Source organism: Enoplosus armatus, chromosome 1, assembly GCF_043641665.1.
Source record: "Enoplosus armatus isolate fEnoArm2 chromosome 1, fEnoArm2.hap1, whole genome shotgun sequence".
Lineage (NCBI taxonomy): Eukaryota > Metazoa > Chordata > Actinopteri > Centrarchiformes > Enoplosidae > Enoplosus > Enoplosus armatus.
Genome location: NC_092180.1, coordinates 6,621,712 through 6,765,890, shown reverse-complemented (window position 1 = coordinate 6,765,890; position 144,179 = coordinate 6,621,712). Strand labels below are relative to the sequence as shown.

Genomic DNA, 144,179 nt, shown 5'->3' with positions numbered 1-144,179 from the left:
AGGAAAACTATGAAATGACTATTTATCGAAATTGTGATTAATGTTGACTTTTCACAATACTGGCTTTTGCTTTCTAGGTAGGAAAATGATCTTTTATTCCTTCAAACTCCCCTTTTCTGAAATCTCTTGAAATTTCTGTGAAACATCTTTGTTCATCCCAGCCCAGGTCTCTCTTTGCTGCACGTCGATCCATGTTGAAACCCTAAATCCTGTTCCAACTGATAAAGCTCGCTTGTAAATATGTCAGAGGCTTCAGTCTCACTCTGAATATGAAAGTTGTAAATAAAGAATAGCTTGGCCTTCCTGTGCGCTTTCTTAATTTAAAGTACAATGCTGGATGACAGTTTGAACTCTTACACACATTCTACTTTGGGACTCTTTTGGTAGATATTTCCAATGCTTTTCTAAAAATGAAAGCTGTTGCCTTTTTATAGATGAACATAAAATAAATGGGGGAAAAAAACCTACAGATTTCTTGCAATTAGAACACAATGAAGTTTTCAGCTTTATTTTGCTGCAATCCATCATGCCATTCTTTCCACAACAATAAGACGTGTTTCAATGATAAGCTACAGCAAGGCAGGCCAGGGTATCAAACTTCTACACATTTTGAGTGCTGACTGAATTGTTCATAGCACAGAGAATTGAAAACTACTATACAAAAAGTACTGAAAGTTTAGTTTGAATGTTTTCAGATTCTTGTCTTGTTTACTTATTTTAAATCTATTTAGTCTGATTTCTGTCATAATTTCATTATTTTTTATTTTAGGCAGTTTTTGTATCGTGATTTATTGCTGATGTCTATATTCTCCAAAGTAAGGTATCCAAAAACACTTAAAAATAGCTCAACATTTTGGGATCAAAATGCTCTAATAATACCTTAAAGGTGTCACTTGGCCAGTGGTTCTGATTATTTTGCATTGATGGTTTAATTTGGTAGTGGACAAATTTTTTGTCTTTCCTATTGCATGTTTCACAACTGTACTTAAAATAAATTTAATTATCTATATTCAAGCTAAACACAAACAGAGGTTTAATAAAAACCTGTTATCCAACATTTATGCTTCAGTAAAATGTGAATGTACAAACCTGCCAATTCATTTCTTCAGTGAGGTAACTGTGTATTCAAAATAACATACAATTAACTTTGCTGATGGAAAATGTAGTAAAAGTGTCAACATATTTACAGGAATATACAGCTGGGACTTCGAATAAAAACCACAAAACAAATGTACCATTTTGTCAACAAAAAATGTGACAACAGTAAAATTTATTCAATCAACAGACAATGAGTTTGATACTTGTTTTTTGTGAGACCATAACAAATACATTCCATCACTCAACATTGCCCTTTGTCTGATAAACACTCACAGTGCACGTCTTACCCTCTTTAAAATGTTTCAAAACTAAAAGTTTGTAGTTGCAGACATAACACCTGTTCCAACTGAGAAACAGAATACAGATGTGACCAGGACAGATGTGACGTAAAGTAAGAGCCAAAGTTAAGATGCACATTCTTATTGTCAATTCTTGTTCATTTAAAATGACCCTGAGCAATAATCTGTGTAAACATTTCTACATTCGCCCCAAACTAATACAATGGAGAAAAGAAAAGTCTGACATATTCTCCATCCTCTCTTAGTATGTACAAGGGAGTAAATTCTTTTATAGGCATGCTGGTGTTCTTGTTTACATATTGTATGTTGCTGTGCATATACAAAGGATAAACATGACACCAAGTGTTCAGTGAATCATTAAAGATTCGTAACATTGCTTTATCTTTTTGAACTTCTTTCTGTTACGGAGTATGATAGAGACTGTAATATAAATATACTTCATGTATGGTTATATGTTGTATTCAAGGAGTGCATTCAGGTGCTCCAGCAGTAGATATGTAGGAGGATGACAGCTGTTCTGCATATAGCGAGGGGCAATCAACGTGCTAAGGAAAAGACAGAGAGCAGCAGAGGTCACTCTGAGCTAGACTCTGGATCAGTCTGCACCATTCAGCCCTCTTCTGGGTGATGTAGGCTGGGGTGATGATTTGCACAGGAAGGCGTGGCGAGCCCTCCACCCTGGCCTTCTCGCATAAGGCCTCTGCGATACAGATAACATACATGCCGCAGTCATAGCTGTTCTGCTGTGATGGGCAGGGCTCCTCCACAAACAGCGCTTTTCTCCCTGCGCCCAGGAAAGGCTCTAACTTGGTGGTGATGCGTCGTGCGTGCAGTGAATTGCTGCCATTTTGAGAGTCATAGTGGGCAAAGTGGTTGGAGTTGTGATGGTAGACCAAAAGGCTCCAGTGGGATCCCCCGGCGGTCTGGTTGGAGTTGTCGTTAACAGCTAGGAAGACCCACTGACGAGAAGCAAGATCCAGCGGCTCCAGAAATAAGGCTAACTCAGCAGGGCAGGAAGCACACTTGATGAACTGGGTGACCTCCGGACTGATGAAGATGATGGTCTCCCCCAGGACTCTGAAGCGCTCAGCAGCAAAGTACTCAAAGGCAAAACCAATGACTTGGTCATTGAGCCAGTAAGGTCCTTCCAGTAAGGACACATCAGAGCGCCGCAACAGGCTGTCCTGGTAGCTCAGCACTACAGGGTCCATCCTCCAACTTGGTCAGAGAGTGTCAGTCTGAAAAATACAGAGGAGCTCAACGTTTAGCCGAGAAGTAAATCATCAGAAGATTTATTAACTTTTTTTTTTGAGAAAAAAAACAAAAGCAATTTGAAGATAATTTGTGATGTGCATTTTTTTTACATTCTGTAGACCAAACAATGAATCCATTAATCAAGAAATTAATCGGAAGATTCTGTAGTGCTGCAATGAATAGTTGATCAACATTTAATCAGAGGAGTAATCAAATTGGATTGTTGGTTGGACGAAACAAGCAATTCTACGGTGTCATTTTGAGTTCTGGAAAAATACAAAGGACATTTTTCACTATTTTATGTCAGTTTATACACCAAACAATCGGTTGGAAAAACAATCCACAGATTAATCATTAATAAAAACAATTGTCATTTGCAGCAGTAGAATATTTCGCACTGGTCTGTGTCAGTTTACAAACAGAAATCTTTGTGCAATTAGTTTCAAAATAAAACACTTTTACTGTGACATGTCACAAACCACATCCTGAACATGATGATGCAAATCCAAATTGTTTGATCTTCATTGGATGTGTCTCTAAACCACTGCGCTGCACAGGGATGAAGCTGTGTTCAAGTTGAACCATGTCAAGTCATCCTTAAAAACATTTTAGTAGCCCTAAACAGAATTATCCAGATTCCATTATTTGGTTCCATCTTGACTTGGTTTGTTACTCACTGAGACGAAATTGTCTTATCGTATTAAGAGACAGTTATTTTTTTTTACAATGGCGTTTAATCGGCTATAACTGACAAACTTCAGGAGCAGCTGTCCGGTAATGCCACTGCGCACATTGTCACATTACTGCAATGCGTTTAAGTTAGTTATAATCGTTTTTGCCAGCAGTCAGTCAGTCAGTCAGTTAACTGCTGAAACGGTCTTTAGCTTTAGCATGAGCTAGCTAGCCACCACTTTCATCACGAAGCCAAACAACTCAGTAAAACAGTAATCTTAACCTGTAGAACTTAAAGCATGTACTGTCAAATTAAAATACAAGCAGTTGACTAAATGTCCATACCTGTAAAAGAAACTTTCACATAAAAACTACCACGGAAACTGCCGTCTTGTCCCTCATCGCAAAGCCTAACGTAAACCGCTGCAACAAGACCTTAAACATTTTGCGACAGAGTACCTGCGCAGTACATTTACTGAAAGGCTACCAGCCTGTTTCGTTACCTAGCTACAAGGATTGAAAAGTTATCGATACTTTAGCTACAGTTGCATAAGATGAAAGACAAACACGTATGTAAAAAAGAAAATACAACACAACTCCCGTCATGAGGATCTTATATAAAATCAAAATAGACGCTCAGGTTTGGTTTAACCATCTAAAAACATGTGGTGTGAGGTGTTATTTGGTTATTTCCTGCTTACTTCCTGTTATGTCGCTCCGTCCATGGATGTAGATATCCTGGATACCGCGTTCAAAGATGGCGCCCCTTTCATTCCAATGAAAATCGCTCACTACGCCAACAGCCTCTGCGTTATTGGCCCACTGGGCATGCGCGCTGGAGTCCTTCTCCGGCCGAGCCGATTGAGAGCTCAGAAAAATGTATTCGTCGCTATACAGCCGCTCATTTTCCAATGATTGTGTTGGTAGGGGGGTGCTTTTTGGGCGTGATGAACACGGAAGTTGTAATACCCCGTGCGGCCACTAAGACAAACTCGCTTCTCAGCCCAGCTCCGGTCCTGGGGACCTGGCTCCGTCCTCCCTCTGTGTTTTCTCCCCGCCCAGGAGCACAGTGAACGCGCACTGCTGCGCGTCCGAGAGTGGCAGCACTGATTAGCAAGGCAAAGAAGAGTTTTCAGCGACCGTCACCGAGCTGCGAAGGACTGCGTTTTAATTTCACTCAAACAGCGAACACGCACGGATAAAAAAAAAAACCCAACATGCGCAGATATCCAGCGCAGACTTGAATTTCGAAGAGTTGTTGGGAGGCGATCGGCGGCAGAGAGAAGAAACCCAATTAATTCAGTGGGAATGCAGGGAATTAAATAGAGACTTAGGCTACTACGTGTGTGCTGCTCTGCAACACATCCCGAGAGCAGACGAAAAACTTGAGTCCCACTTACATTTGACTTCAGCGTTCACGTCTGGAGGTAAGAGCGTGATGTTCAGTAGTTAGACTCTGTGGTGTGGTGGGCTGCCCCGCAGTGGGAAGAGGGGCTTTGGGCTGCAGCCAATGAATCAAGAAACCTGTGCTTTTAATCTCCACTATTTTCTCTTTTCTCTGATTCTGATTGCAAGATGGTTTTTCAGCTGCCATGCTTTTAAGGTGTGTATGGGCTCAGCCGGTGCTTTTGTTGAATGAGTAGTCACAATCAGAGCCTATGTGTGGTGTGAAAGCTCGTGAAAAGTTTGCTGCTCACTGACATGTCATTTCACATTGCAGCTACAGAGTGCTTGCTCTGCATCTAAAGCCACAAATATTATCCTCATGAAATGCAACACTGAAGAACCGCAGCCCTGTGAAAATGATGAATCCTGGTTGGATTTACTTTACTTAATGTAATACTTAATGTAAAGATGATCATTTTCATCTGTAGTTCCTGGGCAGGTTGGTGTTTCTACACATTAAAAGAAACAAACAAGGCATACATACAAAAGCATCAGTGCACATAGAGGATGATGCAGCATAAATGAAAGGAAACAGACACATACGAGCACATAAGACACTCAGAACCATGCAACATTAATTAATTAATTTGCCAGCACACATACATCTGGTATTTTGTATTAATATTTGTTAAGGAATAAGAAGAGGATGTGAGCTGGTTTGAGTGTTTGGCTGCAGTAGGGTGGGGTAAATGTTTACATGTATTATTTAGTGGAGGTCAGACAGTACAGCTTATAATGCAGTGGAGGCAATAAAGACTGCAAAGCAGCTGTAATTGTACAGGGAGGTCTGATGGGGTGAAGAAGCTGCTGAATCATGCGTGTACGCCTCAGTCTGTCAGTGGACAGAGAGTCGACTTTCACGGCTGCAAACTCACAACACCAGATATCACTCTGTTCTGTCTTTAATGCACCTTCAGATATTTTGTATTTTGTCAGTTTAGTATTCCTTTGGACTCTTTGGCCTACATTGTGTCCGTGCTGCTCAAGGATGAGTTTAAAGTTACAGTACCTTGTTGTGCTCGCTCAGTATCTGTCTATTCTTTTTGGGCACTTTAAGCCTTTATTATTACAGAGTAAATAAATAGATGGGGAACAACATGCAACAAAGGGGACTTTGCAATTCATGGTCAGTGTCCTAACTCATAAACCAACAGGGTGCCCTTGATCATCTTTTTAAATCTCCCATCATTGTATTTAGAACAGGATTTCTGTGATTATTAGGGCTAAACATCTTCATATCATGGTTCTTTCCTTTGCTTGAAGTTTTTGTCTTTTTCATTTAGTAAAAACATTTGTAATCGTTGTTTCAGATCCCCGTATCCTTTCATAACTGCAAAAAACAGTTAAAGAAAATGGCTTTAATTCAAGTAGCTGTGAGGTTCCCCATGAGAGCTCGTCCTGCCCTCAGATCAGCACAGGTGATGAGAGTAAAGTGGGCCTGTCCTGCAGGAATGTGAGGTCTGAGAAGACACAGCTGCTGTAGCATGAGAGGCGGCCCAGGCTGAGACTCCAGCAACTGGTCCCTGTCGACATCTGACACCCCGCAGGCCCCCACTGTCTGCTATTTCTAAAAGACTGGCCTCAGTTCGTATCACGTCGGGCTGCGCCGTGCGATATCACCGACACCACCTGAGCGACTGAAGCTGTGGTTTGAAAGGTTGAAGGCTCACAGTTTTGAATCTTTGCGGGAGCTAATCTGTGTGGCTGTAGGGGATTTTGTGGTTATAGGAACGAATTTGAAGCATTTGAATAAGACAGTCTGCCTTTCTAATTCTACTTTGAATATAGAACGGTGACGCGAAATCACAAACGTTTACTCGGAACGCAGCATCACTTCATGAAAAGTTTGTGGTTCAGTCAGCGGTCTCTCGGGGAAACAAGTCATGTTACGTTCGTGTGTTCTTTTCAACGGCTCTTTGGTACGAACGAAGGGAACCGAGTCATACTTGGTGAGAGCTGTTCTCCATCGACATCATTGTGCCCAAATTTCACTGCCTGCCCTTAATCCACTGCCCTTTACTGGACAGTGAGAACCAGCCAGTCACAGTGTTGCTTGAGTTGCAGTCAAGGCAAAGCAACTTTATTTACATGACGCATTTCATACAGAAGGTAAATTCAAAGTATTAAATTCAGTGTTAAAGCAGAGGGATATGGTGTCATATGGTTTGCAATGCAGGGGACTGACATTAGGTCTGGCAATACGAGTAATTTAGTACCGCTAAACCTCGTCCACACATGCAAAATCAAATTATATCGGTGGGATATTTGAATCTGATCCGAATCTTACCCTATCATTATCCTACAATGATAATGACTTCAGGTTTGTCACCTTGTACATCACGTCCTGTCAGACAGTCAGACCTTGGGTGTGGCCTCACGTTTGGCCAGTCTTGTCCTTTGTGTCCAACTCAAGTTCATTGAAATTGATACGTCTTTCACATTGAAACTATTGCCATTGGCCTTAATGCAAATATGACCTTTCATAAGTTGGTAAAATGTCTCACAACCTTTCATAAGTTGTCATAGATGGTTTCAGGTGTATGTCCTCATACATCTCTGGAAAATTGCGCACAAAAGAAAAGCAGATTCAAAGAGGGAGGGACTTTAGTTCACTGAATACAGTCTTTGGCTTCAGAGGACACCTCCTCTGTGTTTGAGAGTGTCACATATATACTGCAGCACATTTTAGATGTAGACCAGCAGAGGCATCATGATGGCAGAGAGAGCAACAACCACTCTGCAGTTTTAAACCCTCCTGTCATAAAATATACACCAGCAGTACTTTTATATATAACCTCATATTCTTTTGACAGGGAATTCTGTCTGTGGGTTTAGAAAATAATTCTGCAGTCCATTGTGCAGCTATCAGCATTATTTCTACTGTTTTAAACACGTTATTTTTATAATACATTTCTAACTGAACAGGAAAACAAAGGAAAGTAAAAGCAGATTAACATTTTGCCTCATTACCTGCATGAAGTCCACCACACTGTGACCCTAACACCAAGGGCCTTTAACTGTGACCTTCAACCCCCTAATGCTTAAATAGGCCCAAGTAACACTTTTTCTGGCGGTTTCTGTAAAATTGCAGCCTTGGGAAGAAGGTTACAACAGTTACCAGGGCCTATATCCCAGAATTCATGTCATTGTTCTGTAAAGACATAAATACAGTGTTCGTAGTGCAGGGGCTCTTCAAACGTGCTGTTTTGTTCTCTTGATAACTGAGGTAACGACCCTCTGTGCTGTGACTCGCCCTTTGCACATCCACAGCAGCTCCAGCGGCCTTCTGTGAGCATTGCTCCTAGAGCCTCTAACATAATCTTAAAATAGGAATGACCCCATCATCAGACCCCCCTCAAGGTGTTACCTGCTGACCTGAGTCGCAGCTTGTGTTTGGGGGAGAACAACGAGTCACGTGCTGCGGGCTCACATGATCGGGATGTCCTGAAAAGTGTTGTGGCCTCATGATGGGATTGTGTGGCGTAAGTGATTGGCATGCACATGAAGTCATTAAAGAGGAACCTGCTTGTGTTGCACCGAACAAAGCTCCCCTTTCTTTAGTAGGCCATTATATGAGGGAGGCTTTGGCCTCAAAGGCTCAGCTTCCCTGCGTTTTGCATTTCCCCTCATTAACTCACTGTTGCTAACAGTAGCTGGAGTGAGATGGAGAGAAGAAAGTGCATTGTGTTGCTCTTTGTAGTTTTGTGTATGTGAGCTTAACTCTTTTTAATTAATCCCTGGAAGTGGGAAATTAAGTCAACAAACAATACTGATCTTGCGGGAAGCTTGGTCTGTATCCCCTTAAATTAAAATCTTACAATTAAATTAGTTTTGGACAGAGAAGAAAGTGTTCAAAATCTCTTTTTGTTGAGAAACCCTTGTGGTAATTTTCAAAATGTCATGTAAATAAAGCCGTTTGCTGAGCTTCAAGACCTTTTGAGTTTCTTTTTCCTACTGTATAGTTTTTATAAATTGGCTCTGAGTGATTATGTGTTTCCATGATTCAAAAGGGCTGTGTTAAATAAATGAATAAAGTTAGATGTGGATGTGGATGCTCACTTGCATGGAAGTGGATGGTTAGTGGCTTGGATGGCCACATGGAAACTGTTAATCAGTGGAGGAGGACTGTTTCAGATTTGAAACTTAATGTGGCAACACCACAAAGTAAAAGTACTCTTAAAAGTCCTGATTTCAACATTGTACTTTAGTTCAGGTACACCGGTATTAGCAGTAAAATTTGCATGATGACACACGCAGGTTAAATGTCAGGAGCCTCCAGATGCCAGTGGCACGTTACTGCAGGGTTTTGGCAGCAGAGCGCTGGAAACTAAAGTTGTGATTTGCTGAGTTTTTCTGTGTGTTGTGACACAGCTGTGACAATAGCTACTGGCCCCCCTGCAGCCTCTTATGGTACAGACAGGACAGGGCCGACAGGGCCTATGGTTAATCCCCAGGTATGTGCTGTTGTGTAATGGTACACAATACTGTCCTTTTCTGCAGAGCAGCGCTGAAGCCTTCATATGGCTGCATTGGCTCCAGTGTATGTCATGGCATGAGGAAATATTAATTAGGATATTTAACCAGCAAGTGCTGTGTTTTGTGTTTATATTTTAACACCAACTCAGGGATAAATATGACATTAAAACTTTAAATAAATTATGTGATGTATTAATTTTTATTTCTGGGATACAGGCTAGTCAGGAGGACAGGATATGAAAGAAAGTTCATGCCCTTCAAGAAACTTTATTAACAATTTGTTTTGTGTACAAACAATACGTCAAATCAGTATTGAAATACTCATCACATAACGGGCACAAATTGAATTGACATAAATAAAAAACAAAAGAGGTCGCAAGAGGTCTTTCAACAAGTTTGAGGTCTATTACTGATTGTAAATATCTGACTGCATTTTTTTCTTTCCGTAAAGTTCAAGTTAGAGAAGGAGGTTAACATATGCTGAAGTTTAGTGTTGTTCTGAGGAATCTTGTCTTATGGTTGAAACATTTTCCCAGCAGAAGAATACAGCCAATCCAAAGTTAAGCATCTTTATTAATGAGTACAGAGCCGAAAATGTGTGTTCTGAGTATGTGCAGAAGAGTAAGTACGGTCTGCCGTATCTATATCACTTTTGGAGGAACAGGGTGTCGAATAACCTGATGTGAAGCACCATCAAATAACTTTATTTGGAATTTTAATTTGCTTAAAGACGGTTGATTAAAAAAGAGAGGTAAGGTGTGGGACCAAACGAAGGGATGTCCTCACCAACATTGAGAGTGCAGTTGTTTTTTTATGGTAGTGAACATTATATTTCTAACACAGGTTCCCAAATGGGAGAACGTTGCCTGTGTCATCTAAAATGTAAAAAACCAGACCAGATATATTATAAGTTTAGAGTTCTGCCTCTACAGTACGCTGCCGCTCTTATCTGTGAGGAATGCTGTCAGTTTACAGTAGTCTGTGCACTGTCAGAATGAGGCAAGAGGGGAGGAAGAGTGGAGATAGTTGTGGTAACTGACAACAAACAGGCCGTGATAAGGTGGATTTCACATGCTCACTAATAGCTGGAATGCCTCTCCTGTGTAATCTATACTGTAGTTATCAGCGTAGTAAATGAGCAGATGATATAGGCTACTTTGAGATTATTCTCAAGTCTAATCATTAACTGTGGAATTAAAACTCAGTCGGTTAGAGATGCTGCTGTCACAGTAACCTTGTGTTAATCGTAGGCAAATTACTTTTGTATTTGTTTTGGAGGCTAAATCAGCCAAATATCACCCAAATATAGCATTAATGTTTGATAATTAGTTTTTTATGCTGTGAAATGACTTATGTATCATATTTTGCTGGTGAGGTTTTTGGTCTTTTAAGTGTCAGAATATCTCAAAATGTTGTTATCAGATTTTGTTGAAATTTGGCGTTAAGTTTACCTTGGGGCCAATCAACAAGTGATATGTTTTTGACGATCTGCATCCTGGTGCAACTCTTGAATTTCTTAACATTTCTTTCCTAACATGTTGTGTATTAAAATAACTAATTAGAGGGTTGTGTAGCCTTGGCGGAGGTGTGTGCTCTCAGAGTTTTCTTTTTGTAATTAGAGATAACAGATAACAAGAGATACATGGTCGATTGTTTGACCATCAGACCATGTTTTGACGTTTGTATTCTGTTTGTGTTTATTCGTATGAAATGTGTTATTGTGTGTGTGCGTATGCCTGCGTGGGTATCAGTAGGTTGTTGGTCCATTTGTAGTGGAGATGATGAGGTTTTGCTCTCTCTGTGTTTTATTGTTTCCTTTCACCTGCCCGGGGACTACAGATGGAAATGAGCTTGTAGCTAAATCTGGCACAAAGCATCTTTTCTCCTTTTTTGAGATTCATGTATTTTGTGCATGGTCCCTGATATAAATAAATGTACTAAACTAAACTAAACTAGCAGACAAGGCAACCACCAACAACAAAAAACAGCATTATGTGGTGATTAAAATATTTCTGTCCTAATGCTGCTTTGAAGGTGCATAAACATAATAATTCTCTCTCAGTCTCAACAAACAGAGCCTTACATCTTATTAAAGATTCCTCGTTTGATCATTAAAACATCAGGTCATCACATTTATCATGAAAGAATGATATATGCGCCCTCCACTGAACTCTCCTGAGTCTTGTTGAGCCACAATGTTCAGTTTAATGTCCCCGTCCTTTTACTTTGGCACCTACCTGCATTCATCTAGATTACCCACTGATGCATTTCAGAGCGGGCATTCACTGCAGTGACTTAGTAGTCTGGTTGAACGATTATGGTCAGACACCCTGGAGACGATTAGAGGGTCCCTATTGTCTCCACAAAGTCAGAGTCCTACACTCGGCCTGAAAGAGCCCACTTCACAGTGAAGCTGTCTCGGCTTAGCAAATAGTTTTGCTCTGCATTTCATCCTGGCTGAGCTGCACTTCAGAGCAGGTGAGCTATGAGAGGAGACTCAAATGCCAACTGTAATAAGTTTCTCCCAAGTCCTAGTTTTGGGGGTGGAGAGTCCGAGCCAGTGTGAGCTTAATAAGGGTTCAGATGGAGGGTTGGACTTTTCTGACCTTCTCAACTGAGAGAATGAAGTATTGTTCTGAGAGAGTGGACTAAGTAGTTTTGTTCTTGACGTTAATTCTCTGTGGATTTATGGTCTCTTTTGGTTAAATAAGTATATTTAAAATATGAAAGTGCATATTGTCAGTTCATTTAAAGCGGGAGTTTGTTTTAGGGTGTAGAGAGAAATCTATGTACCTAGTAATCAAACAGCTGCTGCGTTGATTGATTCAAACGTGGAAATTTGCTATGGAAATGCACTATGGGAAATTGTGATAGGTATTTTGAACTATTTTTGAACAATCAATCAATTTGCAACCCCTGAATGTACCCAGACTTCCTTTTTTTTTATGCTTCCGTGCCGGCGATAGACGTGGCTGAAGGCATCATGTTTTTGGGTTGTTCGTCCATTAGTCCGTCTTATTCTCGTGAACGTGATATCTCAGGGACGTCTTGAGGAAATTTCTTCAAATTTGGCACAAACGTCCACTTGGACTGAAGGATGAACGGACTTGAATTTGGTTGTCAATGGTCAAGGTCACTGTGAACTCATAAGACACGTTTTTGGCCATAACTCAAGAACTGATGACCATATTTCACACAACGAATGCGTGACACGAGAAGACAAAAGTACCACATTTTGTGAAGCTATACTCAATAAGAATCCATCTTTACATTGTAATAAAGTACGTGTGTCCCTGTCGAGCCAATACATTTATGATAATCCTTCATTAATCAGTTCAACAATGTGTATTCACTGGAATCAAACATGTATCATCAATATAGTGATAACTTCCATTTAGCCAAAAAAAACACATTTTATAAACACAAAACATATTGCATTTTGAGTGAAAGACTCAATACTTGTCCTTCTTTTCCACAAACTCTTGGTCCTTGTTGATCCTGTTCCTGTTGTCATTGCTGTCTGCACCAACACATGAAACCTGACTGAATAAAACAAGACCGTGCACGTTTTCTGGGGTTGTGAGAAGGCATTCTGGGAAATGGAGTCTCAAACTGAAGGGAGAAAGAGGTGAGACATGTTTAAGGGAAGTTTAGTCGCAGAATAAACTCCTACAACACATGAAGATCATAGATTAATGATACGAAGTGAAAGAGTATCTGAGGATGGAATTTTCCTGTAACCTAGAATGTCTTCTTTATTTCTTTTTTTTTTCACAAAATCTCGCTCCACATCCCCTCTCCACAAGCTTTGGGTGTGCAGTACGCCATGAGGCCATAACTTTATACGTTGCCTCTCTCAGATGATTCTCGCCAACATCTTCTGTCACCTCCGTGAAGCCTGCAACCAAACTGGCGTCATCATCGCGCTGCTGCTGCAGCTCGTGCTGCCTCTCTGTCGACTGCGGCTCTGACTGCACCACCAGGCTCAGATTTCAAAAAGATTTCCTGCGGTCTGCTGAAGGCAGAAAGACAGCAGTCGTCCCCCATCCTCAGAGAAGACAGCGAGAGCCACTGTAACGCTGCCCTGTAATTACAGGTCATGTTTTTTCCTAATACGCTAAACAGATGTGCTTAAAATTATGCTGAACATTCAGACCCCGAGTTAGACTTGATGACCTGTCATTACTATCAGCTGGTGAAGGCGCACACTGTTTCTGTTGCCTAGATGGATTTGAGAGTCTCATGTTACAAAAGGGTTACTTTTATTCTCGGTGACAAAAGAGATGCAACGTCAACGGATTTAATGGACAGAAAGTCATTTTCACAAAAAAGCGAACAAATTAAACATAAATTGAACAAATCACTGAGTTATGGAAATATATTTTAAAATAAAATGACACGTACTATATATAAAAGAGACATTCTAGAAACTGTTGTGTATTACTGAATATTTGAAAATGTAATATATTTAATTTAAAGGTATCTTTCTATGGAAACCACTTACCTGGAAACAACATTGCACACAGAACTCGCAGAATTTAAAAAAGAAATCTCTTATTTGTTTGTTGTGAAGACTTTTTATTTCAGCGCATTAAAATTCTGTTTATCGTGATTTACATTTCAAAAGAGCTCTTTGAAATGAACTGCTATCCTAAAGAGGATTAGACAGCTGACTGCACTGCATCACACAAGGATGTCAGGTCGTCTGATTTTGTGTGGTGGGTTTCTTTAACTCGCCGTACGACAACATATAATACAAACTGACGTGCAAACATGTCCATGAGTGTAGTTTTGCTTTGCCAAAATCTTATATATTACATTCTAACATTTTCCTTTGATCACTGGTGCCCACTCATGTATTCCATGATTCATAGTGAAGTCTTTGAAATAGCTGTCAATGTAGGTGTCGAATGCCCTTAAGGAAGAAACCTTCCCTCGGTATCGTTATGCAACGCGCCACAAAAGAAACCTTTTGGCAGCTAATTTGATCAAATTCACTGCAGCTAATTGACCGCGAGGATGACGAGTCCACGTGCGCTGAGGTTGAGAAGGAACTCTTTTGTGTTTTTATGCCTTTTGTCCGCATGCTTGACCTCATCACAGGTATCTAAAATAGGAAACAGTGTTGATCTCTTGGTGCACATTTGAGGACGTCTGTGTTCATCGCTGTGAGGTTGGAGGCATCTTGGCACTGTGCTGTGTGAGCAGCTACAGTCATTACTGCTCATCTCCACTCGGCTATGAAAGACGAGATGAGTCCTTTTGGCACTTGCAGCCTGTCTTACTCTGAGTTTGTGTTTGCAGACGAGCTCCCAATCCCTGCCACCCATCCCATTGTGTGTATGTATGTCGTGCCCATTTGTGTTTAGGTCTAACTTGTTTGTACACACACAGAGCCTCCCTCCTGGTTCATATGTTGTCTTTCACATGTTGAATGTTTCTGGAGGAAACGTGCTGGCGTCCTGGCTGCTCCTCAGCGCTGTCTTCCCTCAGGCCAGGGGCGGCTGAATGGGTCCGTTTGGCCCAATAGACTCGCTTTCTGAGGGGGAAATGGAGTGTGCATAATCCGGGGCAATGATACCACCTAGTCCCTCACCGTCTTCCTCTTCTCCTCCTCCCTCCTCTTCTTCCATCTCCACTCTTTACACTCTTTTGACCAGTCAATTGTTACTAAGCTTTTTATTATAGCCTGACCGATACAGTATGTTGTATTTTATTGTAACCATGAAATGGTACTGGGCAGGACATTTGAATGGTGACACCGTTTCCATCACATCTTTGGTATTATTGTACTGCAATTTCTTATCACTTATATCTGCAATGAGCTAATATCCACTTTTTAGTCTCTTTCACTTGATAAGATACCAGTTATCAGTCTTTTTTCGTCTATGACGCCTTGCTTTTTACATACACGTGTCATGCAGTTGTTTTGTTGAGGTTCAAATGTTTCTACTTCTCACATTGAAAACATGTGGATTTAATTAACATTATAGATATTTTAGAAAACAGAAGTCAGCATCCACATTTCTGTACATGATTTCCAGAGAACCATTAAACCTAAACACGTTATGCCTTTGAAACAACAGCTGTTGATGATGTGCTCTCCGTTTGCTGGCCCTTTTTTATTGCGGGGTGGTGTACTTTTCCTATTCCAGCGGCCAAATGTAGACCGTGCAGCGTCATATTGATATTTCCAGAGCTAGAATGGAGTCTGAAAGGAAAAACATTTTTCCACTCTCTAAAACAATATAATGTAAATGTGAGGTCAGTTCCAGAGCAAGGGCCTTGTTTTAGACTCAACATTTTACACCAATGCTCAATAGTCGTACAGTACATGTTATTCCAATCTCTCCAGCTCCACTAGTTTGATTAGACCACAACTCAGGCCATTATTGAGTAAAGGGGAGCAGAGGAAGCTCCTCAGTGAAACAGAAATAGGCATGTTGAGAAAACTGCTCACACAATGTCCCATGAAATGCACTTAAATAAATGAGTGTGTTGTAAAATGTGAAAGGGGTTTTCAGATTTAATTGGAAAACGCTTTGATCTCTGTAATTTTGTACTGAGGCCGTTTATTACAATCACAAGCTGACTCTTTGAAGAGTCCTCCACACCACTGACCTCTGATAACAGTTAACCATTAAAGCATTAGCTCACACTTATTTAGTTTTACGGCTTTGACTAACACTGAACTGGACTGGTTCACTCTCACATCATCGGACAGTTCATATCTGCATGTAGACCCTTTTATTCGTTAAGAAACAAGAAAACTGACGTGGATGGATAAATAAAACACTCTGATCTCCATGAGATCTAGCCCACCATGAGTAGGAGGCAAAGAGAAGTTAGTTTACAAATGCATAAGATAAGAGTGAAGGCTGGTTAAAGAGGAAATAACAGAGTTACCAAAGACAGAAGTGTTGGAAAGAGACACGGAGAGACACTGAGTCTGAGACGGGCAACAGGTTTTCGAAGCTGGTGTTTCAGGATCAGCGGACACGGCCGTCTCATCTGCTATGTCTGGCCCCCGGAAGCAGGAAAAACTGCTCTCCAGTAACATAAACCTCAAATTGATAATTTCATGGGTCCTTTGGCAGCGAGATAACTCCTTTTGAACGCTGTGTACTAATTGCAGGAATGATATTTGCAGGTTCTAAGAAAGAGCATTCATGGTAAAAAAACAAGGTTGTGCAGACTGAGGAGTCTAGTCTGTGACTGTCTAAAATGTCACATGACTGGTTGTGTTGCATTGTGGAAAAAACGTTTTTTTCCCCGCTTTTTCTTTCTGCACTAAATGGTGTAAAACTGGCTTTGTCAGTCTTCCACCACAGGCCTTATCGTGTTATTTGGGTTTTAGACCCTTGTGTTCAGCGCACCTCCTGTCTGAACGTAAACAACGCTGCAATGGAATACTTACAAATTTGTATGTGGCGCCATAGTCAGCTGTGTTTCAATTGTGGTTTAAGTTAGACTTCATTGTTTGCCCTCAAAATTGGCTGACTGTGAAGTCTTGAATGCCAATTTTCTCCAAAACTCCTTTGTCATGGTTTGTGTATCTGACTGAGAGTTTTGAATCGGCTTACGCGCTCAAAAAAGGGATCAATATGACATGAGAAGCATCTTTTTGTAGAAGGCGAAATAGAAATATGAACAATGCCATGATGCTGTTGTTATGGTGTTGTTATGTTGAAGCCCCCCTGAGCTACACTTCCTGTCTCTCCCAAAGCTGCTGTCGTTGTCCAGGGAGTGGACACAGGAAGTGGAATTCTCCATGGCGACAACAACAGAGGAGTGGTGCTGTTTACTGCCACTGTTTCTAGCACTTCACTTTCATAGAAGCTCCCAGTTGCATTTTTTTAATAGCCATTCTTCGCAGCCGACTGTAACAGAGTTCAGTTTAATGGCAACGAGTCTGTTGGATTATAGTCATCATTAACTTAAAATGGACTTACCACATTTAATCCTAAGAGCATTTTCCTACCAGTAAAGTAAATCTAAAACTTGGCATACTAACTGTTTGTGACCTCTGACATAAAAGGTTTACTAGACATGTAAAAGTACATTTTAAGCTGTGTGTGCGGGAGAGAGCATGTTCCCATTTCTTTCAGCCGCTTTCCCCTTTTATGAGCGTCCATTAGAATGAATCCACCAGTCATTTACGAGCTCTAGACTTTAACCTTGCACTTTTTATTTGTTGGTTTTTGTCTGAACCTGAAGTAACATTGAAGCTTCGACTGAAACTGGTTGGTTTAACAACATTTGCTACAATGTAAAATGTAAAAATACTCAGTGAAAACAAGTTCTAGGTGCAGAACTTGCAGAGACTGTAGATATCAGAGCACACAGTAGCATGCAATGTATTTCTTTTAACAATGTTGTCCTTGGAACTTCTGCTGTATTAGTTTCCTTCCTCTGCTTTCTCCCTCCACTCTCTCCAGCCCACAATAACAATAACAGGTCCTGCACAGCAAAGTCAGTTAATTTAGCAAACACACGGCACTTCCTCCTGTGTCATATTTTCACGTCAGTTGTGTCACCTGTTGGTGTTCAGCCGGTGGAATGTGGAGGGAGTTAGTGTTCATTCAGAATGACCAGCCACAGTTATCCTCTGCTGTGTGCTCAGACGGGACTAAGAGGCCTTCAGTCATTTTTAATTACGGTGTGGACAGTGATTCCAGCATGAACTTGTTCCAGCCCGGCTCCGGCCAGGTCTCTGGGTAACACACTTCCTGTAACCTAAAGTACCAGCAGCATAATGGCTAACACGTAGTTTATTAATTGATTCTCTTGACTCAAACTGCTAAAACATTTCTGCTCCTTTTTCTTGGTCTCTTTCCTCTTTCACCTTAATGATGTCCTGGTTCAGTTTGGTGAGTAGCAGTTTGTTTAATCAGCTGTGTGTGTGTGTGTGTGTGTGTGTGTGTGTGTGTGTGTGTGTGTGTGGTCCTGAAGCTATCCACATAAATATTTTGTCCTATGTATGACTAAGCTAAGCTCAATAAAGTTAAATAATAACAATTTAAAAGTTTACGTTTTAGCTCCTTGGCTACAAATCCTGTATGTTTTACATTTTTACGGACAATTTTAGGCAGCCATTGGTTTCCATTCATTTCTGTATGGTTTGACCATCAAACTGCTGTTTAATCATGACTGTAAACATCAAGTCTGATGGAAATAATGTAATGCAGACTTCAAATCAATCAGCACTTAAATTGCATGTCCATGTTATGATAATGTGAAATATGAAAAATGCAGCCTTGACGGTCACTTAGATGAACCTGGAGTGTGCGCCAGTAGATTTTCATGTTGTATAGAAATGAATGGAAACCAATGGCAACAGCCCAAGGTGACATATTCAAATTGCTTGTTTTGTCCGACCAACAGTCCAAACTCTAAAGATATTTAATTTACAATATGATATGAAAAAGTGAAAAGCAGAAGATCTGTACATTTTGAGATGCTTGAAGTAGCAAACGTTAAGCGTTTTTCTTTGGTGAATAACAAATGTAAATGGGCTTAAGTATGCAAAATCACTAGTATGGTCCTTTTTCTAAAGTTTGTGCTCAAACCCAAATCAAGGAAAGATAACCTCAAGCTCTATAATGTGGTTAGTAAAGATGATGAAATGTGTGTTGGATTAAAAATTGAGGTGAAGCCACATTGTGATAGGAATGGAGGGAGACGTCAGGTAGCATCTGCTGCCTGCTGCCTTGCCATTACTGCTCGTAAACTTTCAGCTCCAAGGGCACAAATTTTTGCTGAAATGGTGGAATAAACCGGCTGTTAGACAAATGGTCGGGCCACATCAATAATCGTACGCAGTGTAGTCTCGACATGCCGAAGCCAGGTTGTCTCAGTCTTCCTCTCTTTCATTTCTCACTCTCATTCCTTTCTTCTGCGCTCAGTCTCACTTTCCCACAGCTCGGATTTCAGGAAACTAACATCCTCTTCTCTCTCTCTGTTTCTGTATCTCCTTCATTTTCAGTCTCCATTTCCTCTCAGTTCACTCTCTTGTCTCACTCCTGCTGGCTGTCCTGAATATTTCGGCTGAAGCTCACGTTCCACATCCCGGCCACCGCTTCCTAGTCATTAGTAGTTACAGAGACAGACGGAGAGACTCGAGAGTCGTGTGAGTGAGTGCACAACATGCTTTAGGGGTAGTAAAATGTATGTGAGGTTATGTGTTTCACTGCAGGCCCTGAAGCCATATTACAGCCTGTGCATGACATAAAAACAAGTCTTCCTTCTTGGCTTTAATTGACAAGTTAATTCAGCAGGGATACAGTTCACCTCCACTCCCTTAAATTCACCTTGACTCATTCCTCTCTAATGGTTCGTCAGAGTGGTAAATCTAGCTAAACTAGATAATAAAGGTTTATTGGTGTATTTATTTTCAGGTACTACTTATCTAATTGTTTCAGGCTTGCCTTGTTTATATGTAAGAAAATGTTTTTATTTTATTATTTTTCCCAGGCGCCTCAAATCTGAAACCACAAAAGGCATCAAACATGTGAGACCCCTCATCACAGGGGCTTAGTGTGGGCATTTTTACCAAAGCTATCTGCTTTTTTTTGAGAATTTTGAAAGGGTTGAATAAGTAGAAGTGTCCAGTATTAACAAGAAACGTGCTGTAATTTTGACCCCTCACATTTATCTTGGGGCCCCTTACCTACTTATTAGGATTCTGATCCGAGTCCTTCAGTATGTGGTATCTGCCAACACAGGGTCTGATGAGATACTTATATTACTACTTTTATTATTATCATTTAATAAATCTGCATTAATACAAATCACTACCATCACTGTCCTGGTTCAGAACTATTAAGTCGATCAGCTTGAAATATTGGTATATCATAGCCCAACAGATAATAACATTATTTCTTTTATTATAACCAAGGTACAGACTGAGCAGAGTCACTCACATGTGCAGTGAAATGCTCGCAGTGTAGAGATCTGCTGTGGTAAATCAGAGCCACACCAGCAGGCTGAGGTGGACAAAACATAGTCGAGTACAGTAAAGAAAGGATCAGATTTTCATCGTGTTTATTTTAGCCGATAGTGATCCATAGGATTGGCTCGGGACATCTCTAGTTTTGGTGTTAGATATCAGGGAAAGTTAATAAATCATTCTTTCAAAAAGACAGAATGGGTTCACAGACAGAAAACAGAAAAAGTTGTCATCGTCACTTTAAGAAATCATCTGAAGATGTAGAGCTGCTTTCAGACACTCGAAGCCCTAAAAAGCTCCTCTGAGAAAATATTTCCTATGTTAGCAAATCTGCTGGTGCTGTCATTCCCAAAAAAGTACAGTCCAGGCTCTGGAGCAGTGAGCACAGTCTACACATTCGAGCTTTGAGGAAGCATTTGCATGTATTAACTGCAATTTTAACAAAACCCCAAAAACCGAAATGTTAAAGACGCTGACTCCAGTGTTGGCATCCTGCGCTCCTTGTTTTCCATTGACCCAAATTAGCTTCAAACATGGTCATTCACCAGTGAGTTAAATACAGGGAGAAGCTACAGTAGGCTGCTGTGTCATATCCTCATGTTACAGTCAATTTACCACACAGTCTGAGGAAAAAAGTTAACCTCTGTCAACCATTCTCTTTTGGGCAGCCTTATTGGTATTTGTACACTTCTCCAAAAGAAGAGGTGTAAATTATAAGATATACTGTAGTCAGACCTACAGAACGAAGCTACACAGTCATCTAGGAGCTTTATCTTTCTGCTTTTGGGTCTGCAACTAACAATTATTTTCATCATTAATTAATTTTTTTAATTGTTTTTACACTTAATTGCTTTTTTTCTTTCATCCATAAAATGTCAGAAGATGTCAGAGGAAGATAAGATATTCAAAAGATGAGGCGTCGTCACGCCAAAAAGTGTCTTCCTGAAGAGTTTCTAGAGGCTTGGTGACATAGGGACAACTCGCAGGACTCATTGGTAAACTACTGTTGCTAGCTGCTAACACGCTAGTCATCTGGAACATGCTAGCGCTATTCAGTCAGAGTAGCTCCCAAAGCTTCTTTCTATTTACTGTGACGTTTGCTCCCACTTGGCATTTTGTTTTGATCTCATTCAATAAAAGTTGATGAAGCTAACAAGCTTATAACTGTTAGCAATCACTTTAATTCCACTGGAATTAATTGATTTTTTGTTTGTTTGTGTGACCAGATCTGGAAGCAGCAAATCCTCACATTTGAGAAACCTGCAAATGTCTGGCCCTTTGGCTTAATGAATGACTTACATTGTCAAAATTGTTGATGATTCATTTTCTCAATCAACCAATTAAGTACTTAGCAACTATTCTGTTACTTTCGTAGCACAGAGTCGGAGCAAGCCGGAGAGTTGTTGCTCTGTGCTGGATGAGGTCAAGGATGCTCTCTGTGAGCTACAGTGTCGCCTCCAGCCTGAAGATGAACTTAGAGTTGTGTTGCACACTGATACATTGGGGGCCAAAGAATGGTGACCTGTAATTTTGTGTGTGTCTGTTGAACGTGTTGGTGCTTGTATGGCACGTTCACTACCACATCAATCAGCTGACCCCTCCGTTCCTTTCATACTGCAGCCACTTCTTCTGCAGTCTAAAGTAACGTCCAGGGGATGCATCTGAGAATGCTGTGAACATGTGAAAACAACCTGCATCAGTTTACCAGAGCAAACATATCTAATAAGATGTTCCTGTATGCCTGTAGGCTTTCTGAGCTCCTGTCTGATCCAATCATGACTCGACAACATTTGGCGACCATGATACATTTTCACCTCCATGGAGACGCAAGGTTTAAACATAGAAGACACTTAAGCTGGGAAGATACTGTGTGTTTTTTATTAATCGTGTACGTTGTGTTAACTCACGCTGGATGTTTTAATCGGCCTGAACCTGCGACTTTTATCCTCACACTGCTGCTGGTCGGTTTTGTCCAGTGACAACTTCAATAAAGTTTTTTCAAACAAGATGGCCACGTTCTTTTGTCAACAGTGTTGACAAAAAGAGAGAAAGGCAGCAATGAATAGAAGGTTCAGTTCAGTTTTATATCACAGCAGTCTCAGTCAAGATTACAGTCTGAGCCACAACATGTAAAATACTACTCCAGTAATATTAAAACATGCTCACTACAGTTTATAGCTGATCTTTTGACAGCAGCCAGGAGGGAAATCAGACGTTGGAACTGCTCAGATGGCAGACGGCCGATCAAGATCACCAGAAATCAGTTGATCATTGAGGCTTTAATTCATCAGGCGTCGCGTCCTCTTAGGCTCCATACACTACGCTGACACTACAGCATGTGGAAGCTCTTTACAGCAAAAGCCGCAGGCGTTGAATTATTTTCTTTGAAACACTTTCAGTATATCTGCCATATGACAAATCCCAGCACATTCTTCAGAAAGTTCAGTGTTCGTGTTCATGAGCAGCTCATGCCCATGCCTTCTCTTTACACTTGGTTTTACGACTGCTTGTACTGTATGTGTTTTATGTCCGAAGTGCAATTTCCTCTGCCTGTAACAGTGAGGGGGTTGGGCCTGTTTTTGAAGGCATGAAGCCCCATTAAAAGCAGGGAAATGAGTTTCTGTGTAGTTTATATGCTGCATAACATAGTCTGGCTCTCTGTGCCTTATCTGTCTGTGTTATCTGTGCTGTAATGCATAATTAGCACCTTCTTTCACACCTGCGATACAGGTAGACCAATAAACTGAGCGTTTTGTTTCGTAATCACACCCCTTTTTTAAGAGTGTTACAAAGTACTTTCCAAATCAAAAAGGTATTCAGAGAACAACTGACTCAGTCAGCAATGAAAATAACAAGAAACTTCATTGTTTCATGACTGCAAATTTACCTGTATTTTAAATCATCAGCTTCTCCATCATAGATTTTATCGTACTTATAGTATTATTTCTTTACGGTCAAAAACAGATCACCCAAAAAATCTATCATTTGGCACAAGCTCAAGTTGTCCGTCAATCTTTTGAGATCTTGAGCTGATGTACTGGCAGACAAACAAAGCTGTGTGAAATCACGACCTTCTGGGCAAATTACATAATAATAAACATGTCTTAAAATGCTACCATATTGGTTGACTGTTTTCCAGTGATAAAAAACATATAACACATTTTCCTGTTTGCATGGACTTTGACTTCAACAGTCAACTTTACAGGAAGTGCTGGGGCAGTTAATCGTGAACTTCACATGGATGTTAAGCTGCATGCAGACAGAAAAGAAGATGATGGGTAATGAAAAAGGATTTGAACGCTGCGTTTTGCAGTGATCGTTATCAGCCATTACTCTGGCCCCAATAAGGTCAAAGATCTGAACTGCTTTTTAGCAACACTTGATTGCAAATTAATTTCTATAATTTATAGAAACCTGTGCATGACATAAAAGTCAGCAGTAAGAAACAAGCAGCGTGATCCTGTGACATGTAGTTTATAAACATGGCAGCTAAATTTGGCCAGATTCACAGATGAACCCACACAAAAACGTGTAGACTGGCTGTGAGAGTTCACAGTCTTGTGCCAACTCACACACCTTAGTGTAACGCATACACATTCCCAGTGGCTAAAGGTGTAACAAAAGAGCCACCACAACATCATGAGCGCTGAATATACGAGCTTAGCCCTGATGACAGTGACACACACACAGCTTTTCAGAAAGATGACTTCACATCGTAGAAAGCTGACCAAACTTGATCCTTCACTCTTGTGCAACAATGGCAGCCATTGAAGAGTCTGACTCACATGGTTGAACCTCTCCTTCGTTTCCTGTCAGAGGGAACCTCCAAACAGGCGTTTCTCACACGACGGTCAGATTACAGAAAGATTTTCTTCTAAGTATTCCATATCTGTAAATAAAATATGTACATTTGCGAGCATCTTGGGTACATAAAATTCTCAGAAATCACATCTTCAGACCCGCAAAAACAATAGATTCGGTTTGAAAAGTTGTCCACCTGTTAAATGCATTTTGCTTCATTAAATCCACTGCATTTGCAAAGAAAAGGGGACACATACGGCAAACCATTGTTTCCATGTTTCGCTCAACTCAAGTACAGATGAGTTCCAACATTACTCTTAACTTGCACTCTGAGTTCAAAGCAAGAACGCATGCATTGTTTGTTTTACATTTCAGAATTTGCTTTGTCTGAATTCCAGCTTTGCGGCTTGTCGATGTCTTAGTTGAGGTTGGTCTCCTCCAAACAGATTCCAGGTCAGATTACTTGACTGCGATTGCTAATCTCGGACCATTCAGGTGATGTAACCAGATCTGTTTCTGGTTCAGTTGTTAGAGGAGAGCAGAGATGAGAAGAATCCGCTGCAGGTTTCCTCCAGCTGTGCTCCTTCTGCTTTGTCACCTCCTCCAGGGCACAAACCTCTGGCTTATCTACATCAAACCTTTTTTAAGTTGCCGCACAGCGCTCAGGTGAAATGACATCATGCCTCAAACATTTTCTCTTGCTCACTCTGATGCTTTCTGTCTCTTTGCTTTCACGCATTTTCACACTGAGGACACTTTTAGCAGCAGAGTGGCTGTATGTTTGCTACTTTGAATACGTCGTCAGTGCGCAATGTGAGTGATACCGTCAGTGCAGGGCGTGAGAGTGCATCAGGGACTGTGTGTGTGTGTGTGTGTGTGTGTGTGTGTGTGTGGGAAATAGAATACTTGCAATGCAACAGTTGTCATTATGTTTACTTTTTAAAAGTTTTTAGTATCACAGTTGGCCTTTTTTACAGTCCAGAACAAAATGTTGTGCTGGTGTAGAACAAGTAGGCCTGACGAATGAATAGTATATATGTTATCTAAAGAGATATTTGATTCTTGGATACAAGTAGCATTCACTAAGACAATTTTTGTGCAACCCTTGGACATCAACGAAACAACATCTTGGAGGTGGTTTCAGTCTGTTGTCTTACCGAATATACAGAATAACTGCACGATCACTGCATGATCCAGACCCCTGATAACGGCACGCGAGTGGTTTTTGATACAACAGGAACAAAATGGTGAAGGGTATTGCTTACCTTGATGACATGTTGGAGGTTTTAACCATGATGAACGTCATACATCTGTGACCAGCATATGAACAGCAGAGCGTGATAAAATCCTTCTATCCGATCTCCCAAATTCCCTCTATTCTCCTTTCTTGTGGCAAGAATAATAATAAGTTGGCGGTATAAATGAAAGGAAATAGGTTGTAAACAACATTGACGTACACTAAAAACTAAAAATGTAATTTTATTTCCAATTCCATACAATGTGACGTATTTTTTGATCCAGACACAAATGTTTGGGTTCACTTGTTCCCGGTTCAGAGCAAACAAAAACATCTTTTCTACGTGATTGGGAGTCTGGTACGCATCTCTCCTGTCTGTTGCAGTCTATGCGGCTGTACCACCACCTCATTACTGTGGCTCCCTACAGGGTAATCTCGAAAAGTCACCACCGTTAAAGTGAAATGAAATACAATAAAAGCATCTGCTTTTTCCTTAACTTGTGATATCTTTCCTGATTAAAATGACACCTGTTAAACTTATCTAACCAGCTCATTGTGGCCGCTGCTTGTTTTCCTCTATCCTTTGCTTGTAATGTTATCCCGTCCAAAACTGATCCGCCAAATATTTATCAACAAGGATTAGATGAAAACCGGTAAGACTGGTCTGTTTGTCTGTTGTCAGAAGACCAGAGCAGCCCATTTTTATTTTTCTACCAGATAATCTGTATTTGTAGGTTATAGCACTTTGTGCCCTGAACGCTTAGTTTCATCTAGTTTATGTTTTTCAAAAAAAGCCTGTAATTTTTGTGTAATTATCATGTTTTAATCTTTTACATTTTGAGTGGCAAATTGCTGAATGACAACAGGCTGAGTTGTTGTTTTTATTGAAATGATTTGCTTGTGCTAATTTGTCATTGAAATACCTAATTTTCTTGGTTTGTGTTGCTGAAATAGGCCTGCCAGTTGTTTTTTTTTTTTTTTCAATGATTAATTCATTATTTGATGTTTCATGTGTTAAACAAAAGGCTTAAAATTTGCCCCTTTCATGTCCCGCATGTCACCTTGATCCATTCTAGGCAGAGGTTAATGCAGTTGTCTGTAAATCTATCAGAGGCAACATAGCAATGGGGATAGTTGTCACTGGGAGATGTACTGTGATTGGTAAGATTTCCCCGTGTTTTTTCCTGGAGGAGATGTCCATTAGCTGATTGTCCTCATGTGATGGTAAACAGAGAAGCAGCCAGCATGGCCCTGTGCTGTCCCGCACTGACACAACCCTAAATCCCCCCTCCCTATCCTTTAAGCAGCGAGCTGGCCATCTGTTCCAGGCGCCAGGCCCTAACTCGGTGCTCAAAACACACACTCATACACACACACACACACATACAGACGCACATTGTACAATCACTCAAGCAGCGAACATACATTCATCACAGTCAGTTAATACCTGTCATTGGCTGTGTGTGTATGGATTCAGCTCCATGCAGTTAGATTGATAGCTTTGTGTGAGGTTAAAACAGGTATGTGTGTGTGTGTGTGTGTGTGTGTGTGTGTGTGCGCGTTTTTCTGTGTCTCATATGGGTGTGTGTGTGTCTGTGTTTGGAAAGGGGTCCTGTGTGCATGTGTTTGTATGGCTCATGGTTATATCAAAGTTGCTGAGGCGACACATGGCATGAGAGGTTGGATATGAGGCGACAGGAAATGACCGGGGGTGCAGCATTGTATCATTTCCCTGCTGGAGTCCTTTTGTGATCCACTCTGCGCAACAGCTATGTGGGTCCCTGTTCCATTTCCTGTTTTCACTTTTTTTGCTGTGGTCATGCCGCTCACGCAAGTTGAAAGTAGGTGAGGAGTATGATCCATTTTCTTCTTCATACATTTTGACATTAAAGATATTTAAATGACAATGATGCTTGTCAAGACAAAGAGTTGTTACAGCTGTGAATAATAAAATAATGTAATATACAAGTTGAACAACTGCTCACTCCAATATGAGTTGTTTGCCAATGAAAATACTGACAGTTAAAGGTTTGTCTCTTTAACTGTGCTTCCTTGCGTGTTCACCTCGTCAATGTGTAGCTGTGTTGTATATTCAGTTATCAATCTTCTACTCTAATTCTGAAAGTTTGGGACTCAGCAGACCGCCTATGTTTCATTAACACGAAGAGATGTAGATAAAGGAGAGAAGACTGATAACACAAGTTTTAAGGTTGTGGGAAATTATAGTGGGCATATTTCTAACTTCTGCACAAACTCTACGCTCTTTATAGTGAAGAATGCAATGCAGCCTCAACACGTGTTACTCTTTCATTAATAGGGGCAACTTAAGTAACACCGTGTGCCATTCCCTTTCTCTGCCTGCATGAAAAAGCCACAGCTGATAGCAACAAGTTGGAGCCCATCCTTCTGCTTTGAAAACCAGTATCTGAAGTAGAAGTTGGCGAGACGAGGTGAAGGAAAGCCGGTGCAACATAAAGCCAAATTACAGCACGTCACATAATAACTCCTGGAATGCATTGAACATTTCAGACTGATGATACACAAGACTGTAATGCTCTCTGGGTTAGACACATGGTCTGTTGCATTGTAGGCTTCCTCTATGGTCAACAGACTCTTTTTGGTTGATATAAACACCATAAAAGCGCGTCATAGCTGATAGCCAGAGCCTGCACAATGTTCTACACAGCATACAGGCAAACAACTCACCTGCTGTCCTCCACAGTGGCTCTTTAAGAGACATAACATGTTTGGTTTAAAGGTTTTTTAATTTGCAGTTTTGCCGACTGCACATAAGGTAGATGAAGCTTGTATGGCCCTCTAACCCCCCACCCTCCATCCCCTGCTGTGCTGAATATATTGGTTATCATTGTTTTAAGAGGTGATGAAGTAGTTTATGTGCTAGTGTTTGTGCTACAGAACTGTCTATCCTGATGAGAGCCAAGAAATCACAGAACAGCAGAGTTTTTGTTTGCAGCTCAGTCATCAAACCCGTCTCTCTCTCTCTCTGTGGCCTTTACTCACCCCATGATGTCCCTCTGCTGTGTATTAAAGAGGGAACTTGTGAATGGCGTGATTGTGTATTCAGTAAAGAGGATGGCAGCTGCTGGTTGCAGCGTTGGCCAGAGCTTATATATGTGTGTGTATGTGCGCTTGGGAGTGTGTATGTGTGTTAATGGTAATCCTGTAGATCCTGATGACTTATCTTCTTATCTTTATGAGTATGCATGTCGGGCTAGAGCAATATAATTTGGCCCTTTAGTAGATTACATAATAGCACATGAAGTCTTTGTGTCATAATCTGACAAATTTCGTAATCTGTGAGATTGCAGAGGTTTTAGATTAATTTAATAGTCGGTAGAAGTCTGCTTTTATTGCAGTTTCAGATCTTCATTACATGATATCATTCCTGCGAGTGCTGCTTTGCTGTTCATGTTGTTGATGTGTTTAGCCTGAAAGAAGTGATATTTTTAGTCTTCAGGGTATTGATCAATCTTTGTGTCTTCCTGTTCTGCTTTACAGTGGTGATGTCTTGAGTCGGTGGTCTCTCCAGCCCAGTAAAGGACGTGCCAGTGCGGGCTGCTGCTAATGGGAACTCCTGCTCCGCCATGAGTGGTCGTGATGGCGTTGGTGGCGTCGGCGGCATGGGCACCCTGGGACGGCGGCAGCGCTTCGAGAACTCAGAGTTCACCGTGCGCATCTACCCAGGTGCCCTGGCCGAGGGCACCATCTATTGCCCGATCAGCGCCCGTAAGACCACCACAGCCGCTGAGGCCATCGAACGTGTCATTGACCGCCTGCAGCTGGACCGCACCAAGTGTTATGTTCTGGCTGAGGTGAAGGAGTTTGGTGGGGAAGAATGGATTCTGAACCCATGCGACTGTCCCGTGCAGAGGATGATGCTCTGGCCCCGTGTGGCCCTGGAGCACCGCCCACTGTCTGGCGGCGAGGATTACCGCTTCCTCCTAAGGCAGAAGAACCTGGATGGCTCCATTCACTATGGCGGCAGCCTCCAGATGTGGCTGCAGGTCACAGAGGAGCGCAGGCGCATGGTGGAACGTGGACTGCTACCACAGCCTGATTCTCAGGGTGACCACGCAGATCTATGCCACCTGCCGGAGCTCAACGAGCGTTCGCTGCTGGACAACCTGCGATTACGCTTCCGCCAGGAAAGGATCTACACTTATGTTGGAAGCATCCTCATCGTCATTAACCCCTTCAAGTTCCTGCCCATCTACAACCCCAAGTATGTGAAGATGTATGATAATCATACACTGGGAGATTTGGAGCCACATATTTACGCTGTGGCGGATGTGGCGTACCACGCCATGCTGCAGAGAGAGAGGAACCAGTGCATAGTTATATCTGGGGAAAGCGGCTCAGGGAAGACGCAAAGCACAAACTTTCTCATTCATCATCTGACCGCTCTCAGCCAGAAGGGTTTTGCCAGTGGAGTGGAGCAGATCATCTTGGGGGCGGGGCCAGTACTAGAGGTAAGCAAAAACACTACCATTCTGGGTTTTTGCTCATGTGTTCTGCTGATAACAAAGCTGTGCTCTAGAGACTAGAGACTTGACTTGGATTTGCCCCAGAAGACTGACAGCTCTCGCTAATAATGCCGCCTGGTTCACATTGTTTGTAAGTTGAGTTGGCTACATAAGAAGAGACCTATAACATCCGTAGACGTTCAGGTTATACCAATTTGTGTGGGCTACAGTTTGCCTGTATAAATGGACTGATTCCTGCTGCCACTCTCAACACAACTTGCTGTGAATGAGTTTCTGTGTGGCTTTACACAACACTGCTTGGCCACTACTGTCTCTATGGTTGGCCCTGAGTTGTGTCTGCTCCCATACAGAGGTTTATTGCACTTTCAGTCCAGCTGTGTGGGGATTATGCAGCACACAGAGGAGCTCTCTATCTGCAAGCGGCCTATCAGTGGTTACAGTTTGTAGATTCTTGTTTTTGTGAATCCGACCATTTTTTTCCTGCACAGTGGAAAGATTGTCTCAAGGTAGACCTTGTAGAGGCCCAGCCAAAGGTTGTGAAGGAAACTGGTTGTTTTCATATCACTCAAGACATTCCTCTCATATTCTTTTTCTTCTTCAGGGACCTGTCACTTTAATGCACACCAGTCAAGAGGCTTTGACGTGTTCACAACCACACATTGTTTTCTCATTTGTCTTCAACATCAACTGAATTCCTGAACGTTGCATAACACCCTTTTTAACTGCATGCACATTGCTGCCAGTCCGGAAGGCAAATACTGGATGCTTATTGTCAAGAGCGTTGTTGTATTTTAAAAGGGTTGTATGGTTCACTATCACGTCACCTGACCACCAGCTGTTTACACTTGATTCACTTACAAAGAACCGGGCAGTGTACACAGAAATGCATACATGTCTTCTGGTATTTCCTCATCTAGGTATAGTCAGTGTTACCAGATGTGTACATTATCTGCCAGCCAAGTAATTTATGGTATCTGTCTGCAGGATACGATGTCAGTTTATCACGGTCCGAAAGCGAATTCTTTTATTTATTTATTTATTTTATTTCACTTCCTCCCCATAAAATAAAGCATCAATGTCAAGTTGAAAATGGCAGCTTAGAGGCCAAGTTCAAAGGTAACCAGCAAGACAACAATCCTTGCAACAAGTAGCTCTACTGCGTTTTATTGCCTTCGGTCTAGCAAACACAGCTCGCAGGAATGCCATTCATCGGTGTGTCTCCGGGGTTAATGTGTAAGCATATTGGGTTAATCCTCGACGCGGCAACACGAGTGAGTAGTTTTGAGTGCAGAGGAGCAGCCTTTAATTGTTTGCACAGTAAGATTGCGTATCTGCCCGCTGGTGATTGATGCCAAGACTGGAGCTACTGCAGAGAGAGAGAGATAGTGGAGAGGAGGGCAGGAACAGCAGCCAGCATTACCTCATAGGAATACTTCATCTTCATTTCCTCGAAGCTCTTCATTCAGGAAAGTAGACGAGCCGCACAGGAGGAATTATATTTGATATTTTTGATATATTACCGGACTTCTGTAATCGCTCCTCATCTCTGCTAGCAGTTCGAGGCTACATTAGCTGCAACTAGCATAACACACCTTAATGCATTGTGGGTAGTGTAGGTGCTAGGTTTTGATAAGAAAGGAGAATGTGTGGAATAAAAAAGACAATATCTCTGTTTCTGCTGCATCGATTGTAATCTTGTTTTAGGAGTGCGATGATAAATCTGTGGAGTGCTCTTTTAAAGAACAGAGAGAAGGAACTAGTGAAAGACCTGAAAGAAAAGAAAAAATCAAAGCAGATGTTACAGAGTTCGTAAGTGTTGTTTTCTTTATGTTGTGCACACTTCAACTCATCACATGCTTTTGTGGATATTTCTTGGGTTGTATGACAGACGTCTTTGCCACATCACCTATGTTTAATTTGGGTCGTCTCTCATAACTTTACGGCAGCCATTTAGCTCGTTCTTACAAGTGACTAATTGTGCCTCCTATTTCATGTGTCGTGTATTCACTCTTTTTTGAGGATTCGAATGAGCTTTGAGTTTTATAAAATAACTAGAAATGCCTAAAAGAGTGCTTATTCTAACAAACCAAAAGGCAAGACTTGGTATAATTCAACACTTTGTTGTGTTTTGGAGCACAAATTGTTGATTTGTGGAATTACATTTTCAGATTTTATCAAGGTTTCGACAAGACTTTAAGGTAAAGCAGTTAATTAAATGAATATTATGTAAGACTTTACTGAATCATGACACGTAATATCGTAAATATCCATAAAGGTTTGAGGAGCATTCACGCTTATTTTCACCTGAAAACACCCATTAACTATGTTTTAGTGTTGGCCACTGAGACTAACTTTCATTCAGTTTAAGACAGGTGCAGTATATTCTTTTTGCTTCACACTTCCAGGCATTATTGACTGGTCCAGTTCATCATTCAGAAAGACCAGGACAGTGTTGAGCCCTCAAGTTAACAATCCTATAGCAAAGCAGACAGTTTTCTGCTGACTGTCGGTCACAGGGCAAACTCACCCGAGGGTTTTTTTTTTTTTTAACTCTTGAGAGAGGATATCACTTACAAGAGGCTTTGGTCTTTTTGGACACCAGCCAACAGCTGCAGCTATGTGTTAAGATCCTGACAAGCCCTGTCGCTCAAGTGCTTCAATTAATAAAACTCAGCTTGAAGGAGATGAAAACGTAAACCATGAGGGCATGTTGTGCCGGGTTAGATAAACACAGCAAGTTACAGCGTTTTGGTTGAACGTGGTTATTATTCTAAATTAAGGCAATTGGAGACGTGACAGGCTTCAATTTTGGGGTTAGAGATTGAAGGGAAATAGGCTGATTTTACTTATCCTACTTTCAACACCTTTGGACTTCAATTGACCTTTGCAGAGTGATGATGAACACAAGCATACGTGAAATAAGACAAATACTTCACCTAATGTTGGTTTAGCGCTTATCTACTGTATGTCATTCCTGACGTTGTTTACCTTCTTGTGCCAGATATGACTCAAATTGACATTAAGCCAAAAATTCCTGTGACTACATTGTTTGAGTAGTTTTTATCTTCTTTTGTCTCCGCACCAACATGGAACATGGTATGTAGGAAGCTTTGACTCATTCTCACGAATGCAGTAATAATATATAATCGAAACTTTACTGCTTTACACTTTACATCTCTGCCTTTTCCCAATATTTTAAAGCAACATGCTGCATAAACATGCCTACAAACAAGAAACATGGCCGACAGCTGTGACGGAAAGCCCATTTGCTGAATGTTTCTCTGCTTGGTTTCCATTTGTTCAACAGTGCTCATCAGTAATGATAGGTTATTGCAGAAAGCTGTGTGTCTTGTATTTGCGATGAGATGTCTGCTGAGTTCGCTCACATAATAGTTTTCTGTTTTTTTTAGCGCTTTGTGACATATCTACAAAGACCAAACATCTGCTGCATTAAAGATTTACTCATGAAAAATGTATCCTGAATAGTTTGGAGATGGATCCTCGGTGTACTTTATTTATGAATTTGTAGTTTTCTTCTACCAGCTAGTCATCATCTAGTGTTTAACTACCACCCAGGCGTTGAATCCAGATGTCAGCCTGTGGACGCTTTGGGTTTTCAGGTGGCTGCCTGACATTAGAGAATGATTGAAAGCATAGTTGGCGATTGAATGTCCCAAGTATGTATGGTAATGCACTGCAGGATGGGGAGTCCGGGTAGCCTAATGGTTAACATAACCTCATTGTCCGCGGTTCGATTCAGTCACAGAGACCTATTGTTGCATGTCGTACCCCTTACTCTCTCACCATGTTTCCTGTATATCTCTACAATCTCAAAAATAAAGGAAAAGTTGCCAAAAATAATAATATTAAAAAAAGAATTCCTCATTTAATATGGATGTCCTTACCAGAAATAACAAATTAGGATTTGGATTCAAGTCATTTTATGGTACCAAAACAGGGCAATAATACGCTGCTATTTTAAGAAGGAACTGGTTCAATGCTGTTGTTGACACTGACGGAAACAAAGGCTCACAGGAAGCACAGTCATTTGTTTTTACATATGAGCCAAGTGACAGCTTAATATGAGCTCAGCTGTCTTCTGTTGTCCCCTGGGTCAAGAGGGGGAGAGTATGGGGTTACCTCACACTGCTCACTCTGACAGCGCGTCATCAGGATCTGCTTTCCAAGACCGGAGAGGTGTCACAGGGCATTAGTGCAGGAGCACAGCTAATGGTGTGTGTTAGTGGGGTGTTTCAGGGGCACTTCAATGCGCCTGAGCTGCAAGGAACTGCTGCTGCATCAAAGGATATGGAAACACCCGCTTTCATGGGCGCACATAAACATTTCCAGCCAGGAAAAGAGACTTGAATGCTCTCAATCATTACACTACACATTACAAAAAAAGCCACTCCATTTAATGCAAAAATCATCATCATCACTGCTGAGGTATGTAAATGTAAGGATTTGCTGTTTGTGCTTTTTTTATACTATTGTTATTTTGGAGTTTTGTGCTGGTGGTCAAACAAAAAAAGCACCTTGCGCTCTGGGAATTTTTCACTATTTTCTGATTTATTGTTTATATTTTATAGGCCAAACAATTAATTACTGCCCTACAATTAACACATAGCTCTCAATCTCTGCGGAGCTGGGTTTTTTTTTTGGGCTCTTTGTTTTGCTTGTATGACTTACAAATGTACTGTGTAGTGTAGTTCTGTCTTAGAAGTTCTCATCAAGCCTCGTAGGCATCTGTTTCCAGTTAAAAAGCTCTGACAGACCCCATCTGTACGCCAACTGCCTAGCACCAAACGGCAGACAGACAAACATCCAGCAGATAAACACCCAGATATCTTCTCACAAGTTGGTGGAGACCAAAACAGAGCTCAAAGGAGAGTCAATGATGGCCTTACGTTCATCATGTGAAGAGAGACTTCCCTGCTGGATGAAGTTGGCGTCTGTTTTGTTCAAACGTTTGTTTTATGTCTGTGTATATATCGGTTTGTTTTTCCGTTTCCCTACCCTGTGATGGCCAAAGATCTATCAATGCAACTTTAAAACATTTGTTTACAGAATTATGGAGTTTATCGTGAGGCAACAGGTCAGACACCACAAGCCCTCTTTCTAATTTTGTCCCATAGTTCTACAAATGTCGGGGTCTAAATGACTAATAGGTACAAAAAGTTTTGTAATTGGTCCAGTAGATCGCCTCAGCTGGCAGCCACAAAACGGGCTGCAATGGCCTCAACGTAATCCTTGCGGGCAACTGGAAAGTATGTTCGCTGCTTGTTTTTGCCACTGACAGGCTCAGATTATTATTCTTGGAGACTAACAACATCATGGAATTGAGCAGTACAGAGATAGACCTGTTTGTTAAAGATAACTTACCGACTCACGTTTTCACCGTCGTCTTCCTGCAACAACTCGCCTCTCGTGTGATTTCAGAGCGAGACTTCTCCTTGAGCGATACTTCTGTTTCTGGTTAAACAAAAAGGATCTCACTCTTTAACAAAAAGGTCAATCTCCCGTTTGCAGCTGCTGGCTGAGGTAATCTACTGGATACCAATTCCAAAACTTCCTGTACTTATTAGTCATTAAGACCCCAAAATACATAAAAATAGGGCCCAAGTTTAAAAATACAAGAATTACCCTTTAATGTGCAGTGTCTCTGGAGAAAATACTCCTACAAGTATTCATATTTTGTGCATGTTGAGGACCTGCAGAGCTCGTTGGCCGGTGAGCGCTGGAGCTCCTGTTGTGCTCCTGAGTGTTCCCGGCCAACAGAAACACTCCCAGTGCGAGTCGACCCAGGTCAGCAGTTTCACCTCTCAGCATCTCCTTCACTGCTGTCTCAATACACACAGAAACGCACACACACTCACACATTTAATACCATCTCCCCAGAGCCCTAACTAATACTGAGTAGGATTAGTGTGTATTACGGGATCTCCCCCAACTGGGCGGGGTCACGCGAGATTTACTGTGCCCTGAAAGTGTTGTTTTCCTCAGGCCGACGGGGAATGATCGAGCACCGTTCATGTGCGGCGTCCCTCGGTTGAGTGTAAAGTTACAGTGCTGTGTGTTTTATTGAGGTGAAACTAGGGGAAAGAGCGTAATACCGGCCAGTGTGAATGCTTACACAGTGGGCTCGGCCTATAGGCTGCATTCCCAGGTTGAGTAACATGCAAGTCTCAAGTGCCAGGTTATCTGTACTGCGCTGGACTCTAGTTGAAATAAGGACAAGAGCATAATGGAGTAAAAACACACAGTAGGAAGTTACACAAGCAGTCTACCACAGAATTGTTTGTGTTGCAACTTGAGGTTTGTATTTGAAATATAGAGTTACATTAGTTTTTGAGCAACGACTCTCCTCATCATGGTGTGAGGATTACGTAATATGAAGCCATATGTTAAGACTTGTTCGCTCAGGGTTGTCCCGCGTGATCGAGCGAAGGCTGTTCTGCCACGGACACTCGAGTCATGTTCAGAGAGCTCTATTATTAGAGAGAGTTATTATCTGTTTTATTCTGTTTTTAGTCTGTCGATTATCTTCCACTTGTTGTTTGAATTAACCTAGCCGATAGAGAGTCGAAGTCCATACCTCACTTCCTGTCTTGCATCTGTCAAACTGGCCGCTGTGAGTCAATGCAATCTCTAATTCAACATTTCTTTCATCGTTCTTTGTGAAAAAAATACAAATTTTCCTTGGGTTTACTTTCCATATCCAATTTCACATTCAAAGACAAATTGGCATCCATTTCAGTGCTTACTATTACTAAGTTTAAACCTTCAGTATGTAAACAAAGATTGCTTTGTGAGCACTCAGCACAAGTACTTACGTCATCATTGTGTATCCATAAAACCCCCCAACACTCTCATGTAACGTCGTTTTTCCACCCTTTTAGCTGAAATCTCTGTTGTCTAAAAATGTTAACCCACCCACCAAAGACGTTTAATGTCGGCTAATGAGAAATGCTGTTTGTTAAAGGCCACTTTTTTTCCTTCTTTAGTCTTTAGTTCTGATGAGATCATGCGTCTGTGCCGCCTTTGATTGTGTTTGAGTGTATAAAGTAATAAAGATAGATTACCAGAACTGCTAGGTGAGTTATGCTCCTTTCCTCATCCAGAGGATCATGTCCTTCCTCTCCTGTCTGTAAGTTAAAGGGTTTGATATTGTGGTCACACATGATTGACAAATTTTGTCATCTTTTTGTCATTTGCCGATATTGTAGATATTTAAATGAATTTAGAACACATTTCAAAGTTGTTTTTTTTAGTTGCTTGGCCTATCGCTGAAGCAGCTAGTATCAAAATGGGTGATGGCAACTCTGAAATGTACCTTGGTTCCAAAACGTTTTCTTTAATGTCCGTAAAACAAACATAAATCTGGTGGAGATGCATCATAAGGCACATAAGATATAAATGAATATATGATCATAAATAAATAAACGCAATGAATCAGTGTGGTCACACTCGAGACTTTTTCAGAAAGCTGTTTTCACACATTTGCATATATAATGTTTATCTTCTATATTGGGACTAGTGGGAGGACGGAGCAGCAAGACAGCATTGCCTTATATATATACACATGTGTATATATATGTATATATATGTATATATATGTATGTATATGTACTATATGTATATATATATGTGTGTGTGTATATTATAGCTGCAACTAACAATTATTTTCATTATTGATTAATCTTCCAATTATTTTCTGAATAAATCGATTCATTTCTTGGTCTATAAAACATCAGAAAACTGTGAAAATTCTCGACAGCCCAAGGTGTTTTTATGAAATAATATTCAATTTACTATAATGTAAGATCAAAAAAAGCAGCAAATTTCCACATTTGAGAAGCTGGAACCATCAAATGTTTGGCATATTTGCTTGAACGATGAATGAATAAATGAATTGATGAAATAAATAGTTTTCTTCCGAACAACTAATCAATTAATCGACTCGTTGTTGCAGCTCTAGATTTCATTTGCATACAAAAAGTGTCCTCTGCAATGGAACCATGTGGGACATTGCAGCAAAAATGAGCTTTGAATGTTCTGAAAGACACTAAAATGTTGAGTGAATTGATAAAAGCTTGTTTTCATCTTGTCAAAATGTATCATATGATAACTCACAAGCAACAGTGGCAGACTTTGTAACGCCAGTGTTACAACTGATGGCATTTTGCTCAGCTGAAAGATGAAGAATGGCAACAACTCCAGCTGTTACTTTTCACTGTTTATCTCTCCAACTCGGTGCCAAGCTCTTATTTTTCTGCGAAACTGTATACATGAAGGCTGGTACCACTGGCTGGGAAAGAGGAGTACGAACTGTTCCTGCTTTGTCAACTATCAAGCAGAGGGTAGTTTTGATACTTCTTCTCACTCCGGCTGCAACAGCTTGAGGTCAGAGGTCACAGAGAGATTTGGAGCAGCAACATCAGTCTCAAAGGGGCCAGAGTGATTTGTTTGACTTTAAGCACAGTGTAGTTTGTGTTGTGTTGCGGGTCAAAACAAAGCAAAAGTCGAGATAATCGCGACTTTAATTAAACTTTCCTCCTCTCGCTGTTTAAATGAGATTTGCGGAATTCTCACATGATGAAGGATTTGCAGTTTTTCTTCGTCATACGTCTTCGTAAACTGAATGTCTTTGGGTTTTAGACTTCTGGTCGCACAAAACAAGACTCATGAAGATGTCACATTTGGCACAGGTTAACTGAAAAAATAATCTGCCGATTAATCGCTTAAGAAAATAATCATTAGTCGCAGCCTTATATATCTGTGCAGATACATTTTATCAGCAGGTTTTTATGGCCAATCAAGTAAGATTTCTTCCTGGATCTTCGGCCTCGTCTGCTGCGTCTTGTGTCTCTCATCACACTTTTTGAGCCAACTAGTCAGTCGTCGGCAACAGATATCAGCAGCAGCCCGACAATGTGCCTGTTTGTGTCCCCTCACAGGCTCTCTCTTTATGCTGGGGTATGCCAGAGTTTGCAGGTGCCTTGTCAGCATCACACACACACACACACACACACACACACACACACACACACACACCACAGTCAGCACTTGCTGTCAGACTCGACCAGCTGCCCTACTGCCCTGACTACACCTGCACCAGTGTGTCACCTAGAAAGGAGATGGACAGAAAAGCCTTTATTCTGTGTGACGTGAAAGTCAGGGTGCCAAATCCCGTCACAGTGGAGCTGCTCTTTTAAGTTCCTCTGAAGCTCATCTGTGTTGTTGATGCCTTCAATTATGGCTTTATTTTGTTTGGATTTGATGTTTTCTAATGAAAAGTCGCACTAATGTATATTCAGTCGTGTAGAGCTGAAACAATTAGTTATTGAAATATTGAAATACTTGAAATATTTGCTGGTCTTCTTTGTCATCTGTGCTTGTAAATTGAATATGTTTGTGTTTTGGACAGATGGTTGGACTAAAGAAGATCCAATGTAAAGTTTGGCATTGGGACATTGTGATGACAGACATTTTTTGACCTACTTCATGGACCAAATGATTAATCGAATAATTGAGAAAAATAGCTGGCAGATGATTTGATAATGGAAATAATCGTCAGACATCAGTCTTTTTAATTCAGGAGACTTAGCTAAAAAAAAGGCCGAATTGAAATCTCTGTTTTGTGTCTCCTGCTTCTCTTAGATGACAAACACACACTCTCTGTCCTCCCTTCTGTTGCAGCTGGACAGATGTGGCCTTCCTCCCATCATCCTTCCTTAGAAACTCTCCTCTGGTTTTGTGAAGGAGCGGATGTTCAGGACTTGTTTTAAAAGCCCTTTGAGGGATGCTCAGTCATGTTCCTTCCCTCCCCTCTGCTCTCCTTCTGCAGGAGTGGCAACAACAGTAAACAGCCCACAAGGTCTTCTTTTGATGCTGTTTTGCTGAAAACGGTCTCAAATTCAAACATTTTCAAATTCAGTAAGAAAGCTGAAGGTTTGATGATTATAAAAACAGACTCTGAGACACCAACGGTTAAAATCTGAGACCACCTCTCGCCCTCCTTCAGCAGATTTTCCAGCCTCATGATTTTGAGTATCAATAAAGTCTGTTACATAAATGCTGAAAGCACACCCTCCACTCCTCACTTCAGTTACATAAATCCTCGCAGGTGACCTCTCTGCTGCGAGGTTCTTGTGTGTGTGTGTGTGGTTTGTGGTCATCTTGTGCTTCCCATATTGTCCAGATGTGGTAATAAAACCTAGTGTGAAAGGCGCACACATCTGGAAGGGAGCAGAAAACATGAGGGATGTCACCCCCGGAGCAAGTCGCTCATGGAAAGATCATCCCAGCCGGCCGCGTGCTGCACTGTGTGTTTTTCCGGTAGTTTGTCTTGGATTTGTTCTTGTTGAGGAAAGTCTGATTTAATTTTCTCTCTGAATGGCAGGTGGTCATCTCCTCTGGACATGAACGTTTTGGCAAAGATAAGATTTGACTTTTGTACCCCTGATACGTCATCACTGCAGGGAATTAAAGGCATTTATTGAGTGCCATTATCATCTTCCTTATTCTCTCTTCCTCTCTCCGTTGGCCTACAATACAACTACAATAGTGGTCTGTCTATCTCTGCTCGCCCATCCCAGTAAGAAGACAAGTGTCACTGCCACGCTAAGAATAAATCTTTGTGCTCTGGGAAAGTTGCCTGTGGTAGTGTGAATGACTCATTTACTGTCCAGAACAATGGCTCTGAAGAGGCGTCACGCTGCGTTTAGTAAGTGCGGAGATATGGTTCCCCTTCTATCATAAAGCTTTTAACAGACACCGTCTTCTGCTGAATAAATATTGACCTCAGTGACAGGATTATGTTTTACATACGGCGGCATCTCCCTTTGATGTTGGACTCTCTGTCCATATCACTCTTTTCTTTTCATAATCATGTTAGACTTTCTCAGGCTCTTTGGAGAACTTAACTTTGCATTTATAGGACAGTTAAAATCAAATAGAAAAGAAGGAGGACATGGAGAAATTTAAATTCAGAGGTCGGGTACAATGCCTGCACAACACACTGGCATAAAGTCCATGTGTCAGTTATTTTCTTTGCAAACTTTGTGGGTGTCTCACTGTGTTGGCGATTACATCCAAGTCAGTGACCGATGGAGACGATGTCGTATACACGAATACAAGTGGGTGACGTGACACACATCCCTGCCGACTGCAGCAGGCGCTAATCCAAGGAGGTTGCATGAAATCACTCAGCTTCACACTCTTCCACTGAAGGAAACGCATTCAACGTGTTTATTAAGCCTCAATGATACACAGACAAACGTAAAGATGACTGTGTTTGGTTACAAGAATACTTACCTCGACATACAAGTCAAACAGGGGGCAGCCCAGGTTTTTTGGATTAGATCATTAACCAGCTTATTCCAGCCAATGTCTGTATATTCGTCTTATTTAGGTTATTCGACTCTTTAAAAATGCATCTATGTGCCAGTTGAACACATCTGTGTGTAATGTAAGACAGAAGAGCTGAAGGGGACGGATTGGACAGAGTCCTGATGTTTGTGTCTCTCAGATCTAACTAATTGGATTGACCTCCTTCCTGCTCTGACCACGTGGCTTAGCTTTCGTGTATTGATTGTGCTAAGTCACTCCACTCACCTGGCTGCATTGTCTCGCCCTAGCGTAGCTCAGCGTTAGCCTAGCGCCGGCCAACTAATGCTTGACATGTGGCCTACATATGGACGTGTTGCTGATAAGACCACCTGTTCCGACTTTGCTCCAGCGTGGCTAGCTTTGTGGACGGAGCTTTACTGTTATGACCCGGGTGCTGGCTAATGACTGAGAGGTCACAGTACAACACACACACACACACACACACACACACACACACACACACACACACGCCCATATAGAGACTCATCTGTCAGCTGAAGTTTAACTCGAGCTTATATACCTGACTGGGCACATGTACAGTATTTGTCATAACAAGAGAGAGCTTTTTAGATTGTGAATGCTAAAGCTATAAGCTATTACACAGGTACCAGTCAGTATGATGAGTGGCAGTGTAAGTGTAGTTCTTTTAAAGGTGTTTTTAGGTAAGAACTAAATGTGTGTGTAAACCTGTAGGTGAAGGACAGAAGCATAAAATAACAAAATACGGTGAAAATATAAATAATACTACGCCGCAAATAAAAAATATATAAACCATCGCTGTTTTGTGATAGCCAGGTACTCCCTTATTTGGTGACTTTTTAAAGATTTCTGATAAACTGAAGATTAAATGCCAATAAAGGCCAATAAAACACTTTCTTTCTCCTGTAACAAAGTCTCAAATGACAACAAAATGTGACGATGTGAAAGAGGTCGCTCGAGGTGATGAACCTACAGAGAATTATAACCTGGATCTGCAGCTCTACTCGGCTTTACAGAGCTTTATAGTGAGTTTCAGCTCATTGTTTAGATGTACGTGTTTGGGGTCACTCTCACTGCTCTTATAGGGTTGTTTTCAACTGCAGCAGGAAGCTAAAAACCCACTGAACACTAACCTGCCCAGCACTAAACAGCAGGCGGACGCAGTTAGAGACTAACTGATGACCATGGTGGAGCATCATTTAGCAGCTAAAGAGACAGATATTTCCATTAGGAGTTCATAGAGACCTACAGAGCTAAAAGAGTGAATATTAGACTTATTGGATCAAGTGGACAGAAAATAAGCAATTTGTTGATGATATGTCAATCTTGTGTTCACAACTTGTTTCAACAAAAACAAAACACAACTCCGTCAGTGCTTTCTCCGTCTCCTCCTTCAGCCTCAACAGGTGTCGTTTTGTCCTCTCTGGTATTCCTCGATGAACATATAAATATTTCCAAGTGCACAAGCAGCTAAAACTCGAGCAGTGCTGACAGTGTCGGGTACACAGCTCGGATTTATTGATAGAAAGTTTCTAGATGTAGTGATGCTTGACGTCAAGCCAAGCCCTCAGAGTGAAGGCAGATATTTACAAACCTATCTAGACGAGTTAAATGGGAGCTGGCAGCCTCAAAGAAATTCATTTCAGAACTAGCTTGAATGTATTTGAATATGCAGTAAGAGCATATGGAAGATCAGAGATTGGGAATTTTACAGAACCTGATTCTTCCATCTGTCTAGTCTGCTCGTGGTTTTTAACCTGTTAACCTGCTGTAACCTTTCAGCTGTGTGAAAGAATTTCAATATCGCACATTTAAGTGTCGCTATTGTTTCTAATTTTCCTCTGAACTTCAGCAGAACCTGTTCTTCCATCCCAACATGTAGTCGATCCTTCTCGTTTTTCCTCACATCCTGTGCGCATTCAGCTCGCTGTGCTGATTTGAGAAAGTGGGGATGCTGAGGTCCAGCCCAGCAGTGACTGATCTGTAATAACAATTAGCAACAGCTTTGCACTGTTGGTGTAAGGAGACTGTTGAGCTTATAAGTGCTTGAAGAGAGCGAGGTTTATATTTCTGTGGCTGAGTAATCCTCTCTGTCCTGCAGCCATTTTTCAGACAGAGTTCATGTGAGGAGCTGTGATTTCTGTCTTTTTATTGTCAGTTAGTAAGGAAGTAACTTTCTGCGTTTTGTCAGTTTTCAGTGTTCAATATTGAGTTTCATCATTCTTAAGGACACTAGTGTTATGTTACAGCCTGTAACTGCAGTGTGAGAAAGGAAAACACATGTTTATTTACCCTTTTATGGCCCATTTCAAGAATCTGATGCACATACATTGGAGTAGGGCTGTAATTCTGTTCATCTTGATGAATTGATTAATCATTTAGAGCTGAAACCATTAGTGGATTCATCAGTCAGTCAATCTACAGAAAATAAATCGGCAAATATTTTGATAATTGATTAATCGTTTATTCTTAAAGCAAAAATACCCAACAAGTTTAAGCCTCTCAGTTGTGAGGATTGGCTCCTTTTCTTTGTTTAATGTGATCGTGAATTGAATATCTTTTGGGTTTTAAAATGTTTGTTGAACAAAACAAGACATTTGAAATCGTCACCTTTTAAATAATCTTTAATCTTATTAAAGTCACTGTCGAATAACGATACAGTCACATTACACGTCTATCCAATAAAATTGCCCCTTATGTCAAAGTCTCTAATATTCTAATTAATAGATATTGATGAAGTGATAACAAGTGATAAATATAGTGATGAAGAAAGCCACAATAATCACTTTCTCAAACACAGTGCATCAGTGTTTCTACTGGAACAAAGGTGAACTCTGACCTCTGAGTCCAGCGGAAACAGGAAGCACATGCTTGAATTTGTCCATCGTTCGGGGTTTAATAGAAGTAAATGGGAGACGGAGCAAATAATCGTAGGCTTGAAATGTAACGTGACTTTACCTGAGAACAAAGAAAAACAGCAAATATTTAGTGAGAACCTGGAACGAGGGAATATTTGTCATTTCCACTCGAAAAATGACAGTTGATTATCAGAACAGTTGCTGGTTGTTTATCTGTCGATCGATTCATCATTTCAGCTCGACATTCACTCTCAGAGTAAGAAAGAAACGTGCAATTTGCCGTGTGAGAAACACTATAGATATTTCAGATCTGGTCACAGCTCTCTCCTGACTTTCCCTTTGTCCGAACACTGAACTGGGACGTGACTCTATGTTTTCCAGGACATCGCGCCCCCTCCCCTCCCTCCTCCTCACTATTACATTCCATTTCACTGTATGGTGGCCAGATTTGGGAAGCTTCTTTCTGCGCCTCCTGCGTTTCCTCTCTCTCTGCTGATGTCTGGTCTGTTTTGGCTTCTCTCGCTCTACAGTGAGCGTCTCTCGTTTGGTTTAAGAGGAGTGTTGGGAGGAGATTTTACTCATTTTCTCTGTGGCTGTATGGAATTACAGCAAATCGTGCACATTGGAAATGATGAAATATAGTGTTACACTGAGTGTTTTGCGTTTGGTTTCTTAGTCTCCACACAGACGTTGACGCTCACAGAGTGACAATATAGATACAGATAATCGCATGCACACAGTCAGAATGCAAAGAGTTGGATTACAGTTTCCTCTACTAGCCCAGAAAGCTGTCACCACTCCATAGATCCACCCTGTGATCCCTCATGGCACACCTCCACACGCAAAACACACAACTATGTGAGTGTGCAGTACAAAGCGTAGGAGGTTTTATACGGGGATGCCTTTGCTTTGTAACCTACAATTGTCCTGAGTTATCTCGTTCAACCCATCCTCTGCTGCACTCATGATTGTGTTTGTGCTCAGCTGTGCATTTCACTTTTCCTGTTTTGGAAGCAGGATAATAAACTTCATTAATGTTTTTGTCACACACTTGGTTGACATGAGGAACGATATATCAGACACACTTTGTCGTGGAAAACAGTAAAGAGGTGATAAAATCTAGAAAATGGCATCATTTATTCAATAGGATCATGCTGTTCCTACTGAAGTTAACGTGCGCTAACTTTTTACATTTGGCTGCAAGTAATCAGTATTGGAAACTTTTTCATAGTTGATACTTTTACTCAAGTACTGTACTTAAGTACAATTTTGAGGTACTTGTACTTCACTTGAGTATTTCCAATTCATGCTTTTACTGCATTTTAGAGGAAGAGAGGGTACCTTTTACTCCACTACATTTATTTGACAGCTGTAATTACTTTACAAAAAAAACATATATGAAGTTTATAAATACAATGTATTGTTAAAACATTAAACCTAATGTATACTTGAATATATTTAGCTGATGATACTTCAGTACTTTTACTTAAGTAGGTAGCATTTTGTATGAAGGACTTTGACTTGTAGTGGAGTATTTTTCATTGTTGTATCGTGCATTTACTTAAGTCAAGGATCTGAGTACTTCTTCTAAGAGGGGGGCGATATTGCCTCTGAAGCTGCAGCAGGTTATCCAAGCAACTTGCTGGCACTGAGAAATTGCATATTGACACAGGCTTCTGGAGTGAGTGGGATTAGTGTTTGCTCTAAAAGATAGGCCTGTTTTCCTAATGGCTGAGCACATTTACTTAGCGCTTGTCAAACACATCCTATACAGGGAGGCAAATTGACTCCGGTCACTCACCCCTCCGTCATCATCAACGCACAGCGCTGACTGGAAGGCCCCCGAATCTGCTCCAATTCTGACAATCTCTGTACATCTCTCTGGTTTTAACAAAGTGCCTTTCGTTAAGTGGGATTAAGTACGATTTAGCGCTTGAGTATTTATTCTTGAGACTTTACATGTTAATTTAACTACATTTCAGAGAGAAATAAATCACTGTTCACTCCACAACTCTTGTTAATAGCAGTATTTAATAGTTACTTGGGAAATGAGGTTTTGAGTACAAACATGTACAGTAATAATACCACACAATAAAAATTCAGTGTTGGAATTTAAACTAGCTAGAAGCATATAGAGTAGTGAGACAGCTACACCATTAAAACCCTTTGTAATGGATCAATAATATCATTTTGAATGTGAGTTTTCCAGAATTGGTCCTTTTACTTTTGATATTTAAGTGCATTTTTTTATACTGCTCATATAGTTCTGCTTCCATGTCGTTTTAAGGGTTTTATTATGTTACTTCCTCTTTTACTTGAGTAAAGGCTTGGACTGTTTTCATCACTAATGTGCAGGCTTGTGTTCCTTTTTGTGTCTTTGTTTAAGGGCTGAAACTAATGATTATTTTCAATATTAATTACATCAATTGTTAAGTCTCAGAATGTCAGAAAATAATGAAAAATTGCTCTGTGCCTAAGCTGACGTCTTCAGACTACTTGTTTTGTTCAACCACTGGTCCAAAATTCAAAAGTATAAGGATAGAAAACAGAGAAAAGCAGCAAATCCTCACATTTGTGAAGCTGGAACCAGGAAAATATTGTTGATAAATGACTTGACATTCTTTTTTAGTTTTGCTGTCAGAGTTGTTGATTTAACACTGTGCTTTTGGAGGCTGTAGTTTGTGGTGGTATTGTATTAAAAGCATTATATTGTAGGGAAGTGTATTAACTGGAAACTTAACTGTATGTTGACGTCTTTTCCTGAAAGATCCGCTACTGCCCCAGTGGTTTTGGACTGGAGATGAAATGCTGAGTCCCACTTCAGCCCACAGCAGGGCTGGAGCCAGTCCCTCACACCTCTTATGGACAGTCCTCCGCACTGCTGTGTACATTAGGATCTAAATCCTATTTCCTAGGTTTGCATTTCATCTAGAAATCAAACACGGTGACCAGTAAAAAGCACTGGAGTGTGACTGACTCACTCTGATGCAATTCATCCTCTTCCTGAAGTCCGTGGCTGTACTTGGACCTGAACATCATCCACACCCAGCCGTTAAAATAAACATTTTGAGTGACGAGGGCATGCATGTGAGAGAGTGGCATGTAAAGGGATTTTCCTTTGGAAGCTATTACATCATCCGAGTGCGGAGGCTTGTAAATGTTGGTGCTCGCCAGTAAATATAATCTCCCCTCCCTTGTTTTTATTTTACTTTTACTTTTTTCTGTGTGAAATCGCAACACAATTGTCATATTTTACGTGAAAGCACATCCTTTTCTTCTTTGTTGGTGCGTCCTGTAGAGATTAATTATTTACTCCATCGTCAGAAAATTAATTGGCAACAATTTTGACAGTTGCTTACGATATTTTTGAAGCAAAAATGCAAATAATTATCTGGTTCTCTTTCAAAAGAGCTGTGTGTGTGTGTGTGTGTGTGTTATGAATGAAAGACAGCTGTTCCCCTCAGATGCTTGACCAGCTGCCTCTGTGACCCTCAGCAACACAGCATTAACACTTTCTGAGTGGATTCATGTTGTAGATGGACCTTATTCATGATGAAGCCGATGATGTGACCAAATATGTGAATATTTCCCTGCTAATATTTCCCAATTAACAAGCAGTCAAACATTGTAGTTACCAGTTAATGTGCACTTATTCTTCAGTGTCTTGATGAGAAGGGCTTTTGGCGAGGCCACACCCATGTCTGCAGTGCTGCATTGTGCTGGCAGAGATTCAAGCTGAGGGCTCAGACTCTGTGTGTGTGTGTGTGTGTGTGTGTGTGTGTGTGTGTGTGTGTGTGTGACTATTGGTTTGCATGCTGAAGAGCGTGCATGTGGATCAATACGAGTGACGCTGGCCTGGTGTCCCAGTCGCACACTGTTTGTCGGCTCAGGTTAGCTTCTGGTTTGTTGTTTGTGTGGGTTTCATTGATGCCAGCTGGAGAAAGTGTGTGTGTGTTTGTGTGTGTGTAGGAACTGCAGCTAACTTCTGACAGCTGACGAGTGCAGACGGTGAAAACACTGAACACTTTTGTCACAGAAATGTTTTCAGGATCAGGTTCAGTCGTGGGTGTGTTGTGATTCATGTGCTATCACATTATCTACCAAGGGCTGCTAGTCTATCTACTATCTATCAGTTTACTGACTGTCGTTTAAAATGTGCCCTGTTATTCATTGTGTTGTCTATAAAATGTCAGAGTATAGTAGTGACGAGTGAAAATGCCGTTATAATCTCCAGGCGTCTTGTACTATCGTGCACAACAAAGAAAAGCTCATAAAATTATTTGATTATTAAAATAGTATCAAAATAGGATGTTTAGAAATACAATCCAAGGTGGATTCAAATATCTTGTTTTGTCCGACCGACAGTTTAAAAGCCAAATATATTCAGTTTCTGTTGTAAAAGATGAAATAAACCAGCAAAAATTCACATTTGAGAAGCTGGAAGCCGTTAACTTTGGGCATTTTTTGCTTAAACAAATCGTTGCCAATTCATTTTCTGTTGAGCAATTAATCAAATAACCGCTTCAGCTCTGGTTACTGGTTGCGAGTGCGTTTTCTGTTGTGAATTTGTATCATCGTCTCCCCGCAGACTCTTTATGTGGCTCATTACTGTAGTGGGTGCAGTGGTCTCTCTGATATTTGACTCAACAATCAGGTCTTGTTTCTCTATATGTTGGTGGAGTGACTCACAGCACTGAGCTGAGCCTGTGGGCTGAGTGGAAGGAATGACAGCGTTTCATGACAATCAAACATCAGCTCCTCCCACTGTTTTGGTTAAAAAAAACAAAACAAACCCCAAACTGCAGTAAGCTGCTCTAATGAAGACTGACAGTGAAGACATTTTGTACGTACTCAGTCACATATGTGGTCAAAACTGAACCATCAGTCTGCATCTCGTTAATCCATCTGATCCTAATAAGACTGGACAGGTTGGGCTGGTCTGGATGCACTGCGGTTATCACTGAATATGACCGGAGGATTTAGGTTCCTCTCAAGTTATTTTTTTTGTCTCACCATGACTAAGTTCATATATAAACTAACTGTGGGAGATGAGCTTTGTGTATTCATGTTTTATTGAGTTTTAACAGTTACTGATACTGGAGGACTCAACATTATGGTAATACTGCAACGCAGATCCAAGCTTTTTTTGTGTTCTTCATGCCTGTGTTTGGGTGCATATTTAGCACATCACTTTGTATTATCGTTGACGCGTTTGGGAAGCGCTTTTCCGCGGATTCCCGACTACATCCACGGATAAGTATAAGTACGTATAATTTCCCCCTCGGGGATCAAGAAAGTATGAAGATGACCTGTGAATCTCAGGTACAGATAGTGGGAGCTGCGCTGTCTTGACACCAGGACCAAACACGCAGTATAATATGACCTCAGTTGTTATCAAACCTTTAACAGGCGGTACAGATACAAGTATATACATACATAATCCCCACTCTGAGATTAAGGGAATCGTCTTTCCCGCCTCCATAGAGTCATTTCTTTCACTCTACTATTTTATCTCACAGACTTCACCTTCAACTTCACATCTTCTTCAGTGACGGGTGAATGGAAACATTACGTTTTTTTCTGACTCAACTCCGCCTCCAGGTTCTGATAGCGTCAGTCATAATCTGACCTCCTTTGTCACATAAGGTGGGCTGGCTACGATTGGTACATCTCTTAGGCTCATGCGTATTGTAAAGTTAAAAAAGGTTCACAATGAAAACAAAAGTTTATGTTCCTATATTCATTTAGATTTCATCAAAAACAAGACTTATAAAATGAATAAATGCTCAGTGGTATTGAATTAGTAATCAAACGCGCTTGAAAAATGAAACATGTCAAGTTTGTTTGTCTAAAAAAGGCACAAATACCAGATATTGATGAAAGTTAATATTCACAAAGTATTAGGGATCTGTTCTGTTCCTACCTAATATTTATTTTATTTATATTTCATAGATAAAAGGAATGCTGGGAATTTCTCAATATACTTCCTCATTGTTTTGCGTCTTGACTTTAAAATATGATCTGACCACATTTTAAACATGACCACCTTCCTCTTTCCATATCAACAAAGCACATAGCTTGCTGTCCAAAGCATCTTGAGGATACAGTCACACTATACTATATACATATACATATATATAATATTCCCCGCAGTGGGAAATGCACTTGCACACGTGAACCGTAATCTATATTTCTTTCTTTCTGCCCCCCCCCCTCATTTTTTCATCCCTCTCAGTGCCTCTCGTTTCCCTCCTTCATTACCACGAGGAAACACAGCGCTATTGTTTACCCCAGGATGTCCCCGTAAAGTTGACGCTGAAACAAGAAGCTCCCTGGTCCCGTTTGCTCTGCCACGCTTAGTGCTCCTTTTTAGATCTAGAGCGTCTTTAGACCACATTAACGTATTTCTCTCTCTTTAGAGGCTGAGCACTCTTATGCAACGCCGGGTCAAAAGTTCAGTTGAGGAAAAGTTATTTTCTTTGAAATTGTCACATGGCAGAAAGAGCAGGAATAATGAGGTGAATGACTGAAGAACAGAGCAGACACTGTGTGCCAGTGCGAGAAATGACATTGCGTCAAAGGCATCTTGACAATGTTTGAAATAAATCCTGTAAGGCAGCTGTTCTTCACAGAAAAGGACGAGGCCTCGGCTACAAATAGTCGCCCCGCAGAGCAAAGGTTCAGTCTTCTAGTTACACTGAAGGAGAAGAATGTGGTTTACCTTCTTGGAATAATGCAGAAAGGCAGACCTGCTGTCATAATGTTATGATTTTAGGATTTTCTTCAATGTAATGGCCCAAAATAGTTGATCCTTTTTGGTCCGCATGTGCAGTAACTGCAGTCTCACCTGGACCTTATCTTTCTAAATAATGGCTATTTTTTCAATATATATATATATTTATATTTTTGACTTTTTATTAAAAAAATAAATCTTAATTGTTTACCATCAGTTTTATTTTTCAAGAAATTCTTATAATGTGATCTCATCAGTGTTATACATTACAAATCAATAGAAAAAAACAGGTTGGAAATCAATATTATCATTTCAAATGAAATGTGGGAGGAAACATTTGAAACCAGACATAACAAAAAAGCCCAACACGGAAAGAATTTGAATGGAAGGTCAAAACTCCCTTTCGTTTGTCAAAATACAGTATAATGATTCATCTGACTTGTATTGGAGGGCCTGTGGCTCGTGGAGGACTTAAAACCATAAAATCAGGGACTGCCCAAAACTCTACAATATTAGCAAAATGTTTAAAAAGAGGTTGATTTGATTTGAGGTATTAATTTGACTCCATATGGTTGGTTTATGTCCTGAAGGAGATCGCAGCAAAGCTCCAGTGTACAACAGAGATATTTATGGGGACCGCTGCACGGGTTATATATAGTTGTCAGTTAATTAGGTACACCTAGCTAAAACTAATACAGTCTAATACAGCAGTCGTGCTATACATCCAAACTTTCTGTAGTTTCTGGTGCTGTTGAACTGTATTGCATCATGACAGGTGTTTCTGTTATTTTGTCCAACCCGTTTATATCAATAAGGGTCGACTAAATGACAGAAACACCTCTCTGAGTAATGCAGCTTTATCTCCATAGAGTGTTAACACAAACATGTGCAGTATGTAGTACCTTTTACTTCCTGAGTTTAGCTCCTTGGGATCCTGAGCTCCTGGGACTGGGAGAGGCCCAGTGTGAGCCTTCATTTCCCATTTCAGTTTCCAGTTGTGTTGAAATGTCACCTCCCTGCTTGTGGCCACATGCTGAGTCTAGTCGTCACATCTCTAATTTTAGCTGTTTTACAGAGCACACACACACACACACACACACACACACACACACACCACACAAAACACGACTATTTGATTCTCTCTCAGTATATCTGTATACTTGTATTAGATCTGTGTGTCAGTGTCTTATACCTCTGCTCTTGTCAAGACAGGCCTTAGTGTGCGTGTGGTGTGCGTAGTGGGTGCTGCGTGTGTGCTGGCCGGGGAAAGTCGTGACTATGGAACTTAAAAACAAAGAGACTAACCTTCAATTTAGCAAGAGCACTCATATCTCCCCACTCCAGCTGCATACTAATCCAGATCGAGTCATATCAACACCGTTTCCTCCCACAGAGTGAGTTGCTCTTACTGTTTTTTTCCTTACACATGTGATAGTTATAATATTTTCGTATCTCCTTCTGGCATTGCCTTTTGTTATCATAGAAATGTACCCATAAACTTTGCGAACATTGCTTGCAGCAGATGATAAACATTTACCTGCTGTACAAGCGACAGGTGTGAATCTTAAAACACCTTATCATCACGAAAGGTGAATTTAACTTCAATCAGGAAAATTTGGATTCAAGAACAATTATAATTTTGGAACCTTACGTCAGTTCAGTGACGATTATCCAAACTGAGTATTAATATTTAATCGTATACAACTCCTTCTTCTCCTACATGTGAGTTAGTAGCTGCAGCCTTTTAAAGCAGGTTAAAACCTTTGATTAAAGTTTTGTTAGAATCTATAACCAGACTGCACAAAACAACACAAGCCTCACCCCTTTCTTGTACAGTGACTGTGCAAAACGTGCTGCTATTACAAATAAGTTCTTTAGCGATTGCTGTCACTTTTTCAATTGTATGGTAGCATCGATATGTTGAAAATTGTGTCAAACGTATGAAGTCCACTGTTCTGTTCTGCTCATACTCGGTCTCACAGCTCTTCCTGTTTAGCTTTGGTGAAGTGGACGTTTCTTTATGTTCGCGTTCTTGGTTGTTCTGTTCTCTGTCCCTGTTGAACAGTCCACCACAGAGATATTTTAATCTCGATTTCAAGTATTTGACCCTCTAACCGCGGCTGTAATGAGTTGTGGTTACTAATAAAAAGATTTCAGTTTCTTCTTGTCGTGAAACAGAACAGATGCCATTACCGCTAACATTTGCTGGTGTTTGTTTGTCCGCTGGTATCTGTGACGTGTGAGAGAAAGTGATGGAGAGAGAGAGAGAGTGGAGAAGAAACGCAAATAAATCAGGGATCAGAGGGAGCCACGTCTTCATTGCAGATAGGGAATGACTGGGCAGCTTCCTGTGCTGACTCACTCCTGAAGACAACAAGTAAACATGCTGCCACTCACAAACACAGGGAGTCCTTTAGCCAATCAGCAGCATTTTCTCAAGCTTTCTCTCATAATGACGAAGAAGGTGGATCGGGTCTGACCTTAGTGCACAGTTTAGGCTGATTTGTGTGATGATGCAACAGTCCTCTTATCTTTATGTTTTTTTTATTCTATTGAACTCATGTTTCATTTGATGTTTCCAGTTCAATCAGTGTTTCACTGCGGGTTGAGAACATTTTCCTTCCCCTGGGCTCATGAATTCTTTGCAAAATCCAACACTTAACTCAAACAACAAATAAGTCTTGAGTCTGTGTTCCTGGAAAGTGCTTTCTTCTGTGTTTCCGACTTTTTGGATGTACAGAATTGTCTCTGGTACTCAACGGTAATTACTGCTAATGTTAACATCTTCTCTTTAGGCTAATTTAGGCAAAGATTTATCTTGACTTATTCTATACCTTTCAGATCATTATCAGTAAGCATTCATTCAGATATGCACATCCTACGGTATATTGTTCTCATCGCTCTCTCCCCACAATTTCCTGGTTAATACAGTCCCACTTTTCAAACACAGCACAATGATGAAGAGCTTCTTAAACGGCCCGAGGATAAGAAAACTGTCTTCTGTCAGGATTCATACACAGGTCTGCGGTTTATGGAATAGCATGGGAAATGAATCTGCTAATTTCAAGGTTTTTGGAAGTTTGAGATTTGTTTCTGTCTGAGGGGCCTTTGTAACTCAGGAATGTGGCTTTTTCCACTCATCTTCTGTAATTCGGAGAGGTTTATGTTATATGAGAAATGTCTCTGATAGCTGAGGATGTCTCTGATAGCTGAGGAGTCCTGGAGATCCGTGATTATTTTTCTATTACGCCTTGCTTTCATCTCCATCCCTGTGACTAATGTTCACTTCCTTCTGACTAACTCAGGAGGACTTTCTGATTGAGCCAAATACTTTAGTCAACCATTGCACTGATCAAAAGGCCACTGCTTTTTCTAATTAGGTTTTTCTTGTTTTCTTTCTCATTGTTCTCCCTCTTTCTCTCTGTCACACACGTACTTGTCAGCTGTAGTCCAGTGATTCCCAAACTCTTTTAGGGAATCGTTTGACTTTTTGGGAAATGTGCTTAGTCACTTTCTGGTGGAGAGTTAGATGAGAAGATCGATACCTCTCTCATATCTGTCAGGGGGGAACAGCTTGCCTGGCTCTGTTCTGAGGAATCATAATCTGCCTTGTAACAAGATCCTTTTCACGTCATAACTAGATATTTTAAGTGGTTTTATGTGTTTTTAGGACATATTTGCTCATTATTATACCATACCAAATAATTCAATTTCTACAAGAAACTTTTCCTGTTATAACACATCACTTTATCTTGTTATATGACAAAACCTTCCCTTAACATATCTCATTAAAGAGTTTATTTTTTGAGAAATGTCATCTTTGATACAAGTACAGTAACCTTACATTACATTCTTACATTAGTATGCACACGCAGACGTATTCAGTATGAATAGATGTGACTACAGTTTAAGCCGAACTTGAAGCTGAAATTCTCTTGGACGCAACGGTTGAGAAAACCCCCAAACAAACAAGCGCTGAGGTTTATGGCCGTTCTTTCGAGCCTCTTGTCAGAGTTGCACAGCTTGTCACGCTTGATGTCTATATTGCTAATTTCACTGGACCATCAGATCGGCTCCCAGGGGTGTTTGAGAATGAGAATTATGGAAGACAGCTTTTCTGACCATCGTTAACAAAAAGCTTGATCTTTTAAACCGAGCTTACAACCAAACATTGGTACCTTTTTTTTTTAATGGCTGAGTCAGGTTTCCCTGTGTCACTTGGTGGTTCACAGTGTTTTGCATGAACCCTCTTTGCAAACATTTGCCTTGAAATAAAAGCACTGACATGATTTGTGTCTCTTAACTGTAAACAGAGAAACTTTCCTCAATCCACAGTGTTTAGTTACCCATTGTGGTTTCTTAAGTTTGTAGAGTTGGATGTATTTAAAATCTTTATTAAGATAAAAGATCAGCAATTCGAATGTGGAAAACGTTTATACAGTCGTGCCTCTTAAGTCTGTTAAGTTACTGTACATTAATATTTTTGCAGTTTCCTTTAGAGCAGGACACTGTCAGCCGGCAGAGGTTTAGCCGACCAACTAACCCACAGTTCACTGTGAAATTAATCAGGACGAACATATTGGACATGATCCAGTATGGGAAAGGAAATGTCCTGTACTGTTAAAAAAGGTTGTCATTACATTTATCATTATGAAGTAAAAGTGGTGATTTATCTAATGTAGTTTTTAGCCATGCTGGTGACTCTGTGGATATCAGTCTGCTGGTCAACCACCTTGGTCCAGACTGAAATATCAATCCAATATCCAATCATCCAATATATACCAATTGGATGGATTGCCATGATATTTTCTACAAACATTAATGGTCTCCAGAAGATGAATTCCACTGACTTTGGTTTATTTTAACTTATCTACTTTGTTTTTTAACAAAATACTTCCTAAACCTCCTAATGAGATTCACATCAGCATCACATCTACTTATTGTTTATTACTAAGCTAGCATGCTAAAATGCTAAACTAAGATAGTGAACATGGTGAACATTATACCTGCTGAACATCAGCATGTTAGCATTGTCATTGCTGAGGTTAGCATTTAGCTCAACAGCTGTGGCTAAATACAGCCTCACAGAGCCGCTAGCATGACTGTAGATGCTTATTAGTCTTGTTAGGACATATTGTTTATTTTCTGCTCAAAGTGGGAAAAAAAACAAGCTCACATATGTTCATTGCTGCTATTCCATGTTGGAGAAAAGCCTCTTGAATGTTTTACGCTGACAGTTAAACCTGTTCACATCCTACCTCAAACACATTTTAGAGCACTGTTTTGATAGAAGCAGCCGCTGCCAGAACCCACATCCCACCGCGCTCTCACTGAGCTGGGAACCATGACTGCTGATCCCCCCCCCCTCCTGTGATTAAACAACCACAGTGACCACAGTCCACGCTGGCCAGCATGACTCTGGATGTGAGATTACAAGGGGCATGGCTACGAATTAGCCTCTGGAGAACGTTATCTGCCCACACGCGCTGTGACATAATGATGATACACGTTGGGGGGGGGGGGGGGTCACTCGCTCCTTCACTCTATTGTTGACATCCTGTCCATGAATGTGGTGGATGACTCAGTCTGGCAGTAAGCTCGGAGAAGGATATGAATCTACAAAGGTTAAATGAGCAATGCCTCTTTTGAGTTGCTATTGAATCACACAGATGCTCCGTAGCTACTGTCAGAGAAGGAATGCTAAAAATTTGGTGACACTTTCCTAAATCACTTTGCAGTCAGTGAGTCAGAAGAATGCAGTCTCTGTAGCTCACGGCCCATTTCACTTAAGTAACTTTGAAATTCAGACAAAGCATTTCTCTGTGTAGTTTGAGGCCACGCTGTCACATGACCTCTAAACACAACCCAGCATGGAAATTCATTTGTAATCCCGAAGCAATTAATGACTTACTAAAAGATAATCCCTTTGTGAGTTAAATCAAGCAGTCTTTTGTCTGTGCTCTCTATCTGAGCGCGTAGCGTGACCTCTCCATCCGTTTGAATCACTCCCAACTCCCTGCAGACTCGATCCAGTACAACAGTCTGTTTTCCTGTTTTCACTCTCCTCTCCTCTCCTCAAGATGCTACTAATGAAGTCATCCTCACATGATTAGAGAGCATGTGTCTCTGCTCCACACTGCATGAGTCAGAGCAGACAAAGACCTAATTACCTCACTACAGACAGAAGCATTAATAGAATCTGGACTGATTGCCTCTGTGTGAGGCAGCGCTGGAAGTCTAATTGATTTCCTAGAAGAGAAACGTCCGTTTTAGATTGCAGTTTTCCTGTTAAGAGAGCTATGACCCTGTGTATCATGTATTCCTCATGCAAACATTTTTTTTTTTTTTGGCAAAACTAGTGATTTATTGGTCTGATATGCTAAATATTAACAGATAGACTGTTTAATGAGGCCTTGTGCAAAAGATCAGGTCCCGATTATTCTATGTCGTCACAGAATTGGAACTTGGCAACTTCTGCAGTTGTTCAACTCAATCAAAAATACATATACATACACTGTATATACACGTTTGTGTTGAGGAGGAAAACTGCCACGTTAAACAGGATTACAGATAGGTGTGTGGCTGATCTTTAGTATATTTATCGTCACAATGATCAATAAGTTACCGGCTCTGATAGGTCGACTGCACAGCACACGCACAACACCTTAACAGCAAGTATTGAGGATTGAGAGTGCGTGAAAACAAGTAGGCAAGCGAGAAGAGAAGTCAAAGCAGATGAAGCTAAAAGTAATAAGGATCTATGGATAAATGCAAATTTGACATCTTAAATTCCAGGATTACTGAGATGTTGTCATAGACAATGTCACATGACTCATAGTTGGAAAACTTCCAAGGCTTAGATCAGCATGCAAATCATCTCTATAAAAGATTAACGACTGCGTTAGAAGATATCAGGTTCTTTGATTAAAGGTCGAAGGTACGTGTCTGTATACATAAAAACTTTGGGAGAGAAGTTAACTCCCAAGGTGCATTTCAGCTAGAAACATCCAATCACCGAGCTGAAAGTTCCGTTACAGAAAGCTAAAGGTGACTGGAAACACTTCTGCAGATTAAGTCAGTTCTGTTTTAAATTCTGTGGTCGACTTGGGATGAATTCATTGACTATGCCGTCATGTTTTGTTCCCGACTGCACCGACAAAGTGTTTGTCCGCCTGTGCTCCTCTGAACAACTTTGACCGAGCCCGTAGGCAGACACATTACACCCAGAACACACTGGCACCGTCTCAAGTCTGTCATTGGTCTGCTTTTGGCTCAGTCTGTGGTCTGAAGCCAAGAATAATGTTGTTGACCTGCTGGAGTGACTGAAGTGGTGCGAATCACGTCTGTACAAACAGTTTGAGCTCTTGGTGTCCCTTTGAGTTTTTGTTACAATTCGAATGGGGGAAAAAAACTCTTCCACTGTTAGAAGTTCATTTGTGTTTTATGTTTCAGTCTTCCCATTTCACCTCAACCTGTTCTGTCTACTAGAACTTCAGTTGGTGACTTAGATTTCCCAGAATAACTTTTGACAGCTCCCATGGAGAAGGGGCAAGAACAAATTTGCATTGTTGTGGGTTGTTTGCACAGGTGGCGAGAGCAAGAGTGCAGGAAAATAATTTTTGCAGTTGAGAACAAATTACTGAAAGCACAACTTTTCTTGTGGCTGCTTTGCATTCGGGTCTGATTAGTGAAAAGATGTCTTCTGCAACACAATTGTCACTTACTGTTTGATGTTTTTGTCTCTTGACGACACGTTACAATAGATTTCTCTGTTGCTCTTCCTGCTTCTGATGTTGTTATGAAAGTGTGACAGATGTTACTGGCAATATCTTTTCTTATTCTTAGAAATTGAAATGTTGGATTTTTGACTGACAGCTGGCTTATTTCAGTTTATTTAGCACCTATTTACATGTTGTGTATACATGTGTATCTTATGTAGATTAGGCTTTTCTTGTCCCCTCCAGAGGTCAGTTATGACATACTGTGTGATCCTTTCTGTGGCGAGATTTGTGTTTTATTGCCGTTGATATGGAGCTAGCCAAGTTTAGAAAGAATACAAACGGTCGGCTGTAAAAATGTCTTCTTGAACCATGCATCTTTTTTACACAGACCAGGTGGACGAATATGCAGCGCCTGAACATAAATCAGCTCTCAGTATTTTAGTTGTTCCACATCCTGCTTCCTGCTGGCCCACAACACAACATGTTGAATGTCAAGCCATTTAATAAAAAACACTGAAAGGTCCAATATCTGACTTGTCTGACCCGAGTTCCTTACCGTGTCTGCGAGCAGATTGTTGTTATGGTTTTTATTGGCTGTCCATACAGGAAGTTCTTCCCAACTTAGGGATGCTGACTGATGGTAGTCTGTCCTCGTCTGACCTGTAGTTCCTGAACCAGGCAGGTTAGCCAGTTCAGAGACGGGTGGAGTGGCGAACAGAATACCAGCTCCTCTGGAATATCGAATGCATCTGGCATCGCATTTTAAAACTCACATTTCTGGATGTGAAATTGTATCGTCACTGTTCCTCATTTTGACCTTGTGTGCTCCTTCTTTATCCAGACAGCAGAGCTGAATATGTTTTTCCACAGTGTCTGCCCATTTTAATGATTTGTTCAGCTCGGTGAGTCATAAATGAAGGGCGAGTTCATTGCTGTGATCCAGTTGTTTGAGCCTGGTTCTGCCAGGAGTAGAGAGGCCAAGGGGTTCTGGGTTCTCCTCCGTCCTGATTCCCAAAAGCATCTTAATGGTATGATGATCTTTGCCTTGAGACTTACAATGGGACAGAGATCATTGAAACCTTAAGATGCTTTTGGGAAACGAAGCGCTGGTCAGATTCAGAGTTTAAGTTACTTACTTACTTTCTACTTTGTCCTGATTTATTTTCCTATAGGGCTGCATTATAACCACATGGGTCTTTTAACTTTTGCAAATGACTACACTAAGTGCCTTGTACATTACCCTATGTATTTTTGGATCTGACAACAACTGTCATTGACTCACTTGAAAGGAAAAAAAAAAAACACTTGCCATGGCTTGTTACTCTGACTTGTTGTTTGCGGCTGGAAAAGAGAACCGTTTTCTTTCTTCTGTTTTGCATTGCAGCCATGTATCTGTGAAACCATGACCGCCGTGATGGTTTTTGAAATTCAATTGAAATTCAGTTTAGGCTGCAAATTTGTACATTAACCCTATAATGTTGCCTATTAGCTTGGCATTAGCCTTCTCCTAGCGTGCTTGTATGTTAGTAAGTGGCGTTGATGAAGGGTGGGGTCAGAGAGGGGTGTTTTCCCATTCCACAGATGCAGGGCTTGGGGAAGCTCTAAGTGATTCACTGAGGAATTTGTTTACTTGTGGCGGAGCTACAAATAACTGCAGGGTTTATATATGGGGCGAAAAACTACTTCCCCTCCAGGCAGCCATACAACATAAACAGAGCCGCGAGGGGAAATACTGGGCCGTCTTATTAAAGCACAACCACTACACATGTTCCACAAGGCCACATGGATCCCATTACTCACTGAGGAGGGACCTTTTTTTTTTTTTCCATCAGGCCTGCTCACCCTCATCCTCACTCTGGCAATTTGTCCAACTCTGACTTGAATAGATCCTAAAACCATGTTATTAATCTGTCTCCGACTGACGCTGTTTGAAATTATGTAAGAGGAAAAGCTTGCTCCGCGGCGTCCAGGCTGACAGCGTTTCAAGACAATGTTTGGCACCAGGCCAAAGTCTCTGTGTGCATTACCCACCAGCAAATTATCCCCACCTAAAACTTGACCTCAAACGTCTGCCGCTAACCTGTGTGTAAGATGTGTAATATGTGGCCTCTTCCTATTTATTTTTCCCAGCGTGTATTTGCTTTCATCTCACCACGTCTTCCTCTCTTTCCCCTTCAGGCATTTGGGAACGCAAAGACAGCCCACAATAACAACTCAAGTCGCTTTGGCAAATTCATTCAGGTGAACTACCAGGAGAGCGGCACTGTGAGAGGGTGAGGAACCAGAGACAAATGATTTTCATTTTCCTAAAAAAATCAAATCAAATCATGTTGACATTGTGACCATTTTGTTGTCCTTTTTTTTTTTTTTTTCAGAGCATATGTGGAGAAATACCTCCTGGAGAAGTCGAGGCTGGTCTATCAGGAGCACAATGAGCGGTGAGCACTTCTCAGAAAAGCAGATCATAATCAACATCTTAGAAATGCGAAACTGAAGTTGATGGTTTTGTTAAACAGGAAGTGACACTTAGAGACAGCTTCACCTCTGAGTAATGGTAAATAAATGCAACCCCCCCCCCCAAAAAAAAGAGTGAATTTAACCAGGAAAGCTTTTGTTTGAATTTGCCAAAGTATGATTTATGAGGTGAATTGAGCTTTTAGTGAGACTGACACTAATGTGCTGGACTAGCTGGACGGTGTGGCGAGGGTTAACCTCACCATGGGGGGGCTCACAGTGGGCCCCCTGCATTAGCCACCTCTTATTGAGATGGATTGCTGACTCCAGGCCCATAAAAGCTTGCGTGTGTGTGTGTGTGTGTGTGTGTGTGTGTGTGTGTGTATTCAAAGAGGACCTTGGCCACACAGCTGCTGCACACTTTTCACCTCTAACCTTAACGCTGCAGCTAGATGCTGTCAGAGAAGAAATGCACACACACACATACACACAAACAAACTGAGATGCATGAGCTGTCAGGATTCTTTCTTCTAGCTTTTGCTTTTGTTTTAGCCACGTTAGCATTGTGGCTCGAGGGAATCAGCACATTAATCTGGTGGGTAATATCTCGACAAGTAACAAGTTTAACACATCAGTTAAGGAGACGTCATTTCTCTCTTTCCACTGACATGCTAACATTACCCTGCTGACATTCTAACATGCTAAACATTTGCTCGTTCCCTGAAAATGCTAAAGGTAAGCATGTTATGAAGTTGTTGATGTTATGAAACTCTTCGCATGATAACATGCTAAGCGTTAACAGGCTGCTAAGGTAACTGCACACATATTAACATCCTGTAACATTTTAGCACATTTGTTGCTGCCATTATTAAGCTCACATGCTAAAAGTTAACATGCTAACTGAAGGCATGCTAAAATGACCGTTGTACAAAAGATAACCCTTTTTATTTAGGTAACTTATTATAAGTAGAGAGAATCCAGCAAAGTTTTGTTTTGTGTTGTGTGGATATACATTTTTACTCTTTACTTTCTCAATTATAGTGCCAATGTCTTCCTACTTTTGCAAGCCATAACTAATTAATGACATCATTTTGTCCCACATTTACATGGTATTCTCATATAAAAACACTCAAAAAGACACATTTTGATTAGTTAACAATAAATCTTGCATTTCTTGTGAGTTTAAATCATAAGTGGAAATTTGTGTTTTTTTGTTTTTGTCTGTTTTTTCTAGAAACTACCATGTGTTTTACTACCTGCTGGCAGGATCGAGTGAAGAAGAGAGGAAAGCCTTTCACCTCAAGAAGCCTGAAGAGTATCATTACCTCAGTCAGGTGGGACCTTCATGATCAGACACTGTTTGTTTATCAAAAATATGATATGTAGTCTTGCCTGGTTTTGTCTTACGCTGGTTGTTGAAAACAGGAAAGAGAGAGAAATCAGGACACAAAGGAAACACATTCCACTGTTGGTGGCTTTCAACACCTACTGTATAGCCCCACACACACATATGAACAAGACCTGTCAAATCTCTTCACTTGTTTCAGAGAGAAGGGCAGGAGTGACTTATTTCAAACATCTGTGTGTGTTTTTGTTAATTATATTGTGTATTACTTTGTGTCGGTGTAACTGAATGTGTGTGGGTTTCTTACTCACACTGGTCTTCATTTACCTTGTGACACATACACTCACACGTCCTCACCCCTACACCACCACTGACAAACACACACACACAAAGACAAAAATAGTGTTTTTCCCTTGTCTCTGTTTCTAGCGTTGCCCACAACGAAAACAGGTTTCACATATCCATGAAACAAAAGCCACAATAAACAGATACACACACACATATGGAATGTGGATGTTGTGTAAAACTTGTTGCGTCTCTTCCTCCGAGCTTTGACAACCAGGGACCTGCTCCCCTCCTCCAAAATCCTTAACGCCTGCGCAGGAGAGAGCAGGGAATTCCTTCCATTCCTCCCGGCCACTGACGTGCACACGCAAACACACAAACACACAATCATACATAAATACATACACACATTCTTGCACTCTGTTCTTATTCTACCCTCCTCTTGCATCTCTCTTCCTCGTTCCCTTTCTGAGGCTTTCTTTCTGTCTTGTCTGTGGAGTTTACATAAAAACATCACACTCTTCGCACCAGCTGGAGCTCTTGCATGGATTTCACAACCACGCAATCAAGACGACTTGTTTACAAGCTACGTAAACACGTTGCAGTTGTGGCTGTTTTCATTCATTGTTCACACCTTAGTCCTTAATCGTGACTCACTCTGCATCTTATTCCATTAACCACAAATGTACATTTAACTGACCAATGTGCAAAGCAAGCCATAGGTTTTTAGGTTGATTTCCTGATTTTGTAGCAACCATTGGATGTTGATTTAAATACTGAATGAAAAGTATTTCGCAGAGACTTGAAACTTATTTTAGATAGTTGAAATATGAAATCCATCAATTACAGTGACGAGTTAGTGTCCTTAACTTTCATTTTTACATCACTATTGTGCTGCTGTAAGCAAAACCCTTGAAGGTGGTGCATTTAAGGACACCCTCACTCACGTCTTGCTGGCTGTCAAAATGCTTTGCATTGACTAGATGCTGAAAAAACTCCTGAAGGCGTAGACGAGCAGACAGGGATGCTGCTTAAAAAGGATCACGTGAATCTGGTCATTTATTACAAAATTTAGATTTCATAACTCAAGCAAGTTCAGCGTGTCTACAAGTTAATTTTCATACCTTATCTTAATGAAATCAATCATGAAAGCGCATGGTATGCTTTAAAATAATGGACAGCTGTAATGTAACGTCATTCATTCTGAATCCTATATGTGCACAAATCTGCAGCTTCCATTCCACCTTCTGACCCTGCTTTAATGACTTTAATGACTTGATGTGTTCAGTCATGACGTGTGCTTATTGTTTAGAGTCTGTGAATGATTTTTGTGTGTACACATCTCATCAGTGTCTAAATGCCTTTGAATGTTTGACTTCTGTCCGAGTACTTGATATTGGTCTCTATGTGATGAACAGAGCCGTAAAAGTTCAGCCATTGCTTGCGTCTTAACAGCACGTCCTTCCATTGCTGTTAGTTGCACACAAATCTGTGTACAGTATGTTTTGTCATGGTAACGCTGCTGTCTAACCGTAACCTCGCCCCCCCTGTAAACTCTGCCTTAACATTTCCAGATGACAAAGTCAACCCACCAACTGCACTGGGACAGTTACTATGAGAGTGAACCGGTCAGTATCTGTGCCTCAGCTGTGTGTGTTTACCGTCCGTGTGTCTGTACGTGTTGGAGAAGTCACCTGAGCACTTGCAGCTCAAGCCACACTTCCCCTGCACAGTTGCACCCTCCCTCCCTCCCCCCACCTCCCTGCTCATTTTGTTGCTTTTTTGATATTTCCTGGTTTGGTTTGGGTAGTGTTTATTTTAGCTTTGTTTGTTTTTGCTTTTCCCTGTTGTGCTGCTTCTCGGAGTTATGTTGGTATGTCTAGTCATATCCTGGCCACTGTAGCTGCCTGGGTTGCTGTAACCGGTGTGACTTTTTTTGATCATTGACAGTGTTTTCTAGTACCGATGTGTACCGGAAGTCCTCTTTAAATTACTTAAAAACCACAGTAGAGGGCATGACTCCCATGTGGAGAGGTTTTTGTCACCTCCTGCACTCTATTATGATCGCTGAACATTTCTCAAAGACCTGAAACCTCTCCAGTAAATATGGGATTATGTTGCACGCCTTTCTGTATCACTTACATCACATTTACTCTATGACATCTGGCAAAGACTCTTATCAGGAGGGGCTGTCTCTGCTGCTCAGTGTTCATGACTGAGATCGAGTTAAGAAAGACGCTTTGACGACTTAAATCATGTCAGTTAATAAGTCCAAGAGGTGCAGGACAGTGAACGTGTGTGCTAAACGAACAAGCCTTGAACACACATATTTCCTTTTAAAGCCAGTCATACTTTCCTTTCTGTACAATAGAATGCCTTCCTGTAGAAATGCAAATGTTAGTTCTGGTTACTGTAGATCAGGGACACAACACATGCAGGGAAGAAATGACTAGTTATAACCATAGATGAAACAGTGAGCGGGTAGCTTCCTAGAGGTCGTCATTCAACAGGCTTAAAAGTGCAGAATACTTTTCTATGAGTTGCCTGAATAGAACAAAATGCATTGCAGCTACAAGACGTGTGAGTTTTAGTCACATACTGTACATGCCCCATTGCTCACTAGCTAGTTAGCGACTGAGCGACAGTATGTTTACATGCTCATACTTCTGGGTTGCCACAAGTTATTTGCCCAAAGAAGACACACCTTCACCTCTCAATCTGACTCTCAAATCTCAAATCACGCTCACCGCTCCGCGGGAGAAATGCTGAGATTGTGTGATGTCAATGATCAAAAAAGTCTTCTGTGATTTGTGTTGGGATTTGTTGTGGTTTTGTGGTGGGGCATTAAGGTTTCTGTTTATTAACTAACACATGTATGTAACAGTGCATGTTGATTTTTGAGTTACATTTGATCAAATCATTAATTTTCCACTCCCTCTGACAATACTGTGAGATGCATAATGTGGTTAATGTAAACTCTGACATTAGTGAATAGAAAATACTGTAAATATGCACTGACTTTAGTGTGATTAGCGCTGTAGCAATGGTCTATATCTAGGAAGAATTTAAAGGAATGAATATGTTTTAGTCAACTTGAATTTTAAATAGCAAGGAAAACAACTATATTATAACACGCCAGCAAAGAAAATGTTATTCCAAAATGATGTATTTTAATGATAATGATGATTTTTTTAATGTTGTTTTGTTTCATTTACAACATCTGGAATCCTCAAACACCTTTTTACTACATCGACAGATTGTTTTCACTGGAAAGAAGTTGAAGTTATAGCAACATTTTTGTTTTTTTAATTAAATGTCGATTTTCCTGCTATGGGAACATAACACCAGAGTCACTAATAGGTCAGTGTGAGTCTCTGCCATGAAAGCAGAGAGTGAAGGAGACAAGAAGGAGGCCCGCTGGTGTAAGTGTGTGAGTCTCATGTTTGGAGTGTTTGTCTTTCTGAGGCCTCGGTATGTGATAATTATGGCAGCCATAGTGGAATGGGCCCATAAAGAGCTAAGAGCAGACCTCACATTATGGTGGGTGTATGTAGTGAAAGACTGTGTAGTTATGTAGTTACATCAAAGCATGTGTTCCTAGTCTGGGAAAAGCTCTTCCTCTTGTCATAAACAACTAATCCAGATCCACATTTATCCACAAGTTTCCCCCTTTTCTATGCATTTGTTTGCAAAAAGATATTTCTGTTATCAGTTAAGTATTTTTATGCTTTGTTTCATTGTGTTGTAATGATTTCAGTAGGTTTGTGTTGTCAATGAGATCTGCACTTCACGTGTATTAAATGTACCGCGTGAAATTTGCACTTGCTTACGTGAACTTGTGCATACAAGCAACTGTCTGCACACATCACAGTTGTTGCATTAAAAACAAGCTCCTCCTGTGTCTCCTCCCTGCCAGTTTAGCTTGTCGTCTATCAATCAAACACAGGGAAACCCATGACTTGCTGCTCCTCTCAGCTCTTTTTTGCCAGCTTGCCAGATTTCTGTGGATTGGTTTTAAAGGGTAAAGCCAGGCCGGATTTTCCACTACATGAGCAGAACGTGCACACATGCTGCTGTTCACTAGAACGCTCTGCACATCAGACTGAAATGTGTTGCTGTTGTGTTTGACCGCCAAGCTTCTTAATGATAGCTTATTTTAGTGTGAGTCATTCATTTTGTCTGCTTCAGGCCGCTCTGCTGTTTTGTGTTTCAGCTGCAAAGTAAACTAAAAAAACTATTTTAAGCATTGTTGCTGGACAACCTGTAAACGTTAAAAACATTTGGGCACTTTGTATGTCAGCAGTCTTTAGTAAGTCCTTCTAAACTTAATAGTGAGTTTAGCTCTTTTGGCTTCCAGGCCGGTGTGTCATAACAGCTGCTGTGTAAGCCTGATAACACCCGGTTTCTGCTTTTCTTTGCAGGACTGCTTCACAGTCGAAGGAGAAGACCTGAAGCATGACTTTGAGAGGCTTCAGCTGGCCATGGAGATGGTGGGCTTTCTTCCTGCCACGCGCAAACAGTGAGTGACACACACCCATCCGTAAAGAGTGTGTGATAAGATTAACTTGAACCTTAATATTCCCCAATGACAGATTTGATGTGTACAGAAGAAAGTGTTGTTACAGTACAAACCGTAATTGCATATGTACAGTATAAATACAGCACATCATTTGGTTAATGTGTCCATACTGACCCCCATTTATACAGTCTCCTTCACACTCAAATCAAAGGATCCCAGAGATTGAGAGTAACTGCAGCTACAGACAGATCCACTGTATTTTTCTAGTCTCTTATCCTGAACTGTTGTTTAGGATCTTCTCCCTGCTGTCGGCTATCCTTCACCTGGGCAACATCCGCTACAAGAGGAAAACCTACAGGGACGACTCGATCGACATCTGTAACCCTGAGGTGCTGCCTGTCGTCTCAGAACTGCTGGAGGTAAAATTACATTCCAGCAACACAGAAAATAGACTTTTCACTATCTCACGCTTACAAAATATGACATAAATTAAATGTAGTTTAAATATTGGCGGGTTATTTTAGTTATCTGCTTTAAATTCATGCACACAAAGACACCTTTCTATTTGTTGAATCATTAAGTTCCCAGTGACATAAAGTGCCACGCGACTTTTCTGCACTTATTTGTACATGTATACTGCCTGTCTCTCATTTAGTCACCAAGTCAGACATTTCAATGCATTCTTCAGCAGACTACTTCTGTGTCGATCACACATACAAGACTGTCGTTTCGATGTGACTGGATTTTTTAAGTGGAGACTTGACTCACTTTCTCTCTCGCTGCCATGACCAGGTCAAAGAAGAGATGCTGTTTGAAGCCCTGACGACACGGAAGACGGTTACTGTCGGAGAGAAGCTGATCGTTCCTTACAAACTTGCCGAGGTGAGACTGTTCTCATGTAGCGCTGACATTAAGTATCTGACTAGTGTAACGCAGTATTAAACATGGTGAGTTTAGACATGTAAATACAGAAAAGCCACGGAATTTTAATGAAGTCTCCATTGGTGGAAATCCTTACAGGTGATCGAAAAACCAGTCTTCTACTTTCCTGCTCTCAAGTGGAAGTAGACCAGGCAGAATCGCATTATGCTAAAAGTCCGACGTCATACCTTCTGTAGAAACAGTTTGTTAGGTTCATAGACAGAAACTTGCTGCTCCAGACTCCTGGTTGAACTAGATTCACTCACTGGCTTCTCAAGAGAGCAGCGCTAAGACACAGTAATATACTGTACAACTGGTTGTTGAAAATATACTCTATTTCATGCACCATCACTTCCATAGACTGTAAATAACTAAAAGTGTTACACTGAGTGCACACAAACGCTGCATTGTGTTCAAGTTTAAATTAGTTGTTGGTATACTACTGCTCTGCTCAAAGCAGGCAGCCAGTTAAAATAAACTATTGTCCCACAATGCAATGCACAAAGGAAGCGAAGTGAAACAGCTCCAAGGACAATTCAGGAAACAAAAAAATAACTATTACATTTGGAAAGATATTTTCCCGTCTCTTTGTGAAGTCTGATTGGCACTTGAACGTTGCAGTAATGACATCCAATAGTGTAAATATTGTATCACTTCCTGTTAGTGTAAAACAGTTAAACATGTTAATTTCTTACGTACTGACTGCAAAGATGGTATACTATGAAGATTAGTGTGTAGTACATGATGTATACTGCAATATGGAATTAGAGACAGACCCAACATTTTTGTATGATTGAGCATTTTTTAGTGTTTAAATGAAGTATCATACTCAGCAGTGCGACTAATGGCATCTTGCCAACTCAATAACCGCTGTAGCCTCGACTCTTCAGTCTGACCCGGCCGTGTTTACAGGACCGTGTGCACCAGTACCGGATCTCCCTCCTGCTCTCTCTCTCTCTCTCTCTCTCTGCAGCTCTGTCTGGTGCACACATGTACACACTGTCACACCAACACACACATGCACAGAGTCCTTCAGTCTGTTTAGAGAGACGGGAAGGCATTTCAAGTCCCTCTACAGTTTTCATTGGGACCCCCACTCTGAAAACAAACACAAGTCACGGTCTGTAGATGAGAGCCATCTGACAGAGAAGAGGGAACAACATGGATACGCAGTGTTGTCAGATGCTGTAATGCACGCAGATTTTGTTAACTTTTAAACCCGTCATGATGCCTGAATATATCATATTCCTGTGATCTTAAATGTTAAATAATTTCTTGCACACATACAGTTAGTTTGGTCAAATGATTTTCCTATTTTCCAGTACAATATTTACCCTTGGAAACTGTATTTTTTTTTACCACAAACCCTCCCAGAAGATGGTGGCACGTTACACATTCCCATCAAAACGACAACAGCCTCATAATGGCCTGTTAGATATTTAGGAGCCGCTTCATATGAACAAACAGTGATTGTTTTGGTAGCGCACTGGGTGGTCTCTGTATAAATATTGCTCCAACAGTCACAACAATCTCATTGCCTGTTAACTGAAATCAGACACTTGAAAAACCTCAAAGAAATCGGAGTGATTCTGTAATGAGTTTTCTCCATTTGGTCGGAGTCATGAAGCTGTGTCCCTCTCAATGTTTTAAGTCCGACTTCCTCTAAATAATGAAAAGCTTATGGTTCATTAGACCACACTATGTATGGAGTTCAAAATAATATCTGTCCTGACTCATGGAAGGCATGTTTGGTCTGAGGTTGCTAAAAATATCCTGCTTAATTATTTAGAAACAAAGGAATTTTAACTTTTGAGTGGCCACTTATGGTTTGTTTCTGAAGACCACGGCTGCAGCAAGGTCAGATCTTTCCAGCGGATGCGGGAATTATAACGTTTTTTTCCTCAATAATTTGACAAGGAAGCTTTTGTTTTTATCCCTGTGTTTTATGAACGAACACACAACATTGATCCAGCACACTACTCTTTCTCATTCTACACCAGGTTTTAAGTACTGGGCAACGTAAAGTTTATGAATATGATTGAAACCAATGTGACATACTTCTGTATCTTCCAAATATTTAATGTTTGTCATCTGAAAATCATCTTGGACAACCCAGCAGCTGAGTCTCATAGGCTGAATATTTAGTATATACAGTCTATATTTAATATTTCCATTAAGCCATGACTGAAATGTTTACATCGGAGCTTGGCAGATCGAACCTGTCTGTGACACACTCGATTGGATTGCCAGATCTCATGAGTCAACCTGATGAGTGTTGGGCTGGCTAATGACATTAATAATGGCTCAGGGACGTCCTGCTGTGACACAGTGCAGTCTGCCAGCATGTCGTAATGTTGCCTCCTGTCAGTGCTATAGACGTGTCTGGGCGGTGCAGTTGTCTGGTTACTCCTGTTTTCACCTTCTAGGACAACCCATTATACATTTTCCTTCACGAGCTGTGTGAGTACAGTGGCTTCTTACAGTACAGTGAGGATGTGATTTACACAAACTATTCATGTCTGTCTGCGCACCTTGACTCCTTTTTAACTAACCTCTTTCAAACTGGGCCAGTGCTGTCTGAGTTGACCTTGATTATGAATCCATTTTATTTTCTATCTTTAAATAACTCCATTCACTGTGTTTTTGTTTTATGCTGGACCTGTTCAAAAGTGCAGTGTTGCAAGGCCGAGCTGTAATGTATAATACAGATGTGTGGAGCTTGAGGAATGATGTCTGGAGTCGTATCAAGCATCAGTTGGCACCTAAAGTAATGGATGACTCTTCAAACCTCTGGAACTGCACAAATAAGTGTCACAAACTTATAGTTTATAGTAGAACATTTTGGGAATTATGCTTTTTTGCTTTCTGAGAATTAGAAGCACTATTTCTTTGCTGGGACAGTCTGGCGCATAACCCAGAAAATGTCTTTTTACACTTAAAAAATAGCTTCATATTTAGCATACAAACACAAGAGTGGTATCAATCCTCTCATCTAACTCTCGGCAAGAAAGCCAATGAGCGTATTTCCAAATGTCAAACTATTTCTTTAAGGTTTCATTTTGCCAAAAAAACTAGGGTTAAGAGACATAATATGATACATTAATGTCTCTTCTATAATACTGTACATGGAAACGGTTGTATCCCTCATACTTCTCCCTTCTTAATCAAAGTGTTGTAAACTGTGCGATACTGTATGTGTCCACCTCCAGGCTGGTACGGTGCGAGACTCCATGGCGAAGTCCCTGTACAGTGCTCTGTTTGACTGGATCGTCTTCAGGATCAACCACGCTCTGCTCAACATCAAGGACCTGGTGGAGACCACCAAGGTAGGACGACACAAGCACATCGCCTGTTACAATCACGTGTAACAGAGTTAAACAGAAATTCTGGTTGGAAAATCTCCAAAAGACCATTACGGACAACATACAGGGTTTGTACAAAGTTAGGAAAATGCTTCATTTTAACCGTTATGTTTTCAAGGTTAGGAAGGTGCTTGAATTTGAATATACTCCTTGAAAAATGCTTAATTTTAAACATAATCTGGTGTTTCATCGACTCTATCACTCACGTAAACCAAAAATATTTTAATACTTGAAATGAAATTATCCTGTCGTCATATTTGTTTGTTGTCTCCTGGCGTCAAATAATCAGGATCAAAACATACAAACAAAGTGATCAGTCAAATATGAACAGCTGGTTAAATAAACAAAGCAAGTGTTTGTTGTTGTTTTGTGTTGTGGATATAAAGGAATTCTGTTAGCTTCATTTTTTGCAATTACATTCATAGTAACAATGTAGATGTGATGATAAAGGCTTCGCAACATTTTTGGTTTAGGAAACTTGAAAGTGCCTGAAAACTAATTAATTTTACTCATAAAAAGCTGTGCGAACCCTGAACATGGCACAGAGATCTTGAAATACTGATACTGGTTCATTTCAGATGACAAAACTTTTCCATTATTGATGAGCAACATTTTTTCACGTTGTGTTTGTTTGTTTTCCTCAGATCTTGTCCATTGGAGTACTGGACATTTTTGGTTTTGAGGATTATGAGAACAACAGCTTCGAACAGTTCTGCATCAACTTTGCCAACGAACGTCTCCAGCACTACTTCAACCAGCACATCTTCAAGCTTGAACAAGTGAGACATCCCTTAAATATTCTTCTTTCTCTTTGTCAGGGTTGACAGCTCTCAGGAACTGGCTTCCTATTTAAGGGTTTGACCAGGAGCCGAACTTCTGAGCTGCTGTATTACTGCAACTACTATTTTAACATATTGTAGATCTACCCGCTTAAGTTCTCTTGGCTGTGACCAATTTTCAAGGAAACCCCTCCTCCTCATCACGCCACACAGTGCAGATAGATTACAATGACTCTGAAACAATGGAGGAATACTTCATCACATTATTCAACGGGTGTTAGTGGAGAAGCTGACAGCCGTATGACTCAACTCACCCTCCCTGTGACCACCCCGACCGAGGATGTATGTTCTCGTAAGTGAGCTGATTAACTTCAAAGGGCTTTTTAAAGTCATGATCTGTAAGATTCGCCTGTAAGTTAAACACCGTGTTTACCTTGAGATTGACTGAATCAGCAGCCTGCCCTGACATGTCTGAGGGGCTTTCATTCAGTTCACGAATTACACCAAGACATGAAGGGCATGGCATTCCTGTTTTGTACAAAGGCAGTTGGTCACCTTGTCTTACCCCCGTGTCATAAATATGTCAAGACTTATACTGTAGATTTATGTCGTGAGGACAGACTTCAAAGAGTTCTTTGTTTCTTGAGGTTGAGTTAAGTGAAATTCAGAATTATTGTGCTGTAGATTACGGAGATTTGCCATGTTAAGATGGTTTGTTCTTCTCATCATCTGATGGATTATGCAAGTAATGGCCCAAGAATTACAGTTTCAAAGCTTCACAAAGCAAACAAGTTGTCAAGCATGCATGTTTTAATGAAACCTCAGCTGGGAACAAAAGTGATCACGACATTTACGCACACTTTATCCACTGATGCTTTTTTCATAGTTTGAAAAAAATCTATGAATATACAAAAGTTAAGACGCCTAGTCAGTCAATACTTAATTTGCCCCCAAACATTTCTTTTAATCAGCAAACGGACTTTTCATTCTTGCAAAACAAGCGTTGTGCTTGTTATATGTGTTTGAAGTCTGGTGTCAGTGAAGGCCTTTATGAAAACCTTCATCTCTCTTATCTTTGAATAGTTCATGGCTGATTTTAAGGTATGTTTGGGATCACAATCTTGTTATACCTTATTACTTTTCTCACTGACTCTGAGACTTCAGCCTCCAGTATTTGTTGATAGAAACCCACAGTACTTCCTGTGCTACTGGCCGCTGCACTAACCCAGGTCATGATAGATCCAGCGTAGATCAAAACAGTGTTTTTCTCTGTGCTGAATTTTCTTTTTTTGCGTTTGTGTTGTATACTGAAAATGTAGTATTTTGTGATAAGATTGCATATATGGTTTTTCTTTTGATGCATGGTTGTTTTCCTAGCAGTCCTATTGGATTTCCTTGGTCCTCCAGATTTTGTCTTTTCATGTCATCCATTCCTTAATTGTTACATTTATTTATGAGCAACTTAACACCCTATTTGGCTTGAACAAATTTAAAATATGTATTCCAACCCAGAGGGGGATCAAGGATTGAATCTGACGAGAGACCAGAGAACATCATAGATTTTGGGGGTCTAGAGGACAGAATTGCTGGATTCTCTCTGGAAAAAAAGAAAATAGCTGCTGTTGTACAGTAATGAATGCTGAGGAGCGGACCAGGAACAAATGATAAAGTGACTGTACACGTCATCTACTAACTAAGTTACTCTGACCATTGCTGCTGATAGCATGTATATATCTTTTTATAGTATTCAGTCTTTGTAATTCTTCATGAGCTCCTCAGATGACTCCTGCTTCCATGCTTACAATCAGCAACACATCCTTCTTCAACTAGTGGGGATTAAGTCAAGTATAAGTTTTACTGTTCTATTTTTTTCCTAACCAGTAACTCTGCATTCAAATGGTGAGACCCAACATGTTCAGGTTTATTCCCTGTAGAGTTTGTGTCTCATCAACCTGGAAAATGACCAAAACACCCAGAAGTGGCCGTCCTTTAGTTACTGCTGGATCAGTCTAACCTCACTTTACTTTGAGTTTGTCTGCTTGTACATATTTTATATCATGTGCTTTGTGTGTGCAGCTGTGTGTGCTCTCATACAGTGTGTGTGTGTGTGTGTGTGTGCATGTGTGTGTGTGCATGTGTGTGCATGTGTGTGTGTGTGTGTGTGTGTGTGTGTGTGTGTGTGTGTGCACAGATGTAGGGTTATTGAGTGTTTTATCAGAAGGTTAAAACCCTGCAGTAAACAACCATTCAATCAGATAACGACAGAGCTGATGTCCATCCACTTCCTGATGAGTAAAACACTGCCGGCATGCAGGAAACACATTTAGTTGTCTGGTCAAACTGTCACCGTCACTGCAAAAGGCAAAAGTCACACTCGTGATGTTCAGCTGTACTTGACACTTTTGCCTTCGACTGAACCTCAGGCCTGACACTTGTTGGGATGCACGTGCATGATTACACTAGTGACTAAGTTCTATACATTTACATGAGTCTTTGTCTCATCAGTGTTATCAGCTTTTCAGAAATGTAGCCATCCCTGACGTGCCAATTCACAACATATTGACCTGCACAACGCCCAGTTACTCTGCGTGTGAACAGGGCTGTGAAATGAACACTAAGTGTGTTCTCCTATTGATTTCTAATGTTTTCCATGGATCAAACTGCCACTACAGATTTGTTCTGTGAACAAAATGGACACGATTTTGGAGTTTTGATGTTATAACAGTTGATTACAACTGTGCAAAAGACTTGATCAGAGGAAACTGGAGAGCTTTGGAGTTCATAATGGCCCTAAGTGCAGTAGAGCATTAGTCGTGTGTGGAAAAATCGATGTACAGCCTAAAAGCCTCTGAAAATGATTCAACCAGGATAGGTTGACCAAGAGCTGGCTTGCTTCATATTTCCGCTGAAGCCGGCTTCACACCCTCGTCTACAGTTACATACAGTAGATTTCCATTCATCTGTCGACCAGTGAGTCACTCTGTTGGACCATTTATGGGCTAAACGGTTTGCTTATGGGCACGTTGATGGTCATTTGAAGGGGGATATTTTCTTCTTTTTGCTCTATTTTCCAACCTTTTCAAACAACCTCTCTGCCAGTAATCACATTGTTGAAAGACATGAAATGGAATAAGAGAATGTCAGTATAATATATATATATATATATATATATATATATGTATGTACTACAGTACAATCATGTGTTAAATTAGCAGTTTGACTTCAGATTAAATTTTGCTGATCCAAGATGGTCTGATGGCAATTTAACAAGACGAACAAGCGTTCAAATAATTTATTTAAGTAAAAGTAGTCAAACCACACTATGGAAATACTCAATTACAAGTAAGAGTCCTGCATTCAAAATGTAACTTAAGCAAAAGTATTATGTACTGTAAGCAAAATGTAGTCAAAGTATCAAAAGTAAAAGTATTTGTTTGTCAGAATGGGCCCTGTCAGTGTTATATAATTATATTACTTGACAATATTGATGCATTAACATGTAAACAGCACTTAAATGTTGTAGCTGGTTGCGGTAGAGCAATTTTTAAATGCTTTATACACTTTAGGGTAGTTTATAATACTATAACATCATATTTCTTATTATTTCATATCAACACAACACACAAATGAAAATAATCTGTAGAGAAGTTGTGGGGAAGCTGATTCTGCACATGTTGGAGACATGTTAGACAAAATAGGAGTGAATCACAGCAGTTATAGGAAGATGATTTAAAGGCATGTCGAGGGGGTGGACGCAGTATCCTGTGCTATGTGATGCAAGCCAATACAACACCCCCACAAACCACAGCTTAGTGATTACCAAAGAGTTGAGTCAGCACCATTCGACACACAAATTAGATATTATAAGCTTCACAAGCGTTTATTCCAGGGCTGTTGTATTGGATTATAATGCACATGTGTTCGTTTCATAGTTTCCGGCCTGTGTGTCTCTAGTCTTATTAAAAGAGTAAAAACCCGTCTTTAGTCAAAGACAACTGTCACGTTCTGAGATGTTGTGAAAAGAGGAAAAGACGGATGTGTTCTGCAGCTTTAACTTTATTATTCTCCTGGAGGAACTGTGTTTTTGCAGTCAGACATTAAACAAAAAGGTCACATGAGTACACAGATGACACTGAACAGCATAAAGCAACATCAATTAAAGAAATACTTCACGTATACCTTTGTTTATACCTTTTTGTACTTTTTGCTGCTTTAAATGTTTCTATAGAACTTATTCGAAACACTGTCTTGTGTAACTCTGTTGTAGTCTGCAGTCTGGAAAGGAACAGATCTTCCTTTTGATTTTATAATACATCCAAAAGGATGAACCAGCTGCATGTTTCAGTAAAGGAGTAACAGCTTGTATTGAAGAGCATATTTAGTTTAAAACTGTGACATAAGTCTTTTGTTTATAAGAGCTGAAGCTCAGCACGAACTACAAATCAAGTGTTGCAGAATGATGCTCTCAAACTGTTGTAATCTTAATTAAATGTCAAACATTTTTCTACAACAACGGCCAGCAGCAGACTAAATCACCCCCCCCCCCTCTTTTATAACTTTATTGTTTTCAGCGCAGATCGTGGAGTAATTAACTTGATTTGTTTTGACTTTAGGGTAACAAGAGAAGAGAAACGGAGATTCCAGTGATTTTTATTAAACCTCCTCTGGATTAAGGTCTTTATTGGTTAAATCTCGTTCCCAGGAACTCAAGAAAATAACATGTATGTGGAAGAAACACTGATAAATGCTCTGAATGCTCCTTTCATTATTAAACCACCAGGAGGCCAGGAAAGATCTGAAGAGTGTTTTATAGTGAGGGGAGACAACATGAAAGCCTGCACACAAACCGCATTTTGATTGAAAAATGTAAAACAGCCCGACACACATGTCTGTTTATGAGGGCAGGTTGATATTTCATATTTCTAATGCCACGTAGAGATATTGTAGACTCTTTTCTCTTTGAAAAATGTTATGTATTGATGTGATGAAATAAGGCACTTACAGTTATATTGTTTCTGTGCAGTAGGAGCTGCTGATGTGTTCGCTTCATTGCAACATGAGAAATGCAGCCAAAGAAAAAGTCTACCGTTCCTACATTCAATTACAATTCTTTGAAGCTGAGTATAATTGCAGGTAGCACAGACACTGAGCTCTCTGTTTGTATCGTGTGTCCCTGCAGGAGGAATATAGAGCAGAGGGCATCAGCTGGCACAACATCGACTACATCGACAACACAGGCTGCATCAACCTGATCAGCAAGAAGCCCACAGCGCTGTTCCACCTACTGGACGAAGAGTGCAAGTGAGTCTCTCTGGCTACCTGACTGGCTACCTGTTTGACTACTTCATTTCTTTGGAAACTCATTTTATTTTCCTGTGTAGTGAACCATCACGGGCTTCTGGCAGGCAACAGCTCCAGATGGGGACCTTTTGTTGCATGTCATACCCCTCTCCCTCCCTCTGACTCCTGTTTGCCTTTATCTAACAGCTGACAGTATGAAGTCAGACAGGAGTCACCGCCACTGCGGAGAGCTGCAGCTGGAGATATACGTTTTTATAGTAGAATTCAATAGAATGACCATGTGTAATGTGAAAAGGGTTGATTGTAGTGACAAACTGTCACCCAACTCTGCTGCTCTACAGAGCCTATCAGCCTCTTTTAGATAATCGTTTTGGTATTATGGACCAAATGGCAGACAGACCAAGTCACCAGCTGGTGAAGAAAGATGAATATCAAACATCTGAAGATCAAGATAGAGATAAACAGAGATAAAGGGAGAATTGATATTGGACTGTCTGCTGGATTTATGAATTGAAAATTTTCTGCTGACATGTCAGTCTTATTAACTTCATATGGTGACAGCATGTTAGACATGTGTCTGTCAGGACTTCAGGATGTCCCCTAGTGGCTTTTCTTGTCTTCTTTATAACCTTCACCAGATGCAATTGTGCGATTAGTGGACTTTGTAGGGAGTGATGCACAGATGCTACGTAGAGGAGGCGAAATCAGAGCTTTAAATTCATCCCGACAAACTTCTACAAGCTTTAAGCTTGTTGCCTGCTAGCTGCTGTTTTTTTTTTGTTGTTTTTTTCATCACGCCTTTGTTTTTTTATTTCACCACAAACATTTACAGCCATAAAGCCGCTGTAATTATCAATTTGATTAAACATTATTTTCAGTTGGAAGAGAGCTCCCTTATTTATATATATTTCCGTCTTGACGTTGGTGAGTGACAAATCAGCCTGATCCACTGCTCAGCTCATGAAACTATCAAGCATGTATAATAACAATATAGTCAGGAGCATGTAGGGCACTTTAACAGGGGCCTGCCCTACCTGTTACAGCAGAGGAGGGGGCATGAGGCTTCATAAGTTGAAAGCGAACTCATCTTTAATGGACTTGGTCTTAACACTCTCGTTGGGAAGATAAATGCTATTCTTGTGAAACTACGTGCTGCCAGGTAGAGCGGCTAGCGACTCTAGGCACATGGTAGTCTACCCCCTACCTGAAATATGTTAACTGTCCCTGCACATTATAGGAGCGTTGGCACATTTCAAACAATAAATACATTTGAATTGTGTCAAATGTCTTTTGCTAATATAATCTTTTAAATGTAATCAAATAACCACAGTGTGAGATGGAGTTGCCTGCAGAGTGAATTTAATGCTTTCAGGTTCATGACTGTACTGTGACTATTTTTACTAACAATCTTTCCCCTCTTCTCCATTTGGACACTGAATCAGATTCCTCCCACTTAGAAAAGCTGAAAAGCACTGAGTCTTTGGCTGTGTTGTTTTCATAGCTCAGGTTTCACCCTGTTCCGAAACCCCTGGTGTCTCATTCTTCCCCTCTACTCTTCCTGTAAGCTGATGGTTCCCTGCAGAATTGCTGGCTCTTGATATTAAAGGGCTGGAGGGAAATCTGAGCAGAGATCAGCTTTAAATGATCATTTTCAACCCGTGGTGTCGGAGGGTAAAATGTCAAAGACTGGTCGCAGATCAGATGATCTTAACTTGCCTTGTTTCCAGTAGTGTTGTAGTAACTGTTGTCGTGACTGGATTAGAGCCTGGTGGAAAAAGAAACGTCTTTAATTCATTATGTTCCTCGTGGATGATTAGAGCCGGAGTCTGTGTGATTTATACTGCAGTATCCATGACGCACTTCACTTGACAGCTTCAAACAAGTTTATCAACAATGTGTTTTTATATTAAAAACAGATGTAAAAACATTGGTGTTCAAATCAAACTCTTCTCTGCTATTTTATTTATTATTGTATTTATTTCAGTTTCCCTCAAGCCACCAACCAGACTTTGTTGGATAAGTTCAAGAGGCAGCATGAGGGGAACAGCTACATCGAGTTCCCTGCTGTCATGGAGTCCGCCTTCATTATCCGACACTATGCTGGCAAGGTCAAGTACGGTGTCAAGGTCAGTCTAATCTTCGCTTCTACATCTCATCATTGATAGACAGAAAGTCAAGAAAAGGTGCAGCCAATCTCAACTTTGTTCACACACATCATCATCACAACCGTGTTGCAACTAATAACGTAGAGAGATAAACCTAAATAGGTTAAAAGTTGTAGTTCTCAACTATCGACTGCAACTAATTAATGTGTTTTAGAGGTTATTCTGTGGGTTTTCAAACAGCGTCAGAAAGATTGTAAAATGCTCTCAACCCAGAGAAGATTATATCATCTTTCAACTGAAGTTAAAAACATCAACGGTATCTTTTTTTAATCGGATTGGAAGTCACACAACCGAAAAATGAAGTTAAACATGTTTAAAATGAAAATTAAATCATATGAACTAGTGATTGTTACGCCTAAATGGGTGTTGCATATGTTTAGATAAGTTACATATTAAATAAATAGATTATGTAATAATAATGATATTGACCAAAGATATAAGAACTTGTATGTATATAGTAGCATAATATGATATAATATTTTGCCCTTCAACAAATAAATACACAATATTATCAGTTTCTCTTCCCTGATTAATACACACTTTCAAATTCAAACTCTTTCAACTTCAACTTTGTTGTCTTCCAGCCAGGTAACACTCAGAACCCACACAGACCTGAACATAAAACATAGTAAAATACATAAAACAAATGCTAAAACCCCCTCCACGCAAGCTCACATAAAACAATGTACAGCATTGACAGCAGAACGTAGAACCTCTTGTTAAAACAAGATGTTACTGGTTTGTTCTTGTGGAGCCAGAGAGAAAAAAGGGTTCTTCAGTCTCACATAACAATCAGGAGCCATTTTAATCCCTTTGTCTATATCACACAATCAAATCAAGATATGGTCCCAGGGACCCTTTCACCTATTGTGCATGTCTGAGCTTTTACATACAGAGATGCTGGCATGAATAAACAGCTCTGTCTTGGCCTGTCACCCGCAGTCAACCAGGAAAAATCCACCGCCGAGGAATTCTTCTTAGATTTTAAGAAATGATGGAAAACTAAGAAACAACTGAAGATGCATTTGGTTGTTAATAATCAATGCTAGACTTGTTGTTTGTTATTCATAAAGCTCTGGTATTATTTATATGTAAAACAGACTGTCGTGGCTTTCAGTTGAAGCCAGATTACATTCCAGTCTGCTTGTTTTCATGAGGAAAGTCTAAATCTTCAGGTGTCTCAGTCTTTTTCAGCTCTATTGGAGTAGTCTGGTCAAACACATACACATCCCACACACCATTAGTTATCCCTAGACCCAAGACTAAACATTTAAAATATACAGGTATGTACATGGCTTCTGTGGAATGGAACAAGTCACCCATCAGTATTAGAGAAGAAACAAGTGCTTCCACCTTTTAAGAAGCAAATGCAGATGTTCTGAAGCAGATTACAAGACTATATATCAGACGTCGTCTTCGTTTTCATGAATTGTATGGCTGTATTGTTGTATTGTAATCATTCGCTGTCATTTGTGCTTGTTTGACCCACTTTGCCTTTATTTTGTTTATACAATTTATTGATATTACTGTCTATCCGATCTATCTCTGTCACACACACACAGGATTTCAGGGAGAAGAACACAGACCACATGCGGCCGGACATCGTGGCTTTACTAAAGAGCAGCAAGAACGCCTTCATCTGCGGGCTGATCGGCATTGACCCGTCAGCCACTTTCCGCTGGGCGGTGCTCCGAGCCTACTTCAGGGCCCTGGTGGCTTTCAGAGAGGCTGGGAAGAGACACACGCAGAAGAAGACTGGTGAGCTCTCGCACTCATGGAAACTACTAATATGCACCTTATAGCAGGGAGGCAGAGTGCGCTCTGATGTAGGAGATAGAAGGGGAAATATTATCTCAGCTTGGAAAGTCAAAGAAAACTGATATATATATCTGCCCTCAACAAATGTCTGATGTTCAATTTGTGCCTATATTGTTAATTGACAGTGTTTTGCAGCTGCATGATTTTCAGTCATAGATTATATTAGAATAAATATTAAAAATGATGAAAATCGGTGCTCACTTTAGTTTTTGTCAAAACAGCACCAAAGAGTCCACAAAGAGGGAAAGGACATTGAGTTTACTGAATGACATGTGAGCATTACAGGTACTTGTTAGTACAGCGAGAACAAAATCCAGAGAAGGGAATAATATTTTCTTTGATTATTCGCCTCATCTTGCTTTGTTTTTGAAGCTTGCAGTTTTTAGTGTCTGCCACCACCGAAACAGATCGGATGAAGATAGAAAACAAATGAGCTCGGCCAATGAACTGCATGGAATTACAAACATATTTTTTTCCTGCCATGCACAGTACTGTATGCTCACATGCCACGCAGTTACGATTTGGTCCTCTTCCTTCATTATATTTTGCTTTATCTCCGCCATGTTTTGTGTTCCAGTAGTCACTGTTCTGTAGTATGTGTGCATAGTGCTGGTAGTGCTGCCATGTATTTACAGTAGCTCTTGCTCTTTGTCTCTCTCAGCTTTGGCTTTCTATGAATGCCTTCTTTTCACTTAGATTTGACTCTAGCTGTACTTGACATGCAGTAGATGTTACCATCAGATTCAGCCCTGTCGTCGTATGAACCAGACTTGCGCTCTGCACCCTCTTGATCCTTGATGTAGATGTTGTTATGTGAAAATAGATTTTGTATCCTTTGCTTATCCTTAGATATCTTTTAGAAATCCTTCCAACTGAACTGAATCTGCGTTACCCAAGGGAACTTGTTTCATGTCTTCTGAAACATTTCTGCAAAATGACAGTAGAGTTTTCAATAAGCCAAGTCCTGGAATTCTTTTTTTATTGAGTATAATGGGCAAAGTTAAATCACCTTGTCTGAGAGGACAATTACTGTAGAATCAGGTTGCAGAAAAACCTTTAGAAGACATTGTATGGAAGTGCCTTTGGGGGCGAACACCCACTCTCAGAACTACAAAGACAAACATCCTACTGCTGCCACCAACAGCAGTTTTGATTGTCAATCATCTTCTCTCCAGAAGTCTTGCACAGGTATCTCCGATAGACGACTGCATCTCTTGATCTCTTCTTCTTCGCTGTCTAATCTGTAGTTTCTCTCTCTCTTTTCCCCCCCTCTTCTCTTTCCTTGTGTATTTTATTTCTTTCTCTTCTCTGTTTTTCTTTTGTTTTGCTTCTCCAAGGGCATGATGACGCTGCTCCCTGTGCAGTTTTGAAAAGTGTGGATAGTTTTAGCTTTCTGCAGCACCCTGTGCATCAGAGAAGCTTAGAGATCCTGCAGAGATGCAAAGAGGAGAAGCACAGTAAGGCTGCCAATACAACAATAACTCCTCCTGCTTTCATGTTAGACCATGACTTGGGAAACTGTAGGGACGAGGCTGACCAACATCACCAACTTGACTGCACTGTACTGCAGCCAAAGTCAAAATCATGAGGATATCCAAACTTAAAAAGACATAGTGTCACAAAGTTTTTATTTCCTGCTTTGATTTGATTTACAACTCTTATTTTCTAGACTAGATGCTTGTTGGTCTCCGCTCCCTCTGTCTCCCTCTTCCCCCTCTCTTATCCACCTGCATGCATTTGTTCTTAGTCTCGTCTCGCATGTTGTTCACTAGCATGCTTCAGCCGTTCTGTCACTAACACTGTAGCTAGCAAAAGGCTAGCAGAGAAATGCATGGTTGTATCTGCTCTTTTTGGTCTGGGGGAAACAACACAGTAACACCTCTTGGCGTCCATTGCTTTCTTTTTTGTCAGTAATAGTACACGGCTACACTTTCACCTGTCTGCTGGGCAGTGGGTGTATTTGCTTGTCAACCACATCGCACGTCTATAATCAACCAACGTCCCCCGTCACTAATACCACATTGGCTGGTGATGGTGATAGAAGACTGAGGGGGTATACAGGTCTGACATAGTTGGGACACAGATGCGTATATTATTATCACTAACTTGCTCACCGGCAGCTTTACATGTGGTGCAGGACACACAGCCGACCTCATACACTTCTACTAAAGGTCACTTTCCCTCTACAATCATTTCATTACACTCAGATGTGTTTGTGTCTTTTTGTTATTTTTTTGCCACCCTGCAGCTCCAGATGAGAGTGAAAATGTTGTACAAAGTGATGAAACTGAAAACGGTATTTTCTGTTAAGTTGCCAGATAAAGTGCTCTCTCAGATCGCTCTTTAAGTAGGCTAACACACGCAGTGGAGTTCTCTGATTTCTAATCACTGTGATTGATTGGCTGAAGGTTCAGAGGGAATGCTGATGTATGAATTATATCACTTTGCCAGCAGCTGTAGGCTTATCACCGCCAAAACCCAGCCGTCACACTGTAGTAATGAGCCAAATGGCAACTGCCTGCTTTACTTCATGAGATAATTGATTATGTTAATTATGGGACAAAATGTGTTTTGAGTATTGGTATTTTAAATATCTAATCAAGGTTTTAAGCAGAGCTAAAGTCCAGACTTAAATAAATAATTCTTCAGTATCATCTTCCATAATTTGACACTAACAAGAGCAACTCACTTTTAACCTTGCAGATCTTTGTTTCAATCTTAAATCACCTGCAGTAGATTATATTTCCAACAAAAAGGCACATAACACTCACCGCAATAACACTGGAGTGTCACTGGAGCTTGAGATGGGTTTGAGGGATTTGTTTGTTTTTGTCTGTTTTGTGTGTGTGTGTGTGTGAGAGAGAGAGAGAGAGTGTGTGTGTGTTTCTGTGTTCTTTCACATGATGCCAACCTGTCTGTTCGTGATCAGGTGTGACCAGGAAGAGTCCACGTACACCGCTGTCAGACCTTCAGGGAAGCAACACCATCAATGAGAAATCGCCACGGTGAGAGTCTGTGCTACGTTTTTTAAGATTTGTTGTAATAGTTTGTTTCAAGCTTCCGATCACTTGTCAGGTCAAGTCGGCACAATTTTTAGGAAACTTCACGGAAGAAATAAAAGACTGCGGTGTCATTACAGAATCAGAAATACTTTATTGATCCCCGGTGGGAAAATTCTACAATTACTTATATGTGGAAATCGACAAAGCCAGGTCCTACTAATGACTGCATTCATGAAATACCACAGATATGCAGGACACACACAAGCACCTGTACACGTGTCACATGAGGACAAAATGCGGTTGGCACACCCAACAATGTAAAACACCACAAGCTACTGGCTCAAAAATGACCACACAGTTGAACCATTACCGCCTTTAGCACATAAGTTTCATAAAGGTAGTATTTATTGCAGGAGTTTTACATCAGATGGGATTATAATGCACAGTTATATATATTATTTTGTCTATCCCCTGTGTATATATTGATATAGTGGCACAGTGAAGGTAAATCAGCTTTTTCCACTGCTTCTACTCATGCATTTTTCATAATATGAAAGGTTATTGATTACTTACATATTTATCTCCATGGTGTTTGTTTCTGTATTTTCTTTTCACCTCCCCTGTTTGGCTTCTTTGGATCATTTACTCTTCATATTGCTTTTATTGAACATAAAAGACAAGAAAAAAAGATGATATAAGACAAAAACATAGTGTGACAGTTGTTTGAAGGATGTTTCTTTATATTTATATGGACTATTCACCCAGACTCAATTGAACAGTACCGGGTAGAATGAACTTTTTTTGTTTGTTTATTTGTTTTTCTCCAACACTTAATGCCTTTATTAGTGAGTTGACAGTAAAAAGAGGAAATGAGGGGCGAGAGAGACGGGGAACGACCTGCAACAAAGGACCCCGGGGACATTGTGGTTCAGTCCTCATCCCTAGGCCTCCAGGGCGTCCCGTAAACTTAGTATTTGATCTTACGTACGTTTTACAAAGAGCTCTGGAATGAGTCAGCTAGTCAGTCACTAGCCCCTTTATACCTTTCTTGCTCTGTCATACATTTTTTAATCATCATGCAATGATACTCACCTCCGGGCGTTGAGACAGACATGGCATGCCTTTAAAATAGAAAGTTAAGAGTGTGCCGTGACCCCGAGCGTTGCTCTCATACTACCCCACTGAGACCTCAGTCCACCACCCCCTCTAATTAGCTGCGGACCGTGAGATTAGCAGCCCACGACCACGACTGGTAGCACAGAGCGGCTCGTACAAGAAAGCTTTTGTTACACAGGAGCTCAGTCTGGAGCTGTTAAAATCCCTCCTTAATGTGATTTGCAACCTCTGCCCTCCCTCTCTGTCTCTTTCTTTCACTCACACACCCATGCACACTCATCCTCTAGATACTAAGGGAGCACTAAACCCCGTGCAGCTGCTTCCTCTGTGATGTAAAGTCAGAGCTATGCATTGGAGAGGAGTGCCCGGAGAGTGATAAATATTCAGTCCCTGCAGGGTGCTTGTTGGCTGGATCGAGCGGCAGACAGTGCAGTGCTTTATGGGACTCTCAGAGAGACTATGGAGATAAACAGTCACTACAAGAAGCATATTGTACGATCAGCATTTACTGAGATCAATGATCAACTGGGGAGAAATTTATATGGTAGGCCAGATGCAAACATTTGTGCTTTTGTGATTCTTATAGTACATAGCGTGGCTTCAAAAATTACTGTCTGATTTGGTCATAAAGAATATATAAGGATAGAGTATAAACCCAGAAATAGATATACACTTTGATATACACTCATATACTAGAGCTTTGTGGATCGCTACCACATTTTATCATGTTGTAATGTAATGCAGTAGCAGTGAGGATAGTGAAGGACTGTGTTGGTTAAGCGACCTCTCTTCAGTGTCTCTTCAGTGGCCTCCAATGGAAAGAAAAACGAATGGAAAGAAAATTAAGATTAAGAAAAAGATTAAGAAGTTAAACATCTATTTTTTTATTATTATGTTCAGGCAAACAAGGAACTTGACTCTTGGCTTTCAATGTGCTTAACAAGAGTACAGACATCAGCATGCTAATGCTCACAATGTAATGTATACCACGTTCACCATCTTAGTTTAGCATGGTAACATTTGCTAATAAGCACAAAAACACCAAGTGCAGCTCAAGCTAGGTATTTGGTCATTTGGTCCAAGGTTTTGACCGGATTGTGTTGCTAGATGAAAAATCAGAGGATCACAAAAGTCAGTAGGATTCATCGTCTACTATGAATGTCTGTACAGAATTTCATTCAGTCCATCAAGTAGTTGTCAAGTTTTTTCGGTCTGGATCACAGTGGTGGAGCAACCGACCTTGCCATCCCGAGAGACTCTGCTAGCATGGCTAAAAACGTTTCCAAGACCAAATGTACTCTTGGCACTTTTGTGAAAATGTGAAAAGGAGAAAAAGCTGAACACAGAGAGAGCTGCGGTTTATTTTTAATATATATATATATATATATATATTTCAGCAGTGGAAAATCACTTTCAATCCAAACAGGTGGCCTTGTACCAGAAAGCTACAGCTCCAAAAACCCTCTCACCTGCTGTTCTGTATTTCTGTTGACTTCTATTTTCATTAGCCATTAAACACCTCTCCACACACTCGTGCCTCACCTTGTTTCCTCTCCAGGAAGGCTTCGGCACCCTGCTAATAACACAGTATGAGTTACCAAAAACATCTTACTACTGTAGTGTATGTGCCATAGTGTGTGGTTTGTTAACTTGTCAGGAGAATTTCTTATAAACCTATACATATGATACTGGAAACAAAATAAAGTGCTCCAGTGGATCTGAAGAGCTGAATCAGTGGTAATTTGACACTGCCTCAGCTATACTTCTCCTGTCTCTCTCTCTCTTCTCCTCTGGGCTAAAATAGTTCAGAATGGTTAATGGTTTTAACCATGACCTGACCGCCTGTGTTTTTGTTTGTGTTCCGGGCAGGTGGTTAGGTTTCACCTTGAGGCCTGAGGTTTAAACCCTTTGAGGCTTCAGTAAACTGTGTCGAATTCTGTGTGAGATGAACTCCCCTCCCTCCTGGGGAAAAAACATGGAAACTACTGCCCCTGTTGGTGACATTCCTTCTGGGAAAACAAAAAAATCCCCTTTATAAATACAAAATACAAGGCACTGTTGCATTGATGCAATTTAAAATTATACATGGGTTACGCTTTTCTAAAGCTAAGCTACATTAGATCTCTCAAACCTATTCATCAGTATGTGCATATGAAAGGTGACTGATGTTGTGTCTGAGACCCTACACACATTGATAAAACCAGACTGTCAAACTGTTATTTTTAATGTGTGACAGATCTGTGTTAGTTACAGTCTCATTATTGCGAAAAAGGCTAGGCTGCCCAATGTGATTCTATTTGTAACAATACGTAGAGAAAACTCAAGATGCAATATTAGAGTTGTGTTTTAATTTCCTTTATTCATTTTCTGTAATTGCAGCTCTAAGCTCAAGATAAAAACAGTAAAACCGATCATAAGTAAACATATATTGTTGTTTTTCCAAGATGGAACACATCCAGGGGCCATTATCTGTTAATGGCTTTCCATTTATAAATGTATGCCCAACTATAGCTTAATAATCTATATCTATTATTCTATTTATTCTTAAGTGCCTATACTGAGGTAAGCAAAAATGAATATTAATCACTGTTATTGTTCTTTGTGTTTTGTCTGAAGAGGTTCTTCGGGCCTCGGCTGGAACGGTCGCGTGGGTCGACAGAGCCGCTTATCATCCAGCAGCTCCACCACAGAAGAAGACGGCATCTTTGTCAACTCTGCCAGCAGCAAACTCCTGGAGAGAGCCCACGACATCCTCATGTCAGTAGCAAGACGCGGCCGCGGTCACCATGATGCTTTAAACTCTCCTTTAACACTGATTTAGAGATGTCTGTCTGACTGTATAATGCAAAACTGTTATACCGTTATTTGTTATTTTGGTCAGCAGTTTGGCCTAGAGACATCCTTAAAACTGAAAGACCTGAGTTCAAACTCAGTGTCAGCTAACATCTGCCCTGCTGAAGTCTCCTTCAGTGATCACTACATTCCTACCAGCTCCAAGGGTGCTGCTTTGTAGCTGACCCTGACCTCTGACCCCGCTGTGGATGGAAGCAAGTGAAAAGAGAATTCCCCCTCAGGGATGAATAAAGATCCACCTTAATGACAGGGATATGACCCACTTGGGAAGAATTTCTGGAATTAATTCAATGCTTTGTTGACCTTTTACTTGACAGTTAAAAAAAAAAAGGACCCTTCTCACCTGTTGATTCAAAGAAAAACGAGAGGAATTTTGTTGGTCGGTGCTCAAAATAGATTCGTCTGCTGGACTAACTTTTCTGTTTTTGTTTTTTATAAACAGGAGGAACAAAAACTACAAATCTAAGCCAGTTCTTCCGAAGGTACAGTACAGGATAACTTTTAATTTATCTTAATAGCAGGCGTAGATTCTCATGTAGTGTTTCAGCATTATCACCTGACTTTGACTTCACACCTGCAGCATTTACTGAATGTCAAGTCACTGAAGTACCTCAGCAACCTGACGCTCCACGACCGCATCACCAAGTCACTGCTTCACCTCCACAAGAAGAAGAAACCACCCAGTATCAGCGCACAGTTCCAGGTCAGGCACACACACACACACATACAGAACCAGTAGCATACTGGAGAGCTCAATGATTTGCCACTCAGTGCTCTCACTGTAAAAATAACACGATTAGCCTGAGCTGGACAGAGGAATCTCCCTCCAGCTGTGAATGTGATAAAAACACGGTGTGTCCTTTCCAACTGGCTGTGGGTGGAAACGTCCCTCCATTTCTCTGCCTGCCCACGGCCTTTACTGTCTTATCCCTGTATTTGTTCATAATTTGTGTGAAGTCTATTACGTAGCTCACACACCCACCCAAAGGTCTTAAATGTATGACATCGTGTCTGGGAATTTAACAAAAAAAAATTAAATAAATGTCTCATAAAAAATACTTTTGATTTGGTGAGAAAGTAGAAAGTTAGGATTTTCTCTGTTACTGACACACCCTTATGAAAGTCCTCACTAATATTCACTTAGTCGGAGATGAGCCCATGAAAACTGGTAATTGTAGTGATTATTTTAGAAAATGAAATTCGCCCACAATGCTTAGATGTAGGGGCTCTTCCCTCTGTTCTAGCATTTGTTAGCAGAGGATTTTCTATTAAAAGACTGTCCTGAACGTGAGATAAGTGAGGATGACAACTACCAGAAACATTCAGAATAATCTGGTTATCTTTAGGTCAAAAAAGCTTTCATTGGCAGCCGGTACCACAAGAACGTTCAACAACCAGAAACTGCTATTTTCTTCCCGATTTCTTTGAAAGTGAACTCTGTGCTCTGGCTGCCGGAGGTGGAGATGAGTGCTGAGGCCCCTCTGGCAGGCAGCCCTGGCCCCAGTGTGTGGATGACTTCACTTCCCACATCCTGTGCTGCGTTGATTGCTTTAATCTCCCATGGAGGGGGGAGGAGACTGAATTCCTCCTGCCACTGAACTATCACACACACATGCTGACACACATGTGCATATGTTTACACACACACACAATAACTGCACATGTAAATACTGCACACATGGTTTCTTCTTCTTTTTTTCATTTTTGTAGACATATTGCTAGTATTTAGGATCCCAGGCAGTGACTTTAATCTTGCAGCGAAGAGTTTTACTTACAGATGGAGCAACAGTTATTCACGGCTGACAGAGCCAGCTGACTTTTCTGCCTGTCAAACAACTGTGGAGCAACAAAAGCAGTGTGCCTCTGCATGTGCCTCGTATATTTCTTTCTTTATATATATTTTTTGCATTAGATTTGACTTCTTGTTTCTGTGTCTCGTTCTGCAGGCCTCCCTAAATAAGCTAATGGAGACTCTGGGTCAGTCTGAGCCTTATTTTGTCAAGTGCATCCGTTCCAACGCTGAGAAGGTACAGTGCGCTCACGCCAGACTGCGGCCGCTTCGACTGTTTTTGGTTCAGTTTTCAAAGCATTTTTCATTTGCTTTGAAGTTTGAACTTTTCTAAAGCTGTTTATCATTTCCCTCTCTTCTCTCTGTAACCTCTGCCGCCTGTCGCTTCTCCTTTTTCTGTCATTCTCCCCTCTCCTGGATTATCTGTTTTTCCCTCTGGCGTTCTCTTTCTCAGTTGCCCTTAAGGTTTAATGATAACCTGGTGCTGAGGCAGCTGCGCTACACCGGTATGCTGGAGACCGTGCGCATTCGGCAGTCGGGCTACAACATCAAGTACAGCTTCAAGGTAACACACACACACATTTACACCCTGGAGATACTCTTTAAACATCTTAGTCCAGATGATCTTAACTGTCATTTATATAATTTCATATTTGATACAGTAAATAACAAAAGAAGAAACAAGATAAACAAATACAGTCCACGTGGAAAGATTTTTATCACTCATCACGTCATTCAATTTGGGTGCATTTGCCACATAGTAGTCAGTTAACCAAGTATAGTTACTCAAGCACTGTACTTCAGTACAATTTTGAGATACTTTACTCGTACTTTATTTGAGTTGACCAGCTAAAACATTAGAGTACTACTTACATGTTAATGCATTAGTAATACAATAAATAAATAGCACTGACTGTGGTATTTTTGCTGCATTATAAATACTTTTAATTTTGATATATATTGCTATTAAGACTTGTGTACTTTGACTTCTTGCACCACTGGTGGTAGTCCAAACATCATTAATTATGTAAATTATGCAAAGAAAAGTGCAAAATCACAACAGAAAGATATGGAAAGATATCTGGACTTTCTTTTTTTCATCTGGCTCAAGCTCCAAAAACACTGGATTCTCTACTTCCCAAAATTAAACTAATAGCACCTTTTCGTCAGACTCTCCATGCCTGATTAATGGCCGCATTTTAGAATCTACAACCCCAGTTCACAATGCAGCCTTTTGTTCCTGAGTGTTATAACAGACCCACTTAATCCACTATTTTTCAATCTTTGTCTAGAAATGCAAAGTATCGTGTTATCCAGGAAGCAAGAAGGAGTTCAGCAGCAGATCACATTAACATGTTCCCTCAGTGCAGGCGTGTGCAGGCCAGAACCCTGATGCACTATCGATCTCACTGCTCACAGCCCAAAACTTAAACAACGCTCAGGTTTCCAAGAGTTTAGGTGCCAGTGATGAGTTCATCTCCAGGAAACATGTCGCTGATGTTGTCTGAGCCGGGATTCATTGTGTGTTGTGTCAAGAGGGAATTATGGGGGACGTGAGGTGGCAGCCATCTTAACCACACTGGCTCTAATAAGGATGATGTCAACCCTGTGAGAAATACTGTCTGACTAATAAAGCAGATCATGTTGAGAGTGAGTCCTTGGACAGAACATGTTTGGGAGTGGCTCACCGCTGTTTTTTCTCTTTAAATTCTTACATTATTTTCCATTTTGTGGTCTTGAATGTTCACTTGTGGTTTTAGGTTTTTGCCCAAAGATTAAGTCACTGTGTGAGTAACTTCGCCAAATCACAACTTATTTTCCCATGTAACCATAGTGGTATCTACTGTAGCCGTGCAGATCATTTAGATTTTACTTGCTGGGGTTCGCCGCTAAGATTCCTGCTGCCTCCCAAATACAATCAAGGATGAAGGAATTTAGTCATTTTTAACAACAATGAGTCTGTCCTTTGTCCCACTTACTCAGTTTCACTATTTTTCAACTTGACTAGGAAGTTGCAGTGGTGGAAAGTAACTAAGTACATTTACTCAAGTACTGCACTTATATACAAGTTTGAGGTGCTTGTACTTAAGAATATCCATTTTATGATACTTTATACTTTACTGTACTACATTTCAGAGGGAAATATTGAACTTTTGTACATAAAAAAACCCAAATGATAATCTTACAAAATACAACACATTGTTAAAAGATTAAACCAGTGGTCCAAACATTTTAGGTTTGTGACCCTTTAACAAAACAAAGTAGTGTCTAGTTTGGGCTCCTTGTTTTAGATCCACCAAAGAGACGTTTTCCCTTTAAACCTCTCAAATGCTTTAATTAACGTAAAAAAAATGTATATGAATTTGAGTAACAGAACTTTAATCGTCTCATGACCCCTCAGATTTATTTTGAGGGCCTTCGAAGGGCCCCGACCCCGAGGTTGGGAACTCCTGGACTAAAATACCCAACTATATATAAAGTAGTTAAAACTAGCTCCACCTCCAGCAGCTACAACAGTAAAACACCACTCACATGTTGTTGCATCAGGATTAACAATATAACTTAAAACATTTGAAAACTAATATAAACATGACACAATATATTTAGTTATTTGTGTGGACTTATATCTACTTAACAGCAAAACTCATAAAACTATTTTGGTGATCTCACTCAGGTGATTTTAGCATCGGACGTCGTCATTTACCACAAATTCCTCCAAACATATTTAGTGCTGTGGTCAGCACTAATGAGAAATATCTTGGGCATGGTATCACTTTGGAGGACTCTGCTGTTTCCCGACTCTTCAGAACAGAGCCCCTCCATTGTCCTCGGGTCTCTGAAACACTCCCCATGCTTGTAATTGTATAAACACAGCATCTGTTTCCCTATCCACCCCCTACAGCCCAGGGTGCAGAGTGTATTGAATTCAGACAATGGGCCTCAGTTTGAAGAGTGGGAGTTCAGCATATTTACGGCATGATGTTTGAACCCCTGCAAATATGGACAGCATGGACTTTTACCTGAAACCACATGTGCCTTGACAGCTTTTTTTTCCCCTTCAACTTGCAGTGTGTACATCCCCAACCAGTTAATCCTGCCCCGGAATCAGTGTCAGATACACTGATGTCTTTATCAGAAAGTAAACCTTTTGGCAGACACATTACTGGACAGACATCTTGTGCACAGGACACAAACAGAACAGATACCATGGGGTCAAGACATTTCTCATTAACACCTTTCCTTTTTCTCTTGGTAGGACTTTGTCCATCACTTCTGTGAGCTGCTCCCAGAGGGCACCAGTCCCACCAGAGAGGGCATCCAGCAGTCTCTGGACCAGCTAGACCTAGAACCAGATGGGTACCAAGTGGGAAAGACAATGGTATTTACCCTGCCTTCTCCTTCAGTTCTTTTAAATCAGCTGATACAGTAAAACATACTGTGACATCTGTTTTTAATGTGGCACTTCATGTCTGTTTGAAAACGCCTCCTCCTCTGTTCAAACACATTTAAATAACTTGTTCTTCATTACAAATGAATGTTACTCAGTTAAGCTCTCAGAAGTTACATTTAGATTTTATTGGTGGTCCCAAATAAACTGATGAATATGATATTTAGAATATTCAATTTGATCCAACGGTGCAGCCATTAAAATAACTGGTGTCTGGTTTCGAATATTTCAGTTTATGTTTGCTATATCTTCAGTAAAGTTTTGGAACAAGCTGAAAATATAAGACATATGGTAAAGAAAGAATTTTTTTACAGCAGGAATTTAAGAGGAGTATCAGGACTCAATAAGTTAAATGGAGTCAACATATAATCCAGATGTAAAATGAAGGTAGGGCAAAACAGTGGTTTAGTGATTTTCTTCTGTTGCGTCTTTGTTTGGTGACATTAGTGAAAGGAACATGTTAAGGCTCATTATACTGTATGTTGTTATAATGTGTTTAATGTTATACTATCTGTTGCTGTATGTTGAGGCGTTAAGGAATCTGGACAATACCAGTCCAAGACCCAAAACTGATTTACTGAAAATAATGTGGGATTTTTAAATTACTCTATAAATACTATAAATAGAGTCATAGACATTGGGAAAGGATCGTGTTGGGGATTACCTCTTATTAGCTGAAAGCATCCTCCCTCTGGAAAAAAAGGATGTAATGAGGAAGGTGCCCCATATTTGGTGTGGGTAAGTCCACAGTATGAATGAGGCATGATGGAGGGGTCCATGCCTTTGGGACGCTGTTTATATAATTACAGGATCATACCTGACATACTTGTGACCATGTATCCGGCCAGGGGTTTCAGAGTGTGTGTGCCAGACAACCCCGTTCTTCATTAAATATGTGTGTTACCCTGTGCTGACTCCATTGTGGTCCCTCCCCTCAGGTGTTTTTGCGGGAGGCTGAGCGTCAGCGGCTGCAGGCTTTACTCCACGGGGAAGTTCTCAGGCGCATCGTCACGCTGCAGCGGCGGTTCAGAGCCCGACTGGAGAGGAAGCAGTTTGTCAGGATGAGAGAGGCGGCAGTCTGCATCCAGGTACAGTACCATGCTTTTCATCATCACTGCTTTTATCTCCATCTACTTCATTTCCATCTTTTCCTTCTGTTTGTTTCACTTTTTTATTGTTTTTGTTTTGGAAGATGAGGCCAAAAGTTTTTACAGCTGAGCGATAATTCCGTATTATTGGTTATCGACTGTAATTGTATCGTGATGATATGATCATATCATATTATAGTTTTACAAAATTCTGTTGTCCAAATTAACGAATCCAAGAAAATTTAAATTAAAAACGAACAATTAGATTAGTAATTCAAGTTTTTGTTTTACTTTACGTGGTGAAAACGTTTGTATGATGTAATGTATAACAGTGAAACAGAGTTCATCACATCAATCATCATATGTTATATATGATTCTGCTTATATTTGCGATGTTGTGAAACTAGTCAATATTGGAAAGATATTGGGAATAATGTCATGATATTGATTTCACATATACTACCCAGTCCTAGTACACTGCAGCATTACATTACATTTATTTAGCTGATGCTTTTAACCAAAGCCACATACAATAAGTGCATTTCAGCCATGCGGATACAACCCAACAACAATCATGCAAGTCACTTTCATCAAGTATGCCAAACTGCTTCAAGTGCTACATTTAGAAACAATAAGGGATAGATAAAGTTATTTTTTTGAGATATTGATGAGGTGGGTGAGGAAAGGAAGGAGGTCAGGAACAATAGACTGGAAAAGGTGAGAGGTCGCAGGTAGCCAGGTTTAATACTTCATTTGGGAGAGAGCGGTGAAGAGGTGGATGTAGGACAGGAGGAGTCAGCAGATGGGTGGGGAAATGAAAAAACTAAGTAGTTCACAAAATAGATCAGTAGAAGGGAGGTGGGGGAGTAGGGAAGTCAAAGAGGGTATAGAAGATAGAAACAATTTGAATTTAAATTTGAAATCAAAGGATTGAAAGGTATCTGTTGATATCTAGGATGTTTTACCTTAGTTTAAGTTCCTAATCTATAAATTAGAATAAATCCAACTCAAATACTCGTCACTCACAGGCAATGTCCTTTCTAATTGGGATTAGATTCATTTTTCAGTCCCATAAAACAAAATTGAGATTATCCATTGAGTAAAGACACTTAAACTTCTAATATAGTTGCTGGAGTCAGTGAACATGAAAACAGGTTGTGACGAAAAGGAAAGAAACAATCATAGTATCATGAAAATAATAATATATCATCGTCATCATCTCCTCACAGAAATGGTGGCGTTTGTACCGGCCCGTAGAAGAGGAGGAGGAGGAGGATCATGACCCTACTGTCCAGGAGGGGGCAGCTTTGTGTCTGCAGACACACTGGCGAGGTTACAGGGAGCGTCAGAGGTTCAGGCTGTGGAGGGAGGCTGCTCTGGTGCTGCAGAGGGCATGGAGGGCATGGCGCTATCGGCGCTGCACAGCAGCTGTGGTTATTCAGACGGCCTGGCGTTGTCATCAAGCCAGAGAATCCTACTTGCGTCTGTATAACGCTGTGGTACAGCTACAGGCAATTAGCAGAGGCCACCTTGCCAGGCAGAGGTAAGCCATACTGTAAAACACCTACTGCCTTATCCTGAGCAGTAGCACCTGGTCAGTTTTCTCTGTTGCTAGAAAAAAGAGGTATAGATGAGTTTAGTTCAACAAAAGCAAAACATTTTAGCATTTTTATAAAGGCTCAATACTCTGAAAATAACTTCTAAAGGTAGGTGATTTTTGCTCAAGCTGGTGAAAAACCAGATTAATCTTTGCACACAGTTCCTGCAGTGTATTTGGCCATTGTTCAGTGTGCTTATAGACCAGGCTTGGTAACCGCATGCCATTACACAAGCAATCCAACCCAAAGCAGCTCTACAATCAGCTGAGCTGCTGAGAGCAAGAATTAAATCAGACTGGTGAATACTTGAGGTAGTTATGATTTGTTATGAATAACTTTAGTTGTTGTTTAAAACGTATCAAGATAATAGGAAGTAGTTTGACATCAGCTAAAGTAAAATCTTCTTAATTGACAGCTTCAATACACTGAGAGAACAGAAACTGAGGGAGAAGAAGGAGCAGCAGGAGAAGCTGCTTCAACTACAGAACGGCCAGGTGAGTCTCTCGCCAGAGGAAGAGGAGGAGCCGCCTGAGAGGATCATGGGGTTGGACCTCAGCACATGGGAGGATCGTTCCTACGAGCAACGGGAAAGGAGCCTCCAGATCCTCAGCAGCCACGAGGGCGCAGTTAAGGAGGAGGAAGGAGAAGGAAGACAACAGGCTAGCACAAAAGAGAGCCCCTCTAAAGTGCAAACTGAAGCACCGGCCTCAATCCAGACAGCCACAGTGGTGGTGCGAGAGAGGTCCAGAACTGTAGATGAGCCCAGCCAGAAAACCACTCGGGCCAAGAGAGAGAGCCGGCGGATGAGAGAGTTGGAGCAGGCCAAGTTCAGCCTGGAGCTCCTCAAGGTCCGGGCAACCAGCGGTGGAGCCTCGTCCCCGTCTGAGGAACGGCGCTGGTCTGTTGAGCTGGTGCCCCCTGCAACCCCGCCTCTTCGTTCGCCCCAGGGCACGCCTGACAGCCAGAGCTCCAAAGGCAGCTTTGAGCTTCTCAGCATGGATGAGGAGCCACCCAAGGCTACAGAAGAGGTGACAGACATTGAGGACCCCTGCTCCCCTCTTCCTTCGGTATCTCCAGTACTTGAGCCTAATGTGGAGGTTCCAACAAGCCCGAAGCCAGCTGAACCACATAGGACAGAGGTTTCTGATGATGTTGCCCACGCAGGCAGCCAGGGCCAGACCAAAATGGATCTGGCAGCCCCCTCAGCCCCCACACATCCGCCCAAAATCGAGAACTACCTCCCAACCTTTTACGTCCCTGCTAACGAGGGCAGCACAGTCACCTCCTGTCGTCCTGCAGAAGAGCCTCAACAAAAGACAGAGGCAGCCGTCTCTACGACCACCACCACTGTTACCAAGCCTCTCAAAGAAAGACGAGAGTCGGCTCGGCGACCGGTGGTGGTGGTCATCAGTATGCAGAAAGAAACACCACTTAGCGACGAGCTGAGTGATGTTGTCCGTCCCCCTGTAGAGGTTCGAGATTCTGCAGCCCAGACAGGGGAGTTGACACCATCGCCACAGAAAACTGACCCAGCTCCTGTGCCTCAAGGTCCCGTCCCTGTTTCTACTTCTGTCCCTCAGGCCGACCAGGCTGTCATAGAGAAGCTGGTGCGACTGAACGAGGAGAAAGCGGAGAGGCAGCGTAATCTGCAGCAGCAGAATGAAAAGGAGATGATGGAGCAGATCAGACAACAGAAAGGAGCGCTGGAGCGGCAGCGCCTTTTCTTCGCTCAGTACGAAAGAGACATGTTTGAGAAACAAAGAGGAGAAGCTCTGCACCGGATACAGCAGAGTCGACAGGGTGGACAAGATGTTGGTGGAACTGCAACCTCCGGCAAGCCCCTTAGACCCAGCTCCCTGCTGATTGAGAGAACAGCAGGGCTGGCTCCTCATGCCAGAACGCAGTCGGACTCCACCGCCCCGGGTGAAGACACCCAGGGCTGCGCCCCTCACCCCCAGCTGCCTCCGCCACCTGCTACTGCTCCCAGAGAAAAACGCAGGCCCGTTGCTGAGGGCTGGGCGCCCAAACTCATGCTGGAGTCCAAAGATAGAGGAGGAACCAGAGTGAGAACCGCCAACAAGAAGCCACCAAGTAATCAAGGCACCACAGTTAGTATGATGGATAAGCCGGGCAACATCTTCTTCTCTCCAAAGGACAAAGTGACATTTACAAAGTGAGTAAAAGTTTTTTGGTGCGTCTTTTTTGGCATATGACAATGAAAATGCCAAGATCCAAGAGGAAAAAAACAAAAACAAGCAAAGCTACGATAACCATGAACAAATAAATAAATAGATAAATAGATAAATATGCATGTTACATTCAAGGGGTCAATAAATCAACTCTCCATTTAGGATAAAATAAATAACTAAAATGAATCATGGTAACATAAATTGTTGTGAGTGCTGAAGTGAAGAATGTGAAAATGTCTGACTTTGGTGCCCTCCTGTGGCAGTATATTACTAAGGCACTGTTGCAGATGCTTTCCCGCAGTATGGATCAGAGATGGAAGTAACACACAGACTGCACCAGTTTTCGTTGGGATTGGCTCATTGTTCTGACAAACATTATACCATCAGACTAATATGAAAGATGCTTTAACCACTAAAACATTCTTCACATAGTGGCTTTAAGTGTGTATTTAATGACAGTTTCACTTTAATTGGATTAATTCTTTACATTAACAATATTTTGTATTTATGTTGTGTTCAGCAGGTTTGACAGTGATGCTGTCACTAAAGAAACACCTGCACCTGTTCCCAGAGAGGGACCCACACCGGCGGTCTCCAAGCCGTCTAAAGGAACAAAAGCGCGGGATGTAAGCAATCTCTCCTTTTTTCTTTTCTTTTTAGAAAATAAGAATATAGCATGTGTTTGAAAGTTTGCTGGAGTGCCTTTTTGTGTTGTGAATGAATTAAAGAATCTCGGCAGGATATCTCCCAATCTTACACAAAAAAACGTCACAGCTGACCGACATGAAGAACAAAAAGCTCTTCTACGGGTTATTAAAGACACCATTTAAACATGCTGTTATCACTTCTGGTAAACTCCAGGTTGGCAGAGCGGGCCAAAAAAAGAAAGCCAGAATGGCACGGACCCGCTCCGACTTCCTCACCCGCGCCCCCATCCTCTCAGTTGGGGGCGATTCAGACGAGGATGACTATGACGGCAACAGCCCCCTCAGCCCCCGTCATTTCACTCTACCCCTCTCCAAACAGAGCTCCACGGAGGCGGGCTTAGGAGAGTCCTGTTTCAGTGACTCAGACATGGTAACAGGCGCCAACCGAGCCAACAGTGGCCCTCTCTGCGTTTCTTAAAGCGCGACTTCTCTTTGACATTTCTAACCCCCTCAGCAGAGAGAGCATAGATCTGCATCACACCTCTGACTCAAACTGAGCTTCAACACACTTCTGTTTCCTTAAAGTGGACAATAACTTAGAGTGGAAGACATTTCAAAGGTATTTCAAGGCAGATATTTCAAAGACATTTTGAAATACCTGCTGAAGTGAAGTGTAATAAAACACAAACACTATCCTTCCAATAGAAGAACAAATATGCAGTGATTTTATGATGATGTCACTTTTTAAAGACATGAATTCAAGGCTGTCAAACAACCATAAATCCAATATATGTATTGGTTTGACAACTCCTCCAGAATTCATTACCAGCAGTGAATATTAATTCTACTTTATGCATCATGTTAGATGCAGGAAGATTTTTGAAATGTGTTTTCCCTAAAGACTTTAAGCTTTTAACGTAGTTGCTTTTCTAACATGATTTGGCTTCTCTTTCTCTCACAGCTGTAATGGTGACTTTTCTCCTTGTTTTTTTCTTCCTGGTTAATTAACAATATTTGCATGTCACTTGGTTATAGTTCCTCTCTTAGCACGTAGCACTAGTCATGAGTCAAACCTCTGGGATCCTTGAAAACAACAAACTTGTCTTCTCTTAACAAACTTATACTGTCTTTTAACAGTTCCTTTCCTGGTAAATTGATTTGTTCCTTGTTTAAGAATGTTGTATTATTTCAAACGTATTATTTGTTGTGTTGTTGCTTTGTAATATCATGATTACTACAAATAGCATTTACACTTTTTCTGATACTTTACTGAGCTGTGGTAAATGTTCACTGTAGCTGGTGCAGCTCCAGTGATGTGATGCTGCCATCTGCTGGCTTGAACGAGTCCTCAGATCATAACATACTAGACCACATGGAAATACATAGCGGACAGGCTTTTCTTTGGTTTTGTTATGCCTGTAACATGTTGTTGACCATAACCTGATGTTGTTTCAGCCTGTGAGCTCTGAGGAGCCGAAGAAGATACACAAAGCCATGTCGTCAGGAGATTTGGGCAAAGTGGACTCCATGCGCAAGAACTCGCAAGATGGAAGGTTTGTTTTACCTAAACATTAATTAGATAGAAATAGTTTAAGACGGTTTTGTCACTTATGAGTTAAAGCTATTTTCATTTTGATCACGCCTTTTTTATCAGTAGTCAAAGAATGTTTATCAATGTTGCTTTCATTTTAATTAGGGTTCGTGGTAAGATGCGTTTCTGGGGCAAGACCAAGTATGGGGATAAGAAGACATCCAGAGAAAAGCTGATCTGTGGGTCTGATTCCCTGGACGGAGACTATGGAGACACTGGGCCACTGCTGGGAGAGGGTGCGTCATCCAAAATCCAAGGACTTTCATATAATCAAAAATTACACAATAGGAGACGTTCGTTGCTGAAATACTGTCTAAATCTTTGAACTTCCTTTGTTTTAAAACACTTCTTCCACCCAGCAGGACAGGAAAACATGTCGCCCCCCTGCAGTCCTGATCTGACGCTGGATCGAGGGTTCAGAGACTTGAAGGAGAACAAGGAGCCATCACCCAAGGTGAAGCGAAGGCGCAGCGTTAAGATCAGCAGCGTGGCTCTGGAGCCTACTCAGTGGCAGAACGACGCGCTGCAGATCCTCACCTGCACCAACGACTACAGGAGCATGAACGACTTCCTCATGAAGAAGGTACAGCCGAACATACTCTCGCTTATTCTCATGATACATATGGGTAAAGATGATGTCTTAACACTCTCACTGATCTTTTTAGAGCTACAGGTAGTCCATATTCATGCTAACAGGACTGTGGTGTCTTGTTTTAGATTAATGACTTGGACACAGAGGACAGTAAGAAGGACACAATGGTGGACGTCGTGTTTAAAAAGGCTTTGAAGGAGTTCCGTCTAAACATCTTCAACTCTTACTCCACGGCGCTCGCCGTAAGTGCCGTCTACGCTGTACATAATCATTTAAAATGGAAAAATTTTCTTTAAAATTGTAGCCACCGTCTATAAATATCACCTTGCTCAAACAGTGCGCTGAAAAGTGATTAGAAGCCAAAATTGTAATAAAGTCACAGTACTTTTTACATAATAGCAGATAAGGTAGTTTCAAAATGTCCATAGTTAGACCTTTTATACCAGAACATCTCCAAGACCCTGTTGTCTTCCTCTCTAGATGGACGACGGTAAGAGTATCCGCTACAAAGACCTCTACGCTCTGTTTGAGCACATCTTGGAGAAGACCATGCGACAGGAGCAGAGGGACTGGAGAGAGTCTCCTGTCACAGTGTGGGTCAACACCTTTAAAGTTTTCCTGGATGAGTTCATGACTGAGTACAAACCTCTGGACAGCACATTGAGCAAGGTAAAGACGCGTAACTTTAAATGTCATGTACTGTGGTGTGCATCAGCCCTCTGGGTTGTTTAGAGATTTTATATACATACATATATAAATAATACAACATATCTGTTGTTCTGTTTTGTCCTTTTCTTTTTTCTTTTTTTTGCTACAGCAGGTACCTAAACCTGAACGCAAAAAACGGAGGAAGAAGGACACTGACATTGTGAGTCTAAGGCATTGTATTGTTTGCTCTAACAGCCAGTCCTCTACACCCAGATTTGCTCTTTGGAATAACAAGATATAAATACACCAGTGACCAGAATAGAAAGCTATTAAAAAAAAAGGAAAAAAGAACCATATAAATGTGAAAGGAAATATGCAGGTGAACTCCAAATGAACCTGTGCTCTGCTGCTCTCTGCAGGTGGAGGAGCATAACGGCCACATCTTCAAGTCCACGCAGTACAGCATCCCCACATACTGTGAATACTGCTCATCCCTCATCTGGATGATGGACCGTGCCTGTGTGTGCAAATGTGAGTGTGCATACAAAACATCACAGCAGGGATTCAGCAGACGTTAAGAATCCCTGAATTTCATTGATTCTTTCGTTGAATTCTCGCCTTGAAAAGGTTATGAACCTTTTTTTTTTTAAAAAGAAACAGTTGTAAAGGCTGTGGATGGTGTTGGAAGTAGTATTTTTCCTCATTAAGATATGTTAGTGGTGCAAATAATTAATTGAGCATTCAACTGACAGAAAAATGAATCATCAACAATTTTAATAATCAAGTAATTGTTATATTAAGGAAACATTACCAATATTTGCTGGTTCCAGTTTCTTAAATGTGAAGATTTGCTGTTTTATGTCATTGTAAACTGAATATCTTTGGGTTTCGGACTGTTGATCCTTCAAAACAGACGTCTGACAGTGCCACCTTGTGCTCTGGGCATTTTTCCCCATTTTCTGACAGTTTAATCATCAATCAACCATTTAATAATTAACAGATTAATTGATAATGAAAATAATCAGTCAGTTGCAGCCCTAAACGTGCAACGTGATCTTGCATACATCACCTTACCTTCTCACACACACACACACACACACACACACACACACACAGACCACATCTGTGTTCAGTGTGGCCTCAGAGAGGCCCTCCCCCCTCAGTCCTAATCAGATTGTTTTCAACTGGACTCATGGGGTCTGGGACTCCGTCACTCCAGAGATTTCTCCACACAGTCTTTTATCCGCTCAGGATGTTTTCTTCATGCCAGCCAGCGCTGCTTTGGTCTCTCAAGCGATAACATTTTTTTGTCTTTTGTCCCATATTTTGCTGAATAATGAGGAGGCACTGCCTTTCTGTGGGTAATGGAAGTGACCTGTTTGATTTCTCTGGCTGTGTTTATCCAGTGTGTCGGTACGCCTGCCACAGAAAGTGCTGCCAGAAGACGACCACCAAATGCAGCAAGAAGGTGAGTCGGCCATATTGTGCACCCGCACAACAATGTCCCATGACATTAATTGTGTTACTGTGGGTTTGAGTACAGTAGCTAGTGTTATTTGTTCTTAAAAGACAATACTTAGCAGGCTGGGAATATATGTTTTTGGAACATCACCAATTTTTGTAAGCATTTTAAAATATTGGTCTTTTTTGCTGTGTTCGTGTTTTTGCTTGTATATACACAACATGTCTGTGTTTAACAGAGTATGTTTGTGTCTGTGAACAGTTTGATCCAGAGCTTTCCTCCAGACAGTTCGGAGTGGAAGTTTCTCGTCTGACCAATGACGAGAGGACAGTGCCCCTGGTAGTGGAGAAGCTTATCAACTACATTGAGATGCATGGCCTCTACACTGAAGGAATATACAGAAAATCTGGCTCCACCAACAAAATCAAGGAACTCAAACTGGGACTTGATACAGGTGACTTTTGCTATAGATTGTAGCTAACAGGTGAATGATGCTAGCTGGCTTTTAAAGCTGAGACACATGGCTGTGAATGGATTAAATGTTACTAAATGTTGGTTGTCTGCTTGTGGCCATGCAGATGTGGACAGCATGAATCTGGACGACTACAACATCCATGTTATTGCTAGTGTTTTCAAGCAGTGGCTGAGAGACCTGCCTAATCCTCTGATGACATTTGAGCTGTATGAGGAGTTTATACGTGCCATGGGTAAGTGGTCAACATTAGGTTTCCAACTCTGTTGTGTTTTCAAGTGCTTCAAATGCAACACGCTGGAGAGTCTGTCCACAATAACAATTTATTACGGTGAACAGCAGAAGATATTTGTTTGCTGTGACAGTAAATGGTGATTTGTCTTGTGTAAATGCCTCCCCAGGTTTGCAGGATAAAAAGGAAACGATCAGAGGGGTGTATTCAGTTATTGACCAGCTAAGCAGAACTCACCTAAACACTCTGGAACGCCTCATATTTCATCTTGTCAGGTAAAGACCCGTACTTATGGTAATCTTACAGTAGGATTAATACATAAAACTACTTTATTTCCTTCCTGACAGACTATTCTAATACTGAATTCATGCTTTCAGGATTGCCTTGCAAGAGGATACAAACCGTATGTCAGCTAACGCCTTAGCTATAGTGTTTGCTCCCTGTATCCTGCGCTGTCCTGACACCATCGATCCACTGCAGAGTGTCCAGGACATCGGCAAGACCACAGCGTAAGAATACACGTCATGGCTGTCAAATAAACACTGTGGTTCACACAGTGTGCCCGCCATATGGAGCATAGAGCCATTTCAGAGGGGGCTGCAGATTTCCCCAATAATGGGATGGGGGCATGAATTGCTTGGCTTGACAGAAAAAGGAGGAAAATGTATAAATAAAACTATGTAGAAAAGGGTTTGTTTTTTTGATTGACTTAATATGAGCTCATCATTTTGCTGTGTAAGTATTTCCAGTCCTTCTGAAGCGTTTTTTTCTCTTGACGTCCCTCCGTAGGTGTGTAGAACTTATCATCTGTGAACAGATGAATAAGTACAAAGTACGACTAAAGGACATCAGCAGCCTGGAGTTTGCTGAGAATAAGGCCAAGTGCAGACTGACCCTAATTCGACGGTCAATGGTAAGATAAAATAATATGACTAATCCCACTGTTATCACATGAATCACGTATTAACAGTGACTCATTGCTAAATCTGCCTGACTCAGCCGTCCTAAAAACTCCTTCAGTGCTATACCGTCCCTGATTTCCTCCTGTGTAAGCTGTTTTTCTCCTCTCCAGATTCTCCTCCCTAACGTGTCCTTTCCTTTACCCAGAAACCTGTACTAATAGCTGTTAGATTTATGAGCATAGTGCGCACTATGGTATGTATACACACACCATGGATTGCATCCCCAAACTATCATCCAGTGGTAATGTTGTTGTGGTACCGATCACTGCACAGTCTCATCTCCTCAAATATTAACATCCGTCTTCTCCATCCCGAAAGCATGAGTCATCACTTCACTGAGTCTCTGCTTCTGTTTGTCTTCTGTAACTGTCTCTTGTGGGTGAAAGTAAGGACATTATGCAATCATGCAATTGCTTCTAATTAGAGTCACATTGTGCTATATGGAGTATGGAACATACTCATATTCTGTGATTTCAAATCTATACTGATTTCTGGTCTTACTCTGATAAGAAATCTAAAATAGGAAATTGGAAAATGTGACTTCATTTTTGTCATTACTTTCTCTGGATTAATTGTGGGCAGAGATCATAATTAACTTGTTTTCTCGTTAACCGTTGGAGGAATCCCATTGTACATTTTCCTTGTAAATATCACATCAATATCACACAACAGTGATATTGTTACTGTTAGCTTCACTTCTAAGACCTGAGAAAGGATTCCTACTGAAACGTTGAGCGAGAAGGTCTTGATACTACACATTCAAACTGACCTTTATGGACTTACGAACATTACTGATTCCTATTTTTTTTGCTTCTCACTTTCGCTCTAAGCAGCCAAATGCCACTAAAAAGGTAAAGTTTGTGTATCATTGTGCTGTATCTGTTTTTTGGGTGTGATCAGTCTTCTAGTGCTGATGTATTGTTTTTAAACTATTATTTTATGTGGTTCAGTCACTGCATGTGCGAGTGAGTAGCTGCTTGCCAAAAGTGGTGAAATGCACTGTATATGATAGCATGACCATTTTCATTTAGTGCTGGTCTAACTGCTTTTTCATGGAGCCCAAATGTAATATTCACATTAATGAGAAGACAACATCTGCCTTTGATCTGTCTCCTAGGGAAAAGGCCATGTACAGCGACTAAGCTACCAGACGCCCTCGCCTCCAGTCAGCCCGCGTCTGCCATCTGTGGCTGCCGCTGTGATAGAAGAGAGTGATGTTGAAGAGGGAGCGGACTCGTTTTCCGAAATCTCAGAGCATCAGCAGGCAGCCATGCAGCAGGAGGAGAGAGTGTTGACAGAGCAAATTGAGAGCCTGCAGAAAGAGAAGTAAACGCCGTCACTACTCTTAAAATGTTATGAAAATGTTACATGATCTGTAAATGATTTTAAAGTATGAATCATTACTAAATTATTAGTATCAGAACAATAACTTTTTTTCGAAGGAGAACTGAACTTACAAAAATAACATAATAAATTTGCATGTTTTATTACTGTTAGCTGTGTCTCATCACATTGTTTCCCTGCAGAGAGGAGCTGACTTTTGAGATGCTGACTCTGGAGCCGCGAGCATCAGATGACGAGACCCTGGAGTCAGAGGCCTCTATCGGTACAGCTGACAGCTCTGAAAACCTCAATGTGGACTCTGAGGGAACCATTTCTGACTTCTCTGGTGCGTCATTATGCAGGAAATCATTAGTCACGCAATTTTTTATGTATAATTGGGGAGAAAAGATGGGTCAGGGCTTAACTTGTGTTTGCCTTTCATTGCAGAGAGAGGGCAAGTGTTGACTTCTCCCTGGCCTCGGAGATCTGACGTGAAGAGCCCCCGACGCCGCGCTCTCCGCCGGCAGCCTGACTCCCTGGACTCTGTGGACTCTTGCTCCAGTGTTTCCTCCTACTCCTCCTCTTCACACTTCCACCCATCGTCCTCTTCCTCATCTGCCGCCACACGGCGTTTTCGTTTCCACACCAAATCTCCCTCTTTAGGCTCAGGTCCAGCCCAGCCCCAGGCCCAGGCTCTGAATGCACCTCAAGCATCCCGATCAGACAGCGTAGACGGTAGCCCTACAGGGGATCAGGAAGGTGCGTATGACGAAAGGCCCCAGTTTACAAGCCGAGGCACCTTCAATCCAGAGAAGGGCAAACAGAAACTTAAGGGTGCCAAGCACTCAACCTTGAGGCACTCCAGAGAAGGCGATGGCCACGGCAGAGACCCTCCAGACATACCACAGCAGCTGGTATTGTATGGCAGTAATGAATTCATGGTATGAAGGACACTGGGCCATCAAAGCACTCCCTCTTCAACTCCCTGGCAGGCATATACGTTCTCAATGGGAGACAACGCGATGGCGACTGATCTCCACTTCTCAAAGCACTCTTGCTTAGCCTTTCTTTGTTGACGTCTGCAAAGAAGTGTCCCCAAGTGCCCTGTACAGTGTTTCCATCCCCAGAGGGGGGAAATGTTTTGCAGCGGGACAGAACTCAGTGGAAAGCCTCTTCTGTGGACTAAACTGCCACCCATGCTCTCACAGTGCCTTGGCAGCTCTTTACTCGGCGCCAAGAGGAGACGCACTGAGCAGGAGGACAGAGAAAAGGGAATGTTGGAATATGCGGAAGACCACTCAGCATCAGGGAATGTTACGGAGCTGGAAAGCTGAAGCAGTGAACTACAGTAAATACGAAGAAATCGGGCAACATCAGGCGTCACGGATGTTACAGTGAACTTAAAGCTCACAATTATTAGCTGCTTTATGAGTTTACAGTTCATCGGTGTAAGCAGTGGTTGCTCTGTTACTGCAAATTAATTTTTCCCTTATTTAATAAATTTTAATGTCACAGAAATTCTTTATAGCATATAATATACAGGTATAAATACTGTACAAAGCCGGAACACCAGCCTCTGCTGGGTAGTTGAAGTCAAATATTTATCTTTTTTTTTTTTTTTTTTGAGTATCTTGGACAGAGATGTACGGATTTGGGCAGTGGATGATTTAAGTGTGTGTGTTTGGGCATGTGCCGAGCGCTCATGTGTGACTGTATGTGTGTGTGTGAGAAAGAGAAAACCACTTCATGTGTTTTAAGTTTGTGCTGCTTTTTTTCCCCCTTACAAGGGAAATACCGCCATCAAAGGGACCAAGTCAGCTGGTGTGTATTCCAGCCAAGGGGATCCCAGCTCTGTAAAGAATGTCGGATGTGTATAAAATCCCTGCATTCACTGCTTAACAGCCATACAACAGTTGTAATGTACAGTACAGTTCATAGTGGACAAATGCCATTCTATTCTTGAAATCTATTGTTACCCCCGACTCCCAAACCCATCCCCACCTCCTGTCTTTAAAGTGTTTGCTCAATAGCAACCAAGCAAGAACATAAAATCAAAATGTCTTTTGTCTTTATTAATGAGAACGTTTATGTTTTTGTCGTTTAAGTGTGTTTTTCCACATTATTAAGGCTGTTTCTCATTAATGGGGATTTTGCAGAAATGTCAATATTCATAACATACTTGAAAATAGGCCTTTTATACAGCAGACATTGACTAGGAAAAGCACAGGTGTTACCAATATATGATATATAGCATTACTATTAGCTAGGGTGTAGGTGTGGTGACAGACAGGGAAATCTGCCCCCCTTCAGTGTTTAAGTGAGACCATGTAACTTTTGAAATTACACTGCTGATTTCGCTGCTTCAGTCTTACTTCAGTCACATATTTACTTGGACTTGCAGTGGCTTATGTTAGCTAATGTTAGCAAACTAGATATTGTTTTATAGTTAATTTGCTGACTTATGACTCTTCTCTCCTTCTCTAGTAGCATTTACCATTGTCCTGTAATTGTCACCACAGTGCCTGTTATAGTTATATAGGCTCAGTACAATTGAGTTCTCAAGGTGCATTTTATAATTGTTTTAGTCACAAGTGCAACCACCTCTTCTTTAAAAGAAAACCTTCTCCTCCTTCCTAACAACATCTGCATTGACCTTGAGGTTTGTGTATATTGTATTAGATATTTACCCAGACAGTGGCCATTTTTTGAAGTGTCTTACTGCATTTCACAATCTTTGATAACCTTGGGTTTCACGTTGCAGTGTTACTGCCTGGATGCCGTATCGTTGCTTTATTGCTTTAGGGATCTGTTCTCTCTGTCAGGGAAATGAAATAAGACCTAAGTTCAGGCTTCTTCCTCTTGGGAGAACAGGTAAAGTATAGTAAGCTTTTTCTGTGTTGCTGGCCTTTTCTGCATTTGTTCATCCTTCAGGTGCTGCTTCTGTCCTGGAAAGTCATTTGACCGTTGAACTTGACAGACAAGGAGTACCTCAACCCACGAGTAAAACGCATAAATTGGCTTTGCAGTTAAATCTACTGAACTGCTCCTGAGATGCAGCTATTGAAACCAGCTCAACTCTTAAGTGGCCTAAAGAGAGCAGACAATTCATAATTTTGCTTTCATTCACATTTTGAAAAGTTGGTTTCATCACCTTTGGATATCACACTCTCAAAATGCCCATCCATAAATAGACCTAAAAGCAGTTTGGAGGCAGGTGCAACAGCTAAAAGGGAAACGTAATGTAACAAGGTTTACAATAACAAGTTGCCCAGCTTTAGAAGGGACCCGTAAATCATTAGTTTAAATCCTCTACCTGTAATGAAAGTGAAAGAAATCACAGCATTTAGTTAACTACTTAGTTAAGTAGTTGAGTAGTTATAACAAAACCAACCCTTAAAGTAAGTCTAGTCTCTTTGCTGTAGATTGATTGTAGATGTAGTTATTTATTTGCCCCAAAAAGTAATGCAGCCTTTTATATTGTTATTACCCTTATGTACCATGTTTGCTATCTAAACATGTATCAGCAGGCAGCTTGGTTAGTAATAACAATAATACTTTATTCATAGAGGCACAAAGTACTTTGCAGATTTACAAGGCTATAAGACAAACCACATGCAGGGGTGGAAGAAGTACTTAGATCTTTTACTCAAGTAAAAGTAGTAATACCACAGTGTAGAAAAGTACAAAAGTCTTAGCATTCAAATATATTTAAAGTACCAAAAGTAAAAGTACTCTTTGCAGAATGGCCCATTTCAGAATAATGTATGTTATATTACTGCATTATAATTATTGTTGCATTAATGTCTACATCACTTTTAATGTTGAAGCTGGTAAAGGTGGAGATACTTTTAACTGCACATCAAAACACATCAAAATCTGTGGATTATATTTTGTGTTAATAATCTGACTCTGCAAAGTAGTTAATAACAGCTGTTGAAATATTTGCCTCCAAAATGGAGTAAGGTACAAGTATCTCAAAATTGTACTTGAGTAAATGCACTTACTTACATCCTATCACTGACCACAGGACATAAGCAAACAACACAACATAGTGAATACATAAAATGAACTCCAAAAGTAGTGAAACAACCTATAATATGAAATTCCCGTTTTCCTAGTTAACCATGTAAGCAATAATTCCGACAGCACGTAAAGGCAACTTGAAAGCCTTGAAGTTCACTTTGAACCACAATAGACTGGATCTCATTTAAAGCCGGACCTAAAGGGGTTTGAACTCAGACTGTCACGAGAACCGCACAATTGAAACCAATTGACATTATTTCTAAAAAAATAAAAAATAAAGGTAAAAGCTTAATTGATAAGAAATGACTCTCCGGTGACGTAGTCTACCTATCGATCGACGCATGCGCAGAGGCCCAGCGTCAGACCAGCACTCACCATCAGCAGGAGGAGCAGCAGCAGCAGCAGCCGCCGGGGGAGACGGGAGCTGTCGTGTTGTTTATTTCACATAAGATAAACTTTTCTCCACAATGTCGGAATTTGACAGCAACCCCTTCGTTGACCCAGTGGACGTGAATCCCTTCCAGGTGAGTGCGTTGTGTTGTTTTCCGGGTGCGAACCGTGTTTTTAAGAAGCTTTTTCGTGTGAAATGAAGACTGAAAGAGATCTGCTGCAACAGAAACCTGTTTGGTTGGTTGCTGGGTTTGGCCTCTGCATTTCCTGGCTAAGAATCTGCACAATTATGAAGTATGACACGTTGTCGTCCAGTTACAGGCTGTTTATTAAATGTATGTGTAAAACAGTGTATTTGGGCTGTACGCGGGCTGTTAACTCACCTGCGCAGGTGAGCAGACCCACGAACAGGTGCCTGCTGTTATACAGCCATCAACAGTGACTCCTCTTCAACGCGCCATTGATAGAAACCAGAAAGTAGATTTTTTTTTCTAACCAGATCCTCTCGCAATGTGGGATTTAATGGTGCACTTTGTAGTCTTATAGGATCGTTATTAGGTGGTGTGTTTTGGTTTTTTAGTGTAATTATCACATCCCAGTGTTTTCAGATCTCATAGCTCCAGGAAGTAATGATACAGGTGAACATATGTCTTGACAAATGACATATAAGCTTAAAGAAAAGGCACATTTTGCTTGTTCAAAACTGAGAAAGTGTGTTTTACCTGAGACAGATGTGGTCCAGGGCCAATAGTCTATTGATAATTCATAATAATAATAAAATCCACGATACAAAGTGCTTTGCAAAGGCAGCAAAATAACAGACATAAAAGTTAAGTCATAAAATCCATCTGGTTTTAAAAGAAAACAGATACAGTGTAGGAAAAGGAAAAACAATATTTAAAGCAAATAAAAGACAGATCAAAGAAAATTAAAACTCAAGTAAAATGTGATGTGTGTGTAATGTAATGTGGTGTGAGACAGCTAAGCATTTAGGTGCTCTTCCTGGATTGGTTGGGACGCTCGGGGCAACATTTCTTGCAGCACACATAGCACCAAATAAAAACTGATAGCTTGTCAGAAATGCATCATAACACCAAGTTATATTTAATCTCTGTTTCAGGATGCCTCAATCACACAAGCCACCAGGGGAGTCGAAAACGTCGGGGAATTCAACCCCTTCTCTGCAACTGACATGGTCAGCTCCTCTGTTTTTACTCTAACTACTGACGTGATGTACAGTGTAGTTGTTGTACTTGTATTTAAAATGCAGTACTGCTTCAATCGCTTCGCAGGGAACCCACTCTGACACGACCATCCCCATCTCTGCTGCCTCCTCTCAACCCGCCATCCTGCAGACGTCAGTGGAGCAGAGCGCACAGGTGAGTCCGACACACACATTTACAAATAAAGGACATTCAATAAGATGGCGTGAATTCACACTTCAGCCGTTTTATGTGTCTGCTGAGATTAACTAACCGGAGTATATCTGTCTTTGGGAGTTGACAGTGGCTGATACATTACTGTTTTAAGTTAATGAGTGAATTCTGGTAGCAGCAAGAAGAGCTCGACCAATAATTAATTTCTGAGGCTGATATCGATATATATTAACAATACATAGGCTGATATTTGGACGTAGGATGGTTGTTTCACATAAACGCACAATATAAATTACATTTTGATAAGGATCCCTTAAACTTGGGTTATTGTGATGCAAGATATTTATATTTTAGACATTTTACAGTTTGAAAACCAACTTGCGAGATGGTGCGATCTTGTCACCTATCAGCCAACATGTTTGCCAATGCCTATATATCTGTAATATGCTAAGCTTGGGTGATAATGTCGCCTGAGTTTACTATCGATATATCAGTCTGGCTGTAGTAGCGAGTCAGAATCAGAAATCCGTTTATTGCAAGGTTTTCACATACATTTGGTGCATAACGGTCACAGTAAAGTAAGAGCAAAGGAAAAACAAGTGCTGCAAAAGTCATGAATCATAGAAATGTACAATAAAAAAATATAAGTAAAGTATATATGTTTCAATGAAAACATCTGTACAGTGTTTGACTGTAGTTAGTAGTTAAAGTCAGTTGTCATGATCCAAAAATCAGGATATAATCTGGTCTCAGGCGCTCTTACACAGCTGAATTAGTTGTTGGGTGGATGTGCTGTTGCCTGTAGTGTAGTTCATGAATTTCCCATCACAGGGCTATTAGGAGGGTAATTGCAGCAGTTGTAGGGATGCAGTGACAATATTAAACACAGTCTTAAGAGGCAGCTCTTCCGTCACCCACCAGGCAACTGCAGCTGCTGGCCAGGCGAACCTGATCAAACAGCAGGAGGAGCTGGAGAGGAAAGCAGCTGAGCTGGAGCGGAAGGAGCAGGAGCTCCAGAACAGGACCGGAGACAGAGCGCTGAACTCTGGCAGTGAGTGCTTTTTAAGTTGTTTTAGACGTTGCATGTAAACTCGTGTTGTGCATACGACTAACCGACTAACTTTCTTGTCTGTCAGCTAAAGACAACAACTGGCCCCCTCTTCCCAAGTTCTTCCCTGTGAAGCCCTGCTTCTATCAGGACTTTGAGGAGGACATCCCTGAGGAGTACCGCAGGATCTGCAAGAGAATGTACTACCTCTGGATGTGTACGTACCCCTGCAGTATTTGTTTTTTATCATATATTTTATAAGATAGTCTAGTTGACATTGGACTGTCTTGCATGTTAACAAGTCTACCTCATAGAACCGAGGTGTAAAGTAGCCCAGGTTTACTGCACACCTGACCTGAGTGCATTATTCCTGTAGCTTGAAGGACTGCAAATGTCAGCATCTTCACAACATGATTTTTACTTAACAAAAGAATCATGATTTACAACATAATATCCCTAGTTTACTATACGATATTGGTGAATTAATAGGCCGAATGACAACCCTGACAGTTTATTGAAATATGTAAAATATTTAATCTCACACTTACATGAATCATAGACATATTGTTGTTGCTTTTAGGTGTTTTTAATATAATTTTTCCCATTATATTATGACATTTTTAACATTTGAGGACAGTTTTTCTCAGCATATGATTAAGTTAATTTCCACTCGTCCTTTTTAAAACCCAATGCAAGACCCATCACACATCCTACACGTAATCGATGTCTGTCACACATTATTTATTAAGATGATTTACTACACCTTATAATCCTTCTAAAAGGGAACCAAAGATGGTTCACAAAAAGCAGAGTGGTTTGTTTGACCTTAGTTTGATGTCTTCGGTGATAGTCACCGTTTCTTCCAGCTCATTGGTCTCCTGTGTGTCTCTCCAGTCCACAGTGCCACTCTCTTCCTCAACGTGCTGGCCTGCCTCGCTTACTTCACCGCAGACGCTGCTAACGGTGTTGACTTCGGTCTGTCCATCCTCTGGTTCATCCTCTTCACCCCTGTGTCCTTCATCTGTTGGTACAGGCCCGTCTACAAGGCCTTCAGGTACACTGCTTTACTATCCTCGTGCTGCTGATGAAATGTTCTTTGAGTTGCATCACTTACAGGACATGTAACTTTTTGTTGTACAAACGGTAGAAATAGGGACACATGCAAGTGAACTAGTTAGAAGTGTTTTTGTTTTTGTTTTTTTACTTTAATTAAACTCTGTGGGCGCCTTCGTCCTCCAACTCAGCCAGAGGGGTTAGAGGAAGTATGTGGGAGCCATTCTGTACTCAGCAGCCTCCATTAAAAAAGATTAGGAAATGTTAATATCAGATATTGCTTACTGTTTAGTGCTTTATTGTTGCTTTATTACCAAAAAAGTGTTTTCCCTGAGACTATTTTTGGAAACATCTGAAACAGCATTTAGACCTTCACTGGAAACTTGTAACAGTTGGAGTAATATCTGAAAAATAAAGTTTGTTTGAAGGTTTTTATTATAGAACCACTATGTTTTATTCAATCATATATGTATTGAAACACACTTCAAATTGTAGATGACACATTTTTTCTTGAATATCTTGACAGTAAAGTGTCTTTAATCACTTGTCCTTTGTGTTGTCTTCTTTTGCTCTCTAGGTCCGACAGCTCCTTCAGCTTCTTTTTCTTCTTTTTCGTCTTTTTCTTCCAAGTGGCAGTGTACATCATCCAGACTGTCGGGATCCCCAAGTGGGGAAACAGGTCAGTGGGAACCTTTTTAACTGAATAAACGTGTAGGGCTCCAACTAAATCTGCCGATTATTTTAAAAAAAGCAGCAAATCCTTACATTTAAAAAGCTAGAACCAGCAAATGTTTATTTTTCATTTTCATCCAAATAGTTGGCGATCGGCTAATGAATTAATCGACTAATCGTTGCAGCTCTAACATGTTGGGTGGAAGTCTGAAGGTGTGGTGTGTAAATGCATGAGACTGAGTCTGTGCTCTCTGCTTTGGGTAGATTCATAGTAAATGTGTGTTTCTTCATTCACACCTGTGTGTGTGTGTTTGTGTTTGTGTTTGTGTGTTTGTGTTTGTGTGTGTATTCTTGCTCTGTATCTCCTCTCTTGCATCTCTTTGACAGATTCCTGCTGCCCTAACTTGTCTGGGTTGCTGCTTTGTAAGTGTGGGACTTTTCTCTTTGGGTTTCTTTTCTATATCATGTAATATATAAAGACTTTCCAGTTTTCCATCCACTTTTTCAAACTTCATGCTTTTCCATTGGAAAACGAACTTCTGTTGTTTTCTGTACAGTACACACTCACTGTAGAGAAAAAAATGACACATGCTTGTTTGTCTGTATGTCTCTGTTGTTGACAGTGGATGGATCACATCCATCAGCATGATCCGCAGCAACTTGGCCGTAGCTGTGGTTATGATGGTGGTGGCCGGTTTTTTCACTGTGAACGCTGTCCTGGCTGTCATCCTACTGAAAATGGTATGCTAATGTAAAGTTTTACAGCTTTTCTTCACAAAAGGGAATATGAGCCACAGTTTGTACTTTGCAGATAATCTGGTATCTATTTAAATATTTACCAGTCAAGTTGAATACACTATGTGTCTCTGGGTAAGTTACAGAACCTTCATTTTGCTATTTTAAAATAAATTGCACAACACATACGTTGTTTGCAGTAAGATAGCAGTGCCTTTATGATTAATTGATGTTGCCCAAAATAGAAAGTCAGACATGGCACTGCATACATATATAAATATGGGTATTCTCACTGTGGCTTCATATTGTTTATTTTCACTCCAATTCTGTGAGGGAGCATGCAGATCAAAGACACAAACATAACAAGAGAAGCTAAAAATGGTGGCGACAAAAACTTCCATGAAAGGGCAAACCAAGGCATCAGTGGGAAGATGAAGATTTAGAAACTGCTGAAGGGTTATAAAGGTTCAGAAACACTAAGCAGGTCAGGAAGCTGAGCCTACAAACAATTTATTTGGAAAGAGTTGAATAAAACATGGCACAAAACAGTAGATGGAGACAAGGGCAAACAATGGAAGATGGAAACAAAACAATCCTGAATTCGCTCCAAAAACAAATCACTTGGTCCATAAATTAGTTTTGAGATATCCTCTTATCTAATTTACACGTGGGGCTGAAAACATGACCACCTTGGCAGACGTAACTGTACAGGAACCAGTTTAAACTATTTTCAGTTTACTGAAATCTGATTTATAAATCTGTCATTTCCCTAATCTGCGTCCCTTTTCCCATTCCCCCAGGTCCACTCTAAGTACAGAAGGACAGGTGCCAGCTTCACCAAGGCCCAGCAGGAGTTCTCCCATGGAGTCCTGACCAACCGGACCGTCCAGACTGCTGCAGCAGGTGCTGCCACATCGGCTGCCCAGGGAGCCTTTGGAAGGAGCCAGGGAGATTAGACTGTTTCCCACATCCTGAGTGCCTCAGGGCAGTCTCTTCTCAGACCAACATACCAGACTAGCCATGTCCCAACATTCTTCAGTGGATTTAGGGGATGGGGGTTTGATTATTTACTGAAAGGGACCAGAAAACAAGTAATTTATGATAAGCCCCTATTCTCCACCTATAAACTTTTAAAGATGCTATCAAAAGTTACTCCTGGAAATGTAGGAAATCACACACTGAAGTTGAATAAAACAAGGCCAAAAGGGAGGCAGAGTGGGTATGACATTAGAGCATTACAACATAACTCCTGGAATGCATTTAACATTGATGACAAAGACGTAGAACAGGGCTGGGGTTTAGTGAAAAAGTACATTTATTTAAATCCTGTCATTGTTAAAGGTGCTGGTGAGAAGTATTAGGATTTTTCTATCTCACGGTTCATGTAGTAATAACATACTGGGGCCTCAAAAATGAACTCTGTGCTTGGAGTTGGGATTATATAAAAAGCATACTTGACATGAGAATGTTTTACCATCAGCGAATGATGGATCCACATAATGTATGTGTACATATTTTTGTCATTACAGCAGCATATAGAGTGTTACAGAGTAACTAGTCTACCATTCAGCCTTTATAAACATTTTTAGTAGATACAGTACACTTCATACTACTAATGATCATTTTCTAAGTACTTTCCTCTCAGGCTATCAGAGTGGATGCATTGGAAAAGGAGATGCATCCTGCTACTACTACTGCGGTTTTAATTTTGCTCACTACATTTTATGTTTTCACGTGTATAATACTGTATAGGATAAGCTGATGATCAATGAAGGTGATGGGATGAAGGTCGTTTTTTTTTTCTACTGTTTTAATCAGCTTACTGATTTAGATGAAGTGAGACAAAAAGCTCTTCTGAGGGCAAATGAAGATGAGGTTTAACTGGGATCGCACATTTTAATTTATGTTGAGTTGTTAAGAATACCATTAACTTTTCTGTCATAGTATGGAGCCTCGCTGCGATTAAAATGACAGGGAGCAGGTTTAATAATGTAAAGTTACTGACATAGAATTTAGGCGTATTTACTAAGAAAAAGTGCATCAATGAGCAGAAAGAACACAATATTTATCTGTCGATTATCCATTCTTTTGACTTTGTATTCATAGTAATTATACTGCAGACAAGTCATGTGTTACTGAGTAGTCGCTGATAGTTGTATTTTCTAGCTGCACCTACTTGTTAGGTATTAGCATTTTCATGTTTTTACTTGTGAATATTTATATATATATATATATATATATATATATAATATGGTGTCCAATTCTAATCTTGAATCACTTTGTTTAGGTGTAACCTCGGTGCATTCAAGCAGATGTAACCTACCAGTTTTTTGTGTGGGGATTTAAACACAAGGCTGTTGGTTATTAGTGTTTTGTCTGATTTCATTTGTCTTTATAGAGAAATTAGTTTTATGGTGAAGTTTCCCTTTGATGATCAGGTGTGTTGTACATATTGGTGACTTATTTAAAACATATTTACTGGAGGGGTATTTGTAGTAAATCGGTTCTGTCTTAACATTGAATAAATATTTTTTTCTCTTTTCAAAATTTGGATCGTGTGAGATAGCCTGCGATAAAGACTTATTCATACAGTACATCCCAAACGTCTTAGCTACATGATGTAAAATACACGTAGACCTACTTCTTCTTTCCTACTCAATCACCTCACGACCCCTCACATTTATCTGGTGATCCTTTGGGAGACTACCGAATGTTGTATATAAAGTAGTTAAAACTAGCTCCACCTTGACCAGCTACAACAGTAAAATGCTGCTTACATGTTGATGCATCAGTATTAACAATCTAGTAAAGTCATATATATTAATATATCAGTCATGGGAGGCATTTTACTGCAGAACAAGTACTTATACTTAAAAACTTCAAGTACATTTTACTTCTTTTGTACTTTTTCTTGAGTAGGATTTTGACTGCAAGACTTTTACTTGTAATGCAATATGTTTACATTAATGTATTGGTGCTTTTAGGTAAATGATCTGAATAAGTCTTCCACCACTGGTCTTGAGTAAAGACTTTCTGCCACAGCAAATGTTTCTAATCTCAACAGTGGAGAAAAACTGTAAAACTTAAGCACACGTGAATAGCTGGCCCTTGGTTTCACAGTTTAAAACTCTGTACACTGACGGGCTCTTTCTGCAAGACTAGCAGACTCATGGATATATTATAAGAAGCTCTCCTAATACATCCATTGGCAGACAATAATATCATACTTCAGTAACTAAATATGACCATTTGATTGGTGGAGGCTGTTGAAGGCGGCGCACGCTGAGAGTAAAATCAGTCTGAGAGACATTCATAAATCCAACCAGCTACACCTCCGCATTCCACTGATGTATCCATGGCAACAGCTTCTAGTGTTGATCATCCCAAGATGGCGGACGAGGAGCAAGCCACGGCGGTGAGTCCAAAACCTAAGCTAGTTATCGTTTTCTTGAGGAAACAAGGGTGAAGTGATAGTGGGACACCCCCCCCCCCCCCCCCCCCCCCGAGTAAACTTAACATAAGGTTTGAGTATAGCCCTCGAACAACGCTCGTCATTTGAATGTTAGCTGCCTGGCTAACCGATTCTAAGTCGGAGCTAAGTTGATTAACCCACAGCTAACGGTAACTTGCCTCTCACTCTTGGCTTTAATCTCACTCACCCGAGGGCAAGCTAAAACCTGAGAGCTAACAGCTATAGCTACATTAAGGTGGCAACAACAGAAATGCGTAGCTGACGTTACAGTGCAAAATATGCATTGTTGACCATCGTCAGCCCACGCTTTCTACTGTAACGTAATTCAGATTAGATAACGTTATTAACTGTCCAGCTCTGCAGTATCTGAGATCTGTGTCTTTAACACGAATCCCAGTCGTGTTATGGCTATAACATCTAGCAGTTAGCGTTTAGGATGTGATGAAATATAGTGAATATTAATACACTGTTTTACCAAGACGTCGAAGCAATCCACAAGTGAGTCAAATATGGGAAAAATGATGGAAAGCAAAACACTAGGATTGCGCATGCGTGCATCTACCTACACATAAGGTAGCTGTATCACAGCCCACTAATGTAATGTGACCTAGCTAATGTTTCAAATAGGTGGTCACTAAGAACTGCAAAACACCGCCTTTTAATGCATTCAGTCTGTGACACTGTGCGAACAAGTTATTAAAGAAAAGAGTTTGTGGTTGATGGAGTGACTTGGCGTCAGCTTGCTTTTCTTCCATTCCAAAAATGAAATTGATCAAAGTAACAATAAAGTTGAATCACCATGTCTCTGACACACATGTCAGCATCTCTTGATTAAAACTTAAAGCTTCAAGAGTTTTTGCAGGGCTGTCATACTGGACTACATTTGCTGGTACGGGTATACTAAATAGACTGGGAAGCTTAGTGTAAGCCTGTCTGCTCACAACTTAAAGAAAAATGCCCCCAGTTAATCACTCATATTGCACCTCTTGGGTATTTGACCTTTTGAATTAAACCTAAATCTATATTTATAGGAAAAGCATCTGCAGACTCCTAGGCAAGCTTAAAGTCAGAGATGCTTTGTCCCTGACCAAAAGCTTGCCTCAATAAAAAAAAAAGTACTGCACAGTAGGTGTGCTTGTAGGCTTCTTCTCATTATACATTCAGCATCAGCTCCAACACCAGTGAGAACTGGTGAGCAGTGATCTTCATATATTAAACTAAATGAGTTTTGAAAAAAGGCATTTTGTGCAGTGTGCCGAGGTAATTCAAATTTGACACACCTGTAGACAGTAGACAAAGTGATTTTGCTGGAACTTATTTTAAAACTTTAATATAATATAATACATAAATTAGCAATAGGTAAGTTGCCCAAGTTGGAAGCTACAATATGTACAGTGAGTCAGTGCAGAGCCGTTTAGTTCATTGTTAGTTACCATATATAATTAAAATCAGTTGCCCAGCAGTTAACTCTTTTGTATTTGCAGTCCCTGAGCAGTACAATACTGTACAACAGACAATGCTACATTCACAGGCTCATAATGTCTTATATTGAAAGACATCTTTTCTGTTCTGTACAATTGTGCATGAACACACCGTTCCAGCAGACATGGCAGTCAGTCTGGACTTTGACCTGTATTTCCACACAGCCTCTAAACATGAAGAAACAATACAAAAAAAATATATTTGGGTGGGACCAATCTATTTTAGTGCTACTATACATACTGTTCACAGGAGACACTAATAGCTGGTGTCCAGCATATTTTGCTATGTAATCATATGTTGTTATTTATTCATTTGTTTTTGTTGTATTTCATATATTTCAGCTCCCAGTTGCTACGGAAGCCAAGAAACGTCGGGCACCCAAAGGTACCATGAGACAGTTGACAATGTCATCATTCAAACAACACACTGCCTTTCACAACACCCATTATTTTGTCATTAATTTCTGACAATATGTCTGTAATTGGTAAAAGATACTCATAGAGTGAGTTTGGAACTAGTCGTCCTGCAGAGGTCACCCTCACCCTTCTCTCTACCGTGTCTAAAAGGAAGAAGCTGTGCATGCTGTTTGCTGCTGAGCCATGTTCCAGATATTTCTCTGTTTGTTGATCACTGAGGATATTTTGTCATCATAATTATGGCTTAATGCCCCATTACCCAGTTAATGCTGTTGCTCATGGATTAAGCTTTTTTGTTTTTGTTTTGTTTTATAATGTTTTGTAATTATCATCAGCACTGCTAAGAATTCAAGTCCTATGGGAACAATGAAGTACATGCTATGTTATCATATTGTATGGTGTTGTGTTGCATGTCATGCAGTGATCTCTCACATGGCCTGCAAGCCCTTACTGAGAAAAATAAATAAAATCAAAACTCGAAGTACGCTAATGTAAATTAAGATGATTGAGTAATGAGTAAATAAAACAGAAAGTAAAGATTGGATTTTAATTGGTTAATGTAATGGAAGTGTACAGTACTGTATATGTGAAGAACTAAAAGCTCCTACTATCAACTATTATAAGCAGTATGCAGTATAAAAACTAAGCATTGTACAGTAGTATAAGTATATATATAATTAGTAATATAACAAGTACTCTCAGTATAAAGTCTGTTAAAGTATGAAATAATTGTGTTGGATGATGGAATTTGGTCCAAAGTCACCTGAATATGAGTAAGAAAGTTGAATTGTCTCCATAAGTTACTGAATTCATACTTACTTCATAATTACTGCTGTAATTACCATCATGAAATGTAATTATGTTAAGCACACACCGAATTAATTATGTTAGGCACACGTACATTATGTTTAATGCAAAGGTGTAATGGTATAAGGTAATTTCACCTGTTTCCAGTACAGCATGTTTCAATTTTATAGAATCTAGTGTCTTTCTTGACAATATGCAGTAATCTGCCTTATTTTGTCTCTGTTCAAGATGTTAACACTTATTTGTGTCAAATTCTTTGGAAGAAGAAGTGTCCGCAGCTGAGTATCAGACTGAATTACTTGACAAGGCCCGAGGTTTTTGAAGTTTTTTGTGATAAAACTTCCAAAATAATTTTCATCATATTTTTCATTACGTTCTCCCCATGTGTCTTTTGATCTCAGCATGCCTCTCCTCTGCTCTTATCCCCTTTTAGCAGATGGTTGAAGCACATGGAAGGCAAATCTGTCTTAGCATTAGCCAGATCAAATATAACAATGAGAAAATTCCTCCGTGTTTGGGATGAAGTTTTTCACAGGACTATATTTAGGAGACCTCCTGCTGTGCTGTTCTTCCTTGCTCCTTTCTACCCTTCTTTCAGACAGAAGATGCAGGAATACATGTCACACATGTATCCCATCTCTCCTCACCAAATATGGCCTGCTTTGTGTATGTGGAGACTGGAGCGCCACAGGGCCACAGCTGAAACCCAGAGACAAGAATATTATTGCTGTCTCAGCAGGAAGAAAGCGGATTAGGGCTCTACAAATAGGGCCATTCCGAATCTTGACGGGGCAAACGTGTGAAGACCATGCAGTTTCACACTCAGCAATGGAGAGGATTTCTCTGAAGTAGTTGAAGAGGCTCCAGTTCTAGCAGCAAATCAACAGAGCACTGCTTGAAGCGCTGACGGATAAAAACAGAAGGGAGCTTTAGCGTAATTCACACTGTATTTTTACACAGGCAGTTCATTAATGATACCCCCCTCCCATGTTAGTGGCTGACTCAAATCCTAGTACTTCATTCCACATTGCCTTGAGTCCTATTTTTAGCCTCAGAGGAAGGTAGTAGGTGCAAGATAACAGGATTACCAGAATCAAACTCACTCGAATTGGAATTACGTTTGCTTCCTTGTGAAATGAAATGTTGTACTCCACTGGGAAGAAGACTTGGAGCATTGTGGTTGGGTTCTTGAGGTTACCTAACCCTTTCTAAAGCTGGCTTTGTATTGTGCTGCTCATACCACCAGCCTCAGTCGGTCTCTATACCCTCTCTGTTCTGTCACAAGCACCTGGCTTGCGAGATACATTGTTGCCCTGGCAACGGGGAGAATATCTCAACCTGCCGAGACATTAAAAGAGAGACAGGAAAAAAAACAGTGTTTTTAACGAAAAACTTGCTTACAAGGTGACATTTACAGCGCGGCTGGTGAATTGATTATAGTTAAGCCGGGGGTTTTTTTGGTTGAAGTGTTAACATCCATGTTAACTGTCAGATCAAAGACTTGCTAGTGACTGCAGAGGGAGGGTGCTTATTTATTCAGCTGCCAAATTGAAAAAAAAAAAGATTGTATGAATTAAAAATAGTCCAAATAGACATAACTCTTGATAGTCTAAGCCGTCTGTTTGTAAGTAAAAACTTGCTAACAAGCTAAGATTTGCAGTGTGCTTGATGAACTGACTTACATTTAGCCTGTGGATTTAGGTTGCAGTGTTACATCTGTGTTAACTGTCAGATCAGAGACTTACTAATGTCAGCAAACGAGGGGCACTTTCAGGATTAATCATTCAGCTATCAACTAAATAAGACATCATCTGAACGGGTAATGGGTTTAAAAGTATACCAGAGATTTTAAATTATAGTCTTCTCATCGTATTGTATTCTTCCTCACAGCTCCAGAGCTTCCCATTGTGGAGAGGAGAAACTGGCTAATCCACCAGCACTATATCCGCAAAGACTTTGATACCTGTAAGGTAAAGTACCTTCATTCCTCCATTCTCCCTGTGATTTAGTCTGTCATTGACCCGTGTTTATGTTCAGCGTTGGTCTGATTGACTTTTTAAACATAATGAAGATAATGAATACCCAGCATGCACAGGGTTCTGCCTAACACTGTACTTCATTATGGCCTAATTCACTGCATTGACCCGTGTATTCCCACATGAAACAGGTAGGTATGTAATAAAACCTCTGAGTAGATGCCTGTACTTTGCCTGATATATTACTGGAATACTCCTTCTCACATCCTCTAAAAGAATCTAATTTTGTAAGACAATGACGAGATACATCCCTCACTCTCAGGGCCCTGTTTTAATTGCACCAGCACAATGAAGAACTAAAGTGGTAGGTGCGAATGGGCGGCACCTGCTATTTTAGTTCATGTATGTGCAGCAGTGCAAAGCGCATAAGAGCTGGGTGAGGTGGAATGTAGATCAGAGGGTATGGTGATTAATCAATACACTCTCAGCCAGTCACATCACTGGCCTTATCGCCAATCACAGTGAAGCATGACATAGCTCCAAAATTAAAGTATCGGCGTCTTCAGGAAATCATATTGTTGTCTGGATGAAGCAGAGCAGCCCCATGTGAACACGCAGCACCAGCCAAGTGCTGATGATGTGGGGGGGGGGTTTAACAGACACTGATGATAGAAACAAATAATAAAGAATAGTTTTCTGAAGCAGTCTATCAATCCAACACTATTTCCGTTAATTCTACTGTATTTCACATTGCAAGTCGTTACATCACATCCTAAAATGTGATGGGATTGCTTTGTAATGCATTTCAAGAATAAAACATGAACCGCTTAACTTTTTTTTTCAAAAGTTGGAAAGGAGGCTGTGACGCACAGGATTAATGAGCCTCGGTAATTCAGTGTTTTCTGCATAAAAGAGCAGAATCCTGAGTTATAACCAACCTGCCTGATGTGTGTAGAGATTGATTGATCTGTGATTTAATGAACTGAAGGAGAAGCATACAGTCTAAAGTAACTGCATGTGGACAACAGATACTGTAAGAATCAATCACATTAATTTATACATAAATTCAGACTGATTTACCAACGTTCCCTCTTCAACCACATTAATCATTTTTTGATGCTGATTTAAACGCATCTACTGACTGGAGAATGAGCATTATTCTGTTATTTCTGCACTTTTGCACCAGTTTGCTCTTCTTGACAAAATCATCAGATTGGCAGCAGATTGACGTTGGTTCTGAGACATCTATTCTCAGAGCAAAATCTAAGACAAATTTTCCACTAAAATACCAACAACAACAGTTCTGCGCTGCCTCATTTGAATGAACCTCCCACTTGTTTGCGCCTCTCCTCCCACCTGTGCACTGTGCGCTTTGTGCTGGGAACCAAAATACCAAACAGCTGGACAAAGCATCTACAAGGTCATGAAAATGTGCTGCTTTTGCTGGTGGTTGTAGCCAATGAAAATCAGTCTGTTATGATGGACATGTGCAGAACAGGGTTAAATACACTTGTTTATGTATGAAGTCTTGTTTGGGAGTGCAAGTTATTTTAACTGAATCATATTGGAGTTTGTTTTTTCAAGCATAGCAGCCATTTATTTTAGCAGTATTCCTATTCACACATGTTGAAAATAACATGTAACCTCAGAAAATTGTCTCCCATTCTGTTTCCATGTAGGCGATCATCAAAGAACAACTGCAGGAGACTACTGGAATGTGTGAATATGCCATATATGTTCAAGGTGAGCCGTAGTCTTTATAGTAACCCTTCCCTCTCACGCATGTAATATCTGATCTTAATTAATAGCTACATCAAATGGAGGCTCTGTGGTAGTCCATGCCCACGCTCCCCAATTCATCATTTAGATCCCAAAAATCTGCTCTTCTTAATGTGTTTTTTTTTTACTTCCTCAAGTAGATGAAGATCCTCTCTCTCTTTGTGTCTTTATTTCTTGCCACAGCACTAATCCTGCGTCTTGAGGGCAAGATCCAACAGTCCCTGGAGCTGTTTCAGAGCTGCGCCATCCTTAATCCCAGCAGCGCTGACAATCTCAAGCAAGTGGCCAGATCACTGTGAGTCTGCTGCCCTCAAGCCTGGGGGGCATCAACCCTTCTCCATTAACTAACAAGACAGACATAGGAGAGAAATATACAGTGACTATTGTTCACTATTGCAGGATTGCGAAGAGTAATTCAGCATGTAGTCATTAAGACCTATTATTTTGTCATGTGGATTATTGTTGTTTATTCTTTCCGTAGATTTCTCCTGGGAAAGCACAAAGCAGCTATTGAATTCTATCATGAAGCTGCAAGGCTCAACGAGAAAGACTGGGTAAAAGAAAACAGACACACTCTAGTCTTAAAGTTCATAAGGGACCGTGTTTAGTGGCCCTGGCCTCTTTCACTCTAAATACACAGCAGGAAGTTCTCCCAACAAATTCTCCCCATATTTAAAATGAGAAATGAAGAAGAATTTATAAAAGCAACTTCATAGTTGCACTTCCAAACTGATGCAGGGCTGTTTTACTGCGAAGCCTATAAAAATTGTATTAAACTGGGAAAGCAAGTCCATTAATCATTCACACAAGTGTGTTTTGGAAGTTTAAACTGTCCCCTCTAATACTACTTTGAGTAATGCTGTAGAATTTGAATTCCACAGAGCAGTTGTCTTAAATAACTTTTATATTTGGAAATTGAATTTAGCTCAGCCTTTATCTAGCTCTGTTCAATTAAGAATGCACCAACACCCCAAGTATAATTTGACATTTTCTCACCCCAGGAGATCAGTCATAATCTGGGGTTGTGCTATTTCTTCATCAAAGACTTCAAAAATGTGAGTATGCTGATTTTACTGACACTATACAGTACAAATTGTACTCATTGCTCTGTGATTTGATCATTTTGATCTTCTGTCTCTATCAGGCTGAAGAGCATCTAAACATAGCTCTCCAGACAAATAAACACGACAAGACTTTCATGATGCTCGGGAAGGTTCATTTGCTGGCTGGAGAAACCGACAAGGCCATTGAAGTGTATAAGAGGGCAGTGGAGTGAGTAAAGTCAAATAAGTCAAATTTATTTATTAGCATAAAGCCCTTGAAATGTACCATCTCGTTTTCGAGGGGTCCCAAGATCAAATGTGGACGATGTTAAAAAGCACTGAGAGGACATTTTTAAGAGGAATCTGTGTAACGGATCATTTCAGGTATATAGTATTATGGACTGCCACTAAGGTTCTGTCTACATCCTTTCTGTTTATAGTTTTTCATCCAATCCAAATAAAAAGGGAATCTTATATTAAAAACTGTTAATATTTCCGCAACCCCAGCATGACAGTTTTCTTCATGATGACAGTCTCTGAAGACACTAAAAGAGATCGCCTTAAAACATGCTGTTTCAGAGGAGATTGTTACTTCGAAGGGGTTCCCTCTTGATTTATCTGATAGTTTTCAATCTTTGGAGCTCATTTCAATAAGTGCTCCTCCTTCAGTCTCACACAAAGGTCCAGCTCTGCCACATTTCAACCTGGGGCCCTTTTCACTTCAGTATAAATTCTGTTCATTTCCACTTCTATTCACATGTTGAATATTTAAACATTAGGCCTTGGTGTAAATAAGGAAATGACATCAGTGTCTGTAATAGAGCTCATTATGGCTACCTCCTGTTGGGGTTAAATGAATTAATCAAGTGCCCCAATACTGGTGTTACTTTTAATGAGACATACCACTGTGAATCTTATTTTAATGCAGATTTGCCACTTTTTTCTTTGAGCCACATTGTCCCCCCACAGGTCATAATTAATACTCCACAACTATGCTGAATAACCCTGATTGAATAATCAGCAGATTCCGTGAATATCAACTGTTTGCTTGAGATTAAGTGCAGACATTAAATGTAATTACAGGCGTAGATAAAGTGACATTTTTCATTCGACTTGTCTCGTTCTCAATTCAGATTCTCTCCAGAGAATACTGAACTCCTGACTACTCTTGGCCTGCTGTTTTTACAGGTAGGCAGGTTTTTTTAAATAACCTTTTCTGTGAAATTATGTGAACACAAGCGAAGAGTGACATTTACTGTAGGAGTCGGAAACATCTAAAAAGGAGTAGATGTATAATTTTCTGTGTTCATTTTTTTTTTGCCAGCTTGGAAAATATCAAAAAGCTTTTGAGCACCTTGGAAATGCCCTCACTTTTGACCCCAACAATTATAAGGTATGTGGGTATTTGAACACACATTATTCTTTGGTATAAACTTAGTTTGCTACTAAGCTTCCTGAGGACAGTGCATTGGACTGCTTCTGAAGCAGCTCAGTCAAAATAAAAGGTCATTCTCTGTCAGGTGGCACAGTCTTTCATCATGTGCAGTTTCAAAGGGTACATCTTCCTCTAATATCTCTCTAATCATTGTTTTTATTCCCAGGCCATCCTGGCTGCAGGCAGCATGATGCAGACCCATGGTGACTTTGATGTGGCCATGAACAAGTACCGAGTGGCAGCGTGTGCTGTGCCTGAGAGCCCCCCCCTCTGGAACAACATTGGCATGTGCTTCTTTGGAAAAAAGAAATATGTAGCTGTGAGTAACACTGCTAATTGGTTCACCTCAGGCATTTTACACTGCATTGTTGTACATTGGCCTTCAATGTATATTTAATGTAATATGCTAAAAACTATGCTTGCCTTCAGTTTGATTGCTCACATCAACTAGCAGACCAGTTATCCTTACATTACTGTATTTTTATCAATTTGGGAGCCACAAAGATGAGATCATATTAATACATTTCTACATTGCTACTTAATTTGGTCCATATGTCCCTGAAGTACAAGAAATCTAACATTGTACAAGATTCTGCTTCTGTTTCTTGGGTTCTTCATGGGATCATAGATTATTAAGATACTTGCCTAACATTGATTTCTCCCACAGGCCATCAGCTGCCTGAAGCGGGCCCACTACTTGTCTCCTTTTGACTGGAAAGTGTTGTACAACCTGGGTCTGGTACACCTGACCATGCAGCAGTATGCCTCTGCCTTCCACTTCCTCAGCGCGGCCATCAACCTGAACCCACGCATGGGGGAACTCTACATGTTGCTGGGAGGTACTGAGTCAGAGAGAAATAATGATTCATTGGATTCATGTGTTAAGAGAGTAAATTGATGATTTGTGGCAAAAAATAGCAGCAACAATTATTGGGTATTTAACAGTTTACTTGTGTGTTGTGAAATCATTTAATACTTTATAAAAGGTTCATACTACACATTTTGTAAAGTACATAGAACAAACTGAACACGCTGAATATGAATGCCATCATTTGCTTGCATTCAGTGCCATGCTGAACCGTCGTCTGCTCCTGCATTTGACAATATTTCAGTTTAAGTTGAGACTTGTGTCATATTCATTCTGAACAGTGGCTCTGACCAACTTGGAGGATGTAGAGAATGCCACCAGAGCGTATGAACAAGCTGTGACAATGGACGGGTGAGTCTGTCTTACACCTTCTACCTTTAAGTGTTCTGTGTGTCTGAATCATTTAATATTTTCTTTTCCTCCTTGGTGATCAATCATCATATAGATCCAATCCTCTGGTCAACCTGAACTTTGCCATCTTCCTCTATAATCATGGTGAAAAGAAGGGAGCTCTGGATCAGTATCAGGAGATGGAGAGGAAAGTCAACCTACTTCGAGACAGCAGCAGCAACTTTGAATTTGATCCTGAGGTACTTCAGATCCTGTTGATGTCTTAAGGTCAATCATTAAAGCCATTACTTACAGTATGTTTAAGCCTTTGCCTACTTACCACTAACAGCTAATGGACATGGCTCAGAAGATGGGAGCTGCCCTGCAGGTGACAGAGAGTCTGGTGTGGACTAAACCTGGCAAGGACTCCAAATTAAAACCAAACTCTGCAGCAGCCACCAAAACCCCTGGTGCTCCCCTTGGTACTAACCAAGCTCTGGGTCAAGCCATGTCTTCTGCTGCGAGTTACAACAAGAACATCCAGCTACCAACAGGTACAAACTACCAGTGTGGGTCGTAGAAAGTGTCAATTAATATTCTGTCTCCTCGGTGTAGCTTCTGGTTCGACGTTTCGACATGTGACAGAGCCACTTTAAGCTTAAAATAAGGTCCATCTCTGAGTCAGGTTCTGATGAGACCGGGCCAGGCTGAATATCTCTCTGGAGTTTGTTCTGAGCACAAACTCAATATGAGGTGAGCACATAAAAAACATCCATCCAGAGTTACACTGTCACTGCAGGTGATGACAAATTTCACAGCCTCCTTCTCTCTCCATTTCACCAAAGCCCAATTCCTCATTTTAAATGGGATCTTAAAAACATCTCTTCCCTCTGTATTCACAGCACCTGCTTGCACTGCTGTAGCAGATTGAGTGTATGAGCAAAGGCAAAATGGAATATGTGGAGAAAAAAAGAAGCTAACCTCTAGCTAGTGCTGTATATATTCATGGCAACACAAGGAAGTCAGTGTGGAAAAATGAAACACAGGTAAGTTTATAAATTCAAGGCTACTGTTGCAGCTTCCAGCTCTCAACAGTAAGTGGACAGGAGTGCTTTTCTTCACAAGAGCCTGTGGGCTGTGTTCTCTACCACCTTTGTTTAGCTGTTAGCAGATAATACCAGAACAATGCATCCATGTTCAGTGACACATTTTACATAATTACTCAGCTCTGACAATCTAACTGCTTTCTAACACTCAACAACCCGTGTTTAACGACCAATTTGTGAACTGTGAACAGCAAATATAGCCTGTAAATATACTATAAAGCTTGTTAATGTGAAGCCGTTCACCATCAGCTCACTGCTAGAGACACTGGCTATTTAGTGGAGGTTGTATGTATTTGCTGGTGTCAGTCCCTTTATTGCTATGCTGTAACAACTAGTCTGTAAATTCATTTTGCTGGAGGTCAGGATGCATATGTGACAGGCAGGGTCCTACTGTATCTGGGTGGTTATAAAAATTCAGTGTATATGGAAAACAGCTTACCCCTGAAACTTGGTTTGGGTTAGTAAAGAAATCTCACAGAGCAATGTGGGTTTAAAACCATCGGCCAGTTAAGCTATTAAGAAAGTAAGTTGTATAAATGAAAACAATGTAAATCTTTAAAAAAGTAAGTTCTGTTTGTGCTTGTTTGTTTGTTCAACAGGCATTCAGTAGCCTCCTACAGCTCACCCCCATGTGTGTTACAAAACTGGTCATAGGGTGAATTCTGTTATAACTGTGCTGTTGTGCTGCACTGAAGCTGGTAGTCCTTAATGCTTCACCAACTTTCACCAACCAATCTAAATTGCCTGTCGGTGGGACTGGAAAATCGAATTATATGCAGTATCTAACTTTTCTAAATGTGCGGTCACATTGGGCTTCAGTTCAACTGAATTATGTGGCGGCGGTGGTGTCATGGTTTTAATGTGGGTAATAAATAAATGTTTTGCAGATCTTAATGTTAATGAACCCCCCACAAACTGCTTCATTTGATCACTGAGAACCAAAAGAGCTTTTCTGAGCAACATTTCATGAAATAAAGTGGCATCAACTCTTTTGTTATTTCCAGGAGTTTCCAAAGGCCCCTCCATGCCCCTTGAGCCAGAACCTGATGTGGAGAAAGCCCCCAGCCCGCCCACTGACCCTCCAGGCTCCCCAGAAGATGCAGAGTCAGACAAGCCCAAAGCCAGAAACTCCAAGAGGAAATCTAAGGTGGAGGAATGAATTAGTTTGGTGGCCACGATGTTTTACTTGACGTCTTTGTCATAAGGTCGCTCTCACGTGATGAAGGCTAATTAAGGTTCTTAAACAGCAACCAAGCTATTTGTGGTTTTCTAGCTCATTGTAGTTGGACACGAAGCCTTGAGTCTGGTTTAGGTACACGGCGCACAGACATTTCATGTCCTACACAATAATTTACTTTACACTGAAAAAGGTTAACTCTAATGTGAACTTTTGTCATTTATTTCAGAATTATTGAATGTCAGTATATCACTTATCACTTTTTAAACCAAAATTCTGAGATAATAATAATAAAAGTGTTTCATGTAAATCTGTAAATGTGGCAGGTTTGGTGCGAGTGTCAAAACCAATTGGATGTTGCAGTTTAAGAATCTCTATTCGACAAAATGGTAATATAGAGTTGCAGGTGTTGATGTTTGAAAGAGCTTAGCAATAAGGTTAAATGGGGGGGGGGGGTTCCTTGTATTGATATTAGGGAAGGTGTCAGTCCTTCAGCTGTTGGGCATCACTGCAGATAAAGAAATGTGAAGGAAATGCTGCGACAATCACTGCTAACATCGGAGCACAGGAGGGGATGTTTTTGAGTAGTTACAGGATATTGCTTGTTTGTATGATAGGGCTCTTTTTTGAGGGTTGAGTGTAAATAGTGACACATGCTTTTATATGTGGATAAATGTTATGTTTATAGAGAGTCACGTATTTAATATTAAATAAGAGACTTTAAAAAAAAAATTGCTGTCTTGCTTCTTTTATTAAGTCCAGTTTTATTCTGTTTTTTCTTATGTTAAGGTCATTCAGTTCAGCAGACACCACCAACAGGGGACAGTATTGTTTAAGAGCTTTCAAAATATATCCATTATCTAACACACAATCCATGTTCTGAACAAGAAGAATAATTGACAGATTAACACTTTTCCTCCATACTAATGTTGTGAAGGCTTACAGGGGAGTCTCTGTTTCTGAAATGTAATATAATTGTGTATGTTTGTGTGTGGATTCCCACGTACGTGGACTGTGATAGAAATGAGGAACCATAAACAAGAAATAAACTGCTGTTGTTTAAGATAGGGCCTCATAAATTATCTGTACTGAAGGTCACATACAAACTGAACTTATTTGTGTGTATGAATTACAATACGGATGTTGCAATTTGTACATATTAACCAAAAATATCTATGAAATATGTACCCCTGACAAAGTCTAGATACACAGGAATCTGTTCATTTCTGTGTGTTTAATATTTGGGGGATTTTAAATATCAAACCACTGGTGTTTGGTTTAGTAGTTTGGAGACTAATTAACAACTAGAAGACAAAGAAAGACAAAGGAAATAGTGCTGAGAGACGTCAAAGTGATATCTTTAACTGTCAGTATTTACTTGTTAGAATCACCAAATCCATATTTTAGTTTACAGGCGTTCCACCGCAAAAAGGTTCACAGAAGTAAGTCAGTTTCCAGAGGTGGAAGAAGAACTCAGAACATTCAAAAGTATAAGCATCAAAACTATACCGGACTCTACTTAAAGTACCAAAAGTAAAAGTACTCTATGCATTATGGCCCATTTCATGATAATGTATATTATGTATATATCACTTTAATGTTGCAGCTGTTAAAGGTGGAGCTAATTTGAATTACTTTATATCCAGCTGTGTAGCTTAATCCATAAAATGTTTTATGTGTTGATAATATGATTTTTATTAATTAATAATCTGAATCTGTAAAGTAAAAAGTAGCATAACATGGGATTACTCAAGTAAAGTACAAGTACCTCAAAATTGAGTAGAGTACCACTGCCAGCTTCAGTACAGAACATTTAAAACATATTTCATATTTCATCCTGAGATAATAAAAATGACAAATGCTTGACTGAGTAACTATTTAAGATAATAGTGGATTAAAAAAATATTCACATTTCTATGTAATATGATGGTAAATAATATCTGGTGTCTTTAATATCAGCGCATTTAAAAACAATCACAGAATATGGCGTTCAGTTGTAATGTAGTCATCCTGTTTATTTATTTATCACAGAGGACAGAGCTTGTATGAGACGGGAGGAGTTGTAACCTCACTGAGATTTGTAGATAGAGCTGTTGGACTAAGAGCATTTCCATGTTGGATAAGAGGATGAAAATGCTGAGTTGATGTTGTGTTGTTTTGTGACAGTTTTTTTTTTCCCCAGTGGAGAGTGTAAATATTTATTTGTCCTCTGGCTCATGACGACAGAGTGAATGCTGCTGTGGATCAAGAGTCAGGTCAACAGGGGTTACTGCTCGTCAGTCTCCCTCTGCCTGGTGTGCTTGAAGTGACCGTTTAAAACGCCTGGTTATTGTGTATTATCACTTATATAGTGCTTTTCAACCTTTCACAAAGAGCTTTAGCTGCCGTGCAAGGTGCTGGCCTCCATCTGGCTCAAGTACGCTTCAACATGTGGACGGGGATCAAACCCCCCAACTTGCTCTACCCGGCTCTACCTCCCAATGCGACAAACTCTGCATCCACTCCGAAGTGGATCTTAAATCTCTTAAATCACATCATCAGTCAGATCTTATCACATGCTTTAACATGGACCGGTTCTGCCTCAGTAACCTTCACATTAAGTATTTTTCCACAGTAAAATAATCACCCTGTTCAGCCTTCACAATAATTCGTTTCTAATTGTGCATTCATTTTTGCAAGTGACACATTTTTCCCTCAACAATCCATCTTACAGAGTTATTGAGTTGTGTGTCAATAACGTGTCAGCATGTATTCACTGATGTTCTCAACAAAACAGACTAAGAACCTTGGTTAGGCCTATTTACAAGCTCATAGTGGCATATGGCGCCGGTTTGGTAATAAAATATTAATGAGTGCTGTTTTTCCTGCAAAAAATTGATGTATTAGTATGATTGTGTGTCTACTCCTGGTGTGCACAGAATCGTTTACATACAGACTGAACTCAGATGGTACCTGCTGATTAGTAACCTGTACTACATTTCAAATGAGGTTTTTCCCCCTCAGCTTTAGTTCCCTCAAAGTACCATGATTTTACAGTTTCCTGGCTACCTAACTGGCTAACTTTGCCAAAATGATTTACACTGACGTGAAATAGAACACAACCTTTTGGAAAACGAGAGGAGCAGTCATCCCTCCTGCTATACAAGTATATAATATATGTATAATTACAGTACATTTGTTTTTATTCAGTTTTACTTATGGATGAGTCTCATGGATGCGTCTGTTTTGATGTTTGTTTTTGCTATGCTGCAAAAATAAATTTCCCATGTGGGACAGTAAAGACTGAACTGAACAATTTTAAAATAAGTTTATTGACATAATTTATCTCTCAAACTGAAGCCCACGATTTCAGACTCATAGAGCTCCCTTCCACCGAGGAGTAATCATTCATGGAGTCAAGTTAAGCTCAGTGGAATATGCAACATACATGAAAAGAAAACTCAAACTGTAAATGTAATATCTATTTTTCTTGCTTACAGTTTTGGGTTCACGTTCACGGCTTAGACATCACATTTAGATCAGTTATTTTTTTATGTTTTCCATGTTTACATTCCACATACATTTATTAAACATACAAAATCGTATATAAAGCTGAAAATATTGTCCTTGATGGAGATAATACTGCCGTCGTTCTCGGTTTCAGTGAGGCAGTTTTGAATCTTCTTGCTTAGATACTGATTAAATCTTCCTGCCCTTCTCGATGAGCCCTCGTGTAACACTGCTACAACCAGACCATCATTTGACCCTGACGATGCACGCAGCAGCGGCCAATGATGATGATCAGATTCTTACCTTAGCTTTTTTTATGCTTTTATGACAGAGAATAGCATCTACATGTGCTGCTATTATCGCCAAGAGACTGTAGTTTTTTCATTAGGTCCTTGTTAAACTGTGCATGCCTGAATTGCCTGTGGTCGTAACTTTTACAGGCCGGCCGATGACGGCCTGTAATTTACGGCTCCTGCTGCAGTTATTTTTCAGTGCAGCTGTGGAAGATTGGTTTTCCATTTCTCATCTTTCTACAATTCAAATCGCCTCTGGATGTGTCTCAGTACCTAGTGGAAGTTTCATTTAAAGTTCTCTGGCTCCAGGGAATGGTAAGTTCTGCTATTTTTTCCATTGTTGGTAGTTTGTGTACTGCTGAGGATGTAACTTATATTGATAGGCTTCAATAAATACAGTATCTTTATAATGATGGTAAGTTGTGTTAATTTTACTTTATCTTCTGTTGTTTAATTCACATCTAGAGTTTCTTTTTTATAACTTTTATAATGTTTTGGCTTCTGTTTTTGCTGTTGTCAGTCAGACTGACTTGTTTGCCAAGATGCTCGCAGCTGGTAGGCTGTTTTTTTTTGTTTGTTTTGTTGCAGCACCGAGTTGACGGATGCCTTACACAGAAGAAGAAATGTTTTATTTCCTTTGTCCACCTAGTCTTTCTTATTTGAAGTCCAGTGACTTGTGGTGGTTTGATATTTGAGGATTCTGACTGTCTGGATCTCAGAAAAACTGGGCTGTTAACCTTCACCCCCACATTCCTGCATTGCAGTTCTATAACCTCAGCTTTTAACTTGTGCTTTACATAAAACTGCTGTGATTCTGTCTGCAGCTCTTCACGCAGCCCCTTGTCTGGCTCTTTTAAATAGTTCCCCAGATAATCATGAGGTCTCGAGTATCAAGCTCAGTGCTGGCCACTTGGTGAGGCTGAAAGTAGTCCTCCACACACTTCTCACCCTCTTGTCTTTCCTTTTTCTCTGCAGTTACTTCAGTTACACATCATTTGTGTCCAGTTTCTTCTGAACTCAGCACAGTGTCTCCTGCCTGAGTCCCAGTTCCAGACTACATACTAATCGTGTGCAGTATATAATCTTTATAGTTTTTCCTTCAGTTATTATACAAGAAATACACATACTTTTCTGTTTTATACTACTAGGAAATGGTTCAAATACAATCAAACTGCCAATTAAACTTAATACAGAGACGATTAAATGTTTTTCCAACATGTTCTAGTTATTTTTGTGTTTTCTGAGGTGTCATTGGAGCTATTTCACCAACATCCACAATTAGATTTTTTCCAGCAATGAGCAGCTCTTTCATTTCCTTTGTGCTTTGCATAGTAGGAGAATAGTTGTGTGACATCACTACACTCAAAAAAGTGTTTTTTAGTAGCCTGCAAATATCTGTCTATCGTCGTCGCAGTCTGTTTGCACAGTTGTGCCTAAGTACAGCCTCACAGAGCTGCTAGCATGGCTGTAGACTCTTAGTATTGTTTGACTGTACTTTTATCACTTAATCAATGTGAACACACCACAAAAACATCTGCTTAGAGTTAGCGTGTAGTTGTTTGTTTTTATTTATCTTTTAATATAGATATTAGTTTTTATCTGTTTTATTTTTATTTCCCTTTCTTCTGTCTGGTGTTGTTGGGTTGTTTATGATGACGTTTTGTGTTGTTGAAAATTTGGAATTCAATAAACTTTAAGTCATAAAAGAAATAGCGTGTAGTATAACATTGGGATGCAGTTCAGTGACCATAACCACAACGCGATAGAATATTTTTCAAATCAGAAAGCATCTAAATTAAACAGATTATAATTTCTGAAAAAAATCCATCATCCTGATATGTTACCGTACACAGATCAAAGAGTCAGATGTTGAACCAAGAGGTTGGACGATGCTGGGAAGAATAAAGGAGGTCGCAGTGCCAGATGAACCAGGTGACAGCAGTGTGATGGAGAATGTGAGGACGGTTTTGGAAAGGTCACGATTCCTCCTACTACATCAACGTAAGCATCTCTGATATCTTTCAGGTCACTTTTTAAGTAATTCTGTCCACCTGTTAGACTGAACATAAGATAATTTATCAATATCTCAACTGGAGTCCTCAGCCTTTGATTTTACACACTGAATTCTGAAAGCTGATGATGTGCAGAAATTACCTAATTTCACTAATGAATCTTTAATGGTATCTTAAGATCGTTTGATTCATGAAATGATCTGATTGAAGCTGAGACTGCCCATTTACGAAACATGTTTTGCACCTGTCTAATATAAACCACCTTGGGGATTGTAATAAATCTTGCATTCCTTACAGATCAATTTACAAATTTCTATGCAGCACCGTTGGAATCTTAATGTAACATTGTAGAAAACTGAGGACTCAATCATGAGCCCGTCAATTTTATTTAAAGATTAAACTTGTTTTGAAGAGTAATACTAGTGCCATTAGAATTTTAGGCCACTTTGTGCCATAATATTTATGCAGCCTGCATGCAGCTCACCATGGGGGTTCACATGTGGTTCTCAGGCCTGAAGAAACCTCAGCACAGCATGCTAGTAATGTGCTCTGTCAGATATAAACCTGGTTTAGAATTGATGCATGTCAAGTTGGTGTTTTACAGAGAGTTTTTTTTTCCTGCACAGATAGTAAGATCAAATTTCCGTCATTGAAACGGCGCTCATTTTTCAGACGGCCTCTCCTGGAAGTTAAGAATGAAAAACGAGAGCTAGATGGGGAAGTTCAAATCCTGGCTCCTTTCTCACCTCCGCACAGCTGACCAATCAAACAGTGAAGTGGTTGTGATGTGGATATGTCGGATTGTTGTCCTCAGAAAGTTACAGAACTTGTCAAACATCGGAAAGGTGTCGGGGAAGGCATACTAGCACCTTCAGTCTGGTGATATTTTACATTTTTCTTATTACAAACAGATCCCATTAAAAGACCAAAACCACCCACGGATTGATCCTACAAACAAGTATTTCCTGTGTATCTAGATAGATCTAGCTTGATAGATCTTATTCCTCTGTGCCATAGAGCTGCATTGTAATACAAGAACGCGTTAAACTGGATGAAAAAAATCTTCCGTCACCACGAACAGACACACTGTAGTTTACATGCTGCCGTTGCAAATACTCACCAACGCACCAAATGTGTATTAATCCACTGCTGAAAGTAGTCCCCAACAAATGCACTATTTACTATCGTTTCTGGACTTATTTCACCTTATTTCACCTCTGTCAGCAACCACTACCTCATCATTTATTCTTAAAATGTCACGAGTGCACATACACAACAGAGCAATACATATATATATCAGCACCAGTACTGTATAATTTCCCCCCGGGGATCAATAAAGTATTTCTGATTCTGATACTCCTGTTTGAAAAGTGTATATTCATGATCTGTTTTTAAAGACTTCAGTTGTCACGAACGGGCTTGCACACAGTGACACAGACAGGTAGGCAAGTTGGAAGGTAATGAAAGCTGGACAAATGCATTGTTGATCTATTTGTGGAATTTGTTTACAATAATAAAAGTATAGAATAACTATATTTTTATCCTTTAACCACGTGCAATGCTTCCTGGGAAACTATTTTAAAATGACAAACACATCACGTTTGCTTGTTTTGTGCTGTTGGTTTCATCAGCATGTCCTATAGTTTGGCATTTTGGATTATTATACATATACAATTGACTTGTTGATTTTCACAGGTTAAAATCTACACATCAGAGGATACTAGAAACATTCAGACACTGTGCAGAGAGTGTAGGCAGTAACCAGAGATGAGATATATCTTGTTATCATTTGCAGATATTTTCCTCGAGCTGAGGCGTCCTTCAGCTGGAATTTAACCTCTAATCGACACGGCGCCCCGACCAGAGGCTGAATACATTTTTCTTATGAGAGATTAATAAGGCATGGCAATTGAAACACAATATTTTCCCAGAAGTCATTACTTATGATGGATCAATTGACACGAAAGGATGAAGGACAGCTTAATGTCTGTATTTATTTACGTTTAAATGTGTTTATATTTGGCACACGTTCATAAGTCTTCTCAATGCTGTGTAAAGAAAGTGACAACAGTTGTCTCTTGGCTTTTTATGCTTTATATTCCTGATACTGAATTTTTAGTATTTACTTTCTTTCAGCTAATTGTTTTGCTTTTACACCTGCAACTTTACTGTTTTGTTTTACTCTTACTGCTCTCATTAATCTCATTTCTAGCAGTAGCAGGTGTCAGTTTTCAGCGACTATGTGCTTCCTACTGAACACCAACCAGCAGACAGACAGAGTTTACTAGCTGGTGAACATAGTGGAGCATTTAGCAGCGAAAAGACAGGTATTTCTCTCAGGAGTTGGTGGAGACCAAAGCAGGGCTAAAAGAAGAGTGAATATTGGACTTTTACAGCCTCACAGACCAGCCAGCATGACTGTGGACTCTTTATATTGTTTGAGTATACTTTTGTCACGTTATCAATGTGAACACACCACAAAAACACCTGCTTAGAGTTAGCGTGTAGTTGTCGATTCGTTTTTATCTATCTTTTAATATTTCATTATAATTTTCCTTTCTTCTGTCTGGTGTTGTTGGGTTGTTTATGATGAGGTTTTGTGGTGTTGATTAAATAAACTTCAAGTCATAAAAGAATTAGCATGTAGTATAATATCAGGACACAGGTAAGTAGCTCCTGTAAAGCAAATTACAGTGATCATAAAACACAACGCTATAAAAGTGTTTTCAAATCAGAAAGCATCTAAATTAAAAACAGACACAGGACTCCAACTGAATGCCAATGTTGCTCCATGTCTGCCGGATGTGTAAACAGTGGCAAAGAAATGAATGCAGCTTTAAATTTCTCATTCACCTAAAAAGCAACAGACAGACATACGACTTCACAAGAGAAATGAGAAGAGCTATCATCTGCACTCTGTCTTTCTACTGTCCTGCCTGCTGACCACCTCAAGGTCCAGAAATGAGACATTTCAGTATCTCTGACGTTGTTTCATTAATTTATGATATATATACATCGCTGTAACCTTCAGTCCTGTTTCACAGTGACTAGTGTTTGTGTCTGGGAGGAGACTTCAAAGCAGCAGGGGACATGAATCTGTTTTATCAAGCAGACAAATAAAGGGTTGTAATCAAAACCTATTAGCATGGCACTGCAGATCAAGACTTTATTTGTTACACCCCACTTCAGCTCTGGAAAGTCATGATCGATATGTGATTAAACCCACTAAATCAAGCGTGTTTGGGTTTTTGACTCAATTCATGAAAAGCGCTTGGTGTCCAAATGTAGGCGGTTGTTTTTCCTTCCAGTAAGACATGTTTATGGTGCGGGGTGAATTGCTTTTGCCTCCTCTGGATGTATGCATCATGTCTGTGATCAGGGACAACAGGCGGCGTAAGAAAAACATTTCCCAGTGGAGTGGCTCTTCTCTCAGCGCTGGTGTCGATTTGGCAGGCTGTAAAGAATGGGGAGGAATCTGAGCCAACAAGTGAAATAAGACCTCAGTGCTGAGACTTTAGGAACAATATATTGTTTACAGTCATGCTGTATAGTAGCAGATGTGGCAGAACATTTCTGTCTCAGTGAAATACAGTGTTGGTGTTGTACTTCAATGGGTGAGCGGAGTCTGGAGATCTGACCTGATTTTACTGTTATAACAGCTTCAAAGGGAAATACTGTCTGATACTGTATGTATCACCATTCAGTTAAAAGCAGTGTAAACAGAGTGCAAAGCCTCCCCATCAACTGCATTTAAATGTATGTGGGATTTTACAGTATGTCGTACCATCGTTTTTGGGTTGTATTCCTTGTAAACAAATCTCCTTGCAGCTCTGTATTGTTTGTAAAACATCTGCATGCCTTTTGTTTGGAAGTATTTGCTTTCTTGATGAGTGATAGATGAGAAGATTGATACCACTCTCAAGTCTGTACGGTTAATTTGAAGCTACAGCCAGTAGCCTATTAGCTTAGCTTAGCATAAAGACTAGAAACAGGGGGAAACGGCTAGCCTGGCTCTGTCCAAAGGTGACAAAATCTGCCTATTAGCACCTCTAAAGCTCACAAATTGACATGTTATAACTCATGGTGGGGTGGTTTTATGAGGGGTTATGCGCCGGACTATTTCCTGGCCTGGAGCAATGACTTCCTGGATGCTTGTTGTCACCGTGAGGTTGCCAGGGCAACCTTTGAACAGAGCCAGGCTAGCTGTTTCCCCCTGTTTCCAGTCTTTATGCTAATCTAAGCTAAACGGCTAGCCTTATAGTTACCAAACAGATATGAGAGTGGTATCAATCAGTGGTACCTTTATTATATGAATGAAAGTGTAGTGAAGTGTGTTGTTTATTTGTTTGAATTTGTTCACCAGTGTTTAATTTAAGGTTGATTGTGTCTCTGAAATTGTTAATTAGGTTTTACAGTATGGCTGCTTTACATTTTAGGATTTAAAAAAGACTTGGCATTGTCTCAGTGCTTTCCCTCCAATGGTTGCCCTTTTTATAATTCCACTTTGTTTAACACCAACCAGTGTTTGGGATTTAGGTCAGAAATAGATGGATTAGAACATACAGTCAGAAAACTAACAGAGAGAGAGGGAGAGAAAAGCCTCAAATCCAGTGTGTCTTTGAGGTGCTGTTTCATGTAATTAATCTGCCTAGCTTCACTAGACTCGTGCCATATTTCATGGTGACACTAATAATGCCAAATTATATGATGTTGTAAAATCTTAGTTGGTGTTTAAACATGTAATTTAGGCAGAGTAATGGCGCATATAATGTATTTTACTTTTAATCACTCCCGGTTTTTCGTGAGGAACTCAAGGAGCGAGGCTTTGCATTTCAATAAAGCCACTTGATTAGGGAGTGCGGTTGTTGCTGTTGTTGTTTTTCGGCAGATACTGTTTACTCTGAGCTCTGCCTCCCAAAATTCTCCCCTCCGCCCCTCTCCTGGAGACAACTCAAAGACCCCCTGCTGGCAGCTCAGCGGAGCAGCTTTATCTGGGTTCTCCGCTCTCCCGTCTTTCCACAAGCCTCGTCTCATTGTGTCACCCCAATGTGTCAGCCACAAGCTGCAAGTCACAGTCACAAACTGCATCTCAGGGATGAGAGAGCCATTCATTAGAGCATCACCACCAGCTCTCCCAACAAAGGTTCACTGTTTCATTTCCCATCACTCCATATGCATGTAAATTAATACGAATAAAGAGGCAGGGAAGTGGTTATTCTGCTGACAACAGTTAAGGGAATTTATGTGCAGAGCAGAGATAATTTTCAAAGTTATCTCTTCAAAGGGATACTTTGAAAACTGTGTACACACACAGCTAGGAGTAACATTTTCCCCATAGCTGTGAAAAATATTTACACTAACAGAAGTCGGTGTGATTCGCTGGCTTGAGCTTCATGCATTTCTTACTGTTTTCAATGTCACCTTAGTTTTAAATGTTCAGATTAATGCCTGTTTAGATCTTTGTTTTTCCAACATGAATGCAGACTCCAGCAGCTCTGAAGGGACGTTTGTCCCCTTTGGTTATTTAGAGGAAGCATGAGAGTTTGTCTTTGATGAGAGTTTAGGGATAACTAAGATTACAATGCTGTAACAAAGGCTGCTGAGTCCAGTGAACATGATCACAAGCATGGTTGGGGGTAGTTTTGAAGCCAAATGAAAAGTAAACTTTGAATCCTCATGAAGTATTTAATTAGGCTTTAGGCTCAACTTTGCTGATGTCAAACCTGGTTGTCAAGACAACACTCGCGTGATAAGTCGTGACAAAAGTCATAAAGACAGAAGGTGTTTGTGCTAACTAATCCTCCACTGATCCCCTGGAAAAACCCACAACAACTTCTTCAAGGGTTTTACACAGTAATTATGATTTTTTTTACATTTAGTACAAATATAAAATTAAAACATAAGACTTCCTTTGTGACCAGCAACCACAAACTACAATTTGATACGTATCTTATGTTTGACTACTTTGAGAGAACTTCTGTTGCAGATCTCTAGATCTGAATAATTACCTGTCTCAAACTGGCTCTGACTCAAAGTGGGATTTAAGTATTTCTGGCAGAGAGTTTTGCTTCAATAGCCCATTTCCTTTTTGCTGAAGTGCTGAGCCAAAACAAACCAATATGACTATTCAAAAAAGAGTGAGGAAGCATTTTTTAAAAATTGGGACAGGAATCACTGGGGATTTATCTTATTTCAGTTATTTATTTACTGGGGCGCCATTTTTTATGGTGCCCACTCAAACAAACTGAACCAGACTCCCATCGCAAAAGTAGACATTTAAGCTTTGTGTTAAATTATGAGCACACTGGATGAACTCGACCGCCTGAATTACGTTTGCTGCCTACGAAAGAAACACCTTCCTCTCATAAGCTGCTTACAGGATAAAATACTGTTCTTTTACTGAATGAAGCTGGTTTGCTGAGTCATATAAAAGGAGTTGAACATATATCACCAGCTTACCCCGTCCTCCCTCAACCCCCATCCCATTTCTGTCCATGTATTTCCCCAGATTTTTATGAGATGTGACATCTCCCTGCAAGAGTCCACTCACGCTCTCCCACTTTATTGTTTTCACATCTCTCTCAGCAGCAGCCTGGGAGAATTAATTTTACACATGTAAGCAAAATACTGTCACTGCAGTAATCCAGTAAGAAAGACTATTTATTTCATTCCTCTCCGGCAGTATTGATCTGTGGAGCTATTTGAGCCCTGTGGTGAGATTGTATTCCACGCAGAGTCCACGCAGGCAGGTAGGCAGGACCACTGCAGCGAACACCAACATGTCAGCCCTCCTGTCATCCAATAAACCCCACTCTTCC

General features: G+C 40.5%; 4 protein-coding genes across 6 annotated transcripts; 3 read left to right on the top strand and 1 right to left on the bottom strand.

Moving 5' to 3' along the window:
* Positions 1 to 1,262: 1,262 nt before the first annotated feature.
* Positions 1,263 to 3,727, bottom strand: senp8 (SUMO peptidase family member, NEDD8 specific). The gene is made up of 2 exons (XM_070908491.1): positions 3,669 to 3,727; positions 1,263 to 2,635 (listed from the first exon to the last, which is right to left on the bottom strand). The coding sequence occupies exon 2, from the start codon at positions 2,606 to 2,608 to the stop codon at positions 1,943 to 1,945; it is 666 nt and encodes a 221-aa protein (XP_070764592.1). The 5' UTR covers positions 2,609 to 2,635; positions 3,669 to 3,727; the 3' UTR covers positions 1,263 to 1,942.
* Positions 3,728 to 28,836: 25,109 nt separating this feature from the next.
* Positions 28,837 to 108,436, top strand: myo9aa (myosin IXAa). The gene is made up of 45 exons (XM_070909762.1): positions 28,837 to 29,721; positions 60,597 to 60,691; positions 60,794 to 60,856; positions 62,107 to 62,206; positions 64,077 to 64,130; positions 66,924 to 67,021; positions 67,314 to 67,440; positions 67,814 to 67,903; positions 71,152 to 71,268; positions 71,949 to 72,083; positions 77,263 to 77,384; positions 79,369 to 79,510; positions 81,112 to 81,307; positions 82,705 to 82,824; positions 83,616 to 83,663; positions 84,297 to 84,372; positions 88,102 to 88,242; positions 88,781 to 88,820; positions 88,919 to 89,041; positions 90,285 to 90,365; positions 90,582 to 90,692; positions 93,384 to 93,506; positions 94,514 to 94,663; positions 95,893 to 96,206; positions 96,677 to 98,434; positions 98,974 to 99,076; positions 99,312 to 99,527; positions 100,553 to 100,650; positions 100,794 to 100,924; positions 101,051 to 101,271; positions 101,406 to 101,522; positions 101,761 to 101,949; positions 102,098 to 102,148; positions 102,348 to 102,459; positions 103,335 to 103,396; positions 103,652 to 103,844; positions 103,969 to 104,097; positions 104,264 to 104,369; positions 104,472 to 104,603; positions 104,884 to 105,007; positions 105,202 to 105,249; positions 105,887 to 105,907; positions 106,174 to 106,382; positions 106,583 to 106,725; positions 106,827 to 108,436. The coding sequence occupies exons 1-45, from the start codon at positions 28,837 to 28,839 to the stop codon at positions 107,324 to 107,326; spliced, it is 8,214 nt and encodes a 2,737-aa protein (XP_070765863.1). The 3' UTR covers positions 107,327 to 108,436.
* A 2,360-nt stretch (positions 108,437 to 110,796) lies between these two features.
* On the top strand, positions 110,797 to 118,217 carry scamp2l (secretory carrier membrane protein 2, like). 3 transcript variants are annotated; one of them, XM_070915396.1, is made up of 9 exons: positions 110,797 to 110,926; positions 111,913 to 111,975; positions 112,085 to 112,163; positions 113,073 to 113,219; positions 113,305 to 113,433; positions 114,111 to 114,270; positions 114,847 to 114,948; positions 115,565 to 115,682; positions 116,477 to 118,217. In XM_070915396.1, the coding sequence occupies exons 1-9, from the start codon at positions 110,870 to 110,872 to the stop codon at positions 116,630 to 116,632; spliced, it is 1,011 nt and encodes a 336-aa protein (XP_070771497.1). In that variant the 5' UTR covers positions 110,797 to 110,869; the 3' UTR covers positions 116,633 to 118,217. The 3 variants fall into 3 exon arrangements, with proteins under 3 accessions (XP_070771497.1, XP_070771505.1, XP_070771489.1); XM_070915404.1 differs by having other exon boundaries at positions 112,085 to 112,171; positions 113,090 to 113,201; positions 113,302 to 113,433; XM_070915388.1 differs by having other exon boundaries at positions 111,913 to 111,987; positions 112,085 to 112,171; positions 113,090 to 113,219.
* Positions 118,218 to 119,031: 814 nt separating this feature from the next.
* Positions 119,032 to 132,253, top strand: bbs4 (Bardet-Biedl syndrome 4). Its single transcript, XM_070903380.1, has 16 exons — positions 119,032 to 119,091; positions 120,972 to 121,014; positions 123,744 to 123,823; positions 125,509 to 125,572; positions 125,792 to 125,903; positions 126,090 to 126,162; positions 126,610 to 126,663; positions 126,753 to 126,880; positions 127,785 to 127,839; positions 127,976 to 128,044; positions 128,253 to 128,405; positions 128,754 to 128,925; positions 129,236 to 129,305; positions 129,400 to 129,544; positions 129,634 to 129,838; positions 131,395 to 132,253. Exons 1-16 carry the CDS (start codon positions 119,032 to 119,034, stop codon positions 131,547 to 131,549), a joined length of 1,638 nt encoding a protein of 545 aa, XP_070759481.1. The 3' UTR covers positions 131,550 to 132,253.
* The last annotated feature ends 11,926 nt before the right edge of the window (positions 132,254 to 144,179 follow it).

Coding starts and splice junctions, on each gene's coding strand:
- bbs4 (XM_070903380.1), top strand. CDS start 119,032: ATGGCAACAGCTTCTAGTGTTGATCATCCCAAGATGGCGGACGAGGAG. Junction 128,406..128,753: donor GAAAAAAGAAATATGTAGCT/GTGAGTAACACT, acceptor TTTCTCCCACAG/GCCATCAGCTGCCTGAAGCG. Junction 129,545..129,633: donor ACTTTGAATTTGATCCTGAG/GTACTTCAGATC, acceptor TACCACTAACAG/CTAATGGACATGGCTCAGAA.
- scamp2l (XM_070915388.1), top strand. CDS start 110,870: ATGTCGGAATTTGACAGCAACCCCTTCGTTGACCCAGTGGACGTGAAT. Junction 112,172..113,089: donor CAGTGGAGCAGAGCGCACAG/GTGAGTCCGACA, acceptor GTCACCCACCAG/GCAACTGCAGCTGCTGGCCA. Junction 114,949..115,564: donor ATCCCCAAGTGGGGAAACAG/GTCAGTGGGAAC, acceptor TGTTGTTGACAG/TGGATGGATCACATCCATCA.
- myo9aa (XM_070909762.1), top strand. CDS start 28,837: ATGAGTGGTCGTGATGGCGTTGGTGGCGTCGGCGGCATGGGCACCCTG. Junction 99,528..100,552: donor GTTTCAGTGACTCAGACATG/GTAACAGGCGCC, acceptor ATGTTGTTTCAG/CCTGTGAGCTCTGAGGAGCC. Junction 103,397..103,651: donor CCACCAAATGCAGCAAGAAG/GTGAGTCGGCCA, acceptor GTCTGTGAACAG/TTTGATCCAGAGCTTTCCTC.
- senp8 (XM_070908491.1), bottom strand. CDS start 2,608: ATGGACCCTGTAGTGCTGAGCTACCAGGACAGCCTGTTGCGGCGCTCT.